Source organism: Seriola dumerili, unplaced genomic scaffold, assembly GCF_002260705.1.
Source record: "Seriola dumerili isolate Sdu_G_001 unplaced genomic scaffold, Sdu_1.0 BDQW01000161.1, whole genome shotgun sequence".
NCBI lineage: Eukaryota > Metazoa > Chordata > Actinopteri > Carangiformes > Carangidae > Seriola > Seriola dumerili.
The window spans coordinates 3627381-3771559 of NW_019174416.1; positions in this window are offsets into that span (position 1 = coordinate 3627381).

Sequence of the window (144179 nt, forward strand, 5' to 3'; positions counted from 1 at the left end):
TTTAATAATTTCCAAAAAATTTTCTCGAAAGTCCACAAATTTGGTGTCTACGGACTCGGCTCGTCACGCTGAGTAACATATGTTAGCCCCAGCCTTCTTAGTCGCTCCCTTCCGAAGGGCCGCCATGGGCGGTCTCTCATATGCTGCCGGGGGACACGGTTAAATTCTGTGTTTTAATAATTTCCCAAAAATTTTCTCGAAAGTCCACAAATTTGGTGTCTACGGACTCGGCTCGTCACGCTGAGTAACATATGTCAGCCCCAGGCTTCTAAGTCGCTCCCTTCGGAAGGGATGCCTCGTTAAACGTCTCCGAGGCCCGCTTGCTGCGACGAAAAATTTTGTCAAAAGTCCACAAATTGGGTGTCTACGGACTCGGCTCGTCACGCTGAGTAACATATGTCAGCCCCAGCCTTCTGAGTCGCTCCCTTCCGAAGGGTCATCTCTCATATGCTGAGGTGCCACACCATTAAGACTAGTGTGAATGTCACAACGGAAAAGTTTGTCCAAAGTCCACAAGTTTGGTGTCTACGGACTCAGCTCGTCACGCTGAGGAACATATGTCAGCCCCAGGCTTCTAAGTCGCTCCCTTCGGAAGGGATGCCTCATTAAACGTCTCCTAGGCAGGGCGCCGGCGGGGCGCCGGGCGGCTAGCTCTGCTTGCTGGGCGCAATGCCTGTGCCGGGGGGGGGCGGGGCGCCGGCGGCCGCCATGGGTCATCTCTCATATGCTGAGGTGCCACACCATTAAGACTAGTGTGAATGTCACAACGGAAAAGTTTGTCCAAAGTCCACAAGTTTGGTGTCTACGGACTGGGCTCGTCACGCTGAGTAACATATGTCAGCCCCAGCCTTCTGAGTCGCTCCCTTCTGAAGGGCCACCATGGGCGGTCTCTCATATGCTGCCGGGGGACACGGTTAAATTCTGTGTTTTAATAATTTCCCAAAAATTTTCTCGAAAGTCCACAAATTTGGTGTCTACGGACTCGGCTCGTCACGCTGAGTAACATATGTCAGCCCCAGCCTTCTGAGTCGCTCCCTTCCGAAGGGTCATCTCTCATATGCTGAGGTGCCACACCATTAAGACTAGTGTGAATGTCACAACGGAAAAGTTTGTCCAAAGTCCACAAGTTTGGTGTCTACGGACTCGGCTCGTCACGCTGAGTAACATATGTCAGCCCCAGCCTTCTGAGTCGCTCCCTTCCGAAGGGTCATCTCTCATATGCTGAGGTGCCACACCATTAAGACTAGTGTGAATGTCACAACGGAAAAGTTTGTCCAAAGTCCACAAGTTTGGTGTCTACGGACTCGGCTCGTCACGCTGAGTAACATATGTCAGCCCCAGCCTTCTGAGTCGCTCCCTTCCGAAGGGCCGCCATGGGCGGTCTCTCATATGCTGCCGGGGGACACAGTTAAATTCTGTGTTTTAATAATTTCCAAAAATTTTTCTCGAAAGTCCACAAATTTGGTGTCTACGGACTCGGCTCGTCACACTGAGTAACATATGTCAGCCCCAGGCTTCTAAGTCGCTCCCTTCGGAAGGGATGCCTCGTTAAACGTCTCCGAGGCCCGCTTGCTGCGACGAAAAATTTTGTCAAAAGTCCACAAATTGGGTGTCTACGGACTCGGCTCGTCACGCTGAGTAACATATGTCAGCCCCAGCCTTCTGAGTCGCTCCCTTCCGAAGGGCCGCCATGGGTCATCTCTCATATGCTGAGGTGCCACACCAGCGGTCCCCAAACTTTTTTCAGTGGGGGCCACATCAACTTTCCTTTCTGAGATGGGGGGCCGAGGTTAGTCTATAACAGGAAATGATATGGGCCAGGGTGACAACCAGTATTATTGTGGAGATTACAATGATAATTTGTTGTAGCTGCCCTTCGTTTGGCTTTGGCACCACCTGTTGATTTGCAAAAAAAAGTAATAAAAAGTCTTCACATGTGTTTATTTGAAGTACCACAGATACTCCATTTATTTTATAGAAAATAACAACACAAACTGATGGTAATGTTCAAGTAAGAATGAGGTGATGTGATTTTGTAACAGGTACAGTTGAGTTAACAAACGGTAAGTGTTCTGTCTTTACAGGTAGTGAAATAATATTAATACAGAATAGTGGTCAGAATCAGGTAGAACATGTTGCCTATAAAAAGAGCATTACTATAATGACATTTTTTAATATCTATTGCTATTGAAATCAGTAGGCTTACCATATCAGTGTGAGCTGTGGGCTTGCTTCTGACTGGTGAGGAGATCGATGTCAGGTTCCATTCCAGTTACAGCCAGTCTCAGAGACTGATGCAGGTGTTGATCTGTGAGACTTGATCTCGTCGGATTTTTTATCAGCTTCATGTGTGAAAAAGTTTGCTCACAGATATATGTGCTCCCAAAAACTGTGGACATCTTTGTTGCGTGCTTTCTTATGTTGGGGTAGGTCTCATTTGGGAGGGCAGCATAGTACTTGATCAGACTGTTGGGGCTGAATACGTCTTTCAGCACATCACAGGTCTGCAACTCAGCCAGCTCAAATTGAAGAGAAGGCAGGGTGTCGTTAATGTCGGCAGCAAAAGGGTTCTGGAATGTGCGGATTTCTTTAACGTGGACATGAAGCTCACGGAACCGCACACCGAACTCCGCCCTCAGTGTTTCCAGTGCGTCCTTGCACTTCTCGGTTGGGAACGGGACCGCCGGTTTCTCAGCTGAGAGGCTTCGAGTAGCAGGGAGATGGGTGAAGTCTTGTTTTTGCACCTGTCCAATAAGCAGCGCTAGTTTAAGCTCAAATACTTTGATGTGGGAATACATGTCAGATTAGTTTTCCCTTGCCTTGGAGCTGCAAGTTGAGGCCGTTTAAAATTTCTGACACATCTGTTAATAAAGGCGAGGTCCCATTTCCATTCTGTGTCGATCAGCTCTGGGACAGTTTTTCCCTTTGTCAGGAGAAAGGCGTTGATTTCGGGTAGTAGGTCGTAAAAACGCTTCAAAACTCTGCCCCGGCTTAACCAGCGGACTTCAGTGTGGTAAAGCACGTCTCCGTGGGCTGATTCTAGCTCGGAGAGAAAGGCTTGGAACTGCCTGTGTTTAAGTCCGTTTGCTCTGATGAAGTTTATGCAGGACACAACCACCTTCATGACAGATTCCCACCTCAGAACTTTGCAGCTTGACGCTGGCTCGTTCACGATCAAAGTCACGTCAGAATATACCATTGTGTGAGGAGGTGAAGATGAGCCACTATTAACTATAAATAGCTCATAACTATGGTCAATTTTAATTAGAATGCCAACCTTTAAGTACGGATATGTTATGATGTTATGATAGGAAAATGCAATTTAATAAAAATTGGTTGATGTTTAGAGGGATTGTCTGGGATCGTTAAGTGGGCCACTCCAATTGCTTTGGCGGGCCGGATGTGGCCCGCGGGCCGTAGTTTGGGGACCCCTGAGCTAAAGAAATGAGGTTGAAATTAGCCACTCTCACTGTGTCTCTGTGCAGTGCATCTTGGAAATGTGGCTATGTTGTTACTCTGTGTACTTCCTTTCAAACTAGAGTAAGCTAACAACAAAAATGATAGTAAAAGTGCAAATGGAAGTTGTGAACTACTTGGTGTTTGAACAGCTTGCACTTTACATGTAGGCTTGTACTGTATAACAATTACAAAGGCCTCCCCACTGAGGTAAAATTCCCATCTAGGTGCCACTTTTATCTGTCGCATTGCTCTTCAAGGTTATCTCAAACATGCGACACAAAGTACTCCCACCCAGCAAAGAGAGGAAGTGGGAAAAGAACCAAAACCATCAGTCACCAATTCTATTTCCCAGCTCGGGGAGGTGGTACAGCCCGAGGGGAGGAATACTGACTTACACACCTCCACTTAGCCCCAGCTGAGGGCCCCCTGCCACCCCTGAGATAGAGTTACCACAGGGGGCCACTTGGAGGCTAAACGCCCTTCTCCAACAGGCCCCTCAAGGCCCCATTGTACATTCGTCCCTCAGTGGGAACCCTTGCCACTGCAATCTCCAGCCAATCACCTTTGCCAGAGACAGTCTCATTTGTGTATACCCTGAGTGAACTTTATATGGATGTGTAGTGAAATTCATACTCCAAGTTCAATAGAGGCAGTTAGATTTTTATTTTTTTTACCCGTCTGCAGAAAGGGAAAAGCGTGATATCCTACAGCATGTCAGCAGCATCGTGGAAGAATGAAAGGCATCTGTGTTTATATCAAAATGCTCTGGCTTGTTAATGACTTCAGCGCAGCAGTTTCGGAAACCATCATGACCTGCGTTTCCTCACCTGTACCATTACAAGTCAGTTTCCCTGCCTCTAACTCATTCTTATCCCCTGTTGTTTGTCATTAGATGTGAGATTTAGTCAGTGACACCATGGGTAAAGAGCTGCAGAGCATTATCTTTCTCAGGGGAACATGGCTTTGTGAAGGAATTTGCCTTCAAAGGATAGCTTTGGCTTTCAAAAGGCATCTGGCACTGTAGGCTGTGCACCCCGTGGCCTCCGGTGAATGGCCAAGTCTGTGTGGCTTTGTCCAGAGATAGGGTCTCGAGGCAGGGGATGGATCAGCCCTGTCCCCTGTCCTTGCTGTGCTGGCTAATACCAGTGACAACACCTGGTGTGCGCCCTTAAAGAGCAGGACATAAAGCATAATAAAAGTAAATTTAATCGCTTTTTCTTTGCATTCAGCATCTTTATCATAAGCAAATGGGGGTCTTTTTCTCCTCTGCTGTCTTTGTCACAGTGGGGGAAACAAATAAGGCAGCAGCGTGGGCTTAAACTCCTAAATGTGATAGGCCTATAATTCCATGGCTACTTATTTTCACATGAATTATGAATTTAGAACTGTAAACTCACAGAAAGGTGAGGGACTTGAAGGACACTTTCAAAGGTCAAATACATCACTTTATATCAATCTATCATCTTTCATGTCATGCCAGCATTACATAATCCCATATATTCTCTGTATTCTGATTCCATTGTATCCGATATAGTGACTTGGACACTTACACGTCTTCATGTGCTTCTTTTCTACAGTAGAGAAAAAACTTCTCAGTCTACTTTTCACATACGGTATGTGCTGCCCATACATCCAATCTGAATGGCAGTCAACCCTATAGACAGAAATATATATGTGCTTTTGTTTTGATTCTGCTGTCATAGATCAATTGAACGCTACAGTCCAGTGGGATTTAGCCATTTCATCTCCCTCCTGTCTCGTTTTCCCAGACTGCAGGGTCTCTTGCTGTCTGTCAAACTGTATGTTGTATGTATATATATATATATATATATATACATATACATGTGTGTGTGTGTGTGTGTGTGTGTGTGTGTGTGTGTGGGTGGGTCTGGAAGACACAAAAGAACAAATCTGTCAGTGTCACAGCAACAACACTCCCTCATCGCTAACTAGGTTACTATGGGTCACAGCACCTACTTTCTTTCAGTGGAAATCCTTTTAGATTTGTCTTTTTGGCTATCCTTTCACCTTTGATCCCTCTGCATGTGAACGAATACAAGTGAGTGCTTACATGCACAAACAAGCAACAAAAAAACAAAAAAACAACTTAAGACCCAAATACTCCAGACTCTAGTACATTACAAAATAAAAAATGTCCTGTAGCAGGACTATTTTTGCCACATCATGCAAACGTAAAACAAAACGCTTTGTACAGTGGCTGCAGTCCATAAATCTAGAATGTTTCTCACAGATTGAACAGTCCTTGGGGTGTGTGTGTGTGTGTGTGTGTGTGTGTGTGTGTGTGTGCGTGTGCGCACGTGTACAAATACGTTATGAAGGCCCTAGTTATCTGCTATCCAATATTTGCTAAGATAAGCATTGTGTCGACTAGCTGCAGGCCTGGTTTTGGTGTAAAAGGTTAGCAAAGTCATTGAGCTGCAGCCCGTGGGATGTTGCTGCTGTAGCATTCATCTTTGCGAGAGTAATGTGAGCGCTGTGACATTCTCCTGGTTTTAGTGAGGGCACAGAGAAAGATATGGTCTGTCAGCATGACGCAGATTGGTTGCTGGATGCTAGAGGTGGGACGTTGTAGAATGTGTGGCTCTGCACTCAGTGCCCCTAATTTGCATGAAGTAGTTTGTATTCCAGAGTGGTTTGCAAAAAGACGTGCGAGCAAGAGATCAGTGTGTGCATGTGTGCATGTGTGCATGTGCATGTGTACGCAAGCTACTGTATACTAACCACTTACTAGCTCATACGCAGGAAAGCATTTGAACCCTCCATGTGTCTTACTAATCTCTCTCTCTTTCCCTGTGTCTTCTGCTCACCAAAACAGATGTCCAGACGACCTGCCTCCATTAACCAGAGCTTCTCTGGGGTATAACTCAGTGCTGCTCCAGCCCCTGTCCAGCCTCCAGACATCAGGCCCAGCCCTCGCCATCCTTCTGCCCAGACGTGGGACTTGCAAAGCCGAGTCAGAGACTGTGACGGCAGGGCAACAAGCCAAGACTGGCTCTATCTTCATATAACTCCTGCTGGAGGTGGGAGAGTGCAAGCTGGACTCTGCCCATCCCTCTGCTGTAAGTGGTCATTAAAGAGCTGGCTGACAGCGCTTTTCTCTATGAGTAGTGGTGGAGGTGTCCTGTTCTCTGCACTAGCTACTCCACTCAGCACCACAAGGTTCAGTTTAATGGTGTCTGCTGGTTAGTACTGATCCATCTGTCACTGTGTGAGTGTGTTAGCTATCATCATGCTCTGCAGCCCAGTGCAGTGCAGAGTGTGTCATCTCACTGACAGTACTAATATTCAGGTTTGGGATCAGTTTTGTACAGATAGGACAAGAAAAGACATGTGAGAAGATAAAAGGAGGCGACGTGGTTTCTCCTACCGCTTTCTGACCTTTTTGTCTTGTTTTGAGTTGAAGGCTGCAGTTTCCCCCAAATGAACCTGATTAGTATTAGAGATTAAACAGAAGCAGGGTGAATAGAGAATAGAGCAGGGTGACAGGTTGATCCTGAGGTAATCTCAGTTAAGGTCCTCCTGTCTGATTGCTGTGGACTGAACAGGAAGCAAATTTGAAATGTTTTATACAAGAGGCCTGTGGATTGCTGTGGATAAACCTTTTAACAGCACTCATTTCACAGGCTAGACTCATCGACATCACATCTGTGTGGCCCCACAATCACCATCATTACACATGCCTGGCTTCAAGTACTGTACAGATTTATGTGCAGATGCGAGCAGGTGGCATTCCCAGGAAACGCAGCAGTTTGGAAAGCGCAAACCCCAAGAGATCTGATGTCATTTTAAGCAAAACTCCCAGTTTGTGTATCGAACAAAAGGCTACAATATGCTCCACAGTATCATGCCCCACTATCACTAATCAGGTGCCATTGTTTTTCCTTCTACCACATAATCATCAATATTGATGAGGCATCATTTGATTACTGTGGTAGTATTATCCTTAGAGTTAATGGCAGATGTAATTTTATACCCATCAACTACAACATAATGTTCTGTTTCTTTTTCATCCTTCAATTCCACCGAATTGTTCTCGCTCCAGGTATCCCGGCAAATGGTGAATAAATTACTCGGAGACGCCCAGAAACCTTTATGGTTTTTCATTGTTATTCATTCAGTATGGTACTGGGTTTTATTTATCTATCTTTATTTTATGTTGGAAAATCATGGCAGATAATCTTAGGAGCAGGCATGGGAGAATTAAGCTGCACGGTGCCTTGGCTGGTCGCCCCCCTCCCCCCACCCCCCTCCCCCCTCCCCCTCCTCTTTCTACTTTCCGTCTGCCCCTTTCTCTTCCAATGCCTGCCTCCCAATCCAATCTACCCCATTCATCAGATGGAAGTGATAAGCTTGGGGAGCACATGCAGAGGCACTGTGTCAGCTAAGCTCTCTATGTGACTGTGTTATACTGCAGTAACCGGCTCATATATGTCACCACCTTGGTTGAAAAAAAAAATAAATTCAGCATCTTCTGCTTGTGTGTAATAAACAGGAGGACAACATAGGACACAACTGAAGTCTATATAATGGACAAGGAAATTTAAAGGAAGTGTACTCAGAAACTGAAGTTTATTCAACACTATTGATGAAAGTCGACATTGTCATTGTTAAAACTGTCAGTGTTGAGTTCAGTTTGAGCATTTACAATATTTCTTCTATTGTCTCTTTGAGCTAACTATTTCAATCTTGCAAAGAAGAGTATCTCGCGCACTCCTCTTGCTCAGCATCACAATTTATTGATCATCCTCAGATGTATTTTTCAAAAATATCTCTGACGAAGGTCGAGAGAGACCGAAACATTAAGATGATCAATAAATTGTGATACTGAGCAAGAGCAGTGTGTGGGATATTTTCCTTTGCAAGACTGAAGTGACACATTCCAACACACATGCAACTGAGACATTTGGATGTGCGAATACCTACATTGAGAAAGTATATAAACTATTTCAATCATTTAGCCATTTCTTTTAACCAACAATCTCAATCTTCATTTTACTATTTGAAATGTTTTTTATTACTTTTAGGTATTGATGTTATCCAGTTGTCGGTGTTCAGTGTTTTCTGCTAAGTATTTTTCATGACCTCCTCTCAAATAATCAAGTCGTAATTTCTATTTTGTAACCCATGGCAACTGCTGAAGAACCCCCTTGGGTATAGTTAACCCTGGTTGGGAATCACAGTATATGTGTGCCTGTGGGTGTGTTTGTATTATCAGGTGTGGTGAAAAGAGTCAATGAAAGACAAAGACAAAGCCACTGAATCTGACCATTCTGTCTCTCCTACTGTTCAGTGCTCTATGTAAAACTGATCTCGGTCGATGGATGTACATTAAATCAAACAGAACCTTCACTCTGCAGCTAGAAAATGAATTGCGTTCATCCTTTCATTAGACACTTTATCTAACTTCCATTCTTCTATTTATCTATCTAGGAGAGCATTCATGTGTCACTTTCTCTTATCCTTGGAGACGAGTGTGGAGACAATGGTTCCACTGCAGCATTTCCGCTCGTTCTGTCTCTGCTCAGCAAAACATGACGGAACAAATGAACCAATTAAGTGTGCTGGTGGCTGTGCTGTCCCACGGGGGGCATCTAAGGAACTGAGACGGCCTGATTAGCTCAAAGGTAGGCCTGACTGAAGACAGCCAGCTAAGACGATTGAAGTGGGAAAAGCTCCCATAATGTGAACACACACCGCTCAACAGTGCACTTGTGTGTATTGTTGTCTTTGCCTTTGGCATTTTGATTGGTGTTGATTGGTGTCAAGGCTGTTTTAAAGTTGGGATTTGTATAGTGGGACACACAAACAAATGTGTTTGTGTCATATTAGCACTGGGAGCAGACTTGACAAATGTGCTGTGGATGATTATTGCATTTTGCAATAGAGACAGGCATTTCCAGCTTGTAACATACCCTCAAACGTGGAGTACATGATACCCCAACAAATTACCTCCACAAGTGACATCTCCAGGTGGGGAGTCCTGGAGTGTTTAAGCCACCCTTAACTTTATTTCCATCGATCCCGTGTGCTTCAGGAACACCTAGATGGGTTCCACCTGACTGTAAACAAGAATGATCAGTTAATACCTGCAGTATTGATCTGACTTGACCCTCGAATATTGAATCTCTTCGTGGACACTGTTCAATCTCTCTGTTATCGTACACTCACAGGTTTGAAACTCACAAGCTCTCCAAGACTGACGGGAAGAAAATACCTCTTACGGGGTGACATTCATTTGCCCTCAGATACATTTTACCGCCAAGGTCAGATTCACTTTGCATTTTTCAAAAATCTGGCATTCACAGAAAATATCTGTGTTTAGGAAATGCTTAAGTTACGCCCACACTGGGTGATTTTCACAGCTAATCCACGCCTCATAGAGGTCATTTGCACTGCATTTTAGCTGAGCTACACACATCGTCCTGGAAAGATTCATCCTTTGGCCTTTGATGCACAACATGCTGAATGGGTGACTAGGCTTTTTACTTTTCTATCAATCCCTGAACCACTCAGCTCTGATATCAGCCCTGCCTACCTTTCCCTTCCTATTTGGCTTATTTTCTGATATTGTGACATTCCCCCTCTTTCTCCTGTCTTTGCCATTCCGACAAGATCTGCAGTTTCCAGTCCTAGGGGGGGGAGAATGGAACATTCAAAACCTCTTCATCTCTGAGGCAATTTTGAGGCACCTTGTCCCCCATGGTCAATTTGTCACCATGTGGAATGCCAGGAGCTGTCCTTGGGGCTGACCACTGGTCATTGCTCTCCCTGACACTCGGAGAGAGAAAAAGAAGGAAACAGGGTGAGACAGAGGTAGAGAGAGAGAGAGGAGCAGAGGGAGAATGAACCTGACAAAGGCCCTGAAACAGATCCGTCCCACTCAGCAGAGCCAGGGGAGTATGCAGCCAGGCTGTCAGCACCTCTCATTAGTCAAAGGCAGCCTCCCTGACAATGTGACACTGATTACTGAAAGCCCTGATTCAGACTTTCTCTCCTCCTCTGTGTAGCCGCAAACAGTGTCAGCTAAAGCTACACGCACGTGTTCACTCGCACGCACTCATACACTCACACGCACACGCACAGCACGCTACTTCAATCCACTCTTTCCACCCCAAAATGCTTGAAGTGCATTTAATTTCATTTAAAAATTCCCCTCCCATCTCCAAAGGGACTAAAGCCTTCATTAAAAAGAGCGATAAAGGGCAAACGGGTGTCTTCCAGCTCTATTTAAAATCTATTTATTGATTTTCGCAGGGAGTAAATAAATATTAAATGGCATTATTGTGCACAGAGGCTTTTACACTGGCAGGAGTGGCAGAATTAGAGGGGATGAAGAGTGGCGTTCATTAAGAGTTTATCATTTTTATTGATCTGGCTGACATGTCTCAGCACTGAGGAGGATCTGATTGCTTTTACTTAATCACTGCATGAAGGGAGGACTGAAAAGAATGTATTCAGGGGTTGCAGAGGAAAATGGGAATTGTGTCCAAATACCAAATACAACAGTGTCAATGTTGAGTCGCTCTGTGGAGGACCGAGCTTTCCACTCCCAGGTAATTTCACTACCAGACACCGCACCACTACAACATGTGGCACCTATAGAGCAAGATGCATCCTTGACTTTGAAATTATTATTCTACAACAACAATGTTTTTGCTCTCCATTTTTTACACCTAATTTTAATAATTTAGCGTCAGTCAGATGATGCCTTGAATATTTGTGATTCACACCAGGAGGGAAAGCAGAGCATGATTTTCTACAGGTCTTGGGTAACAAGGTTGAAATACAGCCAAGATAAAATATAAACGCTTGCTTGTAACTGTGATGTGGGATGACATTATTTACAGAGTAACCTTAGATTGCCTTTTCGCTTGCCCTTTCTATACCTTTGAGTTACAATGAAAGCCCCTTTCTCTAGACGGCCATTTATATTTGATGATGAGGGATTAGTTAACTCAAATTCCAGTCAAGCAAATCATAACTTTTTCATGTCTTTTTTTTTTTTTTTTTGAAAGCAGACCTTAAATAGTTGATTTGTTCTGATGGTTGTTTCATATGTTCATTATAAGAACTGGAGATATATGGCTAGTTAGCATGTTTGTGTTGCTAATATAATGCACTAAGATGCAATAAGATGCACTTTGTCCTACATTTAAATGTTTGTACTGTAAAAAGACAATCAGCTGCTCTTTGTACCATACAACACAGAGATGAATGGCCTATATAATATACCAAAGCACAACACATATAGTTAATATGGATAAAAATGACAATGACCTGAAAATGAATGGAAAATACAACAAAATAAGGTTATGTAAACATGTATGTAAACTAGAGTTTGCATACAACATGTCATTCTGCCTTCCTGCGCAAAAGTCTTGAGGGACCTGTGTCAGAAAAGTTACTCAAACGATATCATCTGGTTTCTCGTTTACAACCCAGAAAGATTGAAGAGGTCATGATTATTAAACCAGAGCTTCAGATGGAGTATTTAGATGTACAGAGCTTTTCATGGCAAAATAGCAGATCATCATTCAGAAGTAATCAGATATGATTTACAGCTTGAAGAAGATGACGTTTTTAAATGCATGAGGCAGATGCTGATGGCAAACAGTATGCAGAGATAATAGAGTGCTGAGATTGTTAATGACTGACAGGGCTGCCCTCTTGATCTGTTTGTGATAAGAGAACAAGTTGTGTCTACAGATGCAGCTGTCCGTAACTACTTATACCTAAGAGATTGATTATCTGATGTGCGATGTTGTGGGTGTGCATAATTCGTGATGATTTTTTTTTTTTCAGTTGAGGTTCTGCCTATAATTACATACAAATCCAACAGGATCGCCCTTTTCATAGTGTTTGAACTACATGAACAAAACACAAAAACAGCAGGAGGGACAACTTTACAAACGTGACTCAAAACACCAAAATGGGGGGTAAAAAGAAAAAAATATTAAATGGTGATTTAATGCATGACTTATAGCAGGTATTAGTATAATTAATTCCTGTCACTCACCATTAAGAAATCATCAAGTTGTGTTGTGTTTAGTTAATGCTTAATGGATCATCAATTAGTGAATGTTTCTGCATTATTTAAACATATGATTTGTACACTTAAATGAAATGTTTCAAAGTTGTGAACCTGTTGTTAATTAACATTCAGAAGCAAATTATCATTGAGCCCCTGTTTGCAATATAATATGCTTCAAGTCTATTTTCTTTGCATTGTCATTAAACTAAATAAATTATGGCATACCGTTCAAATGAAGAACTGCCAGATATTCTTCCATATTGCCATGGAGCTTTACCAGTGTGCAGAATGTTAAGCCACAGGGACACCGGAGCATGTAGCTGACCTGTGCTGTACAAGCACAAGTAATAGTATTATTAATGGGAAAGGTCACTCCTGATAGTGTGTATAGCAGCAGTAGCAGCAGTGTCATTTCACCTCACCCACATGTCCAGGAAATGAACCCTCTCGCTGCTAATTTCTACGATGAACTTGAAAATGCTGTAATAAAAAAAAAAAAAGAAAAGAAAAAAAATAGATTTTCAAGAGCAACAAAAACATTCAACTTTCCCACCAAAGATGCTAATTACACAGTGGATCTAATTATACCACTTATGCAACAGCATTACTCACAGCAAAACACACATTTGGCAAAAAAATACTAAAAGTTATATTTTATGTTTGCACTGGATGATGCCACTGCATTGATCCAGTGTATTATTAATAATCTGCTGACAGTGTTGATTAGTGCATTACCACCTGTAACAGCCAAATGGAAAATAAATATCCTCCCTCCTACCTCTGAACGGGATGTGCAGACTGAGTTGGCAAAACAAAGTGTAACAGAATCCAAGAGGAAATGCTGATTTAGTCCCTATAATATCCTTCCAATAGTATACGAAAAAATACCCTAAACCCACTGTTGAGTAACAGTAATATAATGAGTTAAGGTCACTGTAAAGTATAAGAATATAGGATAGATTACTATGCAAAAATGATGACAAATAAAGTTGGGATGAATAGTCACTCTCAATAGAAAGAGTTGCATCCCTACTTATGCTTTAACTCCTGTCAGAGGTTGAGTTCCAACAACAGCAGGAAGGCTTATGTGGCCCAGCTATGAAGAGGATATTATGGTGGGAAACCTTTTTCATGTGGACACTCCGAGGGCAGACAGCAGGCAGCTTGACCCCTGTGAGTAGAGTGTCCACTCTGCCCTTCAAGCACAGACACTACTGTTAGCCTGAGTAGGGCAAGGATTAAAGGGAATATGTAGGAAGTCCCTGGCTCTGCAATTCTGACTTCTAGGCTGTGTTTCCTAGTTTGTACCACCTATGGACCTGCCAAGGGGAACATGGTTGTGTGTCTTTGATTGATCCACATGGTATTTTGACCTGGAAGGGCTCCATAGGCTCCACGCTTTATTAGAGAGCCTGCAGCTAGCTCCCACCAAAAGCCGAGAGTATTTCCCTCCAAGTCTCCTGTGTTTCAGCCTCCCTGACATGAATGCTAAGTAATCTCTTGTTGGCCTTCTTCACTTATCCACACTTAACCCTTTGACCAATTGACTGCTTTGCTTGTTTGTCAATCTACCTTCACAATGAGACACATGGTATGTAGCATGCTTCTCATTAGAGTTGTGTTATTCTAACCGCAATGCATTGCACACTGTCTACTTGTCAGCATACAGGGGGTATGTTATGTATCAGGGGCTGCAATCCCCCCCCCCCCTCACTATCTGGGTTCTAACAAGGCCAGGATAGCAGCCAGATTGACAGCTGCTGGGGCATTTTAACAGGCCTGGTGTTAAACTGCTAAACTCTGAGGAGGCATATGAATGATTGGCTGCCAAACCACACAGAACACAAACCCACCGCCTTCACTGTTACTATGTTCCAACTGACCATAAGCTTTCACAAAGAGAAAAAAAACACACATCTTGGACTCTTTCTATACACACTAGTTTTCAGTGCATACTATTTTATCTTATAGTTGTCTCATTAAACAGGACTTCTTTTAGATATGCTGCAGCGTAACCTTTACGCTTTATTTTTTTTACTTACTTTTAAATTTTTCATTTTTGAGGAGAGAATACCAATCTTGATAGAAAATTTAACAGTTTCTTCTACAGGAATGTCTGAACAATTGTTTTGATGAAAGATTAGACAATAAATTTGTCAGAAATTCAGAATCTGTTATTTAATAATTGAATAGTAATTCATAAAACATTTATATAGATTTGTGGAAAAAATGCAAATAAATGGCTTGTTGATGAAGCCATCTCCAAACCATTAATCATGAATTAATCATAAATCATCATGTATTCATAATTGCACAAATAATTTGTTGATACAAATAAATTATAGCTCAGATTATAGCCATCACTTAAGTAACTATGAACAAATTTGTAAATTATTAACAACTTATTATATGAATAAATATGCCAGATGGGGTCTATCTGCAGATGAACAAGTGGAGGATGTAGTTGAAAGCTCTGGAAAAAGCAAATAAGTAAACCTTGAGTTTTTTGTCAAACTAAACACTATGTAAAACTGGAAAATTCATTCTTGGCCTTGGAAAAAGTCATTTGACATAACAATCCCAACGCAAAGTCCACTTAATAGCTTTTTCTGGAGCTTTCAGACATATCACACAGTTTTCATTAGCACATGCTGTTTACTCAGTTGTCAATGCAAGAACAGCTCCATGACAACTGAGCTTATACCATCTGCTGATGAACACATTGCTGGTAAATGGACCTTAAATTGGCAGTTTAGTGTAACTAAATACTGTATGTTTGACATAGTCAACTCTATATTAAATGCAGTATAACCCGCATATGTCCACACTATGTAGTTATTGTTGCTTTATGACCAGTGACTGTCTCAAATAGTGATCTTCTGTCTCAACAATGTCTTCTTTTTACCTTCAATGGCATTGTCAGTTTGTTCTTCATTGTTTCCACTCATTTAACTTTTGTTCAGTCAGTTGTGCTCTTGGAAAATGTTCTAGCCTTTAAACTGTCGTGTAAGAAAATATAAGTGTGCTGAAATAACACATTTTATGATTACTGTCGATTTACAAAAACCTCCTCACTATTAGTCTGGTACATGTAGCTACAATGCGTGGGGAGTAGACTTGGAGGAAAGGAGGGAATGGGAGCACTAACTACAGTATAATTTGCCAGTTCTCTTTTCTGTCACCTCCCTTTCTCTCCAAAACAGAGGGGAAGTCGAAAACACCATTTGTCAGTGCACATTACATCTCTGCTGTTATCGTCCCAAATGAAAGCCCAGTATGTGGCTCCTTTCAACAGAAGATGGTAACAGGCCTTGTTAATTGGACTTGGCTTGGTTCTCCATGGAGCCTTATTGTCAGCATGACTGACTGAGGATTACTGGGCCAGAATTGCACCATACTTGCATAGATAGAGATATACACAAACTGAGCACAGGGTGTGCAAGAAATATATGCTGTACATGGAGACTATTTCAGTCAAAAACACAATAATTAACCAAAATGTAATGATGTTCATAGCATCTTAATTTGATCCATATCCATGTTTGCTATATGCACTGAACTTAAAGTAAAAATATCTGTATGCAAACTATAACTGGATGAGCTGTCTAGCATGAAGGAGTCAGAGTGATGGCTTGGATTAACTCCCTACAAGTGCAGGAAAACTGCAGCCACTTTGAAGTTTCTATTGGATCAGAGGCAGTTTAACAACCGCAGTTCAGTCAAGGTAGGTGCATGATGTCAGGATGTGTCTTAAAGGAGCTTTTTGTAAGTTTCGCCATTGCACATTAGCATTAACAGCTGTTCACTTACCAGTCTAGAAGAAATGTTACAAGTTCAGCATCAGACATTCCTTTACTCACCAGGAGCTGTTTCCAGTGGTGGAAAACAACCATCTTGTTTTGCTTCTATTTCTATCACTTCTTTTCTTCAAATGAAGTTAGCATGCTTCAATTTGCTAATATGTGAGTTTTTCACTCGTCAAACCAATACAAGTCTGTATAACACACACACACAAGATACACAAGATAAAGGCCTCCCTCAGTGCTCTGTGTACTGCAGTGCAGACATTATTAGATGAACCAGATACTAACACAAATCAACTTCAGCACGACTCAAGCCGAAGCAGCACATCTAAGGCAATACACTGTAATTCTGCATGGCTCGCTTTCCACCGGTGGCTTAGGGTGTTAACAGTATTAGCGACTGAACCAGGATAGTCCTGCCCGGCTGTAGCAAGTGAACACCATTCACTGGGACTGTCGTATGATTGGATTGAGGCAGACCTAAGCGCAGCTCGAGCTGCACTTATCAGCTAGCTGGCAGATAGGACTTGTCATACTGCCTGTCAGATCTGATGAGGGGACCACAAGCCTCACAATGGAGCTAAAATGCAATCTCGTCCTCTGCAGCTGTATGGCCTGTCTCAGGGACACGCTTATTAGACTTTGTAAACAGCCAAATGTGAGCGCTAAAGTGTAAGAGCTAGTGTCGGGCAGGCTGTGCCTCTCTCAGCCAGCTAGCCAAGACTAGGGGTAATTCCACACAAAACTACTGTTGTAGTAAAGGGATTTACACGAAACCAAACAGCAGGGCTGTTGAAAGAACACATATGGCCTCGAGGTATAGTTAGTTTAAGAAATGTCTTCAAAACACTTTACACTGCATATCTTATAGAATGTCAAAGTTATGAACATGTACATTTTTATTTTAAACTCTTACTTAGAACTTATAAGGGCCTAATAAGTGTTTATGCTGTTGTAAGCAAATATAAGGACAACTAAAGTGTAAGTATAGGCTACATCATTAGCTATGATTAGAGCTATATTTTACTGTATATTTGTGAACTTTAAACATGTTTCATATGGGGAAAAAGCTAATAGTTTTTGGTGGTTGCATTAAGAGACACTATAAAAACTATTAGTCCTATCTATTTACAACTATGTTATGTAAGTTTATAAACTGTTTATTGAGGGTTTATATAGGAGGGGTTAAAGTACAGAGTTGCCAGTGTAATTTTTGTTTAAAGGAGCTAGCTAGCTGGTTAGCATGCTAACCTCAACAGAAGAAAAGAAGCGATAGAAATAGAAGCAAAGCAAAAGGGTTGCCTTCCACTGCTGGAAACAGCTCTTGCTGAGTGAAGGAATGAAGTTTGATGTTACACTTGCGACATTCGCTCTAGACTGGTATGTAAACAACTGTTTTTACTAATGTTGGTTATATAGCAATAGCAATACTCACAAATCCTCCTTTAACTGGGCAGAAGTCCTGTGTCTAACATTTTTTTTCCTTTTATGTCTATAAAAATGGCAATTTCAAAGCTAAGGTTTCTAAATGCAAAAAGTTCAAGGCCTTAATTTGAGCAAGGTGCTTACAGTGAGGTATTGTTCTGATATAGCTTTGCTATGTAGTACATTGACATGTCTACAAAGGATATAATGAGGGACAGAGTAAGAACTAGAGGTCTCCACAATGCAGTGCTGATTATCCTTTCTGAGCCTGTTCCTGCTCTTTTAACTCTCACATCTCACCACCCAGGTACAGAGCCCACAGCTGGATGTCAATGCCATTGAGACCAAGCCTCGCTCTTTCTTTCTGACTCCCCTTTTTTAATATAATCCCTCGTTCTTGTTCTCTGATTATGGCCCTTTCACCAAATGCCTCCAGGTTCCCCTGAAATAATGATATTTAAACAAGTGGATATGCATAGGATTACCAGAGGAGGCCCATGGACGTTTAATATCAGGCTGAGTACAAAGAGCGAAGGAGAAAGAGAACTGGTTGACGGGAGACTCGCTCCTTTTTCCACGGAGCACACAGTCTCTGTTCTGGTTTCCTGAGATCATTAATTTCTCCAAAAGAGATCTCCCCGGGTGAGACTCATTCACATGCAGATGGCACTATTCCTCGGGAGCCTCTATCGCTCTTTCTCTCTCTTTCCATCAGGCGTTTTTATGCTCCCTCTCTCTCTCTTTTGCTGTGTCGCTCCCTCCTATATTAAGCAAACGGTTAGCTTGGCAGCCTTAGGTGACATAGCACTCATATTTCAGCACTGGGGAACAGGAGTAATGCAATGTGCTGCTATGGATACATTACATGAGAATTTGTCTCCTTTTAAAGTGAGCAAAGTCGGAGAGTGCGTCACTTAGTGATACAGGCATTTATCTATGGAGATAATTTCTCTTCCCTGTCCTCTGTTATTCTTTAGCTAAAACTTCGTCCTTTTTCTTCCTCAAGCTTGACAAACGGCTCAATATCTGGCGTCGTGTGTTGTGATATGTAATGTTGCATGTTGCACGTCATGCGCACCACAGAAGACCACGTTTATGTTGGATTAAAGAGTAGATGTTCCCCTGTCGCTCAGCAGAGAGGACAGCTCTCTGCCCTTTGCTGCTATAATCTCCAATTCACTCTCATTCTCTTGCTCTATGGTAATGTTGCTGGAGTTAAAGGGCTCTGTGATACCTATCTCGTTTGCATCTTAACCTGAAACCGCTGCTTCTTCTCGCCACAGCTCCAGTGTTGGTGTGTGTGTGCCACGGTAGTAATTAGTAATTAGTGACCCGTTACTGCATGCATTTGTGCCGTAACCCAGAAGCGTTAGCAGCAATCTCTCCCCCTCTCTCCTTTCCAGTTCATATCTAACCTGATAGACTTTGATGACACGCTTCTTTGAAGACCTGATCAAAGACGAGAGCCTTTGATGAGAGTGATGTTTGCTGTTGGTGAGGAGGTAAGGAGGAATACCAATCGTCTTTTTCAGGGAGAGACAGAAAGAAAGAGAGTGAGAGGAAGAGAGCATACACAATATTTAAAATAAGAACATGTCACTCTCTTTACATATCAAATTTGTATTTATATATAGAAGAGTTTAGTTTAATATTAATGGTATAGATGTATTCATATCTGCATCAGGATTTATGCTGGAAACATGCCAGGCCTGTGCCAGAACTTGTTAGAAATCATCTGCCTTTTATACTACACTATACTATACTACATATTTGTACCTATAGTCACTCAGAAAATATACAAAAGAACATACAATTTCAACCATGTACCTGAATTTATCAAATACTAAACATGATTTACATTTGAACCACACTTTCAAAAGTTGAGAGAAGCCTAACTGAGTCTAAATAAACATGGTCATACTGTTAAGGGCCTTAATGGAAATAAATAGAATGAGGTAATAGTGGGAAAATTTAAGTCGGATGCATTGGGCCATACTGCAAGATTTATTTCTAATGGATGGCATTGTGGGAGGAAGCCCAGGTGAATGCAAAACTGGTCTGAAGCATCTGTAATAAAAATGAGAAAGCTGTTGATGGGCTACAATAGCTCACATGGCACTTTTTTTTTTTCAAAAGAGAGTGTGCATAGAATAGGTGAGACAGCTATTGCTAAAATCGGAATAGTTCTGTATGAATTTTACATGCACTTTTGAGACAGTCCCTAACTTCAGCTTCTCAGTTTCCCTTCTCCTGACAAGTCAGTGCCAGGCTTCAGTGTCAGATCTTGAGGTAAAAATAACAACTGTGCAACATCAGTCAAGCTTATCCCGCGTTGCCCTACAAGTCTGGTGAAAAGTGATGAAAGGTTATTGAGGATTTTGGCAAATCTGAAACATGGAAAGTCATGCTGCTTTGACTACCAGCAGTTCCTTTTTGCACTTTAGCCATGAAAACAGAAAGGCTCAGGGAAGTGTCTCTGCACTCCACTTAAATGGAGGTGGAGCGGTTACCCAGGCGTACATTTGCATCAGTCCTCATCTTTAAAGTCTTTCCCCTTTCAAAATAATAAAAAAAAAAAATACAGTTTGAAATTACTTAGGGTAAAACCTAAATCTCACCGTTGTATCACTTATCGAAGTTTTTGTGTTGTAGATTCATTGTTGCACCTTTTTTTTGGGCAAGAAAAACAGCCATTGTTCACACTGTGCAGTTCATTAAGGGTGAGGACTAACTGGTTGGTTTTGCAAATGTACATCTGGTTAACTGCCCCATCTCTGTTAAAGAGCAGCTGTTTGTTTGCCTGAGATTTTCTCTGGAAGCTTTCAAGACCGTCTCCCATACACTGGATGGGACAGTCGCACTCTCGTCAACTACAAAACAGACAGAAATGACCTGACTTACTTTTGATACCGCAGAAATGTCTGCTGATGACCGTGAACCAACAGCTAAAATTCGGAGTGCTACATGGATTTATGAATGTTTATCCTCATTGGACATCAGAGATCCTGCGTGTCTGTACGATGTCTGTGCGTTTCAGTTTGACTGACACTGAGAGGAAGTGGTGTGACATTGGGGGCAAATTGTGTAAATAGGGTGACTGGTCGCAGCTGAGGGTGACAAATATTACTGCAATAATTTGGATGCTGTTCTGTTCAGAGCACATTATCTGTCCATATCTGAGCAATGGGTATTAATTTACAGTGTACAGTGTATTAATGTGTATATATGTGTAAGTATGTCATGCATGTTTCCATTATGTTGTTGCAGCTCCATCACACTTTTGTATAGCATGAACATGTAGTGGTTAATATTTTGGTTCAGTGGTTCACATAAGAAGTAATGCTTGCTCAAAACAGATATACGATGCACATCCTGACGGGGCGTGCATTTCAGACAGAGGAGGACTGGTAGTTGCCTGAATAAATGTATCTACTGTGCAGGCAAAAAGGGAATGAAAATGGACACAGACAATAGGCAACAGGACCGAGAGGGGGAAGAATGGGAGAAAAAGCAGAGTGACACGGGGTGAAACAGGTGTTAAACGAATTATGTCAAGATGCCGCAAACAACATCAGCGTACCGTCTCGCCGGCTGTCATATGGCCTTGTATCTGATTTTTATTGTCGTTGTGTTCCCCCTCTCCTAGCCGTTATACTTTGTCTGTTACGTTTGTTGCACTGGTGTCCTCGTGTGCCAGGTGAGAACAAAGCAGAGGACTGAACCCGGCATCTGTATTCAGGTGCACTAATGGAATCACTGAGGCTAAAATGGCAGGAGGTGAAAGGTGAGCGCACAGAGAACAGCAGACAGCTCCACACCACTGCTGCCGCTGTCGCTCTGCCAAACCACTCGACTGTGATGGTATGGGAAGTGTGTGTGTGAGTGTGTGGTTCAGCGTGGGTGTGCCTGTGAGTAGGACTGTGTGTGTGTGTGAGAATGAGGGAGGGGAGGCAAGTGAGTGAGAGGTCTTTTTTTGTGTATGGAAGGTCTTTTGCGATCAATTATTTTTGTTCACAGGTATTCATGTTTTGTTAGTCATCCTGTGCTGTGGGTTTTTTGAAAGATTTAGCTGTTAGCGAGGTGTGTTGGTTGTAGCTCTAACAATATATCGATTGACTTATATGAATATAGAAGGCTTTTCTGTCTTTTCCAAACACGGCAGAGTTTTGCTCAAGATGTGGTACAGCATGTGCAGACATTCAAAAGACTCTTAGAATACTCACAAGACATACAGTAAGTGCACTTAGAGAGATAATGGTCATTGTAATTTTCCCCTACAAACTGTTGATCAGCAGAATACCCTGAATCCCTGCAGCAAGATGTAAATCACATGGGAAATGTATGTCACAATTAGAGATGCAGCTAACTATTATTTCCATTATCGACTGATCTGCTGATTCTCAATTGATTGATTAATCATCTAATGTAAGTGTCAAAAAATTTGAAATAATGCCCCTTACAATTTCTCAGAGCCCAAGTTGATGTCTTGAAATTTTGTCTGACCAGTGAGGCAAACCTCAAAGATTCAGTTAATGATGATGTAAAACTGAGAAAAGCGGTAAATCACCACAATGCAAGAGCAAAAATTTGGCAGTTTTTCCTTGAAAAATAATTAAAACAATTAAGTTTCTGATTAATTTTATGACGGTCGCTCAATTGATTAATCAAGTAATTGTTTCAGCTCTAGGCATAATACAAACAAGACAGGGGCTCCTAGTGAAAGCATTGCCCATCCTTTATAGTATAGTCCTTATGAAGGGAACACTTCATGAAGATCCAAACCTGTCCTGTGTCAGTTGCAGAAATCAAAATATGTTTCATCATCTTGTGAAATAAAAGCATTAATGTATGCTAAACAAAGTTTTTTTTTAAAAACTTAAGCATTAGCCCTGATAAAGTTCTGGGAGGAGCTGTAGAAAGTGTGAAGTATTTACCTGTTTAATGTCACCTGATTTGGTTTTGAATGTTACACAGAAAACAGAAGAAACACCCACCCAAATTTCTTCTGAGGATGTGGAATGGGTGTCTTTCTCCAGTAATTGGAGCTCAGCTGTTCAAAACACTAGTTCAAACTTAGGGAGCTAATATTCTAGCTTTTCTATGTTAAACTAACTCTTCTTCACACACTGAAGTGTCATATCTGGAGATTTTTTGAGAATATTTTTTGAACACATCAGTGGCTGCTTCTTGTGCTGAAAAACAAACTATTTGTGAGAACACTTCCTGGAAGAAACTACACAGCAGGCTCCTAAAATCAATCCTTGCATGTTCAAGCCAGACAACGAAGAAAAAGAGCAGCTAACAACAAAGGAGGGCTGAAGAATGAGCTTCAGCCAATTAGCCAATACACTGGGCAAGGCAGAGGCAGCATGTTGGGCCGATGCACAACAATTCGAGAAATTGCAGGAAGAGGCCCAGGCAGCAAGTGAAACGCAGGTCGGCAGTCGTTCTTCCACAGCATTTCCTGGGGTACAGAAAGTCAGCAGTTTATATATGTTTGAGTAATATATGAATGACTAATAATCCAGGACCGAGCGATCTGCCACACAGCTAGTAGGGACGATAAAGACTTTGCCAAGGGCAGCCAACTACTGTAACCAACAGAATAGAGCAATTACGCTGCAGTGATTTCACTGACAACTGTTGTGGACTGATTCTGTTTCAGACAGCAGCACAGAGCGACTGTCTATGTATGTGACAAAGAGGTTTGAAATAATGGGCTTTTTAAATTCAGAGAAACAACCATTGCCAAGAGAAACGAGATTGTGATCGTCTTCTGCGGTTGTGGGTGCTAAAACTTGTTCAAATATTACATCAGATTATAGGATAAAATGGTATTCATTGTTAGAAAATGAAAAGATACTATAAAACATCACAAAGCAATTGGCTGGAGTGCAGCTGTGATGGCAGAACAACTTTCAGAGAAGTATATGGTTCAGACAAAGCTAAATGAATATCTAGACCATATGCTTTTCACTTCTGTCAAACTGGAATTATGACTAACTGGCAGCTACCAACAGGTCTCTCAGACTTCAGCAACACATGGCTTGACATACACTTATCGACCAGCAAAACACTGATCAGAGAGTCCGACAGTCTGTCGCACTAATCATTTACCCTGCTGTAAACGATAGACATGTATTATCAGTATGAGCTGACTTGCCTTAAATCATCTTTTTGGCAGCTGACACTCATGTTTGAGATGTCCAGAGCTCCAAGTTGAACTTTTTTTACTCCAAGTATGGCTGCATTCACAAGTGCAGGGATTAGCTTTATTGATATGAAGCCAGATCCAGGGCTCAGGGCTATTTCTGTAAGTTTTGGTAAAACACTCACATATAATCACAATTATGATGTTTTACTCAGTTAAACATTGATATTCACTGCCACTAGATGTCGAACTAGATCACCAGCATCTCAGACCAGAGCAAATGCTTCGTCGGCTATACCTCTGGCCACGCATTTCGACCACAACTCCCTCCTTCCATCTTGTTCTCAGCAAGGCGTTACAAAGCCCAGTGAAAGTCACCACTAAACACACAACGAGAAGCATGACTGAATAAAGTTTTTAGCCGAAAAATGTTGTTTCCTTAGTGGAGGAAAATCTGTCCTCTTTCACTTGAACGCTGCAAACAGCACTGTGCCATTTCGTGTGTGGGCGTTGCCTGTGAGTTTATAAACTTGATGAGGAGGGCCAACGGTTTAACAGGGAGGGACTCACATGCTCGAAGATTGCACACATGTCTGGACCAAGCGGCAAATTCTGTGGCTAAAACTGCCATACCTCAAATGGCCACTTGAGGCTGGCTCTAAAAGCAAGTTAATCCCCATAGACTCTCTTGTTAAAATTTAAAATATAAACATGTTTACAGCCTGGCACAAAAAACGGTTTTGGTCTCTATAGCTAATTTCCCCCTTTGTGGCAACTGTGTGTTTAAATTTTATTAAGGCTTAAAGTTATGCACAATTTAGGGTGTAGCCACTTTGAGTGACAGGTGACTGACATGTGAGTGAGCGTATGCTTGCCACAAACCAGCATTCACTGAAGTCTCGGCTCCACACACACCTCACCACTTTGCCCACTTTGGGAGCAACTGGGAGTCAGGTGGAGTCTGGCACTGCCAAGATGTCGACGTCTCACTCTGAGCTTCAGAACCGCTCCCCAGAAACCTATGGGTGATGTCACAGAGGCTACGTCCATCTGTATATACAGTCTAAGAACAGAGAGGCTCAGATTAAAATACATACAGAGGGGCTGTATTTTCGTTCTATGCCCAGGACACCATTTCTCCATTAAATCACTACATAGAAAATTGTTGTTTGTTGCTATGTTATTGTATGAAATCTCTTGAAAGCTTCAGTTTCATCTTTTGAGCCTCAGCCATCAATCTCAGAATATGGACACATAGCTAAGATAGTTGTTTTGTTGGGCACTGGCAGATCAAGCTGGGACTAAAACACAAACATTGGACTTACATTTGAGAGGTAGCATGTAAATGCACTGTAATGTCCATGTTGCTGTGTTCTTTCTGTTAGCTAACACAAAACACAAGTTTTGCACTTGCCAAGTTTATAAAAACTGTTCTGCTTTACTCCGTATTTTCAGCTGAGTTGGGTCACAGGATGTCACACTTGGAACACAACTCTGCCTGTGTCCCACTCTGGTTCTCACGTTGTAATAGGTACATGGTGACAGCCTTAGCGCCTCTGTTATTTCAAGCGACAAAAAGTACAAGTCTAGACAACACAGAAGCCCAAATAAATAAAGCTTTCCTTTCTAACCTTTAACCTCCTTGTTCACTCAGATTGCTTCATATTTCTCCTCTTCACTGTTTGCTTTAAATTTAAAGTTTGACCTCATTATTCATGTTGTATATTAATGTAGTCAGCAGTGTAGATATGTAAACAGAGAGCAAATGTAAACAAAGCACAAAATAGCACAGTGCATCATCCACAAGTATTGCAGGCACATGAAGTCTTGTGAGTGTACGATATTCTATCGACTGACAGTTGTGCTGTAAAAGGCAGGAGAGACTGCCAGCCAGTGTAAACACGGATGAAAACAATGCAGGTTTGGAAATATTGAAATAAGAATTCACATAGCAAATGTTTTCTAAAGGAAAGAAATGTATTTAACATGTTTGTGGGGCCTTGAGGACACACATAATGCATTTCTAGTGTGAAACTGAATGTAAACTTGCAAGAAAACTACCTTTAAAAGTACCCTGTGGAGGAACTCTTATTGTCTTACACTCCCTATAGTCTGCTTCTACACCGCCCACAAACATCAACAACAAAAACATACACACATGCACGCACACTGGAAACGAGAACAGCTGCACACACTGTCACACACAGTAGAGAAAGCAGCAGTGTAAACTAAATCTGTAATATATGAATAAATTAAATATGTGACAGTAAGACCATAACACATGGCACAGATTTAGTGCCAGCTGTTATACACATTAATAGCAGTGGGAGTAAAGTATTGCTTAACCCTTATTGTTGTGATTGAACATTGCAGTGTTCACCACCTCTGACTCAGCCTGAATATGTGGTGCCTGGGATAAGTGTGGTCATTCTGGACGCTGCTGTGAATCTTATTTAAATGTTATTTAAATTTAGATCTATGCGCAATTGTGTTACTCGTGCCAGTTCAGTTCCACTGATCCTACTTTCTGTCTGTTGGTGTTTTAGAGGCCGAGTCATTAAGCAGAATAACAGCGATGGAGCTCACTAAAATGTTAATGTCCTGTTACCGTGGCTACTGTTGGATGCTCCTCTTCCAAACAGAAACAGATAAAATATCAAAGGAGTCAGGAAAAGGCTACTCTTTCTGACGGTGAGTGAGAAGGAAATTGGACTTGAAAAACTGGAGAAAGGAAATTGGACAGATTTTGTATGACTCTATGTGGAGTAAAAGACCTGTCAGATGTCCCACAAATAGCACAATATGAATATGCTATAATATTCATTATGGGATATGTGGGATATGCTATAATACGAGTCGTATACTCGTCCAATGGCTTGTACATCTGGATGCATTACACTCCCATTGGTGAGAGCAGATCAGGTCATAAGATGAATATAAGAAGTCGTTGAAATACATTTTCCAGTATTTGCCTCATTAATTATGTGTTATATTTATGCAGAAGGGTTTTTCCAACCTGTTAGGCTTGTACATCTCGCCTATCTTCCTTGAATAAACTCTCAAGCTCTCTCTCTCAGACGCTCGGTGTTAAATTTTTTACTCAAGTTGAAACAGCAATCGTAATACAGCAGACACAGACTGAGTAGCTGTATGGGTGATGACGGACCTTGTGTACTTACAGAAGTGTGTTGCATTCACCAAATAATCCCCCACCCAACTAAAAAACTGAGAACCTCATTGCATAATTGTTTCTTAGTTATTATTATGAGAACTGGATCTTGTTTTTCACCTACTGTACTGTACTGTATATTGCCACGGGTAACTTTAAAAAAAATTTTTTTATCATACTTTATTTCATGCTTTATTTTGATAGCTGTGACCTAGTGGTACCATAATACTTAGATATGGCCACACATTTTGCAAGCTTGGATGCATTTCTGATGTTTGATGTATCAGGTCAGAGTGCTGTTGTTGTGCTTATCGTGCTGTCACCTGTAGTGTCTTATATGTAAACTCTCCAGCAACGAAGCCCAGGATACTACAGCTTAATTTCCTATATGTCAACACACCACCATCAGGTACACAATAGCAGTACGTCACCAGGGCATCTGATTGGTTATTCGCTCAAGCTACACTAATGACACTAACATCTACATTAGAATGACTGATAATCACCTTAACCTCGTAATTACCAGATCTTGAGCTCATACATATGAGAAAATGATCTCTCAGATACAACAGAGCGAACAGATTATGGCCCATTAAGAGCACTGGAAGTGCAGCTGGACATGGACGCTAATCCTATCGTCGCTGATCACATGCAAACTGTGCTTCGCTCTACAAAGAAAGAAAAAGAAATACTATTCATTTTTGCATAACAGACAGCAAAATAAACAACAACAGCAGGGGGCTCTCAAACTACTCTTAATTACAGCAGAGAAAATAATAAGGGTAGTGAAATAAAGAAAAAAAACACTCAGCCCTGCTATGAAAATCCCACATGGGTACTGGGGTTTGGCAACGTACTGTGATATTGCACTGTAGTGGACTGTCTTGGAGGCTGAGCTGCTGCTGCTGCTGAGAGGAGATGGAAGGAGTGACCAGTTGAGGAAAAGTCAGCAGGCTCATATCTGTCCCACAGCTTTGTGGCCATAAAACTGCTGTGGCCACTTAAAGGACACTGGCAAAGAAAGATGGACTGACCAAATGTTTTACTGTAGATCTTCTGTATGGGTCCAGGTGTAGCGAGACGAATAAGTTTAAAGGGAATTTCATCAATTTTGCAACATGGTCAGTTTACTCATCAGATCACTATTCAGCTTTTTTGATTTTGACAGAAATAAACCCTGATGATGTCATAGTGATAGAAAGTCTGCCTTACAAATTCATTGCATGGAGTTTGAAGGTCATGGGCATTTACCAGGCAGGGACGGTCAAGTGGAATTATGCTGTTGGTTGCATTATGGGAAACGTATGATCCAGAGTTTCTGGGTATTGACCAATGCAAGGGGCTAAGATCTTAGCCCAGTTTTATGGAAGACAAAGCTGGTTTAGGCCACAGTTCTTTGGAATCAATGGGCAAAAATTCCATAATCACATTTCAGTTTATTGTGATTCAACTGGTCTGAGAGCAAAGTAGACATCTGCACCTCCTCTTGGCTCTGTTTTCAACCTTGGAAAATCTAGCCTGTGATGGGAAGCTTTGGCCAATCACAGTTCTTTTCGGAGAGAAAGAGTGTTCCTATTGGCTGTTCTACAAACGCAGATGTGTGTACACATTCTTTCAGATGGATCGCCTGTGTGTCAATATCAGTGAAGCATTTCAGAGACAGAGTGAACTTACTGTACTTCTCCTGGACAGGTAACAGGCTGCTTAGCCCTCTGCTAACTGTAGCCAGACTCATGGCTGTGGCTATGTTGTTTGTGTTGCGTGCATATATGAAGTATGTGCATATGGAGCTGCTGGAGGAAGGCTATATATATATATATATATATATATATTTTTTTTTTTTTTTCTAGATTTCTGCCTAACCCAGTTTTAAAATATAAATAAACAATTTTAAGACCATTAAGACAAATTTGTATTTCTGCTGAAGGCTATTCCTCTGTTTTCTTTGTGTTTATGAATATTGTCATATTTATTAATTGTCTTTAAGTTGTCTGTCTTTCAGGGGCAGGATGCAATCCCACGGCGTCTTGACCTCTCCTTTTTCCTGCCATGCTTTTTTATCTGAAGCTTCAGTGCTGTTGGATTTTTATGCTTGAAAAAACAAGTTTAATTTCTGCCCATTTTTCATGGAAAAAAAGCTCTTTGTATGGAAAGCAAATCAAAGATCCCAAATAAACGTGAGCCAATTCTGTAGTACAAAACCTCAGGCCAAAAATGGAATTAATTGTTTCAGTTGTCACTGTTGCTCTGCCTTCAGTTTGGGAAACGGAGCTCTCTGGTAACTTCAGCTCTAAATCCACCTCAGTCTGTCTGTCTGTCTGACCAGTGGTGACAAGCTCTCCCACAGATCCCACAGAGGATTGCTCCCTCTCACACATACACATTTTCTTTCTACCTGCCTCGCTATCTACGTCTGTCATTTTCTCTTCTCTTTCTGACACACACAAATACGCGCGCGCACGCACACACATGCACATGCGCACACACACACACACACACAAACACACACACACCTGTGTCCCCTGTGGGTCCTGTTTGGAGCGTTGCTTTCTTTCCCAGTGAGGCACCATTGTGAAGCCGCCGAGCCTGAGGGAAGAGAGGCCAATTTAACCCTCCCTCTATCACTCCTTCTCTCTTTCCCTCTTCCTCTCTCCCTGCATCTGTCTCTCTCTCTCCCTCTCTCTCTCTCTCTTTTTGTCCCCGCTGACTTGTTTGTCCCACTGGTGTTTACCTCCTCCTCTTCCTCTGTTTGGCTCAGCGTCCACCCTGACAGTGTAAGACCATTATTTTTCCCTTTTCACTTGTACCCTCTCCTCTCACCCCGGTTCTCTCTTTTTCTCTCTCTCCGCTGCACCCACCATCCATTCTCTTTCTCTTTCGGCACCCTAATTGGCATGGCACTTTTTCCCCTGTCATCTTCAGTGTTGCTTTGAAAGCTGCAGTCAGCCCAGCAGGAGACTAGAGAATGTGCAAGGCCCCCCTGCACTGACTAAGTCCAAACCGCTGTTTTAGTATCACCGTTATTCTAGTCTTAATATACACTACATGTTCCCTCAATCGTCCCTAAAGACATTCATTCATACAGGGGGTTAAACACAGAATCGCATACACTCATACGTGCATATATGCATGCATATGTTTCATATATGCACATATAAAGATACATATCATGTAGGCAAACTACTACTACTACTACTGGGAAACAAAGGAGGCAGAGTACAGCATATTATTTTAGCAGAGAGAGAGGAGTACTGTGATAGGCAGTGCATGATGCTCAAGGAATTCTCTGTACATTTAAGGGTGTAAATATTTGAGAAGCTCCTGCAGCTGTGTGTATGACTGCTACTACCCAGCTGCAGGCTGTCGTGGGCATGGTAATGCTCGTCAGTTCTCCTGGAGTGAGACCTTACCGCCTAGCACAGCTAAACCATTACAAGGCCTCCTCAGGAGCCCCCTTGTCGAAGATGGCAAACTGTCTTAAGTTATTCATGATATGTTGCATTAGACTTGCGGCCGAGGCTTGCTTTATATATCCGTCATTGCACAGTACTCAACGTACCACGTGTACCAACTTAGAGTTGGACATTCATGGGGAAACAATGTGTGAGATCCATCAATATTCATGATAACGTTAAATTCTTTTGACTTTGGGCCTCAGCAAGGAAGCAAAGTGTTACCCTGGTATTACCCTGACAGAGGGTTATGATTTTGAAAAGACAAAAAGATTATGATATCAAAGATGAGTTACAGAGAAAGAGATACAGTATGAAAAAAAGAGAGAATTGTAATAGTGTAAAAAAAAAAAAAAAAAAAAAAAAAAAAAAGCCCTCTTCACAACCCCCTAGGTCTCGTTAGTTAATTAGTCTCGTTAGCCGGCTTAAAAGTGGAATCTCCCCAAAGCCTTACGTAGATTTATCAGCAGTAATTGAAAGGTAATTCCAACTCCTGCAGGTGTAGCTCTGCCAGTGCTTCCAAAAGTGAAGTCAAAAGAGCCAAGTGGTTGAGAGGCAGATGAGGGCTGCAGTATATTTTACAACACGGCCATTGAGACGTTGCACCGCCTGTGCTCCCTGTCTACATATCCTGATCCTTTGTACTTCCTCCTCTCACTCTCGACATTGCCTATTCCCGCACAGCCCCTTCTCACCACTCCCGTTTAGCACCTCCCATCTTCTTCCTCAATGCTCTCTCTAGATTCAGCTTAATAATTCATCTCCGCTTTTGCTGAAGAGAACACAAACCCTGCAAAGAGAGAGACGAGAGAGAGAGGACTACCCTTCAATAACACCTTTCTGCAATGCCACCACAGTTGGGAGCCCCAGGCTTTTCCCTCTCTCTCTCTCTCTTTCTTGCAATGTTTTTCTCTCCCCGCTCTCCCGCTCATACCCCCCTTTTTTTACAGCTCCCTCTCTTCCATCCCCTCAGCACGTACGCATTATTTTGTACCCCCAAGCATGCCCAAGATGCCCCCAGCTGTGAGGAAATGTCAGACGTTTACCACCCACCACTCTCCTTACCAAATATGCAGTCTCACACAAACACACACAAGGCACAAGGGCATACAGTACATTGCACTCTCAGATACACCCTGACTTGCACACAGACACACACACAGACACAGACACACACACACACACACACACACAAGCCCACACCCTCTCGACACACACAGCACAACGGAGGAAATCTCATTAGTCAGAGGGGTGTATGGCATTGATTTTTGCTTCTCTCTGGTCTTGGTGGGATCTGGTTTGGCACAGTCTGGCTCATGCTAGAGAACCCACAGCAACACCACGGGTTAAGCCGATTACATTTTTGGGGAGCAGGGAGACCTGAGGGGTAAAAGGATCCAGTTTTGTTCCACTCCTCCCTCCGTAACCCCCCCCCTCTTTTTCTCCCCCTTTTTCTCTCTACTGATTTATTCATATGCTCCTGAGGTTTAGCCACCATGGGCTTATGGTTGCATTCATTGACTTGAGCTGGAAATGATTTCAAGTTCTGTGGTTTATATTTGTGAATATTGAATATAGAGACAAATGGAAAAGGGAGGAGGGTTGGAGGTGAAAAATAGTACAATGGCTCACTAATGCGGCCTTGTGAAAATAGACTTCACAGCAAAGCAAACTGATGGCAATAGCCAGGTTGATAAGTGGATATTACCTTGCTGTTGGGCATATTTAAACATGTGAATAGCTGGCAAGCCGACATAAATTTGATCAGAAGCTGCGCGTATCTGCCATTTCCCTGCCCTTTATCCCCAAGCTTTGATCCGGCATCAGGTGTAGTTTGATAGAAATGCTTGCGGTGTCAAATTTCACACAAAGTCGGGCTGAATAAAAAAAGTACGCATGACATTTTTTCTCTGAAGCCTGCTTTGGTGTAAAGAATTGAATGGGTAAAAGGTGTGCCATTAAGATAAAAAAAAAAAAAAAAAACTGAATATAGCCAAAGTCATTACGTTGCGTAGTGTCTGGTCATTTCATGCTTGTGTCCACTGCCAGATGGTGGAATGCTGGCCAGCATATGTGAGTCAAACTGGGAGAGAACAGAGGTCTCTCTGGTGTTGGCAACGTCGTCCCCGTCGATTGAATCCTCATTACCGTACTCTCATAATTGTGTTTCTCCTTTTTTTTTTTTTTTTTTTTCTATCGGATATTCTAATGGCTGCTGTTGCATGTAATTATGTAGCAATTATCTGCCTCCTTGCCTCGAACTGGTGTTCCATCGCTGTAATGCAAAGTCAGATTGCGTCTATTACACTCCCGCTGGCATGGCAGGTTCACTTAGAATACCGTCGGGCTACTTGACGGAGGACATATTGAATGTTTGCCTCAAGTTCTCTTAAAGTCCAAATAACCTCTAGCCTCCTTTTCAGTTCGTTCATTGGTTCAGTTCCAGCCCCGTCCAGCCCACTCTGTGGTACAGAAGGATAATTAGTCTGCAATTTCAGAGAGAAAAAATCATTGATATGTATTTTTCTCCCTCTATTTTCTTCCCCTCGAGTCAAGTTGATTCTTTGAAGTCAGGGCGTGTATGAAATCACTTGATCTTTATTTCTTTAAGTTCATTACTTATTTTCTAGTTGTGTGCATGTCATGCATTTTTAACAAACCCTTTGAGTTGACTTTGTGATGTGTTGTAGCAGTGAACATCAAAGGGATCTCTCTCTCCCTCTGTCTCCCTTTCTCTCTCTCTCCCTCTCTCATTCTTTAGCCTTTTCATCTCCCTTTCCCCCTTTTACAGTCTGAACTGCTCAGTCAGAGAGCATTTCTTTTCAGGCTGCATTGTGAAAGAAAGGTAGAGGGAAGAGAGGTAGAGGATTGCCATTGTTTTTTTTTTGTTTTTTTTTGTTAACTCATTTAAACTTTCTTTCATTCTAATTCAAACCATTAAAATTGGTTGCATAGCAGAGATTAGATAATAAACACTTTCATTACTCCTGAAGGCCGGTTCCTTGTAGACAGCATGAAAACAATAAATCGCATTTTCATGCACCTGTTGACCAAAAAGTAGTTATACAGCGTATTCTCTGGCAAGTTATTAGCACCTGTAGCTATAGTTAAATTAGAACAGTGGCATCCGGAGACTCTGGGGGGCCCCAGGCAAAGAAGCCCACCTAAGAACCCCACCCAGCACACCCCCACACATATGCAGACTATTGGTAGACACTACAATCTGCAGATGTCCCCTAAACGCCTCACATGCAGACAGTTGGTAGATGCTATCTGCAGCTCACATCATTAGGGGCTGTATAGTGTCTTGATGGGAGGTTTAAGGGGATTTAAAGGTGTCATTGCAATGTGAGGGGCCATCGGGGGCCCCTTTTTCCCTTAGGGGCCCCAAACATTTGCCTGGTGCACCTCTGCATTTGAACCTGTACTTTTTTAATTCTAGAGATTGACATGCTGTTTTCAAATTCATTATTTCAAATCTCATCCCATATAGGCAACACTCCATGCAGGGAAAATCACTATATTCATGGATGACATCATGTGACAGTAGCGCTGAAGCAATCGGTCAGTTACATGACAGAGATGTATGTTAAAAATGTTAACACTTAATGAATTAAGAAATATAAACTTATTTAAGATTCCTGACGGTGCATATTTTAGATATTTAAATGGCTGTTTAGAGTGTTACCATGGCATTTAATACACACATTCAAGTCCCTCTCAGAATCAACTGTAATAACTGACATTTTATCCAGCACCACTATCAAGTCAAAATTTCAATTTGTACAATACTTTGGTGTATGACTGAACTCAGGTGTATTTTGTGTTTGTGGTCACTATAGCATTTAGCTAATGTAAGTAAAGTAAGGCCTCATAGAGCTGCTAGTCTTGTTTTAGCCTAATACATTCCAGCCCACTTCTGGCCCTGGAGAGCCCCAGTTCAGTATATCTTCCATCTCTCCCTAGCCTGCCCACACCTGATTAGCTTTTAACTAGCTGAGCTCACCTGATCCAGCTAATCAGACAAAGCTGGAGAGGGGAATTACAGTGCTAGGGATCTCTAAAGTGGGCATCAGTAACTTCACAAAAACTTTAACTACCCATTAAAAGAGGTTTTAGTTCTTCAGTTTTAACTGGAAGCTGAATATCACCAATTTATATGAAATATGGAGATACATGGTTTTCCCGAGACAGCGAGGATTATCTTTTTTAATGCACTGATAATTAACTAAGCAGACATGTAGACTAATTACAATTTCGCAAGTACTTAATCGTGCTGCTTCTTAACATAATGTTACTTCTACAAGACAATCTGTGTGCGTGGTGGCATGGTGCATATGTTCATATGTTTTAATGTAAAACAGAAGCAAACATGTCAGTAACGTCCTTCCCCTTATTAAAACATTTACGTACCTTGCACTTGACATATCCAAGAATCACGTCTGTGAAAGCATCACCACACACACACACCCACACTCCTCCATCTGTGCCCTGCCCCTGCCAGACATCTTGTGGCCCGTAGGGCAGCAGCAGGGTGTGGTCTGCCCTCGAGGCACCAGAGGGGTGCCCTCTCGCCTCGAGGCTCTCAGCAAGCCCAGCTGCGCCATGGATGGTCCCTGCCCCTGGGTGCTGAGAAAGTGTGTCGCCTTCCTCTGATTCCTTTTCACGCACTCGCGGCACTAGCCAGCGAAAAGTTTTCTCGATAACCTCTCGCTGACAAAACAGATACAGGCTAGCAGGGCCTTCCAGATACCATCTGTGCATGCAACACTTCTCGTCTGCTCTCTGTCACTGTGAGGCGTCGCAGTCAACACAGAGACATGAAGTAGGATTCTGGAGTCATGTCATGTCATGATGTATTATTTGTTATGGCATATGACTCAATTACTAACACTTACAAACTAGGCATTTATTAGAAAATTCTTTGGTCTAAAGGTCATTTGATCTAAGTTTTTTTTTTTTTTTTTTTTTCTGTAAGTTGCTCCACTCTTTTGCACACTCTTATATGAATAGCGGTCTTTTCTCGGCTCAACACCTTCCCTCACTCTTGGGTTTCTCTCCCACATAAATGCTCAGTTCACCAGCTAAAGCCTGTAATCAACTTCATAAGCAATTTCCTCAATGCATGCACATTGTGAGATGTGAATGTACAAAATGGAACGGCTATCTTAGGAGTTTCGCTGTTTTTCTTTTCTTCTTTTTTTTCCTCTTTTTTTTTACTGGCCTCTGGCATTTTCTCTTGTTCAATCCCCTGTACCTCAAAGAATAGAGGTACAGAACAGCGAGAATTTGAAAAAGACGGTAGGCTGAGACTAATTTTGGAATTTTAACAATAGACTTATGGACTAAAACGCTCATTAGTTTTATTTGTTTTAGTCGTTCCATCCATTGTTCTGGCAGCGAGAAAGGACACCTCAGCTTTTGGCAAGTCACTGTGCAACAAAAGCCAAAAGTTGCCTTCATATTGTTGTGCGTCATTGTGGGGTGTGTTATGTGGGAGGTGAGTGAGAGAGTCAGAAACATAAATTAGATACAAAGCATCGAAATGAAAATATATCACAATACAGGATTTACTGCAAAGCACTTTCATTGGCTTTTAATTCAAATTAAATCTTTTTACTCTTGAGTAGTCCTAAGCAAGTCCTAATTTATTATTACTGTGTCTTGCTGCATTTATAAGTGAATATGTCTTTAATGTCTGTTCTCAGAGGTAGATAATGGTTCGAAAGTAAAACACCAAAAACCTAATTTTTTGGTTTCACTTCTTTAAAAATGACCAGTGAAAAAAAAACAGTTTATTTTCTCTATCCAGCCAATGTGAATCGAGTATTCAACAGAGCTGCTGGAAAATCAGACGGGTGCTTACTCCTGCACGGAGCCTCGGCAGCTGTTGCTATAGAGACTGAGAAGTTGTGGGCAGAAGTTTCTTTTGGATTGCTCACTGGCACTGTCTTGTATGGTCTGGTCCTCTGTTTCCTTTAGCCTTTTGTTCCCTCTCTGATAATTCAAAAGCACAAACACACACACGCACACGCACATGCACACGCACACGCACAGAAGATACTCCCCTGAGGTTTTGGCTTTGCTGTGCCAACTGCAGAAAACAGTCCAATTCGAGAAATGCAGTCCACTGTCACTGACATTCAATGAGTCAAATTTTTTTTAACACTGCATTTGCTGCAAAATAAAGATGTAACCAAAATATAAAATACACAGTCAAATGTAATCAGACAGCTCATGGGCCTCTAATAAAATGTTCAGGTTGTTTTTGCATTACGTCATTTTAATATATATACATATATATAGTTACTATATAGTACACACAATAGTGCAACCTGAAGCCACAGAAGGTAAGAAGGTAAGAAACTTAAGTAAAACGGCATATGTGGGTGGGATATACAGTGATTGATTAAATCACTCAAAGTTGCCCCAAATCACATTTGATTGGATTCATTTTTCTTTAACCCCCCTCAGTTTAATATGGCATTAATGTTTTAAATGAAAAGAGAGGGAATTGATATAAAAAATACTTATATCAAGAGAAGCTGGGACAGAACTTGGAAAATAATTTCATCGTGTCTTTAAGGCAAAGAGACGTCTATGAGAGTTGAAAAATAATAAAAAGTGTTTCTTAAAGGCTTAACGACCACTTAATGAACGTACTGTCAGGACCTCTGCTTCTGCCACTCTCTCTCCTCCCTCTCACTCTTTGTCCCTGTCTGGTATTTAATTGCAGGAGTGGAGACAGGTGTGCAGGAGGTCGGGCCACCAGCTGATCATCATCATCATCCTGCTCTGCTATTAATACCTGGTTCCAGCTTCAACTTGCCTCCAGATCGTAGACCCCGTCTTACAGTCAGTAACATTCAGCTATAGTTGTTTAGCAATTTGTGAAATTTTGCTAATTCCTGCCTCCCTCTTTCTACAGTGACACCCAGGTTAACTCCTGCCATCGTCTCCCTCCTGCCTTGTCTGAAACCCGCCCTGGACTCCCACTGCCTGGCTTCCTACTTCATTCAGCTCCCAGCACCGGTCCCAGCCCTGACCACCCCCTGCTACCATGTCCCTTCCTCAGCCTGTGTCTCCTTCTCCCAGCCATCAGTCATCTCAGTTCTTCCCCACCGATCACAACCAGGCTGTTTACAAATTCCCTTTGGTTGAAACGTTCCTTCTCTGTCTCTGAATTCTGCATTTGGGTTTCCACACAAGCTTTAACATGTTGGTCCGAACTTTTACTCAAATATTTTTGCAAACATATACACAATTTACAAATAATATAAGAGACATAATTCCCATTTTCTGAACAGTTTCAGTTGCTTTCTGACAAGCAACAAGTGGCTAAGGCTCCGTAAGTACCAAAATGCTAAATACTGTATACAAACATACAAATAACCTACTCCACATATATCACCATGAATGCACATACTACATAATCATTCCCTTCATAATTTATACAATAATTAACAGTGTATAATGTTCATAAAACATGTAAAAAAAACAGGGTGAACTCATCAAGAATGACAGGGTGGTGTTTTTCCACAGCAAAAAAAAATGTACTTGAATAATCAAAATATCCCAATTTCCTCTTAATATCTGGTTGGAGAGAGAATCGGTTTATCTCAGACAAGCAGATAATCTAAAATAAACCAAGAATTAGATGACAACAATTTTTAGCCTTTTTAAGTCATTTGATAATATAATGATTTTTCACTGTTTTAAAACAAAATGCTTTTTAATAGGTTTTAGACAACTCTTATATTTTTATCCTTTTTACAGACCATTGATTTACTATATTTTTAAACTTGCTACAGAATACACACTCACCAAGCACTTTATTAGAACACCATACTAATCCCTTTGCTTTCATAACAGCTCCAGTTCTTCATTCCACATGATGTTGGAAACTTTCCTTTGATATTCTGGTCCATGTTGACATGATCACATCACATCATTTCTGCAGCTGTGGCAGCTGCACATTCATGCAGCCAATCTCCCTGTTCTACCAGAAAGTGTTCTACTGGATTCATATCTGGTGACTGAGATGACTTTTGATTTGTGACATGGTGCATTATCATGCTGGAAGTAGCCATAAGAAGATAATAAACTGTGGCCATAAAGGGGGGCACATGGCCAGCAACAATATTCGGAGAGGCTGTGGCATTCAGACCATGATTTATTGGTATTAAGGGCCCAAAGTGTGCCAAGAAAACAACACCCTCATCATTACACCACCACCTCCAGCAGCCTGGACTGTTGACACAAGGCAGGTTGGGTCCATGGATTCATGCTGTTGACGCCAAATTCTGACCCTACCATCTGCGTGCCTCAGCAGAAATCCAGATTCATCAGTCCAGGCTTTCCAGTCTTCAACTGTCCAGTTTTGGTGAGTCTTCTCCCCCATTCTCATGTTTGATGTGCTTCCACATGATTGTCTGATTGGATAGATATAAGAATAAGCAGGTGTACAGGTATTCCTAATAAAGTGCTTGGTGAGTGTACTATCTTTTAACTTTTCACACTAGCTTACAACTAATGTCTAAAACACACCCCAATTGAAATAATAATAATGAAGGAAAGATGAAATGATTAGCCTTGTTTTGAGTGTGAACGCACCTTTAGACTGAGCAGATGTCCATATTATTGTATCCAGTTTAGAATTACAGTCATTTGGGAACCCTGTTGCCCTCTCTGACGCATTTTCAAAAGGATTATGGATCTTTTGCAACAAGTGGACTGGCACTCTCTGTACCTTTCTAATCTGTAGGTATGTATTGATTTTGTATATTTTACTGACCTCCTAAGGGAAAAAAAAAATCCATTCTTTTGTTTTTTATTATTTACTTTCAGGTGGATATAACTGTTTTCTTGTAGTGAAGAGAGCCCACAAAGAGAGGGAAGATATTAAATGGGAAGGAAAGAAAACAGCCTGGGAGGAGGTGTCAGGGAGGTTTGAAATTACCACAGTGAACTATTTTTTATGAAGCTTGTGAACTACTCTAACTCAAGAGGATTCTTTGCTTTCACACCGGACGTGAGAAGACATGAAAGCTCAGAAAATTGTCAGAAATTTTGTAGTCCATTTCCACCCTCAATATATATATATATATATATATCCTTCTCAGAATGGCTCTGCAAACAGTCAAAAGAAAGACTGGGAGCTACAGTGGTGTTGGACTAAAGTAGGGCAGTGTGTGCAACTGGGAGTAAATGTGTTCTTAGCCTATCCCACTCTGAAGTCTTTGCGCTGAAGCTGAAGTGAAATAGAGAGGCACATCTATCAGAAAACACTCAGCCAGATCCATAGCCTAAGGCAGCTCATTCTTAAACCTCCAAGACCACAAAACAGCCATATTCCTGTTGACTCAGTAGTCATTACTTTAACCGTATATACAGTAGAGTTAATGAAATATACTTCTTTTCTGTAAAGCTCATTAGTGTGAAGGTTTACTCCACTCCTGTTTATTTTGGTTTACAACAATCCTGTTTATTCTGTTGAGGAAGTCTATCTCCAGATTTTGAAGTCAAAAACATTTCTACAAATTAGCACAGTGTGAGCATTAATTCATTAGTAAGTACATCAAATACAGAGGAGCAGCTGCTTAAGGATGCTGATTGTGTTTTATCAAAAAAAGGCAAGAGCAAATTAAGCTATTCTTATTATGTAATTACAGTAAAGTAAAGGCAATGTAAGAACCTCACTACTCAAATCAGAACATCAGCTCTCTGCATGCACTGTTATAATGAGGCAAGGATGACAGAAAAAAGACAGAAGTCTGGTGAGGGATTTTTTTTATGTGGCGGAATATTATTGAGAGACAAACTACATGTACAAAAGTAGATTTAGCCTTAGCTGTAGTAAAAATACAATGGAAGTTTTTGGGAAAAAATTGAGTGATGAGTATAAGAGAGAGATCATAGTCCTGTGAATATAACAAAAAAAAGAAAATTATAAGTTTTCTCGAATTTCAGAGACATACCAGTGACAGTGAAGAAAGGGGAAATAGGATTTTGGGGAGGTTCTTCACAGGCACTCCAATTTCACACTATCAAATTAAAGTGTCCATGTATCTGAGGATGGATGAGTGATATCCCTGCTAGGTGCTAGGTGGTCCGCAATTCCCATGAATAATTTGAGTGTGTCACTGTGGGCGGTCCTTCTAAAGGAGATTGTGCAGGCAGGGGGCCGGGTAATGATAGATATACCTGGTTTCCCTTTCATCCCTCCCTTCACCTCACCATGAGTTAAAAGATAATGTGGATCCTAAAGCTAGCGACTGGTTCTACAAATTTATTTTAGTAAATCGTGTATTTTCCATTTGATTTTTTTTCTGTCCTTTAGTTTCATCCTTCATTTTTGTTCATTTAGTATGCAGATTGTGGTATTTGGAGTCAAGTTAGGAACATTCAGCCATTTCCAAGACACTTAATTTGATATTTGCATTCATAATCCAGATCTATAAGCCACGTTGGTGGAGAAGAAAAATAGCCTGAAACGTCTTCGGCGCCACAGAGAACTCCCACATAGCTTCACACTATCATTTACTGCCAAGGTGGCAGCTATGGTGACAGAGGCTAAGAGGGGAGCCTGTCATTTGAACAGAGAGGCAGGAGGGAGATGACACAGGGAGCAGGGACTCAAGCAATAGTGAGACTGAGCCGACAGGAAAAATAAAATGAAATAGGGGTTTGAGAGGCGACATGGTGGTTTTAGCGGAGAACTGAGAGATTAGTAAAAGAAGTGGTTAGTTTTGTTTTATATTTCTTTTCAAAGTCCCATTTGAATACACACAACACGGATGCAAATGAGCTAGACAGCCACTTACAATACACACAGATAGATGTATGTGAGTAAAAATGTGTCCACACCAGTCAGATGTCCATCCAGCAGTAACTGTGGTCTTCCTCTTTCCCCTGCACAGCTCTGTTTCTCTCCCAAGGCTGAGAGTTGATGTGTGACTGACAGACAGCCATGGACAGCTTGGTTAGACACACCACACTCTGGGGAGGCCACCAAGACTGAAACCGCGTAGAGGGGGCTGGAGGAGTAAAACGAGGGAGGAGGTGGGTGGATGATTTTTAATGGTAGAGGGACTGAGGATAAAAAAATAAAATCAGATTGAACTCAGAGTGCTAAAACATTACGCGTGAAAGAGAGAAACAGACGGAATGAAGCAAAGACATTCGGCAAGTATAATTAATGCTGAATTTGTCGCTTCATTTTTATTCCCTTCCAGCTAGGTTTATACATGTCCTGCTCACATCCCATCAAGGTCGTATTCTGATTTCTTCACTGCAATAAACACTCACTTAAAAGTTGGGCAGGGATAGAGGAAAGTCCACGGAGTGCAGAAATAATTTTTCATGGGATTCACAGAGTGACTTAGTCTTGATGCAGTATGTGCCATATCCAGACAAATTAAGAGTCAATTCAACGCAAGTCAGGAGAAAATTCAACAATTATAGTTAATTAAATCTTAAAGGCAGGAATCTCTTCCTTCGAACGGAATCAATCATTCAAAAGATCTAATATTGAGGTATGAAAAGGCTGCAGTTTGATGGAGCTGAATGTCTGTTTTCAGCTTCTGTTTTTGTTTCAATTTATGTATGTTTGTAAAAATGTGTATCAACACTGATACACCAATACAGGTGTAGCATTGGTTTGGTATGGTATTGAACATTTTCCAAATATACAAAGCATTACATGCATGTGTTTGAGATTTGGCTGTTTATCTGAGCTCAGCACCTTTAGGGGACCTGTTGAAAGCTGATTGCAGCTCTGCTGATAGAAAATAATATCAAGTGTTATTGAACAAACTTTGCAGTTGATTTCTTCTACATTGGCATTCACCAAACCTACTCATCTGTTTTCTATTCAGCAATATACATCCCTTTGATTCATTCCTTCACGTATCACTCTACCTGAATGGTATAATTTCCCACATCTCTTCATCCTGAGATGCCTGAGCTGTAAATCACATTCAGAAATGTGCCATCTTTACAGCAAGTGTTAAAACTCGGCCTCTGATAACCTTCCTTCTCCTTTTCCTTTGCTCTCCTTCATCTCCTTATCAAAGACCCAGCCTTTTAATCCACCATGCCTCTATGGTCACATTCAGTCATGAGTGTCCTGGAAATCCACCCCATCTCCTCTTCAAATCCATGCAAATCACAACATCTAAGCGCAGCAGAGCTTCCTCTGAGAAAGAATTATGCACATGTGGGAATTGGACAAGTGAAGAGGGAGGAGAGAGGGGGAGATGTGTGTACACCCCTCCTCTTCTCTCTCATCCTCAACTTTGTTTATGTCATGCTTCTCTTCAAAAGATCTCACTCGTTCTTTTAACTTGTTTCAGTTTGGCAACGTAAAGCAAGTTAGAGACAGTGAGGGGGGTTGGGGGTTGGGAGAAAAAAGTCCCAGGCATTTTGGAAAGAAAATATTGTGTCTGTGAATCCAGGGGGTTGACTAAGCATGGGGTTTAGAAAGAGTGTGTGTGTGTGTGGTGTGTGTGTGTGTGTGTTGTGTGGGGGGGGGGGGGGGGGTATGGTGGGCATGGGAAGGGGGTTCGACAGTTAAATCTGGGTGCAGAGAGGATGAAGGATAAGTGTAGGAGGACTAGAGCGGATTGACATTATACACACATATTGTATGAATGCACGTACATGCACACACACAAACTTAAGTTTGGAGTGAGGGCTGAGGTCAGATCTGGCTTTGAGTTAATCTCTCTCTTAAGTAATACCAATATGTATTATATTTCAGGAGTTTATATTGTGTTTGCCGACATGTTTGGCACTGGAGTGGCAATGCGATTATCTGACATTAAAGATGTCTCTAAATTCCTAAAAGCCTTCACGGCTACAGTTTACTAAGTCTGCAGCGTGACTCAGTGAGGCAGTGTTGCTCTAAATTTAAAGCTCACTGACATACCACCTTGTGAATTTCATCACTTATTTTTACAATTTGAGGCATGAATTCAGAATAAATTGTGATTGTGTCACCTCTAATATAATGGATCCGTTTCATTCTGTAAATAAGTAGATTTTAAAAGACAATTCCAAGGTGATTTTTAACACCTTCCATCATTTCAGTGCTAGTAAAACACAGGTTAGGTTTTCGCCCCATCCATCTGTTTGCTTGTTTGCCTGTTTGAAGTATTTCCTTTAAAGTGTTTAATGGATATCCAGGAATTTTTGTGGAACAGATTTGGTCAGAGGACTGCTCCCGAACTAAACATAATAATGTGCAACTTCTGAGTGCCTCTCAGTAGGGGGGGGGGGGGGGGTAGGCAAACCCCTCATTATGAGCCTAATCAAATCATATTTTGATTATACATAAGGAGAGCTGAATGCTGATTAGGTGCCACCTAAAAACCCCAGGCATGATATATGGCAATTGGTTTGTGGATATTGTTTGAAAATATGTTAACTTCAACTAGTAAAGAACATTATTTTCTGATATGATCAGGGTCCAACTTTATTATACTTTTTTGATGCCCTTTATTGATTTGGTGCCCTGCACCAAAATCTAACTATGAGACCTTCACTGCCTCCGCTGTATATAAATTCTAATCTAATCTTATTTAATCACATCACCACAGAGCTAACACGTTGCCTCATTATTTTCCTTTTAATTCATGCAACTTTTAAGTTAGATTGAGTTTGTTGAGTCTTGGCTCAGCAATTACAATGACACTTCACCCTGAACACACATTGTCCATTTGTGCCAGAAGGAATTATTGTGTTTGAGTACTCTAAAGTCTGTCATTGACCTTTAACTTGTGGAATTTTCATCCTCACTTTGACAGTTTAGCTTGGTCTGTATTGTATTACACAGCAGCAAAATATCAGGTTTACTGAAGAGAGCTGAAGCATCTACAGGCTATATATCAGTGAGTATGTGTGAGAGTTTCACTAACTGAAATTAGACTGTTTAGATGTATCTATAGTAAAATACTGATTAAACTAATGAATAAAATGATCATATCTCCTTCAAAATGGTTGTTTCACACCTTTAAAAGCAAGATAAGACTTGTGGTGTTGAAATGTCAAATTGTTTAGATGCAGTCAAGTTTAGTTGCTAATTAGTTGCATATTGAGACAAGAGACATTAACAATTTCATTACTGAGAGGGACTTTTGATAAACCTGCACAAACATTAAAAGGAAGTTGCGTTACGAGTAACCAGATCCTTTACGTACACGATTGGTTGAAATAAATTACAAAAATAAATAAATAGAAATGTGTATTTTTTTTTACCTGGAGGTAACTGGGATTTAGCTTGATGTGCTCACAGCACTGGAAAGTGACAGTGAAAAATTTTAACAGCACCATGTCTTTGCAGAAAGTGTTTTCCTGTTACGCTGAATAAACCACACAACATGCTGTCTACAGTTTTTAGTGGAACTACTGTGTACTGAAGAAACAGCCCATATAAGACAGTCAAATAACAAAATCTGTGAATTATACACAGAGTAAAACCTGGGCAACTTAAATCAAACCTTTTTTCATGCGTGGGTATCACTAGATATAAGTGAGAAAATGTGTGTATTATACAGTTTTTTATATTTATTTATAATTATGTGTAGCTCGCCGTCTCTGCTATTTGGACCCAGATTAGAGAGAAGCCAATATATGGCCAACTTCATTGTGGCTCAAACATGAGAAGTAAAAATTAAGGTTATTGTAAACATACAGATTAAATATAAAAGCGCTGCTTTTTTTTTCTTTTCTGGTAATAAATGGTAATATGATAGTAAAGATGTGAGAAAACCAGCGGGAAACAATATTAAGTGATTTGAAAACAGTGGGAAGATGCAAATGAGCAAAAAGTCCAGTCGAGGTAAAACTGAGCTCAGGCGACTTTAACTCGATTTACCTATGATATCACAACTCGGTGTGCAGACACACACAGATGCACATACTCACCAGTGCGTCTCACCTACCACACACACCTTTAGCCTCATAGCTTCCTCATGCACACACACAGAGATAGACAAATACATTCCCACATACACACACTCACACACATGCTCGCACCTCTGCTTGCGGCGCTCTTATCTGCAGAGTGCCAGATAGGTGCTGTGTGTCCTCTGAACATCCTGATCTCATCTCCTGGCAAAGTGATTGACAGCTCCGACAGCTGGGCTCCATCCACTCTGCAGACATGTGGACAACCACACACACACACACACACACACACACACACACACACACACACACACACACACACATACACACACACACACAGCAGTCTTCACAGCAGCAGAAAGATGAAGGAGTGGGAGTAAGGGGAGAAGAAATGATGATGGGGAAGGGAGGGTGGAGGAGAGGAGGTTTGCTTCACAGATTGATGAGGAGATTCTGTTCGGAGGGAGATTGATTGATAAATGTAGAGGCAAACATAGATGTGGCCATGTAAACATATAAGAAAAATAAACTTGAGGGTAAACGGATGGAGTCAGGAGGGAGGAAAACCTGAGTGGGCAGTAAACTGCGGACATATGAAAGGATAATTATCCCCTCGACACGTGCAGCAGCAGGCCCGCAGCTATACACATGCGCATATTTAAACACGCATTCTCTCTGATATACACTCTGAAGAGCGATGAAAGGGCAATTATTGGGATGCGAGCTGTAGAAGCCTGAAGCTCAGGGTTGAGTGCCTCTGGGGATTGCTGGGACTACACCGATCCAGGTGGTGGTGGTGTTTTGTCACACACTAACAGACACACACAGCGAGTGCTCATCAGCAGACTAGAAGCAGCTAGTCGGCCCGTCTGCACATATTCATGTGTCAGTAATCACTCAGCATCGCCCTGTTTTCCCTGACTGCTCAGGCTTGTCAGAAACACTCAGGGTAACACGCATCACTCACTTCCCCGACATCCATCTTTGCGTGTGTGGTCAACAAGTGTATGTGTGTATGACCTATCTCCATCGCCGCCTCAGGAATGACAGCCAGCCCATCATTAACCTCTCTGCAAGACTCCATGACACGTCTGCTACCTGCGGCGGCCATTTTCTCTCTACCCATGAGCCGCGGCCTATATATAAACCGTGATGAGGACGAGCGATAAGGTGCTGGAGATAGAGGACAGGTCACTAACTTCACTGTAGCCTCGACAAATTACCCTTTAAATGTGTATCAGTAGCCGTGTCAATGAATAAAACAGTTTCAAAGAGGAAAAAAAGGCTATTGAGATTAGGACCTTGTGAGATTGATGTATCGAGTAATGTGTTGCTCAAAGCCACAGTCAGATATTGTCACTTGACATAAAAGCAATGAGTTGAACTCGGGGCTCGCTTTGAGAGAGGATTCTTGGGCTAAGACCATCGACTTGTCGCTGGATATAGTGTGGAGGCTGTGATAAGACTCGAACACAGCAGGAGGGCCTAATCCAAACCACCTAACTCCTCAGATGCTGAGCTGCACAACACCATGGAGATGATTAAGCAAGATTCCTCCAAGATAAATGTTTTCGCAAGAGATTACTCCCTGCTGGTGCATAGCAGACAAGTTGGCTCGCTGGCTTAGAGAACTCCTAAAATATATCATCTGTGAACGAGATCAGGTTTCCTCGTGTGCAGGAATTTGTCATAATTGGAATGATTGCTGATGGACTATAGTGAGAGACAGGGAGGAGTGAACTCTGAATCATAAAAATGTCACTTTATAGGCCTTCAAACATTCAGCAACAATTGTTATTCCTTTTTATCCTGTGCTCAAATCTGCCAGTTTTTCAAACCTAATCTAAAAGATGCCCCATGTTGTCTTTCAGTTTAGAATCTCTGTGTTTTTGTGCCAAACTGAATTAAGGGCAGACACAAATAATGTGCCAGAAAAGGATGTTTTTTTGGGTTTTTTTTTGTTCCCCTCCTCGCACTGTGAGACACTTCTTCATATGCTGAAGTATAGCAAAGGCCCATCACACTTAATTTCCTCCCAGATTCTGTCTTGTGTGCTGCTGCTTCTGTTGCTGAATCAACATCACGGCTGCCTGAGATAACGCAGTGCAGTGTCAAGATTATGTCCTCAAGTGTAATTTTACAGAGGCTGCCTGCTGCACTGACCAAGTTCAGCTGCTAAGCTGGACAGAAGCGGGTGTGTGTGTATGTGTGTGTGTGTGTTTTTTTTTTCCTTCCATATTGTCGGAACAGGAGCACACTGTATTACAGCAACCGGTTCTCTTTATTACCTTTCAGTAGAAACTAGCAGGAAAAAGCATTACAGCATGTGACTCAATTGCTTTCTGGCTACAGTCCATATGTCTGATCAGAGGCACACGTTCATACACACCTCCAGCAAAGGTTTCTGTTGTCAGTGTTGTTACTTTAATTTTTTCAGTTGATTGCATGTGTTTTTTTTTTGTTTTTTTTTAACAAATGAGCTTTATTGTGCACATTCATTAAGCACTGTTAGAAATCTAGCTTTATCAAGCATTATTTACAAAAAAAAAAAAAAAATCACCAAAAGCAAAAATTAGAAAATTTGTGGAGCGAAACTTTGTTTATTTCCTCTCTCATTAATGATCTCCCAACCCGCTGTGTTTATCCTCTAACCCTTTGGAGGGATTGGGGAAATGCTGCTTATGGGGAGTGAAAAGTGACTTTACTGTTATACAGAAATCTTCACTACTGAGCATGCAGGGAAAAGTGTTGGGGAGACAGAGGCATAAGCATACACTTTGTCAGTTCTTTGCACCTTTACCTGTTAATACTTGTGATGAAGCTACACGGAGGCAGGAAATTGCTCCGCTTGTGCTTTAACAGGTTTCCTTTACAAAGTAGTAAATGATGTTGTTGAAGGCTGCTGGTAGGTACACCAGAGCTGCTGTACCTACCAGCCATCCTGCCCATTGTGATGAGACCTGTGGATGTGTGTGTGTGAACGGACGGTGGACCACCACAGTTTGTCTCGGCGAGCTTCACTTAAGCACATCTATGTGTGCATCTTTCAGTGTGTGTGTGTGTGTGTGTGTGTGTGTGTGTGTGTGTGTGTGTGTGTGTGTGTGTGCATGCGTGTGTGTGTGTGGGGCGCATATATTTGTGTTTGCCTCCATGTGAGCCCTAAATGCCAGATCCTCAGACTTAATAGGCCCCCATTAAGAAATTATCTCTGGTGCTTTTGTGCCTTTGCACAGAAAAACCTAACTACCAATTAAGTGGTTGTGTGCCTAGATGGCCCATTTGCTTGGCTGTTGGTAATTATGGGTTTTCTCAGTGTTTTTCTCTTCTCAAGCCGGCCCTTCTCCTTTTGATTAGGCTTCTCTAGAGTATTACAATCCACAAACTCTGTCACTCTCTCCAAAATTAGCTGTCATTCCAACCACATGCATTTTTCATCATGCCTCCAGAGAAAGAAACCGCAGTTGAACCACAGAGCTAGAATGAATAGAATAAGTACAAACTTCGCTGATACACCTTGTTTTTGCAAATGCCTTTTAGATGTACATTTACGCAGTCAGACAGACTCTGTACATTAGAGACAAAACAGTCAACAAACAGTGTTTCCCTGGCAGAAGAATCTCTATGCTGAACACTAGTACAATTCTAACTTCTTGTGTCCTCGACTGTGGCAGCTGAAGGAGTAGCTCCAGCCTCTCAGTCACTATGTGACAAAATGTAACGTTGCACAGACCTTGCACAGCAATTTGTCTTTTTTTGATCATTCCCATGCTATGATTAAAGATTGTCACATCAAAAAATCCAAATGAATTAATTCAACAAGTGACGTGTTTTAAGACATTTCTCAGCGATACTGTTGTAGATACACAACAGCAACCACAGAAGATACTAGTTCATACTGGGACATGTCCAAATATACTGTATATTTCTTTTTGTAATATTCTTATTATGTTTCCTTCAATATTTCCTTAATGACTAAACCTTTTTGTTGTATTATGTCCTTTATATCAGGAGTTTCCAGAGTGGGGGCAGTGGTGCTTTCAGGGTAAGTCAAAGGTGCTGATAAATTTCCCCTTTTCTTTCTGCAGAGGTTTAATAACATAATTAACCACATAATAGTGAGGTAACGTTTATATTTAATACATTTTATTCTATGTCTGCAAGCATTAAAACAGAAAAAACAAGCAATAAACTATAAAAGTTCCACTTTAAAGTCCCTGTTAAATTTACCACAATACCTAATCTGCAGAGAATCAAATACAGCATACTTCAAAAAATGCAAAACAGAATTGATGCACAATGATTTTGTGTGTGTGTCCTTCAAATGGTCAGATCTATTCTGTACACAGAAAAAAAATACATTTAACCATTTGAGAGATTTAATTTGTTTTTGATTTCTAACCATATTAATTCTAATATTTATCTGCAAATCTAAGTGACTGAAAATAGACTGACATTATATGATTTACATTATTATTATTATTATTGGTGTCAAATTATGCCACATTTTACATCAGTGTTGTTTCATTTGTCAGTTTTTGATACAATCAAATATCCATGGTGTCATTTTCAGCTGAAAAAGCTGCATCTACAGTATGTGTGTGTGTGTGTGTGTGAGTGTTTTGTGGGTCACCATGGGGGTTAAAAAAAACTTTATAGCGTCTTCATTCTTGTTACATTACAAGTTCTAATAAATCTGATTGAAAATAATTAATCCTAGTCATTTCAACACTGTTGTCTCTGTCCTGTGAAAACCATATATACTTCCAAAACATCACATTTTCATGAGCGGGAACAAAATGCATCGTCAATGACATGAGAGACACATGATTTTCACTGGACAGCGATGCTGTATAACTGACGTGCTGGTCTGCAGTCCAGCTGCAGGTGTACAGTATGTGTAACGACTTCTGTGGGACATTGCTGCACTGAAACGTATTTTGTGTTGTGACTTTTGGATATTTAAATGTGTAAATCACAAATCATTAAATAAGTAAAATTGCAATGATGCCTTTAGTTAAACAATCTGTACACCTGTGTGAAAATATTCTGAATGAATATGGAGTCAGTGCTATAAAATCAGCAACCACAGAGACTGCAGTTTTGCATCTTCAGACAAAGCCCAGTCAAAATCAGCTGACAGACATCACTTACTCATCTAGCTCCATGGTGAGAACTTGTTTCTCCCTGTGTGGTTCTTATCGCCGAGCTTTCTCTACCACCGCCTGTCAAGGTCAATAATTGTAATTCAGGCTATTCATGCTCATCTCCGATGTGGACGCCTTTTATGTGGGGACAAGGAGTTGTTTTGAAGACAGGGAGACGGAGACAGGAGGAGGTGGGGGAAGGTCAATTGATTAGGAAGATACTTTTCCTGATTAGAGCCATCACTCAGTGTCACAATTATCAGTGTCATCAGCTCGTCTGCAACGAATTTTTGTTGCATCCTGGGACAGACCAACGCCCTCTGCGTGTTTGTGTGTGTGTGTGTGTGTGTGTGTGTGTGTGTGCAGTCTCCCCACGCTATCTCACACACTCCCAATTACTCTACCTGATTGGATATATGCAAATTGGACCAAAATTACAAGCCACCTGCAAGGGGACCCCTCATGGGACAGTTTTGTACACACACACACACACACACACACACACACACACACACACACACACACACAAACACACACATACATCACACAGTATGATCTCTTCAGCCTTAACCTTCATCTGTCCCAATGGTAGGAAAGCATGTCTGTTCTCATTCCTATTGAACAAAGATCTGCTATAATTGACAGGGTGTAGGTGTCGCTACGATCACACAGACACGAACAAAGAGGAACCTATTTGTTTCAGCTCTCAGCAGTGTGTCTTTGAAAGGATATTTCTTTTCTTTTTAAAAAAAAAATCCTTCATGATATGCTCTTTCTCACCATGCATCTCTCCAATCCTATACTGCATCTATGCATCCGTCCTCTCCTCTCAGTGGTCAGAGCCTCCAGTTGTGCTACAAATGACCGCTGCCCCACCGTGACCAGCAGGCACCTCTCTCCTCTCGTCACTATTCTTTTCCTCTTATCTGCTCTCATTTACCCCAGCGTTCAGTCTGCCTCTTTTACAGAGCACACACTTAATATATCTTCTCTTCTCTTCTCTCTCCCTTTTCCTCTTCCTCTTCCTCTGCTTCTTCATCTTCTCTGCCTCACCTCTCTTTGCCTCCAGAGAATTGGCAGGGGGAGAAATCTCTTCTCTCTCCCGTAGGCAACCCCAGTAAATCTCTCTAAGCTCTGCCTCCCCTGCCATACCTTTAGATTGAAGGCCACCTCCAAAGGTCACTGAGCAGAACTGATCCTCTGTATTCTCTTTATCCCGAAAGGCTGGATGAGACTGGAGAAGAGGGGTGGCCTGGGGCAGGGAGGAAGAGAGGGAGGCAGACAGAGGGAAGAAGGAGAAGAAAAAAAAGGGGCTGGGTAGGGAGTGGAGGTGTGGTTAGGGCATGAGGGTGAGGGTAGGGAGCAGAGGAAGAAGACAGTGGGACATGGGAGCTGAGCAGAGGGGAGGGCTTGGTATATAGCCTGAGGTTAGGAAGGAAGCAGGGGGCACAGATGTGGGTGAATGAAAGTGCTACAGCAGAAAATTAAAGCAGGAGCAATTCCAAAGCTATATACCAGACTTGGGAGGACTACTTGCTAAATTTAATCTGCCAGAAATTAGTGATTACCTGCTAGAAATTCATTCTTCTCTCCGGTGGGCAACTCAAAGTCAGTATTGGAGCGGAAGAAAAGAGGGCTGAAGAATTAATACAAAGACTGGCGAGGGGCAGGGATGCACCACAAGTGCAGCTGTGCTTGCCAAAATATTATTCCCCTCACTGCTGTTTCCTTTGAATACTGTGCTATATTCAAATACAAACGCACAACACACACATATACACACACACAGGAGTGCAGTGATAGACTTTCTGCTAGTTATCCTGGATAAAAATACATAAATTGTGCTTTGTTATATACAGTATGTTTTGTATGTAATGTGTACATGTGTTACATGTCAGCCGTTTAATGGTTGTTTCCGCCTGTCTCGTGGCACTAAGCAGCTCAGACGGAGAGACAAAGAGAGGAAGAGGAGAAGGAGAGAGCACCAAGACATGTAGACAGTCTAATAGCTCAGGCCTATAGAAGGAAGGAAGTAAGGAAGGAAAGAAGGGGAGAATAGTGCTCTCAGAGCGAGAGGGTGATATTTTTCTCTCTTGGGAACCCTTAGCCTTTTGGATTATGCTCTGTTGTTATGGTGCTTATTATGCTTGCTGACAGCTAAATGGTTGTCAGACATGCTGCAGTCTATAGACTTGGCCGTAATATAAGGGGATTGTTGTGCGTGTGTGTGTGTGTGTGTGTGTGTGTGTTGCTGGTTCTATGCTTTTCTGCACATATAGGCAAAAGTGTGTTTTTTTTCCCTCATGTATTGAGGTGACTGACTGAAGCTAACAATGTCAGCTAGTGCATTCAAGCTCCCATACATCTCTGTCCAGTCCCATCCACTGCCTCCCCATTTACGTGCCACCTTGCCTGTGTAATTTCTCTCTGTAATGAAAGTTCCTCTGCCCATCAGTGGTTGAAAATGATACTGGAAATATTAATAAGGGCCCCCTTTTAACCAAATTACATTCTATCAGAGCCGAGATTAAATTAGCAACCGCCAAGGTGTGTAGGAACAAAGCTAATGGAATTGGATGACAGCATCCGTCAATCAACAAACGATTTAGGTCATTCCCTATCCAGCCTCGTCCCTCCCACTCTTATCAATCTCGCGCACACACACGGAAATGTGATGTTGCTCGTGAGGGGAAGCAGCACGTTAGATCTGCCTCCTGCTTGCTACACCTACTGATGCAGCCGCTATAACAATGCTCATGTTGGATGTTACTTCCAGCAGAGAGCGAGAACGCATGTGGGCCTCCAAGTTCACACACAAAACACATTTGAAAGGTACAGTACACTGCATAATTGGATTCTGCGGTGTTATTGTAAATGATACATTTAATGCCGTGACTGACCCGTGATGTTGTTGTTCAATGTAAAGCTCAGGATTGCCTCAGATGGTGTCAGCAAATACATTTTCCTCCTGCAGCGTATCTCTGAAAAACAAACATCCACGCATCCGCTGTGACCGTTGTGCTGCAGACACTGGCTTCAGTGAGGAACATTATACAGGGCTTCGCAATACATTTGTGCGCCGGCCATTTAGAGACAGGTTCATCAAAGATAAAGCGAGTGTGTGCATGTGTGTTCGTGTGTATTCCTGTGGAGAGATTGTCTGCAGGTAGTGGGATGAAGGTATATCTAGTGAAACTGATAACAAGTATATCTTGTAATAGTAAGAAAAATGAATTGGACTGACTGGCCCGTCAGTACAACGGTTTCTTAAATGCCATTTAATAAAGACTTTTTTATCTCCTACTGTATGTGTCTATGCGCTGGGTGGATCCCAGTAATCCTTCTACCCCTCACTCGCTTTGATTTCTGTCTGTTTGTCGCTCTAATATGTTCTTCTCTTTTCTTTCTCTTTTCTCATCTCTCTCTCTCTTCCTCACTTAGGCACACACACATCCACTTTCTTTTTGTCTCCCCAGGTGTGCACTGGTCCAGGTGTATGTCTTCACGGGAGCTCATCACTGCTCTAATGAGAATGATCACCGCTCATCTGTCTTCATCCACATCCAACAGAGAGCACCTGCTACTATCTGTGTGTGCGTGTGTGTGTGTGTGTGTGTGTGTGTGTGTGTGTGTGTGTGTGTCTGTATCTGTATCTGTAGATTAGTTTTTGTATTTCTCTCTATGTGCTATTCACTGCTTATACAGTTAATATACAGTGTGTACCTTAGTTATGTATTGGTGAGGTGGACTGACATTTGCACTTATACACAGTGAACAGGCTTTAGACTTGCAACACTGACGTCAGCCATAAATCCCACTAGTTGATAATGACTTATGAACAGGAGTCTTTGTTTGAGAGTCTTTGAAAAATTGCTAAGGCACTGGGAACTTCTCCATGGGAGTGAAGTTGTTTTGATTTAACCCTCCAACAGCCCTCCTTTGTCACTTGCATCTGGCAGCTGAAGGGGGTTTTATGTCAAATGAATCAGATGAATGAATCAAACCACGGTGAACTGCGTCAGTCACAGAATCCAGAAAAGTCGCAAACTGTGAAAAACACTGGATCAACTTTTAATAACTCTCTATGCACCCATTCAGTCAGGTTGTTAATTCTTTTTTTTTTTTTTTTTTTTTTTTTTTAGCTAATGTTAGTGGCAGCCTTGAGCTAACACCATTTAGAGGCTTGTTCATGCAATTCAAGTAGGGCCTCTTTGTAGGTTTCATTTGAACATGTAAAAGGCATTGTATCTTCACAGCAATAAATCATTCTTTCAGAGTGGCAGGTTGTACGTTAGCACACAATAAATATTCAAGCTGTTCACGGCCAGCTTATTTAAGATGTAGATTGTACTGACACCAATGACACTTTTGAGTTATCTCAATCCCATAGCTGTTTAACACAAAAATCTAAGCAAGACTTGAATCTAAAAAAAAAAAGATGAAAAAAAGAAAAACTATAGTAATCTCCAACATTAAACAATCGCTAATTATTTCTAGTGATACAATACTTTTTCTTGCTTGGAAGCAGACATTTGAATTAATAAATAGATTTATGTTAACAGTGGATGAAATGATTGTGTGTAATGTGAGATGTGTTATTCATAGTGGCAAACCCACAGAGCGTTATTGCCTAACCTTCCTGTTTTGATTCACTCCCACGATTCACTACTCTCTTTTGGCTTGTTTGCAGACTCAGCAGGCCGTTATTTTCAGCAACAAAGCTCAGACCAACCTATCGGACAATACCTGCCTAGAACCAGCAAGCAGATAGATAAAGCTGGTAAATAGCTGGTGAAGTTGAAGATGGTGGAGACCAAACCAGAGCGAATATTGGACTTACATTTGTCCAAATGAAGGCTAATGCTGTTCTGTTTTCATCATTTAGCATAGTTTGCTAACAAGTTCACCATTAGAACTAAGGATGAGTATATGTCAAAGCTTGATGTTCTGCCCCCAGTGGCCAAAAAAATCCATGAATTCACCTTTTAAAGCATTGTAAATAATATATACCCATGTTGTTGTTGTTTCTGAACACGTTTGGATGAATACTTCTGACTTGAAGATGTGTTTTGTGAGACCTTCAGTAAATAACAGTATGTTGTACATGCCTGGCAAGAGATAAAGAGTAACTGCAAGGCTTTGTTGTGATGTATCATACATAATAGAGACTGCAGTAGAAACTACAGCACTTTGCAATCCAACCCCGAAAGCTCCCGCAAGACCCCCACCATAGTACAAAAAACCCCCCAAAAATCTGACATTCAAAAGCAAGTGCTGACACAAATTTCATCAACAGGTCATGCTCGTTGTCACTGAACTAGTATGTTTATATGTTAATGCTAGATGCTAAATGCCTCTCTCTTACTTTCAGAGGTGTCATCAGATCAGATTCTCCTTACCTGATCAGGGTGTTTATTCATTTGATCCTTTTGTAGTACAGAATTTTGTCCTGAAGAATCCAGTGTGTGTGTGTGTGTGTGTGTGTGTGTGTGTGTGTGCGTGTGTGCGTGTGTGTGTGTTTGCAATTCATGTGTTAAGATTGTAATGATCTCATCTGATTTCCACCCATTTCACTGGAGCTACCTTGTGGGACCTCCTCCCTTTTGATTTTTTAAGGGCTGCACTTAAAAATATGTTTACTTAAAACTTAGCCAAAAGGGGAGGCCAAATAACAGAGATTGTATTTACCCCCCAAAGGCCACGTCAACGGGCTATTGCCAAAGTCTAAGTAGATTTCATGTAAAACGCCCAATCCATGCTGTTAGTATTGACCAAACGACAAAATGCTTGTTCATTTTTTTCTCAATCCAATTAGTTTTCTTGTGGCTTTCTGACAGCTCGTTTATATCTGTGAGTGAGTGCCTGGTGCTGAATGGGTAATTGTGCACTTTGTGTGTATCTACTATTGTGTGGAGAATCTTGTTACCTGAGTTTGTATAGGAATACAAACTGAATTGATTTAGATCTGAGATTAATAGGGGAACATTGTGATGGGCTATTGATTGTTTTCTATGATCAAAAGAAATCAAAGCTGATGCATGCAGCACACAGAGCAGGAGTCTCTGAGTGCATTCTCTTCTTTGTGCTGCATTTAGGCCACTGATTTGTTAAAACGGGATCTTTTTTTTTTCTCTCCAGTTGTAGATTCATCAGTAGATGCAAGAGTTGCTATACATGCAAAAAGTTTTGTGTTATACTAACATGTTCTTAGAACAAACTCTGCTGCGTATAGCTTATGTTTGGTGATGGAACCTGCAGCTGCACGCTTCTAAAGCTTTAATTCCCTCTTATATCTTGTGCTCTGTAAATAATATATAGCATCATAAAAAATTGATCCTCCTGGAGTCTTACATCAGGAACTCACTTTTGTTTGTATCTCAAATCAGCATCAACAATTTGCAGGTAATAGCGTGTCTTGCACTTGTCAGTTTCCACTAACAGGGCGTTGATAAATGAGCGCCGACAACAGAAAATGGCAGTTTGATCTTCATTCAAAAGGTTGTTTCCCCTCGGTTTGTCAACATGCCGTCTTGCTGTTCAGTCAGTCAGTCCTCCAGGTGTACAAGGCCCGCTTGATACCAAGACGTGAGTGGGGGTGACAGTGATGGAGGGAAAAGGTCAGATATGACACAGTGGTTATGGAGTGGGAACACAACGAGCACTTTGACATTTCTGGCCAAAATTCGTGCGCTGCATTTTAATCACTACAGGTGAGAGGAAATGACTTGATCATGATGCTCCAGATTTCCAGGTGGTAGATTTAATGAGCAAACACTGAAACTCTTTATCTGTTTCTCAGTAAGAGAGGTATTACAACTTGAGCAAATTACCCACCCCCCCCCCCCCCCCCCCCCCCCCCCCCCAAAAAAAAAAAAAAAAAAAAAAAAAACACTTGAGAAAAGTTGCCAATGCTTTTACAGGATGCACAGAACGTCTACTGCTTTGGAAGTGCTGAAAAATATGGACTAAGAGATACAGTTTTGGTGCTTCGCCTACAGTTGGGCTCCATCTCTGCATCACGCAACACACGTATACTCCATTTTCCCCTGCTACACAACACGCACAATAATGATCACATTCCAGAGGGATGTTTAAATTCATCTTCAGACTAATGACTGTTAAGTACTCTGCAGACTATGGAGGAAATTATAATATGTTTCACTTAATGCATACATTCTGCTTGCTGCCAGAGTGAGCTGACCCTTAAGGCCTGATGATGTTGTTCAGTCTCCAGCTGCCAGGTCAATGGGGTTGTGTTTCTCTGTCCGGCTCTGTGTCTTCCAAGTGGGGTGACATAAGCCATCCTTGGCCTCTGTCTCCCACAGTGCCACTTCTATGTCCAGGAGAAGCCATTAGAGAAGCAATTAACATCCCCAATTAAAGAATGATGAAGCTGAGGGGAGAGTTTACATGGTGTAAAGTGACTAAAGGGCTTTAGCTTTGGCTCTTTAGATGTCAGTGACTGTAGATTGTGAAACTGTAAATCATCCCTTAGAAATGCACATTGCTGCTTAGTTTAGTCTCTCCGTGTTTGTGTCTATTCGTAGAAATCCCTCTCAAAAACAAAATCATAAAAGTGGGAACTGGCTGAAAAGAATGGTATACATATTTTTCCATGCAAAGCAGGAGCCAGCACCTTTCCAATCAGGGAAAGGAGATTGCTTTGTATCATTTTAGTCAGCTGTCGAGGAAAGAAAAACCCACAGTTTTGATGTTTGGGTTTCATAATTGAGCCAGCAAGTTGGTGTGTGCATAAAGGCCTCTGCCAATGGGCTCTGACGTGAACAGAATGTCGAAGATACCTGAAACCCCTGAGATGAAAGTGCTGCTTACACATCTCTTGATCTCGCTCACCTCATCCTTCTTTTTGCCTTTTGCCATTTTTTTCCCCCCTCACCAGCAGATTGCAGGCCAGCTAATGGTACCTTTACTGCTTCAAAGAGTCCTTTTCACTTGATAAGGACAGTGTGGAAGCTGTGTGTAGCTGAACACATACACTGTGCTAAGCTTGTTATGGTAACCCTGCTCTAGACCAGTGTCCTCATTAGATCCAATACCCTCAGGGTCTTTGTGTGTATGTATAGAGTCGTGTCACGTACAGGACCTGACAGGATCCGTGCACAAGTGTGGGATGTGGGCTTGTGTCTGTGTGTGTGTTTGTGAGTTTTTAACTTCATCGCACCGGCCCCTAGGCAGGCCACTCTCCAAGAACGATAAATACAGCTGCACTGTGATGTTAATGAAGACAGATAGAGACAGAGCATGAGCAAGAAAAAGACAGAGAGGAAAAGATGAAAGGGGAAATATAAGTACTCTTCTACAGCGCTGCAGGTTAGAATGTAATTGTTCCCCCCTTGACTATCACTATAGGGTATCTAAGGTAGAGCAAACAGACTTACCCCAAGGCCAAACACCCACTGAGTCTTTGACTCTGCTTATGTAATACAATCTCGGGGTGACTGATGGAATTAGTCTGGGAGTGTTTTTATATAAGATAGGAAGTGAGTGCAAAAAAAGGAGGGGTGTGCATGATAGGCAGGCACACACGCATGCAGAGGAAAACAAGGGCAACTGTGCCGCACTGGCAGCCGTCCTTATTACCATCCACAGGCAGGGCTGGAGTGCCCTATTAGACAACCATTACTGCTGCTGATGGGAATCTGTACTGTAACACTGACACAAACAAGACGGAGAGATCTGGGAACCATGCCGAGGCCGCAGTGCCAGGGCCTCCGGGGAATGGGTGAGATGAGGCTCTCCGCCCTGATCGCCACACTCCTCGGCTAGGTCAGGGTGCCTATGTAGCGGCTGTGTGTCAGCGTGCCATCTTTGGTTTCCCTGGAGCTAAGATGTGTTCACCTAATTAAAACCTCTCTTTCCTCCTACCCTCCGGGAGACATCAGCAGAGGAATGTAGTGACAGAGATAGTGAGGGAGGGAGAGCAAGGAAGGAAATAGGTGAGCAAACCAGTGACAGAGACAGAGGCCAGGTACTTAGGGAAGGACTGGAGAAGTAAGGTGAGGAGAGGAGAATTTTGCAGGGGTGAAGAAAGAATGAATGATAGACAAAAATGCAGTGCTCTGCAGAGGAGGGGTCAGAAACCATGCCAGCTCGGCTCATTCAAAGGTTTCCTCAATTTCTTTGTCATGGTGGAGAATCAAAAGGGAAAAAAAAAAGTGAACGTGGAAGGTGGTGGGAGGGAAATTTTTTTTTTAGATTTTAGTTGCCTTTTCACTGAAAAAATCAAGAAAACCTGTTTGAACTTCTTTTTTTTTTTCCCAAGGCAGCATATGGCACCTAGGGCTGTGCTAACAGAGAGAAAAGGAGAAAAAAAGTAAAGAAAAAAGGAGAGAGGTTACAGAGTGCATTGTGCATAGATGGCATGAGGTGCAGAGGTGCAGGAAAGAAAGGAGAGGGAAAAAGTGAGGAGTCACACAGGTACTTGCTAATTAGAACAACACCAGAGTCACAGTTATGCTCCTGCAATAATTCTGAATAATTCTGCATAAGGTTGCTTTGTTTGTGACCTCCTCAACCGGTGTGCTCTAACTAGACACAGTACATAGAAAACATCATCTGAACTCTGTTCTAAAATGCTGGGGAATGAGGGGAACGTCAGTAAATTACTTGCAAAATGAAAACCACTTTACATACAACATTTTGAAAGGATAGTATTTTAGGAAATATACTGCAGGTTGTGGTTTTATGTGCAGGATACATTTTTGGCTAAACTAGCTCTTTCCCCATTTCTAGTCCAAGCTAAACTAAGCTAACCAACTGCTGGCTGCAGCTTCATATTTAAGTGGCAAGAAAGCAAATAAGCGGACTGCCTGAAATGTCAAACTGTTGCTTTAAAATTCAGATGAACAACTTTACTCCTTATTCAGGAAATGAAATGGTACTTTTCAAATGGAAATAACTCTAGACAATTTGAACTTTTTTGCAACTTCAGAGTAGTCAATCCAAAAATCTTTGTTCTGTTCTTTAAAACTTATACTGTATTTTTTGAGGGAAATCCATTTCCACATTGATTTTTCAAAACTGTATTTTGGTTCAGAGAGGTTGGATGCTTTCAAGAAGAAATTGTGTCTTTTGAAGGAAGTAGACCACTTATTTTGAAGGTGGCTGCTAGAGCACTAATGGAGTAGACAAATATAGTACAGGATGGATGGATGCACAATTTGAGACACCTTACAAAATGTGTGCTAAAATACTATACGAGTGATAATAGAGTAGTGGGAATCTATGTATTACTGTGCATCATCTGCAACCTGGTAGCTTGTAATTGGAGTTTGTGCTTTAGTCGTCTTTGACTGGCTTTGCTGTGGATTATTGTCATCTTTTGTGTTTGCAAAATGTGAAGTGGTGTGAAATTCCCGTTATTGTGGAGGATTTGTTTGAAACTGATTGATGTCCTTGGGGATGTTTCATCATGATGTTAATATGTTCTCATGTTATTCTTGCTCAAATCCTTAATTCATTGTTTATCTCAATCTTTGCACCTTTTCTTTCTCTGTAATCTGCGTTAAGTGTGTTTCTCCAAGGAACTGGTAGCAGTTGGAGGTGGGCTTTGGTATACAGAGAATACCACCAGTGGGATTTGACTGGTTGTCCGGACAGGTTGCCATGGTGAAGGCAGTGATTAAAGCTATTAAAGCTGCAGGCGTAGGGTTAAATGGGAGCTCTGACTGCTCCTGCTGTCACAAATTAAACAGAAAGGGAGAGAGAGAGAAATAAAGAATGGGAAAGACATGAAAAGATGGAATTAGACCAAAAAAAAAAAAATCCAGCAAGAAAAAACATCTCAAGTGTGGGTGACCAAAATGTGATTAGTTGTGCTCAAAGCAAGGCATGATCCTATACCTAGCTTTTAATTGATTTCTTTTTACAGCAGATGAAATAAAAGGTTACGGTGTTCCAACAATAACCTTCCTATCTGAGCCCAGACAGGGGGCTTTATCACACTGTAAAAGACAGAGGGCTCGTTCATCATTGCAGCCTGATGTGTACCACAGGCGCTCATGGTGTAAAGCAGGATCTGTGTGTGTGTGTGTGTGTGTGTCTGTCTGTGTCTGTGTCTGTGTCTGTGTGTGTGTCTGTTTGTGTGGAGGACAGAAAAATAAAGAGAGGGAATGCTTTTTTTTACAGTACATGTTATAATCTGGTGTTATAGCAGAGTGACATGTTAATTTAACCCACTGCAGGCACAGCCGTCTGGGAAACAGGAATCCAATGCAGACCTCTCTTAATCAGTATAATGTCATTTCACCTCTCGCTTCAGAGACAATCAATGCAAAGAGAATCACTCTGTAATAATTGGGTCTAATGCTGTTAACAAACAGGTGTCCTGGTAAAACTGGTGCACAGATGCACTACATTATGACACAGTGACTGCCAAATGTCAAACCCAGTACAAAGTGACAGCTGAGGTGTTAGAACCGGGTGACACTACTGACAAATCTCAATACACTGAACTGGATTAGACAACAACAGCCAGGGACTGATTCATTTTCATTTGCTCTTTACCTTCGGTGACACTAAAGGTTAAGAGAATACTATTTCTGTTTTGTATTGAACACATAATCCTCATTTAATGAAATTTCAGGACAAATTTGAACCCAGTGGACACAATAAACACATGTACAGTATGATGTAATCAAATACAACACGACACATTCTGACCTGGAAATTTACCATAGGATTTAATCAATATCTGACCCAGTCTCTGCAAAAAGTGGACATTATAGATGTCACAGAAGTAGCATTTGCTGCAGGGCTGATTTAATGGATTGCATTACATAAACAGGTATCCATGTTATTATTTTATAGATATAAAAGTATGATAGGATGTGATATGCTTTTGACGAGTGCAGTGTTATGCAGACATAGACACACAGAACCATTAGATCAGTGGTGGAACTAGATAGATTTATATTCAAGAACTCTTAAGTAAAAACCTGTGGAACTTGCACTTTACTTGAGTACTTCCATATTATGCTACTTTCTACTTCTATTTCACTATATCTCAGAAAGAAATTTATTTGACAGCTGTAGTCTTTGGATATTTCTTTGCCTTTATTATAGTGACAGTGAGAGAGAGAGACAGGAGAGTTGGGGAGAGAGAAAGAGGGGATGACATGCTGTAAGGACTAAGACTAAATGGTATGCGCTCTGTCAGGTGAGCCACTGGGGTTTTGACACCTTTAGTTACCATTTACTTTGCATATTAAGATTTCATTTACAACATCTGTGATGAGCTTATGAAATATGATTTGTTGCTATAGATACCAATAGAAACCAACAGTCAGGGCTGGATTAACCCGAGAGGGAGACAAAAGTGATCTGTAAGCACTTTTGTTTGTTAATTTATTTATAATATTATTATTGCTAAGACGTGGTTGGACTGTATCCCAATATCATTTCTGTTAGTGATACAAACATTAGCTATAAAAATAGAATAGAACTTTTTTTTTTATAAAAACATTAAAGGTTTAATTAGTCAGGGGATGGAATATGAAGTTTCTATGTATGCTGACAACACTATTCTTTTTGTCTCTAAATGCCCAATGTATCATAGTAAGAACAGGCACTCAGCAAAATTCTATGTAAAAATTGTCTCGCAAAGGAGGCTAAAGGGAACCTAATCAGCACTTCAAGACTTTTTAAGAATATTCAACATGTGAGAATAACATTAGCTTCAATACTAAATGTATTTAACCTAGATTTTGTCTCAGGGTCCTTTTTCAAGACAGGGTTTCAGGATTGAGCAATGTACCGTAGCAGCCCCTTTGAGGGCTTTATCATTTAGTTTAGATTGTGCACTTTACCAAACAAATGTGAAATTAATCAAATTACCACAAAGTATCTGCCACACAGTTAACCACAGGTCATTTGGGCGAGTAGGTAATCCTTGCTAACAGTATGTTGTAGTTCAAATCAACTGATCCTTCCCAACATGAAAATGCTGCTTATACATTAATGCATCAGTAATAATTATCCAAAAATAGAATATGCAAAATCAGAACACTGAGTCTTTTTGCTGCATAATGAGGAACTTTTAACACTTTAAGTAATTTTGCTGATAACATTTCTGTACTTTGACTTAAGTTGCATTTTGACTGTATGACTTTCACATGCAATTGAATATTTTTCACCAAAGTAAAAGGTGTAAATACTTATTCCGCTGCAAAAGATAAAGAATCAGCAGCATTGCCAGCATCGTGGGCAATATCAAAAGTATGTGTTTCTCCCTCTATAGTAGCAACTTCTACTCCGCTGCAGAATAACCAGATATATATTTTTATCACAAGAATGGAGGTAAAGCTCTGTCCCCTATAGCCAGGGCTCAAGAAAACAAGTGAAGTGTTTTGCTTCCCCCATTGTATCAACTTGCACCTCTCTGATCTGAGATTGACCAGGTGTAGAGAGACCTGAGCAGTGTGTGTGTGTGTGTGTGTGTGTGTGTGTGTGTGTGTGTGTGTTTGTGTGACAGAGAGAGAGAGACGGAGAGAGAGGGAGGGAGCGAGATGAGAGGTAGACTGCTGAGTGCAGGAACTGTTGATTGTGTGTGAGAGCTTTGAGAAAGGGTGCAGAGAGCATCTATCTGTATCATTCACTCTAAAAGCCTGGAGAGATGGAAAGGATGGATGGGAGGACAAGTAGAAGTCAATAAAGAGATGGCTGGAATGGAGAGAGAGGAGATGAGAGTAGTTCCATGTGAAGATGACTTAGAGTTATCTTGGGAGGGGAGGGAGAGAAATGGAAAAAGAGACTAGAACAGCAGTGAAGGAGACAAAGCCAGGTAGCCAGAGATAGAATAAAGTGTAAGGGAGAGAATTTGGCTGGGTGAGAAACAGGGGTGATAAACAAAAGTCTGGTTCTAAGGAAGACAGAGGGGGGTGAGAGGCAGGAATATGGAAAGAGATGAGAGTACAGCAAGTGAGGAGACGACAAGGCACAAAGATGTACAGTAAAAGCAAATCATAGTGGGGAACGGAAAGGCCTGCGTAACAGTATCCTTTACACTTATACAAAACACACCGTTTCTAGACTACAGGAAGTGTCCTCAGTCTGTCTCACAAGACACATTCGAAAAGCCTCTTTATGTGACAATTACACATCTAGCCTCTGCCAGGAAATACATAAATTCACCTTTTTCCTCTAATGTGCTTGAGAGTTGACACTACTGAGCCTGACAGGCCCCAGTGTTTGCACGGTCCTCAGACAGCCCAAGGTTACACTTTTGAATTATTGCTCAACTAGACTTTTTCCCTCTGCCTATCACTTTGGACAGCACTGCAGAGACAGGAAGAAGTCAGACATTAGTTTCCACTATCAGGTGATTGAGTGTGAAGAGTCACCACCTCAGTCTCACTCCTCGCACATCTTTGATCAATGTTTAATAATGAATGACATATGATATATTCTTCTCAGAAGTAAGAGTCAAGGGTTGCCCACATACATACTGCACTATGCCGCTACGCAGCAGCTCTGGTTGTGTCTGCCCCATGCTGAGTGAAGCATATATACTGCATAAACCGACCCCACAGAGCGATTGTTGAAAATTTATAAGCTAGAACAAGCAGCCACTGGTTCGTCTGTCATCTGTGATACAAACAGAAACAACAGCTCACATGCAAAGCAAAAACATATTTTAGCCAGTAAGCCAAGGAAAAGCACCACAAACATTATCCATCTGCTCAAACGCATTGTAGGTTGATCCATCCAGAAAGGGCCTACAGATAGGTCAGAGGTCTGAGAGTAAATCCTCAAATTTGTGCTGTGCTAAATGGAGCATTATGCAATGTTTGGCGTAGCTAACTGAGGGCTTTTACTGAACATCTTGTCCTGTCGCTAATCCTGCCAACAGCAACCAGCCAGGGAGAGAAACAAACTCTGACCCTCAATACATGCGCACTCTAATGGAGATATGGGAATAGGCACACTTGCAGGAACAGGGACATGCACACACACACACACACACACACATACACAGGAGAAGCATGTTTATTTTCAGACAGAAACATGCAAACATGCTCATGTGCATATAAACACACACACACAAATAGACATTGAAATATACCTCTGACTCATTTAGGGTGTAACACAGTTTTTACATTAAGAAAAATAAAAGTGTTAAAAACTTTTTAAGCCAGAATATGTACTTACACTTGAGAAGATGAATGTCATGGTATGTGTCAGTAATTCAAGCTTAATAATCTTTTTTCTACTGTTGTGAAAAAAACACGTTCAAACTTAGATGCTTATGCAATAGCTGGATTTCCATACACTACAGAAGACTGGGGCAAAATTACACACACACACACACACACACACACACACACACACACACACACACACACACACACACACACACAAATACATCCCCTGCACCTTTTCACTCATTTACATTTTTCTACTCTGAATTCAATAAAGCCCCAGAAAGTCAATTACACATTTTTATATACTGCATGATTTCTATTCATTAGAGTAAATCCCCATGTTGCAACTAGCTTGGGATGCTGGTGTGTTAATGGATAATAAATCTATATTTAAGGATATAGGAGAGTGGAAATCCAATTTGTGTCAGGGCTCTCCACCCGATCCCCACTTTTATCCCCATACGCGCCTGGCTGGAGGAGTAATCGGCTTTGTGTAATAAAATGATGATGATGACTTTATCTGACATTTGTAAAGGGAGGAGCCCCACATTTCTGTAGGTCTGTATTATCAGCCTCCATCCTGTGAATTAATCCTCACACGGAGTGAGAAAGAGTGAAAATGTTGTTCTTGGGAGTAAACACACGGGTTATATTGAGGTGAAAGGAAGGGATGTTTGCAGAGAGTTGTGTGTTAGCTTTGTGTGTGTCTTTTTCTGTGTGTGTGTGTGTGTGTGTGTGTGTGTGTGTGTGTGTGTGTGTGTGTCTCTGCTTACATGCTCTCGCCATGTTCTCTGAGATCCTTGCCCTCGCTTGCCTCACCTGCGAAGTGGAGGAGGATGATTACATACCAAGAGGTAAACTTTATCTCCATGGAGATCCCTGAAGGAACACGGATACAAGAAATACGCTCAGAATACCTCTCCATTACCTGCAGCAGCCTGCGAGTGAGGAGAGAGGAGACAGGCAGGAGAAACACAGAGACGTTGAGATGTAACAAGCTAACTGTGAGAATTGTCCCATAAAAGCTGCGTTTTCAGATAAATCTCAGCTGATTCAACCTAATGATCTGAGGAACACACATCACAGTCCTCTACTTCATCAGCTTCGAAACACATCAAATCTCAAACCATGACATGCATTTCTTCTTTGCTCTAAATCCGCCCTTTTCTATACTGGATTGCGTGGTGTACGATTTCTCTAGTGCTTTCACAAGGGCCAGATTCAATTAATGTGGCTGTGAGTTAAGTGGGCCCTCAGGGGTTAAGGTCTGTCATGTCAGATGGATCTGTTTGTGTGGAGGAACAGGAGAATCCCACACTCCACTAGTCTTGTGGAGGGGAAAGAGATGCCTCAGAGCCCATCTCAGTATTCCCTTTACAAGCCTATATGGCTCGGAGGAATTTGATCTTAGAACCTTCAAGTCTAATATAAGGAGATCTCAGAACCTCCCTTTTCCCGTCGGGCTAAAACTCACAGCCAGCCGCGAGTTAGAATCACATCCTTATTCTGTTAAAGAGCTCTTCTGAGTGGCATGTTTTCTTAAAGACCAGGGGATTCACACAGTGCACACGGAGCGATGGCTGTGGATGATTTCCCATAGACGTATCATACATGTTTATATAAATCTGAGTTGTGTTTAATATTAAAAAGATCTACTATGGTAATACCTACAATAATATGACACACTGATTGGATGAATCCTGGTTGCTTTCATTATACTGTTTTCACAGAGACAGTGTGTGCCGCCTCTAGGAAATTAGATAGAGTGTGATGTAACAGCCAGAGAAAACAGCGACGTTATCTTCTAAGACCAGACTAATTGATGAGTGCTCGTCTGCGGGATTTCAGAAATGACTTGTTTGTGAACTCCTATGTATGACATGCTGATCTTCTTGCTCTAAAAACAGCGCCAGCAGCAGTCATTTGAATAAAAAGCCTGTCACACAGCTAGACAGAGACACTAGTGAAATATCAAGGGGCAGACGCCCACGTGTTTTCTGTAGGGTTTGGGGAGGAGAGCACAGCCATTGTAGAAACAAAAATAACAGTTGTTTCCATCTGCTGCAGCGTGTATACTGTACATTTCCTGAATTAAATCCTGCACCTGGCTCCTCCATATTTTACAATGGAATCTGTTGTTCAGTAAGTTGTTCCTACCAGTGACGTGGAGAGTGATGTGGATTTAGACATATGCATATAGCAACAAAAACTGTGGATTTCCCTTTTTCATTCATTTGCATCTAAGATAAGATTTAAAGAGGCATTATTTTATATTTTTATGATAATGAACAACAAAACAATCAAATTACTGTGTGTAATGTGAAGTCAGTAAGTTGTAGTGCAGACCTCACTTACACTTTTAACTACCAACCCTGCACTTCCCCTCAGCTATACAGAGACTTTTAGTGTCTTTCAGCTTATCATTTGGGGTTTAAAGCCTGCAACTTTATTGTTTTGGCTCACTCTCACAGTGTTTCTTTCAATAGCACTTGGCAAGTGTTTTCACCAACAAGACTAGGAATAAACCTAGTATATGGCTGGACTGCATATGGGTGTGTAGGGTGTGGTTCATGAAAAAAACAGGAGCACCGGGAGAATTCCTGGTGGGCCACCATATCTTTGGGATGGTCAAAAAATAAGAAACATCAGCAACCAGAAACGAGACAATATGCTTACTGCAGCACATATGCACAGCAATGAAAGCCTGGTTAAGAAATACAGGGTTTCTGTCCATTGAAACTCTACAGGGCTTTTAATTTTAAACAGTTACAGGAAATGTTAAGTTTTTGTTAATGCATAATCTATAAACTTCTATAAACAGATCAAATGAGGTAACATACTGAAATACTGGTATTTTTTATATATATCAAACAGAAGGAATTAGAAGGAAAGGTCTGCCTCAAATAAAAGCCTGTTGCCTTCTGCAGTTGAGGTAAATAAAGACCCCCTGGTCACTATTTGAGGAAATAGCTCTAGCCAATGGATGGGCCAGCAAAAAAGAGTCTTGATGGTCCTATGATGAACCCACTGTACACTATCTGCCAAACAATGGTCATAAGCGGCTAGTTGGTGAACATAGTGGAGCATTTATTTGCTAAAGAGACAGATCCCTCAGGAGTTGGTGGAGACCAAAACAGAGCTAAAAGGAGATGTCCATGTCTAAGGCTGAAAAACTCAATGGATGCAGGTTTATTTGAAGTTATAGTTAGTGTATAGTGCACTGTGTAGTGTATACATAGTTATGGTTACAAGAGCAGGCACTTTTTTTTATTCCCTGCTCTGCTCTGAGTAACTGCTCTGAGGTGAAACATGAGCTCAAACCTCTGTCAATCAACCAGTAAAGACAGTAATTTTGAAATAACGGCTATCTTTTTTTTGAGCTCTCAAACAGGAGCTTGAATTAGTGCTACAGCTCACCTGCATTTCCTTTCTACTAATGCTTAAAAATTGCAAATCTGTGCTGCAGACAAGCAGCGACACTGTGCTACATCTGCAGGGAGGGGCCCTTCGCCTCTACTTTATCTCTTCTGTGCCTGAGGGCTTCCCCAAAACCTTGGGAGCCAAGGCCTTGAGCCCCTGTGGGTTCATGTGTCAAGTTGAGCCACTGGTGAAGCTGATTTTCCAAACTGTGGACAAGTTCCAACTAATTAACTCAAGTGTAGATGGAATATGGATAGGGAAGGATAAATCTAGCCTCATTATCACTCCTCTCTCACTGTGTTTCCTTCTCTACATTTCACACACTCAAATGAAAAGACACAGTGACATGAATATGCGTAAATGTGCACACATATCCACTTTTCAAGCACCAAGTGAAGCGACTTCTGAGGCTATGGTTTCTTAACCAACAATGGCAACAAAATAAATGTGTCCTTGTGCTTGAGTCTTAGGTATAGGGTGGTGCGTGGGTGGGGGCTAGTTGAGGCATCAGGATGAGACAGGATACCCAGTCTGATATTGTGTTTCTCTACCATCTCGCTTTCTGTGCTCCCTACTAGCATTTTATTCATGTATTTTTCTGTCCATTTACTCTCCCCACAAGGGCAAATCAAGGCAAGGCCGCTCACTTATTGAATTAACAGCTATCGGGAAGCATTAGGCAGAGGTCCCCTGCCTGATTTTCCACTCAATACAGTGGCATTAGGGACAACATACAGAGACAGAGGCTATAGCTTATGGTCTGCTTGCTTGGTCAAATCAAGCTAGTCAGAAAACCAAGGGTGGGAGGATAGCCTCAGAAAAAAAGGTCAGGGCTGGGGCTATAATTGGACATGTAGCCCCCCAGGGAGTGTCATCTTTGAGGTGGGCACAGTAAGAGAGCCAGAGGATGCTGCAGAACCATAGCCCAGCCTCGGAGAAAGGGCACGAATCTGGGCTGAGGGCTGCTGGTAACATCTTATCACAGCCTGGTTTCTTCAGTCTGACTCACAGCCTTCAAGCCTGCCTGAGGACATAGTGAGGCAGGCTTAGCGTGGCCGTATTAAGGACACACACACACACAGACACACACACACACACACACACACACACACACACACACACACACACACACACACACACACACACCATACTGGTACAGGGCAAGGCCTCTTCTTTGGTAGAGTCTCATAAAGCCTTGTCACCATGGCAACTACTACCTCATTAGTAAGTCACTGGTGGTGGCCAGTGCCCATCCACGTTCCTGCTTTGTTTCTTTTATTCTGCCTTTCTGTCTTTTGTTTTTTTTCTCTCCATAATTACAGCTTAAATGGTATTTTACTCCAAATAGGTTTGTTACAAGTAGTGATAAATAATAACTATTGAGACCACTTGTTTGAAAATGAAAATGAAAAGGACAGAGGTTATAAACATGAAATTCTGTTATCATCTTTTGCATTAATAAAACTGTCTTTTGCCTTACCTAACCTAACGTGTTTTTCATTATGAATTATGAGTCATTCGAAACACTGTAGAACGTGGACACACACACACACACACACAAAAGCCTATTGTCTGCACCCTGCAATTTAAAAATGATGTGATGCATTTCATTTTTCATTCTGAACTCAGTTCCTCATTGCAGAGCAACACAGAATGATTTGGCAAAATATGTCACTCGCAACAACAAGGACTATGATCAGAAAATCTGACCTCATGACTTGAAAATACGATGTTTTTAATCTAAGTTTGCCATCCTGTAGTGTTATTATTGTACGTCCTGCCAACCAGTAGAGGTCATGCTTTCAAACTGACACAATGTGGCGGTAGTGGGAAGCCGGTGAGGGATCATGTCCTTGTCACGACAGCGGCATCAATGCACAAGTGCGACAAGGACGTAAGGAAAATATCTTAACTTGTAGCTGTGTGTGTGGCTGTCTGCCTTAGAGTCTAGTAGTAGCTTTAAACATTAGTACCCCCTGGAAATCTTGTTTTTGTTGACCTTCAGCAGTGATGTGCAGGTTTACTCTAATACTCAGTGGTTCAACAGAGCACACTTTTGAAAATACCCAACATGACGTGATGCATAGAGGTCAGAAAAGCTGGAAACCCTCAACAAGAGAGGTCACTATTATTTTGCCTGGTGATAAGTTAATTTAGCAACAAAAGCACAAGAAGTCTAATTATTACAGTAATAAATGTTATAATTGTGCCCCTTAAAGTCTCAAATAATGTTGAAAGAGGGGCCTATAAAAGAGCAGGGCTATAAAATAATCATCATCATATTGGTTTTTATCACAACTCACTACTTTATATTTTGAAATTTTCAACAACAAAACACAGATGCATCGGACAAGTAATTCCATATTGTACTCAAATCCAGGACAAAATCCCCTTGGGTAATTTTAAACTAAACGAAGGGTAGACTCCATTTTGTGCCTTGTGTCTTGATCAAGTCTTCTTTAGAAATAATCTATGAAGAATGTTTTGGTGAAAAATTTTTTCAGTTGGTCCATAGATTTTCACACGTGAGAAATAGTTTTCAAAAGCTCATAAACCATGTAATATTCAACGTTTTTACTTGAAGTGGGAATTTAAAAAAAAAAAAAAAAAATCAGCACTGATACAGAAAAACAAGAATACCATATGGCTTTTTCCTTGTCTGTACTAAATTGTCAGAGGCATGGCATTAGTGCCTTAGCGTACATATGGTGTGAATGTAATTTCATGAACCTTATTTTGTCTCCCAAGGCATGGGTGTTTCACTTAGTTCTTGGTCTTTTATCTATTTATGCATCAAATCAAAAGGGACAGTGAACCACATTTAGGGAGTGGAAAGTGTATCCTGAAGAATTTAATAAGAAAAGAGATCTTGATGGATTACAGACCTTCTCCACATCTGAGACATTTTCAGAATGATAAATCACAAAGGTCTTTTATACTCCCTCGTTCTTTCTCTTTTCCTCACTCTCTTTCCCTCTCTCTCTCTTCCTCTGCCTCCTCTCCTTCTCATCTCATGAGCCTTGGCTTTCAATTGTAAGAGATTACAGGAGCATAGCCGGACTGTGGCCCGTCGAGGATCTTTTATTAATATTTATATGCATATGAAACAAGCCAATTCTAAGCTGTCGGTGAGCAGCTGAACCCTGCGGCCCCACTGTGTATATATATATATATATATATATGTATATGCAGGGATTGGTGTGTGTGGCAGTTGTGTCTGTGAATATATAGTACGTGTGTGCACCATACAGTACCTGTGTTTATGTGTGTGTGCCTGTGTTCCACTTTGGCACTAACCGCTTAACCCTGCGCTGTCCCAGACCACCTGAGCCACCAGTTATGTATCAGAGACCACGAGTGGTGTTTCCCAACAGGATTCAGTCGTTAGCAGGACTTCTGGCTCTCTGTCTTCAAGGTTAAACAGGACTCCGAGGGCGGGGGGCGTGTAGCGGTGAGGGTTCTAATTCTGCAAACAAGTGTGGAGCCTGGCAGTCAAGGCTATCGAGGAGCTGATATCCCGCCGGTGGAAGGAGCAGAAGGAGACTAATCCTTCATACATAATAGATAACCAAATCCTCTAAAACACAGAGACGCTAGCTGCCTGCACCACAGAGGCCCTGCCACTGCTAACAGATCAGACATCAGGCATTCCCCTCCTTGCCACCTTCATTAATACTCAATTACAACAGATCTCCTCCACCCTGACACCATTGTCTCCTCCTGAAAAGCTGGCCTTTGTCAAGAGAACAGGTATGGTTGGCCCCCTTTACACGGAGATAATGCCGCGCAATATCTTTGTCACCGGAGTTAAGAGGAGGGAGAAGCCCAATCCCCAGAATACCATCGCCTCTCCTTGCAGCCACTTTGCATTCATCTGTCATACTGTCATGATCAAAACAGGAAGGCAATGAATAGATCTGAGGGAACTTGGTGTTGATGCTCTCAGCTCACTGGAGTGGTTGTATCGTAAAATAAGAATAAACATAAACAGCATTGCATTTACTCCACGGGCAGTCTGCAGTCTGTGCCACCGCTCCGCAACGCATTCATTTCAAGTCAAGCTGAAGCTACATGCTGTAAGCGATCTCGTTCTGCAATATTGTCTGCAAGCAATATGAAAGTTGACGCATGCATAAGAGCCTTTTGATCAAGTGACAGTATATCTTAGCACTTGTGTCTTTGTGTTGTTCAACACTTATTTATAGTGACAGCTTTTACAGTTCATGATATTCATTATACAGTTTCACACATGACTTGTTTTTTTTTTTTTTTTACATTTTGCACAGTTGTTTTTTTTATACTTCACCCTCTTTGAAATGGATGAGTCATGTTAAATATGTTTTCATTTAAACATTGTCATTTTCTGCTCACTTCATTTTCTGCACTGCATATCACCAAAACTTCTGTTTCTCTATTTTCTGCACCTGAAATTGAATTCCTGGCAAGCATTCAAAGTATTTTTGAAAACCTCTTTATCAAAGCTAGAAATTAGCAAAGTCCTAAAAAGCACAGATTTTTTTTTTGTTTTTTTTGTTTTACAGTCTAATACTCCTGCACTGCACTGTTGTATTAAACAGTGAAAAGTGTTCACAAAATAATAACCAAAATGGTCATATCTGTAAGTCAATTTCTTTCTTTCTTTTTTCAATTGCATTTAAAACATGAATTTAAAAAAAAAAAATACATGAGTGAATAATTTTACACTGGATTTCCCTCTTAAAACTCATGTTTTTTTACTTCTTCATTTCTAAAATCTACATTGCACTTTTCCGTTGAGTGCACATTCTATCGAAGCATTATAAAGTAATGAAATGACTTCCTCTCCTGGGCTTTTGTCACCATTCCAAACAGTTGTAGTTGGAAAGCACAACGCTGAGTGGAAGATGTCACGAATAATACTTCCTGGCGTAGAATTAGTCACTCAGGAATAGAGAACTGCTGCTGTTGTTCCAATTAGGAAGTCCCTGTATGACTTGCTTGCTTCTCCTCTCATCCCTTCGCTTCACCCCTTTACATTACCCCATCTATCCCCATTATGTTCAATTTCCTCCCCTCACACTTCTCTCTCTTTTTCTCTTTCTCCACCATTATTTCCAAAACTTTCGCCTCCTTGCTGCCTTTGGGCACCTGAGATTTTCAGACAAAAATAACCGAGCAGGTAAAGTTCTCTCTGTGCCTCGGAGAATGAGAAACCGAAAGCCTTTTCCTCCTTCTTTTCTCGCTTCATCTATCTTTTTCTTTGCCTGGGCAGGGCTCCCCAGGCAGCGGGGTCCCTGTGGGTTCCTGGTGTGATCTGTGGGTGTTTAGCTGTTAATCTGTCAGACTAATTCTGTGGACAAACACTGCTGCGATGTATAATTCCCAGTCCAGGAGGAGAAAGGACGTGGAGGCCATAGGCCAGCCTGGAGACTGATGAGCCACAGTAGCATAATTAAGGCCAGCACCTCCCTCGGGACAAGTCTGCATGTCCTTCTCTCTCTTTCTCTATCGCTCTGTCTATCTATATGTATACACTATCTATCTATCTGAGTCCTTTCTATCTCTTTCTTCTTCTTTTTATCTTCCTTTCCATTATATTGTGTCTCCGGTGGCGGCAGGATGAAAAATACTTCATCTTTTTCACTGCTGCTTACATTGCAAATAACAGGAGGGGGAGTGAAAAGAGATATATAAGCAGGAGAGAAGGGCTGGATCTATAAAGTGTGGAGTAGTGTTTGTGTTAGTCGTCTGAAATTCATCAAGGTATTAAAGGGTATTTATTGCTCCCTACCTCACCGCTAAACTAATTGCATGTTTAATTGTTTTTCTTACATTGTGATGGAGATTTTCGGAGACACTCCAAGCTGGCTAAGACCACTTCGTTCCTCATAATAGCTGTCAATTCCCCATTTAATTTTCAGCCAGTTATGGATTAGCCCAAAGTGGCGACATGAAAACTAAATAAGTACAACTATCATTATTTCATTTTTATGGTAAAATCAATACATATTTTACAAGAAAAAAATGCTTTAAGTTTTTTTTTCATATTATCTTTCTGCTATCATTGCTATTGATTTTAATTTATCCTTAATTTATATAATAAGTTCTAGGTTTTAATGTTCTCCTCCCTACCTATTAAACATTTTGTGACATTGCTTTTGAAAAAAAAAGCTTTCATTGGGGGGTGGGGGGGTGATGTAATAGTGTGCGTATAATTCAAGTGTGTGCGAGTGTGTGTAAGTACTGTGCACACTGTCTATGTGAAATTAGACATAGAGTTTTGATGTAAAAAGCATTAAGCACAGTATGGGTACAATCCATGCTGTTATCCTTGTTAAATGTGACCTGTGTTAGCAGTGGGAGCTGTAGCTTTGTTAGCAGCGGCATGTGACAGCTCTGGTAGTGGAAGTGGTTGTTACTGCTGATCTAGCTGTGAAACACAGTGCCATGTCTCCAGGCAAGCTAGAAGATACCATCACACACACACACACACACACACACACACACGCACACGCACACACACACACACACACACGCACACGCACACACACACACACACACACGCACACGCACACACACACACACACACACGCACACGCACACACACACACACACACACGCACACGCACACACACACACACACACACGCACACGCACACACACACACACACACACACACACACACGCCTCACGTACAACCTAAATAGCGTGTATGGACGGCAGGAATGACACTGGAAAACAGACAGTGGTCCACTCCTTCCTCACCACCTGAGAGCCCTGTAGGCTGTGTGTAAGAGCACTTTTCTGTAACTCTCTCCATCAAACTCTCCTCCTCCTCCCCTCTTCCCTCCTCCTCTACTTTCTCCTCGCACTGCGGGCGATTGGTTTGATCTCTGATCCCTGTGGTCCTGCCACTTTCCTCCCTTCCCCTGAACCAAATGCTGCTGTTTTCTCAACCTACATGGATCTGCACTTTCCACACAAAGCACAACAGAGCAGCTCCCGTGACATAAATACACCCAGATATGTCAGCATTATATCTGACTCCAGCCCTCCGCAAAGCTCACCCAACACATTCGGAAACATTAATAGGATTTGCTATTTCTTCAGCTTCATAGCGTACGCAGAGACCATTTCCTTTGCTGGTATTGTTGTCTTGAAAGCGTAATTCCCAGGTGAGATGTAAGGGAGAAAGCAAATGAAAAATAAAAAAGCTATATAAAGAGATGCCTGAATTTGTGTTGCTTTGAAAACATCTGTAACAAATAGCCTTGCCCTACAGCAACCTCTTAGTACAGAGAGCAATGGTTTGATGAGGCACCACATATTCTCTCTCAAACACAAGCACAACATCACAGGATTGAATGAGACAGGTCTAATGTTTCCAAATAAATGTTGCTTTTTTTTTTTTGCCGTGAAATTCCCTCAAACAGCCAGATAATAAAACTGAAACAAATTTTTGGTTCCTCTGAGGCTCTACTTTTGCACTTGTACTCATTGAGGATTCCGAGCAGTGCCGTCAGAGCAGTGATTGGTGCTGAGAAATCTCCAGAGAAAGAAACAGACCTTCCTTCAGAGATCAAACAGTCCAGCATTTAATTTCATTTTCCAGTATGGACCTTTCAAATGGTTCTCGGGGGACTTGTTTTCTTTGAGAACCTTCAAAGAAACATGGCAGAAACATACTCTTTCTATCCATATCACCAAGCCTTTTGTCCTCTCAGCCGCTGAGATAAACGCTAATAATTGTGCTTCTGTGTAAAACTACCATTAGTCATTTGGTTGAGCCGCTCCATCTCTGATGAGAAAGCATTATGCTGTAAAAACAGCAGCATGTTCCCAGCCCTCAGCCAAGGTTCTCAAGGGGGGAGAGCAGCAGTTGTTGTTGTTTAAGAGCTCCATTCACTCTAGGCTGGCAAAAACACACCAAGGCATATGGCGGCTTGATTTAGTTAGCTTGTAAAATGATTTCAGAAACTACATTTGGATGAAGATAACAAAGTAACCATGCAATTAAATCGAGTATGGTCAATTTGAAGCACCTGATAGCACGGATCCAGCTGTGGTGGAACATCTGGTGAAGGCCTCATGGATCGGTAAAAGGGGAAAAGCTGCGGGTTCCACTCTTTTTGTTTGCAGAATCACTAGTTAAAATGTGGTTCGGTTTGTGTTTGCGTGCTTTGCCTGTAATGTAATGTTAAACTCCTTTTTCAAAGACACATTTAGAGGTTAACTCAAGTAGCTGTGGCATTCATCAGCTGTGTTAGAAAAAGAAAGTGTTCTCCGCCACCTGGCAAATGAAAAGGGCATGTGCTTTCCCTGTGAAAATCTGGCATGTAGCCCTGCTCCCTGGCTAAGTATCGACTACTGAGCTGCTGTGAGATTTGATGCTGGACCTGAGCTAACCCTTGGGTCAGGTGTTTTCAAGAATTTTTTTTCCTAGGTTTCTTTGACCCGAATGAGTCACCAGCCTCACCTTGAGCACATATCTCTACCCATCAAGTGTATTACATCAGCTTAAAAAAAGACATCGCAATCCATTTCTTAAGCGCACAAAAGCTGATCCTTGTTACTGTGCAGTATGAATGTTGGAGCAATCAATAGACAAGGGAGTAAGTGAAACAAATGGGAGTTAGTAAAACAAATGGTTTTGATTTGAGGCTATAATCTGTGTGAATGCTGCATGGGGGCATAAGAGACAGCAACAACTATTATTAATGGTAAACAGTGAATAAAAAGAACATAATAAGGCATGCATGATTAGATAAAGAGGAAAAGGTCACAGCAGGTTGATGCATCTGTCTCATTAGCTGCTTTATTTGTGTCCCTTCGTTTACCCTTCATTAGCCTGCCTGCTTTATCCTCTTTCTTTTCTCCCTGTTCTCTAAATCTCTCCATTCATTAGGCCTGCCGCTCTCCAAAAGCGTCCTCTCTGAGTGTGAGTTTCTGAGTGAAATGGCTTACCACAGTTCGTGTCTGTCTTTCGAAAAATGTCACCCCAGCCTCCACACAGTGCACTGCTTTTGACATGAGCACTGTGTGCAGAAGACAGGGCATAGGGATTAATTTGCCATGTGTGTATACCTCAGCAGCAGACAGGGGTAGAGACTGTGACTGAGGCCTGTCTGACAGCAGAGACGGAGCCTCACTCGCTGGATCCCTCACGTCTCCTATACTGCACTTGATGTCACAGGCAGCGAGAGGCAAAAGGGGAGGTTTTTTGCGATAGGGGGTGGAGGAGGAGGTGCTAATGTAGCCTTGTGAGAGTGAGAGGAGAGAGAGACAGACGCGGGACAGACACGGGAAGAAAATGTGCCTGGCATCGGGGATGAAAAAAAAAGTGAAAGTAGATGGATGCCAGCTCTGAAATAAAACAGGAGTCCAGTATGTGGGGAGTTATCACTGTAATGCAGCTCAGTGCCAAAAGAGGTCATGTGTGTGCTGCAGATTCATTAGTTTCAGATGACATTAATATCCTATAATCATAACCAGTTATAGCAAAGAACATTCTGTATGTGTGAGGCTTTATTAAGCACCATTCCATGAACCTTGAGTAAAGTTTGAGATTAATGAAACTCTCTTTACACCGTCCTGATTTGCAGTTCATTTGTCAATGTTCCGAAGAGAAAAAAAAAGGTTTCATTAGATGGGACTGCATTTATTGAGGCTTTTTAATTACAACACACATGCTGCTTTGTCCTTCTGCTCATGCCTATTTCCTCTTTGCATTTCCTCATTATATTAATTTATGTGTTAACATTAACACACCATGCTGTGTAGATGTTCCCGTATCGCAATACTATGCAATACTATGCAATACTATGCAATACTATGTTTCTATAGAAGTTAAAACACTCAGAAATACCAAGATTATTTGACATTTGAGCAGTAAAACCACAAGACGACTAGCAAAAAAAAAAAAACAAACAATCAAAAAGAATTGTTTTTTGTTCCTTCATTTTATGAAGCAATCAGTATCCTGGGAGCGTGTTTTGACTTGTGTACCTATTTCATTTATGTTTTGCATTGACACCCCCATTGTGTTCTTCAATTTTACGACATCTGAATTAAAATGGCACAGTGTTTCCCACAGAATTAGATTCCATTTGTGGTGAGTTGATTACATGTTGTGACTGACCAGTCAGCCCAGTCCTGACACATGCACACAGCAGCTCTGTGCACCCTGAGGGACAGGGAAGGGCTAAGCAAATCAATGTGCTCTGCACAGCTCTGCCAAGAAGTAACGACACAAATCACAACGTTAGACATCTTTTATGTTATATTATGAGAAGTGTAAATAAATTTTCAGTTCATTATGAAATTGTGGTGGGACAAATTTAGTCTAGGTGATGAATGGGCAACACTGTGGCACACTCTGCTTGTGCATATCAGTCAGAGAATGTATGCACATTGTGCACCTAACTATGTAGGCACATATTACTCTCTTGTGTAATGTGCCCTTAGAATAACAGTGAAATACTACGCCACTGACTTAAGATCAGGTTTTTCTGGTCAATCGCGCAATTGCTTCAACATAGCAAAGCACCAGCAATGCCCCTGACCACACTGACCTCATTTTAAGACCAACTCACACATGGGTGCTCAGGTGGGCGCAAGTGTATTTGCTATTTAAACAATGTCGGCGCTGGGCAGGAAAATGACAATTGTGTCGGTCTGAAACTAGCAAAGACATTTGCATTGCACTTTGCACCTGTTGGTAGGTCCCAAATTGTTAACAGTTAATAACAAATTGTACGTGGAATGGAACATTTTTTGTCAATTTTGTAGGCTATACAGTACGTACTTCAGTCATCAGTGTGCAATGGAAGATGAGAGCAATTCTACTGGCAAAGCTGGCTGGAAACAACTAGCCTACATTTTATCTGTTATAAACGCATCCAGCTATAGGCTACAACTTGAAGTTGCACAAACTGTAAATTCAGGGTGTTGTGTTAAAGGTTGCACTTACTGTGCACAACTGTTTTGTCATAGGTTCAAAAGTCACATCACTTTCCATTTTTGCTGAATAGTAAATCCTCTGGATAAGTTTCACTCCCAGCTCTCTGGCCCACAAAGTTACAGAAATTGTAGAAATTCTCGATATATACTTGTCCTGCTATTTCTTGACCTTTCCTAGCCAGCAGGGAATATGGTAATTTACTCTTAGGTAACAGTGAAATCCATCCTGCCCTCCTCTCTGGTGATGAACTTAACAATTGCATGCACCACACCTGCATTATTACAGCACTGTTCACCGACAGCCCATTGCAGCCTCGCCCTCTTAATAAAGTAATGTCTGAAGTGGATGTGAGAGCCTTGTCTGGGAGGGTATGCAATGGGCTGGGGAGTAATGAGCAAGTCTGAGATAAATAATGGATCGCCGTCATTCACATTACAGAGGAAATGACTGTAATGGTGCTTGCCGGGTGAAAGACCTCCATCTAACACATTAACACTCAGGACAAAGACAGAGGGGAGAGGGGGACAGAGGGAAGGAAGAGGATGAAAGTGGATGACATCAAAGTGGAGGAGGGAGGAGATCATCATCCTCAAAACATATCCTGCCACTTGGGGGCTGGCATGAAATGAAGTAAGAAAGGAAAGGGAGGAAACGAGCACATGACTATTTTGAGGTTGAGATTGATGGAAACACCTAAAAGCTGCATTACCAATGTGACTTATGTCAGGAGGAAGTTCTCTCTCTCCAATCCCAAAACCTTCCTTCCTCCAACCCTCTCACTTATTCACCCCACCCTCCCACCCTCACTCACCCTCTCTCCACTGTGTTCTCCCAGGGCATTAGAAACAGAATGGTCTGAATGTGAGCCTACAATAGTGGAGATAAATGGGATTTGAAGCACAGGCTATAAGGAGTGGCAGTCATTAGACAGTAAGTGAGCCAAGCGAGTTGTTAGGACATGAGCAGTGCTAGTCGTTAGGAAGGGATGGAGAGAGAGGGAGAGAGATGGAGCGATGGAGGGAAGGAAGGAGGCCACTGGCTGTTTGTTCTAGGACTAAGTGCTGGATAATGAGATCAGACTGACATGACCCGGCCCCAGAGCTGAGAGAGGCAGCTTGGCCATTACACCTCTCTCTCTCCCTCTATCTCTTGATCTCATTCTCTTTGTCTTACACATACTTTCTCTTTCTGTTTCTATTTCTCTCTCTTTTATCTAACTCTCTTTCTCTGACACAAACCACTGCAAACTGCATCACCAGTGGCAACAGTAACGTTATACAAATGTAGACAATAAAAGAGACTATACTTAGGATTTGAGTATCATGGCTACAGGCTAATTGATCAAATAAAATATTGGAACACATGCACGTTCGACTTCGATTTGCTGACTCAGAGACGAAAATTAAGACATATTTATTTATAATTATATTTGTAACAATGGGAAGGCCTGAGACAACAGACACTGACCCCATTTAAGTGAGAAAACACAGCATATCTGCAGGAGGGACGAAAACAATGCCTGCATTTCGTTATATTTCACAGGCTACTTGTCAGATGGTCAAACAGCATGTGAAATCCCCATCTCTCAACTGATAATTTCTGTAACTTTCCAAAACTGACAATCTGACAAGCTCGCCCACCTCATACAACAATTGGCCAGGTGTCCAAGAAGAAAGTACACGGAATTCAAACATGTCACTCAAGCTTTCTTTGTCATTCTTCACAAAACTACTTCCATTGGTATTTGTGAGTGCAACACCTGGAATGCCTTTGAGGAGAGACTGTCCAGGTGTGCGTTGTTATCCCCATTCGTACAATTTATCACATCTGCCCTTTTTCATGATGGCACACCTTTAGCCCAGCCACTGAGTCTAACCCTAACCCAAATCCTGACCCATTTGGAACAGGTATGAAGAGTTTTTGGAACTGTTTAACGGTGGTACAACAACACTTTGTACAAACTACTTTGTTGCAAGCATATCCCAGACTTGGCCTGACCATTTAGAAATTTGAATGTATTTACCATGACTGTTTACCCCTGAAAAAGGAAGCTCTGGCTCAGATCATGTTGACTAAGAACTGCTGCACTATGGACATTTTTACCTAAAGATACTATTTGACACTCTGTACTGTCCTTGCTTATTTGCCAAGATGAACCTGCATCAGAAATGCATCACACATTTCATTTCTGACCTTGCTGCTGCCAGCATTAAAAACCTGCTGGACTTTCCTGACTGACAACACCTGCCCTGTCCACTATGAGATGCTAGCGATAATGGGACTTGTTTTCATCCCAAGGAGCTCAGCTCCAATGATGGCAGGGAGGTGGAGTGAGGCAGCTGCTGCCTGGAGCCATGCTCTTCTGCCTCTCACCTCTCAGGCAACAGTATAGACAACATACAAACTCATGGAAGCCATGTGTTTTGTGGTGCTCCTCCTATAGTTGAGAAAGGATTTCAGTGGTCATGAAGTCTGCTGACTAATTTGGGGTCAGGGCTACATTTTGGATGGAACAAGATGTATAATGCCTCCCACAACAGGCCAGAATTTACAATTTGTCAGGAACAAAGGGAATTTGCAATCCTTTAAGTAACTTTATAATTATCTTAAATTAACTAATCTAAATGACTCTTGCAGCCGATGTCTCATGCTAACTCATCTCTGCTTAAGCAGCGTGTTAAGTTTATGTGTTCGCACTTTGTTGCTGCTACTTGTTTGGGTTCTGCAGCAGTATGTGTCCCTTTGGTCTTGCAGCAGTTGCAGAGGTTGGTGCGGCAACACAGGCAGGCATGAGTGCAGATGATGATGTAGCTGAAATGCTAAAGATGTTGCAAACCTGTGTCAAGCTAAAAATAATGACAAAAAGCAAAGGTTTCAGGTTTTCTCTAAATTTTTCTCTAAATTTTCTCAAAGTGACTTAAAAGTCAGAGTTCAGTAAAAACTGACACTGATTATGTTGCTTCTTTATAGAAGTTGTACAAACAGTCGGTGAAAGTATGTCAAGATGAGTAAAGATGGTATTTGTGAAGGAGAAACCCAAAGCTCATCCCAACAGTAGAAAGCTGGTTGAAAGCAAATGGTGCCAAAATGCCCATTAATTATTTTTTTTCTCATCCCCAACAGGTTATGTTGGAAAGGGAAAATGGTGGCACCTGCAGACCATTTATGCAGAAGATGATTTGCCCAGTTACTGCAGCCACTTTTATGCAAAATAAATCCAGGTGGCCATTGTTTTTGCCAAAGCACGGAGCATTTAATGACCCTTTGACTGACAGACAGTTGTTTGAAGGCAGATTATTGATTGATTTCTTGGATCAGTGTGATGCAACACCTTTAGATCTGTGCAGTTGTTATTGGCCTCTTAAAAATCTGACACACAGTTGAAGCAGGGGATGTCCAGATGTATGTATTTAGAATATTTTACTTTAGTATGCAATGAGTTAGTTAGAATACAGGTGTGATACTTAAGTAAGAATTTGGTAATAATAATCCGTGATCAGGACAAGTCAGTTGTTAAATGTTAGGTTACTATGCAGAATGACATACTGAAGCACAGGGTGTTACAGTTAGACAGGGTGAGTGAGCTTGATCCTGAGTGAAAGACACACTGCAACAGACGTGGAGGAATGGAGAACAGTGAAAGTGAGAAATATCGCACTGATTGAAAGTCAAGTCATTTTGCAAAATCGGCTTTATAAGGTTAGGATACACTCACCAAGCACTTCATTAGACACACCTGTACACCTGCTTATTCTTGCAATTATCCAATCAGCCAATCATGAGGCATCAATCATGCAAATACAGGTCAGGAGCTTCAAACATCAGAATGTGGGGAAAAATGTGATCTCAGTGACTTTGACTGTGGCATGACTGGTGGTGCCAGACAGGGTGGTTTGAGGCTGCTGATCTCCTGGGATTTTCACACACAACAGTCTGTAGGGTTTTTACTCAGATGGTGTGAAAAACAAAACAAACAAAAAACAAGACCTGTGGCTGGACTGTCTACGGTCAAATCCTGATTTTATAAGATGTTGTCTAACTAAATCACATAAATCAAGAATAAAGTCTGTGCTCTGATTTCAGCTATATTTAATTGTAAAATGAGACAGAATATGTTTCTTATTTTGTCTCTCACATAGCACACAGCCTGTGTCTGGGATCCACAATATTTTAGCCCTTATTTACCTCAACACCAGAACGTAACAGATTTCATTAGAGGCAGGTCATTATTTCTAACTCCTTCTGTTTGATATTTAGAAATGGCCATAGCTGTATTTTAGTACAAAGCCTCATTTTCAGTTGCTCCCGTTTGCTCTGTTAAAGTCAGTGTTAAATTCAACACTTCTTTAACAGTTTCAAATTTAAAGCCCTCTAGTGTTTCAGTGGGCAGAAACTCTTTAATTCTTAACAGGGGTTTTATTGCTGTGCTGCAGTAAGCATATTGTCTCAGTTTGGTTGCTGATGTTTCTGTTGTTTACATGCTATACAGATCTTCTAGTTTCTTTAGCAGTTAGCATGACTTCTCTCCCTCGTTCCCTCTCTCCTGCTCTCTTTGCTTGGTGTGTCTTATGTTTAGTCATTCTTCTTCCTCCTTTAGTAATAATGATACATGTAATAAAAGCGGTTTATTTGCTGTAAGGGAGGTGAGGCTCAGTGTATTGAAAGCGCTCCTCTGCTTCCCTGCAGTTCCCGAGCAGCTGGGAAACCAGAGCGGCTCAGTATACTGCCCGTAACAAGAGGTATAGCCCAAAGCCCCCTGTTGGCATCCAGTCAGGTACCAGGTTTATACCCAGTTTGTTTGAAAAAAGGCTAAGTTGACAACACTGCAGGCTGTTGCCCCCCCTAATAGAATCTGTCTGCACCAGAAACTCCAACTCAGTGACGAGGCATTTGGCCAACCAATGGTAGAAATATGATCAGTCAGTCAGTCAGTTACTCAGTCAGGGACATTCCAGATTAGAGGGCTGGCCCTGCTGTCGCGGTCCAGCCAAAAAACATTGAGTGAGCCACAGTTTTGTGTTAGGAAGCGCCTTATTGATGAAAGAGGTCAGAGGTGAATGGCCAGACTGGTTGGAGCTGACAGAAAGGCTACAGCCTGTCTGAGTATTGACCATGTGCCTCCCTTTATAGCCACAATTTACCGTCCTCTAATGGCTACTTCCAGCATGATAATGCACCATGTCACGAACCAAAATCGTCTCAAACTGGTTTCATGAACATGACAATGAGTTCAGTGATATGGATCCAGTAGAACACCTCTGGGATGAGGCAGAACAGGACATTGGCAGCATGAATGTGCAGCTGATAAAATCTGCAGAAATTATGTGATGCAGTCATGTTAACGTGTAGCAGAATGTCAAAGGAAAGTTTCAAAAATCCTGTGGAATCCATGCCACGGAGAAATGAAGCTGTGTTGAGAGCAAAAGGAGGCCCTATCCAGTATTAGTGTTGTGTTTCTAATAAGGTGATCAGTTCCTATGTTGTGATATAACTTCTTCTGCTGTCCCCAAAAGGCAAAAATACAAAACAAAAAAACAATTATAGCTGTTTTAATTTTTCCCTTTAAAGTCACTTTTATGCAGTGTTTATGTATTTTTTATGTGTTCCAACACTTCATTAATGTTCACACTGACATTCATACCCAAGACACCATCTTTATGGCTGTATCATTATATTTAATTGATAATGTGCTGAGCAATTTTATGCTCATCTCCTCAAAATTCAGCATGACTTATTCAGAAAACACTCTCTTCTATATCACTGACAGGAGAATAAGCAGAACTTGTGATAAAGGAGTGTAGTGCCAGCACATGACACTAATTAAAGTCTGCAAACACCTTTAAAGCATATTTTTTACCCATGACTAAGTTTTGCAACCATAGTAACCCACTATGATTTATTATGAACATGAACAAAATAGTTTTTACACAACTGCTAATTATAACATATTTGTACATGTACATATTTGGTCTTGCTCTGTGTTCCGCCTATCTAACTGCACAACTGGCTAAGACAGTGTTAACAAATGGTCTATTACTATGTTTTACAGCCTATATTTCTCAACACCCGACAACAAGAACCCTGCTTGATTGCATTGCATGCATAAGGCCTATTTCACTTGATGCTGCTGAAACTTTATTATTTCTACCATAAGTATGGCAAAGCGACAGGTAGAACTTCAAAGTAATGTCAAACAGGTTCACTGAGAGAGAGGCTTTGTTGAGCTGAGCTTCATAGAACTGTGTTTGTTCCATGCTCACAGACACACACACACACACACACACACACACACACACACACACACACACATGTAAAGCAGGAAACAGCGTCAAACTTTGTCACAAATTGTACACACTTGTCACACATACCAGAACATAAAAACATTCATACACAAGCGGGAGTCAGGCAGCTGTCTGTGCTGTTCTGTGATTTCCCTGGAAGATGTTAGAAAAGAGTGCGTAGAGTGAAGGGGCTGTAACTAAAACAGGAGGGGGTCTTCTGAAACGTTTTTCTTCTTCTCCATGAAACCAGCAGGTGGCATTTGGAGAGAATAAAACCATTTTAATTTTCAAACAAGTAGCTGTGAAGAATCACATAGGAACTTTTGACTTCAAACATACATACGGTCCCATGTGTATATGGAGATGCTTAATATAAACATAATATAATATATTGCCATATACACATAAATGCTTACATACAACAGTATATTATGGCCACTGTGGGTGAAAAAATAATCATGATAATAATATGGAGCCGGGGGAAGTGGGTAATATCCTGATAAAAAAAATTTCAGTGATCAAAGTCGTAGATTTAAAAAATTTGGATATTGTCTGAGATTAATGTGGTAAATTTACAAGAACAGACTCACAACTCAACAAGAAAAAAAATGTGTCTGAGATTATAAAGTCATACATCTGTGAGAGAAAACTCAAAAATCCTCTGAGAAACAAACAAACAAAAAAAAAAGTTAAAATAAGTGTGGGTTTCCTGTTTTTGTTTGGTTGGATCAACCTCATCACATCACATCACAGATGCCACTGCTTGCCATGTATTATGCCTGCAGTGGATGACTTAATCAAATTATATTTTGCAATTTGATTTAACAAAAAGGAAATACATAGAATACACAGTTATATGAGCATCTGGACTTTGAAGAGACATTGCTGGGAATTGAGCCTATAGAAGAAAATTAATTACTAGTCACGTTTGAGAGTTTGTGTGTGTGTGTGTGTGTGTGTGTGTGTGTGTATGACAGAGAAAGTAATACAGCAATAGGATGTGTTTACCAATAAATAGCAAAGAACATTTCATTTTTACAGTGGATTATGGTATTCATACCTAATTTATGATATTTTAACTAGCTAGACAAAGATGCTCTAATAATGATGATGAAAACGAATTACAAGCTGCGCCAGTGGGATGAAAATTGAACAGTTCATCTCCTATCCAGCGTTGCCATTGACCTTCGGCCGTCGATAGAACGCTCCATTCAAGGAGCTATTTGTAAGTTTTGCTGTCGCTACATGACCAACGTTAGCATTACTAGTTGTTTACTTACCTCTCCAGAAGAAACGTTTTTTACGTTTCTTCTTTCAACTGCATTGTTATTTCTTGTTTTGTTTCCATTTCTCTCACATCTTTTCTTCTACTGAATGTAGCATGCTTACCAGCTAACCCCCGGCCCGGTCGACCCATCTCATCACTTCTAATCTTGAGTCACTGTAGCGTCCAGGCTGCCCTGGAGAAGTAGCACCGCTCAGATGACGTATTATAACCTCTTATAAATAATCATTGGCCGAAGCTCTTGGCAAGACTGGTAGGTATGCCTGTTAAGCATGTGCAGACACACAAAGAGCAAAGAACTGCTTTAAATTCCATGAAAATGCCATTTTGAGGTTACTTTTGTTGCTGTAGCTGTGTTCTGTTCAACTGATTCATCTCTTAACTGCCATCCCTGTTGGAAAATAACCAGTTGAAGCCTAATCTGCCAGTGTTGTTTATGTGTGCGTGTATGTGCATGAATGAGCCTGTTTGTGCACATTGCTACCTGTATGCATGAGTCCAGTCTGTGTTTAAATCCTGAGGTGAGATTTAGGAACAAGCTGAAACCCCATGACAAAGGGGAGATGGGCTCTGCTAACAATTTGACAAAATGCCATTCTGTGGAGATGCAGGAAAGCAAATTGAACTCAACTGGCTTTTCTGTTTGATGAAATGTGTGTGAGCAATTTAGGTGAAATCTTTCAATAAAGAAGTAGTCTACTTTCTCTCTTCTCTTTAGAGTTTTTATTTCAATCAAGTTTTTTAGCAGACCTACTTACCTCTGCTTGTGAAAGGACTCGCACATACTCACACTTAGACCCGCGTTAATGAACTGAGAAAGGTGGAAAATAGCTAAAGTCGGTGTGATAAAAAATGAGGCTTTAATGGTGATGTGGTGAAAATCAGACTATAATAGCTCCTATGACCGCACTTTTATGAACAGAGATCATTGGATCCGTTGGAGCAACTCACTGAGCTTTAGCATCACAGCCTCAAGTAGTCCAACTTATCACCACTGCTGTTTTCTGGGCCCTACCACTATGTCTTTTTGCTTGAGCAGTACCTTGATCTGGATGTAATGCAGGATCTTTGCTCAGTTAATACATTGGTTGTACAGCTTGGTGTATGCTGCTCCAACCTGCCACTTCTTCCTTAACTGTCAGGGAGACATTTTTTTTGCACCACAGATCCCACAGTTGACCTAATTTTCCCGAGTTTTGTTAATCAGTTCAGTCTTTTCCAGCCACTGGTTATATTTTCTCATACTGCAAGTGGTACATCCTGTAAGAAATGTCTACTGCCTCTTCTAACTCTTCATCTACACCTGCATATGCTGCTGTGAGATATCCTCTTGGCAGTTTATTCTTGGCAGACACTTTACAGATGTACTTCTTCATACTTTTGCATCACTGAGGACCATGGCTGACACACTCTCTGAGCCCTGGACCTCTTTTTCCAGCTGCTGTGCTTTTTTTAACTGATGATTTTTGTATGCTTGACTTTGTTTGGAATCCTCAATGACAAGTTTCCTAAATACACCAGCTGGATGTATGATGATTGGGAGGATAAGATGTGTTGTTGGCTTGGATCGTGCTATTTCATTTTGAGCGTCGGTACCTGTCTAACTGGGCACAATGCATGGATGTTAATGTATCTCTTGAGTTATCATCCTATCCAACTGTGAAACCTCCACATATGTGCAGCTGTTCTACATCCCTCTGATAGTTTGACTCTTCCACTGCTAACTGTCTTCCCGTTCATCATCACCATCCGCTCACAGCTCTCCCATCAGCAAGAAATGCCATTGTAGTCACATCTGTGCTTTACAATGATCAGACATGCAGAACAGCAGTAGGGATAACTCATTACCTTGATATATGCTATACTTGATGGTGCTTGGTGGCTTCGCCTTTGAATTGGCTATCAGGAATTTTCTCCACATGGACCCTATTTATTTTGCCGATCCCTGATCATACTGAGCATCAAAGATTCCATGTGTAGCACCGAGTCAAAAGCATTCTTGTAGAAATGAGCATTTATTCAACAAAAGTGAAACCACACAATGTTATCTAATGAACGGTATCATATACAGGTGTGGGTGTGTGTGGAAAACAGATGAAACAAAATTGTTGAATCAAAATGGCAGGTGGTTTCGCATGGCATGTGTGAGAGGTGAATAAAGCAGGTGGTATGAGATCCCGCTCTGCATGTGTGTCTATGTTAAAGGCTATTTCATATACAATAAAGACGGCAGGTTAAAAGAAAGGGTAGGTGGTTTGTGCTGCTTTACGTCCAACAAGCTGCAGGCTTGCACGGCTTTGTGGTGGGCTACAGGGCGACCTTGCTGCTGGTTTCTGTATCACTCAGGAGACCAGCGTTGCTCCTTCCTTTTCCTTATAGAGTTAGCCACTTGTTTAGTTAACTCTGTTTTGGTGGCTCATGTAGCCTCTGGTGCTAAGTTAAACTTGTTGACTATTGGTTATTCTTAGACAGACTCTTTTGTTGCTGCTGTTCAGGAAAAGGTTCAGTGCAGTAATTTGCTCCGAGCAGGTCACACAGAGGTCAGAGAGCAGCAGCTCATGCTGTACAGAAGAGAGGGAGAGCCGAGCGGTGAAGAGGCTAAACACTTACCAATGACAACTGGTTGTTGGTCCATTGGCAGAGTTCAGGTATAGGTGTGAGACCTGAGGATGCCCATCAACATGTTAACATTCCGACCCTTGAGTACTCAGTAGTTATAACTATATATATATATCATAACTATACTACTGACCACATCCATTTTCATACTCAGCTTTCATTTTGAACTCAACAACACACGTGTAAATTTTTGTGACTGCATCTTGCACGTTTGTGACGCTATCAAAGTGACAAAGTCTGTCCACAGACAGACAGACAGACAGACAGACAGACATATAAACACCTCCCAAAGTACTCCAAACTGCCTCCGTGGTCTCCCGGCACACACACACACACACACACACACACACACACAGACACACACACACGCACACACACACACACACACACACACACGCGCACACACACACACACACACACACACACGCGCACACACACACACACACACACACACACGCGCACACACACACACACACACACACACACAGACTCACAAGGTGAAAACAATACCAGCCACACTGTCGCCGCTATTAATCACACAATGAACAAATTCATCTGTGGAGTCCCAGGAGGCCCTACAAAGTAAATACATCTACCAACACATATGTTATTAACTGTAGTCAAAATGACTAGTATTGATTTCCTCCATGTAAGACAAGTAATAAATAGAAGTTTACTGCACAAAAAAGTAAGGTTTTTGGTTGTACAACAAGGTGTATCAGCTGAATGCAGTATCACCATCACAGAAGTTGGGTATACAGAAGACAGTCTCAGTAGCACTGACTGGTCTGAGCAAAGAACACGCAAGTATTTATGGGAAGCCATGACATTAGCTCTGTCTGCTGTATCGCATATCACCAGCATGAGAGTTTCCAGCAGATGGATTCAGTATTCTCAACACACATTAATGAGAAGTCCCTAAATGAGGACTATGCACAGTGTCTGAAATGAGTACAGTCCAGCAGGGGTTTGCCGGCAGTACTCAAAAATGTCAGCAAAGGGCAATGACTTTGTGCAGCTACACTAAAGCCCCAAGATGAAAACATTAAGTTAGTGATGCTGACATTGCAACCACTCTTAATGTGTAGGTAGCATAGTAATGTATACAAGACATGAGTGGGTGGGAGAAGGCAACATCTCACACCTGCTTTGGTTAGACAGAACCCACCAAAAAAAAAAAACGAAAAGAAAAGCCTCAGTGGATGGCTGTTACAAATGAGCACATGAAGTCCATTTATTTCAGATTTGGGCTGTAATGAAAAGATCAGACCACTGTTGTAGAAAATATTTGGCAAAATAACAGATGTGAGCAGGGAGTATTAAATCCGGCCTTTTAGCTTGCCCTCACTATAATAGCCTTATTATGGTCTGCAGGTGCCCTTGGTGAAACCATAGATCCCACAGCCAATCACATCACGTCTTGGTTGGACACAGCTGAGCTCCAGACCAGGGTCAAAACCTGGCAGGTGGTGTTCCACAGCTGCCTCAGCACATCATCCCTCAATTGAGCTATAACATAGATTAGCAGAGGGACTGTTTTGCTCAGTGTTGATCTTATCTGCCACGCTTAAAAGAGCTGCACTGATCTGTATTTACATGAGTGTATATTTTATATGTTTAAGTGCAAGGATCCCTCATGTCTCATCTTATATGACAAACTGGAAGAAAATACTGTATATTAATACTGATTGTCATAGGAGGTCAGGCATGATTTTCCTACAAGAACTTAATCTTAAAAGAAAGAAAAGTCACCATAAAATTATCGGAGGGCTACAGCCACATGCCATAGCACATAGCTCAAAATCTATTATACATTATTATATTATATATTTTGGAAATTTTGACAGTTGCCCTTTGACCTTTCAATGCAAGATCATTGGGGGAAAAAAGTGGAAAAATGCTCTTCTTTATTTCTGCAAACCCTCACAGTATCCTTGAGACTTTTCTTATAATCCACCAGTCTAGACAATAATTGCCTGTCCCAAAACTTTCACAAGCAATCCTTACAATACTCCACAGTGTGATCAGGCCTCTCCACTGGAGACGTGCTTTAGGTGGTGTTGAGATACTTTGTGACTCAGGTATTTGAGAAAGAGGTGAAGACCCCAGAAAACAACATTTATCTAGCCGATAACCCCGCTGCCCTCCGTCGTAGCCAAAATGCCCTTTGGAAACAGTTATCTACAATGAACTCTTGTTGGAATTTCAAGCCTTTTTAGGCCTCAGTCACTGGTTCTACCACTGATTAAAAAAATCAGCAGGGGCAAGTTTCGCTATTGCTACATAGCTAATGTTAGCATTCATAGCTGTTTACTTACCAGTCTAGAGAAATATATCCATGCAGAATCAAACTTCATTCCTTTACTCAACAAGAGCTGTCTCTAGCAGTGGAAAGCAATGCTTTTGTTTTTCTTCTATTTCTACCACTTCTTTTCTTTTCCTGAAGTTGGCATGCTAACCTGCTACTTCCAGCCTGGTCGGACTGTCTCATCAGTTTTCAATACCAATTCATTGCAGTGTCCAGTCTGCACTGTTCAGAGCGCATATTATAAACTCTTGTCTTGTAAATACAACAGTGGTTGAAGTCATTGGCAAGACTCTAGCAAGTAAGCAGCTGTTAATGCTAATGTTAGATATGTAGCAATAGCTAATAGCTTTCTCTAAGGCATTGACAGAAACTTCTGTTTTTAGAGTTGGAGTTTTCAAAGTTGGAGTTGAAAGTCTATCCTCAACACACATGCATACAACTGTGGTCAACAGACAGTCATTTCCTAGCTGAGTTATTGATGGATGAGTCAAAACTCTCTTCTGCCTGCAGCACACATAAGCTGTAATTGTGAGAAACAGCTGGTAGTATAATCTCCAACTGCATGAAGAGGCTGGGAAATTTAAAAAAACAAGCAACTTTCAAAAGATCCTGGAAACTCACCAACCCAGAAAATGAGATCATCCTCAGCTAAGAGCTGTCCTGGCACCTAAAGGCAGCAATAAACCAACCAGCACCTAAAGTCTGTCAGAACAAACAGGGTCTGACAGAGCAACTGTTCTCAAGCCAGGTCCTTGGGGATTATACTTTTACTGGTTTTCCATTCTGCCAGCATATGTATTGCAGTGACCTGGTGTTCCAGGTGTAAATCACTTACTGATTTGGTGTCAATAGCTACACGACCAGGAACTGTAATTGAGAGCCATTGTAACTTTATAGGCATCTCAAAACACAGTTTAAAAAATGGACATCTTCCTTTCAGACCTATGTCCATTATGTGTGTGGTGGTGTCCTATTTCTATGTACCTGGAGACAGCAGAGACAATATGATGATTTATACTGCTGCTATAATGGATTTTAATGGGGGATATATATCCAGCTATTTTGAATATCAGAAGAGTCAGAATAAAAGAGCAAGGACTAGCATGCAATGCAAACAATTCAGTTGCTGGGCCAATTATATTGCTGGGTTTTATCTACTGTATTTATATTTGTTTAACAGTTCAGACAGTGTGCATAATGGCTCTTTTGATCAGCTGAGTCTAATGCTCACCATGAAGTTAAATGTAACTTTCAATAGTGTGATGTCAGGGAATAGTTGTGTTGTGGCCAATTGCCATTGAATTACTGTTATGCCTAGAAATAGGGGAATTTAATATACAGTGTTGGTGTTATTTTGTTTTTATTTTTTTGTTTTGCTATTTTGTTTGGTGTTGCTGTAGAGCTCTGAAATAACAGGATCAGGTCTCAGCTACTGGTCAGCTACTGTTTTGACTGTATTTATGTGATAGTGATGCTATGTCCTAAATTAATTACAAAACTCAAATGTTGTTTTTGAGAAACAAATTTTTACATAAGAGGTTCAGCTCAGTAGCGCTGAGACTAGTTTGTCACTGTCAACTAAAAACACCCTATTTCAGCTTCATTAACGGATTGAATCATCCCTCACCCTTCTTTCAATACATGTTAATATAAATATTCCTTTTATTTCACAATCTCAGTGTTATTAATTAGATAGAAAGTGATAGAAACAGTCTCTATGTGCTGGTGCTTTTCTCACAAGAACACGCACTTGCATTTACCCAAGCATCACAGGCCAGGTGAGAGGATTCTTGAAATCTCACTTTTTTTGTGGTCTGCCTGACAGCGTGTGTATTGATTCAATTACCTGAAAGTCATGTCAGTGTTTGTCTGTCTATACCTTTCTCACTCTTTTCAATGTTCTCTTTGTCCACGCGTCCGCATGTATCAGTCTTCCATCTCCCCTCCCTGTTGTCAGTCTCACTCTCTGTCCATCCATGTCTCTGCGCGTCGAGATCCTCTTCTCCTCCTCGTATGTCGACATCTCACATTCATTACCGCATGGCCTTGGCTCAGTCTGCTCTCTTCCCTTCTGTGGTGCTCAATTACTCTGTCTTCCTGGGGCAAGCACTGGTGTCAAGCTACTGTAATGACTTTCTGATTATCTGTCTTTATGTGATGAATGAGATGGAAATGTACCACCACGGCCAAACGGGGGCTGGCGCTGTGCCAGGCTGCCACACCACACTCAGGGCGGATGGGAGCAGGGAGGCGTAAGCAACAAAACAGATAACATTAGACTGAAATGCAGATGCAACTGTCGTTATCTGTGTCAGTGCAGCTAAAGGAGTCATGCTCAATTTTGGTGTTTTAAGGGCTGTGATTAAATTCATTGTTTACGACATTAACGTGGAAAACAATAGTTCAAAGCCATCTAGTGACTAATTAATCAACCGGCTTGCGAGGAAGAAATAAAGACAGCTCAGACGGAGTCGTTATGAGAAATAAAGTCTTTGTAGCGTCCCGCTGAGATGTGGGATTAACCTCTACCTGGGTGGACGTGCTCTGTGTGTAGATGCAACTGGGAGGATTTACCCCAAGTCCTGAAAACACACCCATCAAGGACAAAATCATCCTCCATTTTAGCATCTAAATCTGTGGGGCATGCATGATGTAAAGTGATTGTTGATGCTTGACTTTGACCTTCTAAAACTCTCCTATTGATTTTCTCCCTTTCTTCCAGATGATGTTGATGCCTCTAATGTGGTGGAGGTGAAAAAATGAGGTTGACGTAGACATGGTTAACCATAATGCCAAGGCGGATGCCACCCGATAGCAGCCAGACACCTGAGAGAGCAGGCCTAGGTCCAGCTCGCCACTCACCCCCCCTCTCCACTTCTATTATTCATCCCTCTTTCAAATGCCTTTTATGCTGCTCAATTACCCCTCCAGCGGCCCAGTGTGGACACTGTAATGACATTCTGATTATCAGTCTGTAAATGAGAAATGAAATGAGTGTGTGATGCCGTGCCAGGGGAAGAATGGAACGGCTAGAAGCCTTTCAAAAATGGAGGTTGTGGAGGAGGGGGAAGTGTGGAGGGAGGACAGAGGGAGGGATGAGTGCAGCACTCTGGTGATCATCGACAAGACGATAAAAAGAGGAAACATTTTGTAACACACTGCAAATGTATGAAATTACACTTCAGAATTTAATTGCCCCCTATTCAAGGCTTCAATGTGTGCTTTAACAATGCAGGGAGATCCTTTATGTTTTCAAACAATCACTCGGGTAGAAAGGAGCCGTGTCGCAATTGAAAATATGTCCAGTCATCTCAGGGAGCTTAAATAGCAAATACCCTCTTCATATGCTGAACTGGGCCTGAATGGAGAAATAAAATGTCCTGCTTGCTCCGCTTATGACTTAAATATCTGACCACACTGGTAGAGCTCTTTAAACCTTATGCTAAAACGCCTACAAAAAATGAAAATACCGTCACCTTGAGATAACACATTGTTGAAACAAATTTACCACTCCAACAAAGAAGACAGGGTCAAAGTTTACTCAGTCAATCTGTAAATGAGAATCAGCACACCATGCTGTACCTCAACTATGACTGCCAGTGAGTTTAATGAAAAATAAATGTTGATTCAAGCCAGTTACAGTGAGGGATCCTTTGACAAATACCACACTGCGTGATACAGTGTAATTTTCTCCATGAAGTGCCTTTCAGTAGCAATTACCCAAAGTTGTTCTTGTCCAGGTTTATCTGGCAATAAAATGCAACTCTGGGCCATCTCTGTGTTCATTAGATCTGCATTCTAACTGGCCCACTAAACTACAGTCGCTTCATCCTGGAGAGTCACTCTTATTTCAGACCAATCAACAGAAGTGCTCTGCGGCCCCAGACTGCTGTTAATAGGATATTAACATCCTGATCAATCACCTTAATTGATATTTTTTAGGCATTAACGCCCTTAAACTCTAACAGATGTAATTCTCCGATAGGGAGTGGGATCCCCATCGGCAGTAATTGGGCCATTATGGATGCAGGCATGACTGAGAGATTTAGAATGCCAATGACATGGGAGACAGATAGAGCCAGTGCCTTTGTGGGTGGATCTGTATATCACTCATGCTCGGGCACCAGAGGATTTCCTGCTAAAAGGCTGGTCTAAATTAGCCGGGGATGCACTCAGATGTGATTTTAACAATCCTTGTGCGTGTGTGCACAAAATGTATGAGCAAGTAAATGTCTAATGTGTGTTTTCTATTGTCTGTGCCAAGGTTTAGGCCCAGAAGTTCCTGGTGTGTCAGTGGCAATGATGCCATATGGCATCTTGTGTTGACTGCATTTGCGTTGTGTGTGTAGTGCCATTAGAGCCAGGAGCCGAGGAGTGACTTTGGCATCTTCATTAATCCTGGCTAACTCCTGTGTGCCAAGGAGCCCGGTTTCCACGAGAGCCTGCTGATGCTAGCACAATGTCACGGCTCACTCAGTCACTGCTCCTTCCCCCTTCAGTGCACAGTAGGAGGAAAGGGACCAATTGTTTGCAAAATACCTTTCATTACTCCATTGGCTGAGAGCATTAGAAGTGAATTTGTGTGAATTATTGCCCATAGCTGAGTCTATGATGAGAAATTTCCATAAGTGCACTTCGAAGATGCCTTTTATTGAAGCTTGGTAGAAGTAAAGCGCTGAAAAAGAATCGTGGAGGCAAAGTAGGAAAATAACCCCATGCCACGTATTCATTCTTGTTAAATATTTTTTTGCTTTTCATATGGGGAGTGAAAGCTATTAAATGCAACCCTGTGCTCTTAAACATTTTTTGGGGGTCAGGCTAAGGCATAGAAAAGATGGATCTGTGTCAAGTCTCCCACACGCTCATCTAAAGACTATAGGCCCTACTACTGGAACGAGAGTGTTTTCAGATAATGGATTCTGTATTCATGTGAGAAAACAAAGCTCTAGTCAGTTGTTTCCAGTTCTATTCAACTCTGTTCACTTGTTCTATTACCTACTCCTGTTGATTTCTCCCCCCTTGAGAGGAAGAATATCTTTTTTTTTTTTTTTTACAGAGTAGGCCTGTGATCATATTCATCATGCTATGCACAGAAAAAGGACTGCCTGCAGCACTTTCTTGTGTGGAGTAATAAAAAGCAGAACATGCATCTTGTTTCCATAACAACAGGCTGCTAATTTCAGTTTACCTGTTGCAGGCATGTTAGATCATTTAACAATGTTTAATTATTTCAGCAACAAATTTCTCCGTCGGCACTTTCTCTACCTTTGCTGTTGTTTGGGGAAATATGAAATCCAGCTTCTCTTTTGTTAAGATTGATTAGCTTCCAAAAAAGCATTTAGCGGTGCACACGCTTTCAACATCGTAAGCTTTACAGTATGTGGCTGCTTACCTGTAGATTTTTGTGAGGCAGTCACAGGTGGGAAAATTTCGGATATGACATGACAAGAGGGAGGGAGGGAAATAAATACTACTGTACTCCTCAATAATTAAAGTAATTTTTTTAACAATCGCAAAATTACTGGAGTGGACCATTCCACAGAACTATACAAAAGACAATACCACTCCTTACCTGTGTCTGACATCACAGCACCCCATTTGATGAGCTTTCCTCCTGAATGCTTTTTTTTTTCCATTGTTGTACTGGTACTTATGACTTTCTTCATTTTCACATGATAGGCAAATTTCACACTGAGCTGATTAAAAACAAAAAAAAAGTTGAACAAGCCACTCTTTTCTTGGAAAAAAAAACCTCACAGATCCACTTTAAAATACAAGGAAATCGCTCTGAACAGGATTTAAATTACAGGAGAGGCGAGCAAGTATGCAGAGAAAAAAGCAGTTAATTGTGATTGTAATTATTATGGGGATGTGGGTGGGAAAATTACTAACATATAGGCTCTGGATGGGATTAAAATAAATGACCAGTGCAGGTAATGTTAGTCACCCCACCTCCCCTAAGGAAATAAATGCAGCCCCAGTGAGGTTAAAGTAGTGTCAGCCTACAACTGAACCTGGTTGACATCAAAAAAGCAATATAACAACTGATGAAAATCCTTATTTTGCTGATGTTCAGTGGTTTAACCTCTCTCTGCAGGGATGTAGATGTACTCTTGGGTAAGTTAGTACTATGTGACATCACTGGCAGGTGTTGTCACTGCCACACCTTGATCTGTAAGGATACATTGAGTATGTATATAAAGAGTAGTATAAAGATACCTAAAAATTCATTGTTAGACACTAGTGCAATAGTGATGAATGTGGGGGGTATTTTAGAAGTATACATAATTTGAATGGGCAAAACATCATGATTCTACCAGTGCAATAACATTAGTGCTTCTTTACTGCAACTTTTCCCACTTGCAACGTAGCTAACATTAGCGGTCGTGTCTGTATTGGAGGCAACAGGAATGAGGTGTGTCGTCTCTGGTATCACCGTTTCATGTCAAACTCACTATTAACAATTAAAGTTAAAATTCTAAACATTTAAGGACTGCAAAGCCAGAATTTGGCCTGCTATCTTCACTTGAGGAAAACAGCAGAGATGGCTTGGCATGAGGATAAAAAACCCTGCAGAACTGCCCTGTAGACCCTGTTCTTTACATGAAGCATGCGCAAAGAACTTCACCTGGCCTCAACTAGAGTCCACTGTGTCCAAAGCACAATTTTGAGTTTTGCCACGAGGCCAACTGTACACAAGAAACATAATAAAGTTAGTTGAAGCAAATACTTTGGTATAGTTTGCAATTCCACAAAATATTTTTTGTTCAGTTTATTCAAAAATCATATGAAGGTGGACAATTTTAAGTTTTCATTTTTATACTGTATCTATGAATCGATATAGGAAAAAACAGTTTTTACCTTGTCTGTACTTCTGTAAAATTTGTTTCATTTCACTTTGACTAAGTCTGACTCTGTGATAGTAAATTCAAAGAGTTTCCTTCCTGCAGAGACGGGGATCATGACTGTAATCAATAGGGTTTAAAAGAAGTACCCATTTTATTTTGAGTTATGTTATTTTTGTGCTTCTGCATTAAAATGGGAGTGCTTGTTAAGGGGTTTACTTATGTACATAGTTTATAGCATATTAGTACTATTTTCTATGGGCCTTAATAAACTCTTGTATCAATTTAATTCGTTGCTAGGACTGCATCCTTGCATTTTTATTCGGCTTAAGCTATGTTTGCTGATTGTGTTGTTTTTTTTTTCCTGGCTATGGCTGTCATGCATCGCAAAAGGGAAACATTCCACCTAACGAACTGCTATTGCTAAGTTCAAGCTAAAAAATGCACACGTGTATTTTTAAATTTATGCTGATTAATTAACTCTTATCTGGATTTACACCAGGCATTTGAGTTTCATCATCAAGTAGCTGTCATTATGTTGTGCTGATAACACAAACACAGGAACAGTGTTCTACTTTGGATCCCATTGGTGTTCTGCTTTTTGCCCTGCCTACTATGACACGGCTTTTTGACTGAGCAGGGAAGCTGCTCCGAACGCAGCCATTACACCAAGGTCAATTGTATTTGTCAGAATGTGTCTGACTGAACCTATGACATTATCTCATTGTTTTTCCTTTAGGGCCTATGCATCTGTTCAACTGGCAAATGAGCCCAAAAAAGACAGCAGTAGTGACAGTTTCCCTGTCGCTGTATTCAGGTCACAGTGTCTGGTAGTTAGATAGGCATATCAGACTGCTTCAGTGCCGGAGGAGCCTCCTCTGTCTGGAACATCATTTTTAGGATATGAGTGATCAGTTTATGATAGACTATATTCAGATTATTCTGTGTGTACTGTGTTTTTTTTCTGAACACATTTCAAGCCTGTGTCTCTTACATATCAAGCTTCTGAATCCGCAACTTTAAGGTTTGACTACGCTGCAACAACAGAGAGAGAGAAAGAAAGAACTGCAGTTGTTTTCTGAGGCAGTTATTTTGCTGGGGTGCTCTCTTAACACTGTATGAGAGATGCATCATATGCATTTTTCTTCTACCTTTTTTTTTTTTAGATTTTCTGTTGTTATGACTGTCCACATTCACTTCACATTTAGGGAATTCCCATCAATTCCTGAGGGAAACTGGTATTATATCTGGTCCATCCAACAAACTAATTTGCTTTTTCAAGCCCTGTTATGACTGGCTTGAAAACATGAATCTGTGTGTAAACCTTAGGTTAATGGTGCTTTAGAGTGCCGGCTCTATTGGTAATTGGTTAGGTTTTGACCTGATTGATTCTACATGAATGCTGTATTTCTTGCCTGTTTCGGTTCAGCCTACACAGCTAATAATGGCCCTGGGCGTTCTGAAGGTTTTCACTAAGCAAACTAATCCCTGATTGGGATAAAGGCTGTCAGACATGATCGAAGAGGAGCCTCCTCTCTTCAGCCTGTGTGGAGGCAATGTTTAGAAATGGTCTTGTGTCATTTGGAAACATACACATTCCCTCAGTGCTGTAACATAAACACACATACTCAGTTATGTGAACACCTCAATTTATTGTTACATTAATAGATTTATCACGAGTGCATATACTGTATAAATTCATCCTCGCAACAAGGGAGCCGCGGCAGGGTTTCCAAGAAGTAGTGAGCAAGATAAGGGAAATGGAAAATACTGCATGTGTGGAAAGGAAGAGAATGTATCTAAATTAAGTTGCAAAAAGATTTAAGAAAAAGAAAAAAACATTTAAGAAAAAGAAAACAAAGGAAGAATAAGAATACCTGTGCTATCAGCTCCGTGGGGCTGTACTCAGACACAGCGCTGGTTTGAGCTAAATGCTCATTTCAGCATGCTAAAAGGCTCACAATGACATGCTAACATTGTATTGTTAACCTTGTTTGCAATCTTAGTTTAGCATGTTGGCATGCTAATCTTTGCTAATTAGCTCTAAATACAAAGTACAGTTGATGATAATGGGAATGTTGTGTTTCCTCATCAATTAGAATATTAGAAAAATTAAAAATTTGACCCGTAAAGTACAATTACAGTTATAATTCACCATGTGGGGAACATGAATGTATGTACAAAATTTCATAGCAATAGTTGTTGAAATATTTCCACAGACCAATGGATACTAAAATGTAATAAATCACATAATAGATAAAGTGAAGGAAAAGAGAGAAGACAGAGTTAAGCACACAAGCAGAGAGGTAATTAGATCCATTAATAATCAGTAAATCATCTAAGTTGTAGGTAATGTGGGCTGATGTGATACTCTGTGTGTGTGTGTGTGTGTGTGTGTGTGTGTGTGTGTGTGTGTGTGTGTGTGTGTGTGTGTGCGTGTGTGTGTGTGTGTTTGTAGGTGTGGATTTGCCATGGAGAACGCACTGACAGCTGGATGAGAGTTGCAGACATTACCCTGAAGGACAAGAAAAGGCAAAATACAGAAAACCCTCAAAGCCAGAGAAAATTAACATACAGTGACTATGATTTTCCTTACCTCTGGTATAAACACAATAAAAGGTCTTACAGCGGGGTGATGTCAACGTTGGCACTGTTTCTCCGTTATGTTTTGACATGTGTCAAGGAAAACTCCAGTTTAAAGTTGCACTTCTTTGTCAGCACAGAGAACTCCGCAAGAATACATCAGAGATAAGCGCGTTCGTCTGACTGAGGGCATTCTTTTGGAGACAGGCAGAGTGCTGTCTGACTTTGCACATTTGTCTTCTGCACTGAGGCACATCAGCAGTTCATCTTGATAACAGAAAGGGCTATGTGAGCGGATTTGGTGAAATAACCTTTTGTGAATAAAATTTGAAATGCAATGGGTGTGTGTAAATTTAAAAAAGAAAAAAGAAAAAGAGAGAGGTGATTGTATCATCAAACATTTTATCTCAATACCTTATGTAGCACTGACCTGTGCTTCATAAAATTACTTGATTGACATTTTGCAACATGTACTTCCTTTGCGCTCAGGAAATTTAGTAGTTTAGTTGATATGAACTTTGGTACTACGTTCATATTCTGTGTGGACAGTTAAGTGCTCTCAAAGATGCAGGTGAAGATACAATACAGTGAATCAGATTTTGAAAAAATAAAGTAATGAATTTGCACTCCAGGTATTGTATCAGTGCATCCAAGATCTCTATTTTTCATGTGAATAGGACAGTGAAGTGGCTAGGTGGTACATGTGAAAGAAAGAACCCATAAGTGGGTATCTGAGAAGCCAAAATGAACCCTTTTCAGCCAATTAGAGACCCGGAGGTTGCAGTACAGTTGATCCTCATGCTAATGCAGATGAAGGGCACAGCACTCTGTACCTACTCCTGCTCCTACTCCTACTCCCCATCTTTTCATGTGGAAATTTACTCCATTGTCCCAAGCTCCTCCTGCAGAAATGGTGTCCCGGGGAAATGGCATCCTCATTTGTGGAAGGAGATGTTTTCTAGAGAAGGAGTACAAGCGGGGGGAAAATAGTACTCGAGGAGCACCAGAAATAAAATTTCCGATGAGATGATGCAAAGACCGGTTCAGACAGGGACTTTGTTTACCTGTTTACTATTTTAACATGCTTTCAAGAAGTTGTAAAATCTACTTTATCTGTGGAGTGGAGGAAAGTAATGATTCAGAAATACATTAGCACATGCATCAAAATGAGTCAGTTCTACTAGCATAAGTGTTTCAACATCCTTTCACATAAGACCTGCCTGGAAAACAGATGTTTTTGGAACCAAAAAAAAACTCATACCAGTGGTCCATTAGAGGAGGTCAATGAGTGTAATCCAACTTGTGCTGGAGACGGCCTGGCTTTGGTGAGCAGGTGTCTCTGTTGGTGACGGGAGTTTGATGTAATGTGACTGTTATTTAACAACTTTAGTGAACATATTTATGTATGAGTTCTGCAACCAGTCTGAAAAAGAAAGCATGCATAAACTGAACTCAAAACGAAACTTAACTTTATTGATGGTAACTAAAGGATAATATTGGAAATGCATGTAGTTATGTGTTTTAGTATTGATGTGTATGGAACAAATGTAAGATGATTGTCAGGATACATCTTGTCAAGCAGCAATTATCAAATCCAGATGCTTTTGAACAGCGGTCTTTAATTCAGTCTCCATTACCTACAGTATAAAAATACATGTCCAGTCATTATTTTGGTCTACATTTGCTACTATTTTTTGTAGTTTTTTGGGTGCGCGGATAAAGGGAAAATGAAAAAACTCAGTTTGTCATCAAAGTGGTGACAAAGACTCAGGAGAAGAAAGACACAGCGTCACATATCAAACATGTTTTTAATTTTCTCCCAAAAATTTCACTGCAAACGTGATTTCACTGCAAATGCTTCAGAACACCTTGTGCAGTTTATGGTTTTGGAAACAAAGTAATTAACATCATGAAACAGAGCCTTGCGAACTGTCCTAAGGATATTCTCAAACTTTCTCTCAACTTTCTTTCGACCCTGTCTTCTACAAATTGTGTTTGACGGTATACAGCTAACTGGCAACAGTAAATATGTTTTAAAAGGTGTGTAATGCTGGCTGGGTTTGGTTTTCTATTTACATAATGAGGAAATCTTGTTAATTAACATATTTGGCAAGTCACCATATGCTGATACTGAGTGTATCAGTAAAATGTTCGCTGACAAATGACAACGAATTTCATTAGTTCTTTTGCCAAAGTATGCAATCTTGGAAGACGGTATCTGCTCACAGTGACATTATTGTGAAATTTAATGGTTATATTAAGGCACTCACAGCATTTGTGTCACAGTCTTTGTGTTAAAATAATATTAAAATAATTTTAAAAAATGTACATGTGGCTTGATCATATTTTTTAAATATTAAAATACACCAGATTTTTTTTAAATAGATCAAAGAGATTTATTGTTCAAATTTAACATTAAGAGACTCTTTTATGCATGGTGCCAAGAAAAAATGTGAAAATGAAAATGTGTGATCAGTACATGTTACATGAGAAAAGTACAGGAAAATCTCTTCTTCTACATCTCTTCTCAGAGGGAACTTCCTTTACTGAAGTTTTTTGGAATTAACACATTTCAGTGAGTAAATGTGAGTATGAAGTTATCATCGATTTTGCATGTCTGTGTGTTCACTACCCCGTGTGTGTATTTTAGTGGTGTATGCATGATTTCTGTGAGGGGTTTGTATGTGGGTGGGGTTTCAATGGTCTTGTTAATGTGTGTAGTTTCACTACTGTGTCAAAGAGTCTAATTCTGAAAGTTTATAACTGTCCCTGACTGTGCACTACTTAGGAAGATTTAATCAAAATCATTTGACTGTTTTCTCACATTCTCTCCTCAGATGAGAACAAGTATGTGTTTTAATTTACCTCATTCAATGAAACTCTACAATCTGTTACCAAAGTAAAATGTATGCATTTTATTTAGTTTAATTTTAGAAACAATTCTGCTACATGCTGGTGGCTTTTCTAATTTTCAAACTCTAATTTTCCAACCTCTGGGCTACTAATGACTCTTTTATCAAGGCCATTTGAGGTAAAATGCAAATTTAAAAAATCCACAAGGAATTAAAAGAGCTTCCTGTGCCCTATTCATCACATGCTATTAGCACATACTCCCATTTCTCTGTATGTGTGGCACAGCAGGGTGAGAGATACTCAAGCCTGTCCCAGAATAATGACCAACCTGTCTCTATATTGTTGGTGGTGTGTACACCTATGTCGATCTCACTGTTTTCGTACCTGAGAGAGTATCCTGCTCGTGTGCCTGTGTCTGTGTGCATGCGTGTGCTTACAAATGCTATTAGATGACCGCACCAACAGTACAAAAAGCAATTACACCCCCAGCTCCCCCTCAGCTGAATTCAGCTGCAGTGAATGTGGACTTTTAGGAGAGCCGGGGGTCACCCGGCAACTGGAGCAAGAGACGGAAATGGGGTGAGACGGATGAAAAACCAGAGAGGAAAGGGATAGGTGTGTGAGTGAAAATGCTCAATCTGGAAGAGCGGCGATGTGCTATAATAGCTGCAGAGTAAGGCAATCTTGTGGAGTTGAATAGTGTTGAAAGTGCTAAGATAGAGTTGTAAAAACAGAGCTTAGTCTGAGCTGAATGCTATTGTGAAGCAGAGGTCACACACTGAAGGACAGATGCACCCAATATGATTAGACTGCCCACGTCTGCCCTGTGTGTGAGGTGTTGGTCAGCATTTCAGCTCTATTTCCATTAGTTTCCCTTCCTGTATTTGTGCTCCTCGGGTAGGGTCAGACTGGGTCACCAACCCCAGGTCAGCTTTACCAAAAAGACTATAGCCAAGTTACACCAAACATCCCAAAGGCAGTTGCAGCGCAGATTTAGGTGAGTGTGAGGACATAACGATGGAAGAACAGAAGGCTCAACATTCAAATGTGAGATCAAAGCTTGCAGGAGGGCATGGGATGAAAAGATTGTGGCCTTGATCTTGCAGACACACAAGCCAAAATGTGTGCACCCACATGCACACTGCAACAGAAGCCAAAGGGATATATTACCTCCGTACTGTTCATCCAGATGGTTTGAATGAGGAGTTTGAAAATAAAAGTTTTCTTTAGGCCATAATAGACAAGATCTATGGAGACTGGAATGGGTGTGGGTAATGGAGACAGTCAGCTGTATTTAAGGCCTAGTCCACACTTACATGGGTATTCATTAAAAACAAGGGTTTTCCTCTCTCTGTCCACATGAAAATGCAAAACACACACTTTCAAGTGCTGTCGAGAGCAAAGGCTGGCCAATCAGAAGCCTGAAAAAGAAGTATCATCTGTTCTGGCAGGCAAACAACGATGATGTTACAAGCCAAGAACTCTGTTTTCCCTGTCTACACCACAACACTAAAAGTTGAGTTTCCGAAAGTCTTTTCAGTGACCCAGGTCCATTTTCAGTGACCTACAATGCAGTTTGTGTGTGTGGACAAAAGGCCAAATCACATAGAAAAAGCTATGTATTAAAAATACCCATGTACATGTGGAGAGGGGCGAATCAAGTCAAGTCGAGTCAAGTGTGTCTCTAAGGGCTTTACCATCTATATGGGATATAACACTTTTTATCCCTAGACCTTCAGTTCAGATATAAAATGAAAAAAATATATATTTAACAGTGAAAAAAGAAAGAAACTTCAGGAGGAGCAACAGAGGAAGAACCTCTCAGGATGGACAGACACCACAATAGCTATTGTACCTAACGATTGTAAACTTTCAATATGGAGATAACAGACTGACAATATGAGCTAAACATAAGATGGGCTAAGAATATTCTGATAGAAAGGTGATTTCTTATTGTTTTGTTTTCACTTTTATAAAAAATAGTGCATTTTATTTTGAAATATGGATTTTTGGGTCACCTGACAGGAAGTCATGTGACTGGGAAATCAGCTCACCTGCACATGGTGCATTTGTTTGGTGGATGTGGGTTCTGCTCTGGTTCAATGCAGGTTGAAATGTTTTTGTGTAACAGGGGGGAGTGTGTGACGGTGTGAGGAGTTCATCATTCAGTTCCTGGAATGTGGATTATATGAAACTTGAGGCAAAACCAACTGCACACCCAACAAAAGGACTAATAAGCCAAGGTAAGGCTGACTTGATTTATTCATTTATTCAGGCTGCTGTAACTCTTTGGCCACCAAAAGCTGCTAACTCAGGATCCTAAAACAGTGAATGTCTCTGCTCAGAAGTAGGAAAAAGCAAATAAAGATGACATCTAAGAGTCAATGTCCCACACAGGTATCCAGTCTTTAGGTATTGAAGCTGATCCCAGGAGGGAGACAAATACCCCACTAGTTGCTCCTCAGAGATAATGAGCTGCTGAGTGCTGAGTGAGATGTTTGCAGGGCCAAAGGGCTGGGATTGGAGTTGCTTCACTGGCTCTGTATGGAGAGGGCCTGGGCTCGGCTCTAAATTAGTGAGCCTTCTGGATCAATGTGGGCTGTAATTAGCTGCTATTGATCCCAGACAGATCAGCCACTACAGTAGGCCACAGCCAAGCACCTCTCAACGTCCATCAAGCTGCATCCCCACAGCACTAGCAGCACAGCCTCAGATCACTCTGAGAGCAAACAAATAATATCAGCCAGCACACTCAGCTCCTGGTAAGTGCACTAAAGATACGGTTCAACATTTCAGGATTCACTTACATATTCCATTAGTGCACAGTGCAATGCATCTTTTTGATTCAGTGTTTTATCCTGCTTTCCATTAAATCATATAGATTACATTATGTGCTTGCGTAACATGCAGAAGGAAAAAAAAGGGGCCAAATCTCGGGCTATTATCCTAATGCATCACCCATGAATCAGTCGTCATTATACGCCAGAACTGTAGACAACCCCAGAGATGACGGTAATGCAATCTGGCATTTGGAAATAGAGATCCAATCTTTTCCAAAATGATCACAATCAAGACTTTTTAAATATCTCATCAAAGTGAACCAAGTGATTTTGCTCTTTCCACTAATGCTAATGATCTGGGCTCTCATTTAGAAGTGTGATAGGTGTTTTCCTCTCTTTGTGAAGTGATTGGCAACAACAAGGCTTTTGTGTAAACAAGAATCTCTCCAAATAGTTCACCCACCTTGAGAAGTTTCCTTTTCTTTTCTCTCCTGCTTGAATTTGTAATCACAATAAAATATGTGGCCTGTAATTATAATGGGCTTGCCTGATATGAAGCTGAATTCAAAGCGTGAATTATTTAAGTCCATTGAACAAATGCAATTTAAACAAAGGCAAAAGAAGTGTGAAATGTGGTCAAAATTACACTTCTTCACATTCCCATTCCTCTTAAAGCACCCGCTGTCTAAGGGCTCCGAACTTTTCACGCCTAATAGACTTGAAATTACTCCCTGCGTAAGGCGCACATGATCTTGCTCGAATCGTTATGTATCAGAGAGCATGCTTCAAAGAACAATAATGGCAGCATTAAAGATTCAAACCTGTCCATTCGGCGAGGAGACAGTTCATGAACACCATCTTCAATCTCACAGGGACATCCATCCTTGCGAGGTGTATAATTAACAGTGTTGACCTTTTCTAACAAACAATGTCTTTATTTAGAAATGCTGCAGAGGAAAGCTGATCTTCACCCACAGGAGGCAGTAAAGTCAGGCCCCAGTAGGAAAACAGTGGGATAGCAATGATGTCAGTGAGTGTTCACTGTGTCATCCAGCATATGTAGGAAAACCAAGTCAAAAGCAGCTGGACTTGTTTGTTCTTGAAGGCATTTCACCGCTCATCCAAGAGGCTTCATCAGCTCTACTGATAGCGGTAATGATACCATTTAGATGTGTTGTTTTATTTAAAAGCATTTCAGACTTTGGCGAACTTCACAGCTGAACATGAATAATTGCCTTTGCCTCCATCCAGTCTTGGCCTCAAACTTATTGAACTACTAGAATATCCAATTTCACCCAGTCCAAATGTCCTTTTGCTGCAGTCTGGCTTGGTTAGATTCAATATTGCGGTGATGTGTGCAATTCCAGGCCCAAATGAATCTCCCAGCGCAAGCCCATCTCAGAAAAGATGTTTCCAGAGATTGAAGCACAGGGATACCAGGTGGAAGAGTAGTGGTGCAAAGTGAGTGAGAGCAATTTGCTCTCTGCAGGTTAAACCAAACTTTCTCTGATATATGAAAGAGAAACTTGAATCAGCAAGAAAAAAAAAAAAAAACGTTAAGTGATTTTCTCAAAGACTTTGTGGAACGTTTGGGGAGGTTGTGTTATTTTTCATTCTTCTTACTACATTGGATCAAAAAGGATATTGTCTAGACTACACCCGCTGTCAAGCACAGCTGTAACTCTTAGCACAACCACAGAGGCCTCACTTCAAATTCTAGAAGAATATTTAACAAAACCTTACACAAAAACAAATCTCATTAACTCTGAATTATTATTTTTCTTATTTAAATTTCAAGTTAAGGAAGCCACTGCATTTTTTTTCTTATCCTCACATGATTTGTTAGTTATATAAAGAGTTATTATCTGATATGTTTTAGAGGCTCAGACTCTCTTTGTGAATCTGTTTGGGACACTTTGTAGAATACATAGTAATGTCATTCAAATGGCCCTGCCTGAGTGACTGTGTTTGAGATTCTGGCTGTGTTGCGTCCTGTAGTGTCCACTTCAGTCAGTGCTCAGACTCAGAGATGTGTCAGTGGCTCCGATGCGGCTTGTCAGGCATGCTCTAGCTTCCGGCTAGCCTGGTCCAGCCAGCCCCAGCCCTCCTCACACTCCTGGGACTGTCCACAGACAGCCATCACAACCCTGGTCTCTCTCTGTCTCTCATCCTCTCATCACCCGTCTCCTTGTCCCTCAAGTCTCGCCATTGGAGTGTGAACATCAGGATTAGGTAAATGACAGGAGGAATCCACAAAGTTGACTAGGCAAATGTCCTTTGGGTCTGTCTTCTATCCTGATTTTTCGGACTTCCGAAGGAAAGCACTTTTTTTTTTCCTTTGTTCTCTCCTGGAAAGTTGTAGTCTGTTATTGTTCAACCTTTCCATTAGCTCAATCAATTTCACTATCACTCGCATCAACAACCTTTAAAAGGTCTTTGTTGCAGCATGAGGCCAATCAGGAAGCTTCATCATCTAGAGACCAGGAAATAGAAACACACTAGATTGACTCACATCACTTAATGTCATTACCAGCGGAGGAGAAGCTGTCAAAATGAAGATGAGCTTCACCGCATTACACCTTCATCGCTCAGGGTGCTCCCTAGAGTAAGGTATGCACTCCAAAACAAAGAAGCCACTCTCCACACATTCACAGAATTTCATTTTCGCATGCTGCCTTTCGCTTGATTCTATTCACTTCACTAATTTCAGGAAATGAGTGAAACCTGAATGCAGAAAATGAAAAGCGTTGGCCTCTGTTACGTCGAAGCTACTCTGAGCTCAGTGAGACTCCCTGCATTCCTCCTGCATTCCCTCCTGTTTCAAAACTAACTCTACAGCAAATCTTTACTCATTTGTACTGTGCTGTGTGTGCTTGAGTCCCCAGGGATGGTTATTAGCCACTCATTAGTTTAGTTTCATTTATAGAGTTAAATTGCTGGAAGCCCAGTAAACCTTTGACCCTTTTATGCTGCTCAGTGGAATTTGGCTGCCATGTAATGCTTTGTTGCTTTGCCAGAACGGCTATTTCAGCTTTTGTAACAATAGTATATTGCAGCCACAGAACAAGTGCATGGGTTGGAGTTTATTCAATTAGCACTCAATATGTGTTATGGCAGCATAGTCCAAATTGAGAACCTGTCAGGTATGAAAAGAGCATAAGAATGTTCTTTTTCTCTTCCCAATCTGCGTTTATTCCTTTAAACCCATACAGAAATGCAATATACTACATATACAGACAAACATATTTGTTAACTTATATAAATGTAATTCATATATACAGGTTTGTATCTTCCCATTCTGGGAAAGAGGTCTCAGACTTTTGGACCCTACTGTATACAGTATCAACTTATATTGACAGGCATATGTCTACAATATAAGCATACTGTACATACAAAAACATACATATTAGTATTGGTTATATATATATATATGTCAATGTATGAAATAGCTCCAATTTCTCTAATTTTTAGATATATGCTTTTACTATATTTCATAAATGGAAATACAATATGTACATATATTACATTTCGGTATGGGACAAAACAAAATGGCAAAAAAAATGTTATTGGTTGTGCCATTTGTCCCTTCATCACAAATGGTAGCCACTGTGACAACAGTGAATTGCCTTTACTGTATAGTGAATAGTGGTAGATTGACACCTCATTATGCCAGTTCTTAATTTAACTCAGCTTATTCTGATTATATATGCATAAGTAGTATTTTTATAACAACACAAAGGGGTAAAAAATTGCATTGTTGAACATCTGTCTCTTTATCGCAAGATGGCATCACTGTTGACTTGTAATGTAATTAAGATTTAAAGAATACTCTGGCAATTACCTGTCTAATGGGGCGTTTATCAGCCCTCATTCTCCAAGCTGTCTGTCTTGCTGGCTGGCTCACTGAGAGGCAGATGCATGTGTAATTGCTGCCAATAGACAAGACAGGGGAAGCAGCTTCAGCAGGACAGTCGTCATTCTGCAAAAAGTCTTCAGGCCTGAAGGCGGTGGCGACTCCAGGCGCTTGACTCTCTCTGCTCCTCGTCCTTGCCAAGTCAATCAAAAGTTATTGGAGGAGAAAGAGCAGAAATTTTCCCGGGTATGACGAGTTCTTGATCACCTCACCCACCAATGAGACACAGACCCACTACCTGTTTCTGTCACTCAAGCATGATCGGTGAAAGGAGGGCACCACGAGCAGTGGGAGCGTAACCACACGGAACAATCCATATTCAGTGACGCAGTGATGTGAGGGCGTTACCTTTTCTATCACCGGTGACACCTGAAGGACACCCTGCACTGTTGCCCTGACAACAATTATGAACCTGCTTGCCCCCCTTGTGTGTGAGGTCAGGGTTGAGTGACACCTTGTCTTTCTGTCTCTTTGCTCCAATGGGTGGTGCAGACTGATTGTGGCACTGCAGGCTATATATGTATGTATGTATGTTTGCGTGTGAGTGTGTGTATGTGTGTGTATGTGTGTGTATGTGTGTGTATGTGTGTGTATGTGTGTGTATGTGTGTGTATGTGTGTGTGTGTGTGTGTGTGTGTGTGTGTGTGTGTGTGTGTGTGTGTGTGTGTGTGTGTGTGTGTGCGAGTGTGAAGTGGGACAACTTGCCATCTTAGAATTGTAGTGTGTGTTGGGGGGTGCAAAGGTTGATGGGGGTATTAAAGACAGTTAGGGGGTGGTTAAATAAATGGGAAAGGGCAAGGGAGGTGAAGAGAGTGATTAGATAGGCCTCCACAGGCTGAATTGCTTTTCTCTCAGCGTAATAGAACCAGATCCACCACTGCTTGATATTCTGCTGCAAGAGAATGCTGCTTATTTAAAATGGTGGGCATGTGTATTTGGACATCAATAGTACTGGTGGTATCATCCATTCAAATGGCCCTAAATCCATCCCACAGCACTTTTACAAGGTTAAAAATGCTGTTGGCTACAAAGCTTCTAGTGTGTATTATGAATCGATTATCTGACTTTATAAGTGTATCCAAGTGTGTTTTTTCTTTAACTGCATGAATATTTCATCCAAACCTGCATATTTTCTCATGTAGTAAACTGTCTAGATTATGGCCCAACACTCCTTACACAGCTGAGATGTACTGTCTGTGCTGGGTGATGGACTCTATTGACCTCAGTGATACACTATCACACATTGACACAAACATATTGCACTGGACAAAGTTGTCTCTCTGGTAAACTACAGTTAGGTTTCTACAAATGAAAGGCCCTCGGTGAGAAATAATACAGATTAGTGTGTTGCGCAAGCCTGAAGTCCACAACCTGCATGGTCTCATTTAGTGGGAAAACAAGTGTATTTTCCGCATTAAGTTTTTAAATCATCAATCAGTCTTGGGCTATTAGTATTGAATGTGTCATTATCATCATTGACTCTGCGTTGTCCATATTTCAGTTGTAAACAATGTACCTGTGGACTTTATAGACAATATTGCAGTGGTCTGGAATGTCAGTGAATCATGACAATTTCTACTCAAATAGATCCTGCAATACAGAAGCTGCAGCTAACCTTCTTGTTTGAAAGGTGTGTGTGTGTGTGTGTGTGTGTGTGTGTGTGTGTGTGTGTGTGTGTGTGTGTGTGTGTGTGTGTGTGTGTGTGTGTGTGTCTGTGTGTGTGTCTGTGTGTCTGTGTGTGTGTGTCTGTGTGTGTGTGTCTGTGTGTGTGTGTCTGTGTGTGTGTGTCTGTGTGTGTCTGTGTGTGTGTGTCTGTGTGTGTCTGTGTGTGTCTGTGTGTCTGTGTGTCTGTGTGTGTGTTTTTGCAGCACTGCTTCCTGCTCCACAAGTCACATATCTCTCCATTTGCGGTTGAGAGTTGAGTTTTCAGTCTCTGTATGTTTAATGGGGTATTAGCAACCAATTTATAATGCAAATTCTATTAACGTACCAATCCAATCAAAAACTACAGCTCCTCCCATGGGCTCTTGCTTTAGTCATCTGCTTACCAAAGGCAGGTGGGGCCACATAAGTTTGACTGTCATATAGTATTTGTACACAGTTGAGAACGGCCCCTTTTCCACTACCCTTCTAGCGAAATACATTGCATGGGTGGCCTTCCATTTGTCGTGAACACACTGAATAATGGATGGTTAAATCAAAAAAGGACAGCGATTCTAACTGTTCCTTCAAATAGAAGCATAAAATAAGTGTTTTAAATATTGTTTAACATCATCTAAGTGTTATTTCCCAGTGATGTAGTGTAGTATAGCTGTGCTTTTGTGTGGGTCTGTGTATGCTGAAGCCTGGAAAATGCAGCTTTGTCCATATGGATTGATCAGTGGGTGGTGGTTGATTAATTTAAGTGGGCTCTGTGGTGCAGCAGGTTAGTGATTGTCAGATTATAGCCCTTAATTGATTGATTCATTTTTATTAGTCGTGTAATGAAATTACCTATTGACAGTCCAGCCAGACTGGATCTGATCAGTAAACACTGGTGGTGGATAAGGTTTCAACACCCACCTGTGTTTTTGGACAGCTCTTTTTCTCATGCATATTAGATATGAGTGTTTATATGTGAGCATTTTACATTCAATAATGTCTAATATTTACAGTATATTAATATTGTATCAGTAATTGGTAGTTCTACTAAAGAAGTGACACTAAAAACACATATGATCCTGTATATTGACAAGCTCAAGATTAACTAAAATAATAAGAGATTAATTTGTCAATCCACTTATCAATCTACATCAGTCCAGTAATTCAAAAAAATTGGATGGGGATATTAATGCCGCTGGTACCATTTCATTAAAATATGAGTAAAAAAAAATCATTTGGATTTTAATTTAAATTCAGAAGAGTACATTGTTGAAAAAGAGAGGATGTGCTTTAACTGTGTAATTTCATATGAGTTGTAAGAACTCATATTTCATACTTTTGTCAGGGACTCTATTATGATACTTTCAGTTTTTCTTGTTCAATTCTAGATGATTACAAGACATTTCATTTTACTCATCTTTCAATAATAACACACAACGCATCAAGCATTTCATCACACTGAGAGCACTTACAAACCTGGCAACTCAACAAAAGATGGGTCTGTCTTTTTAGTACAAGGTGCCTAATGGAGTTCATATTGACACAAGGTATTATAACATGCTATTATCCTACAAACTGAAAGAGATTGAGCCACTGGGGGGTTGCATTCTTTTATACCACAGTGTTTTACAACATTTACAATGTTTCATGAGACAGGGCTCTTAAATTTTTTCACCATCCTTCCAGAATCGTTCCATACATTATTTTCTACATTATTATTAGTTCAAATTATTAAAAGTGCCCTTTAAGATAAATGAAACAGCATAGAAATGATTAGATGATCAATAATCAGGATTTTTATTCAAATTCAAGCTGAGAGTAGAGGCGTTTCAGTCACACCTCAGACTAAAAAAAACAGAAAATGCATGATGAATCAATTTTACTTCATCAATGGAAAAGTGGTAACATTACTGTGTTCATACATTAATTTGTACTTAGTGCTTATTTACTAGTTAAACCTAAAGAACAAGATTCATATAATGTAATAGGTTGCCAATGAATGCCTGTGTTTTCACTACCTTTTTGTTTCTCCTTTCAAGTGTGCACACTTTACACACATGCACACAAACTTATTATCCCCATGAGGAACACTCGATGACATAATGTATTTCCTAGCCCTTTAGCCTCACACTAATCACAACTAAATGCCTAAATACCCTAACCTAAACCTAACTGTAACCTGAACCTTAAAATCAGGTCTTGACCCTCAGAAAGCTGTCTCTACCTCAACTTAACTTTTGTCCCCAAGGTGACATGACAGTCAGGTTTAAGTCCCCACCAGAACACACACACACACACACACACACACACACACACACACACAATTTGTTCAGGCAGCGGGAGGGTGAGAGAAGTGAGAGTTGGCAGTCCTGCTTTACATAGAGTGAGAAACTGAGCGGACTGAGAGTAGGCGGGTTACTGACAGTGTCTGTCACTGTAACACACACACACACACACACACACACACACACACACACACACAGTGATACACAGGGTGCTTGTTGGCTTGCTAACTTACTTGCTGGCTAGCTGAACTCAAACTGTCTGGGGACATAATGTTAATGTTTTTCAAGAAATGAACATTAGTAATGTTAGCTAAGTTAGCTAGTCGGCTGCTGACCTGTTAGCCAACAAGCGAGCAAATAACACTGATATTACTGTCAACGCTAACATCAGACAGTCTGACATTACCTGCTAATGTTTACATTAATACTAGCTAACTTCAGCTGTCGTGAGGTGAGAGGCTGGTTGTTCAGGTGCCTTTTCTCAACGTAAAAAAACCGCAGTATCCCACTGCCACCAGATGCTATTATCACTCTGACAGTCAATACCGACAGTGAAGTTTGTGGGCATGCATATGTGAATGTTGTCATGGGGATGATAATGAGAGATGCAAGTGCAACATGCAGTCAGTTTCCTTTTCATCACAGTTCATTGTAATGTTACCAGAGTTTATGTTTTGGGTTTTTTTTTCAACTCTTGTCCCAAATTCATCCCAAAATGAATTTACATCCTCCTTGATCCTATTTTTATCAGCACTGGATGACGGGAGATACTTAAACTTGAGCCCTGCATGACAGCAGCAATAAGAATATTGCTATGAAGTCATACAGCAAGACTTTAAATTAGTCTTATAATAAATATCATCATAAAATGTGTTTATTTCAACTTTCTTTTAGCTCTCCTGTAAAAGAAAATAAATGGCATAGGCCTCAGGGTAGGCATCTGGTTGAGTAGATTTGTCATCATATTTTATCACCTCTCTATAAAAACTCAGTGGATAAATTTGTTTGGCCAACTACCCCCCATGCTGTTTCCTTAATTGGGAACAGCATGCAGCTAGTAGCTCAACAGCACTTGTGTATGTTGTATTCTGAGCAGTATCTAAGTTAATAGTACCAGATACTCCCCTGTCATTCTCTAGTTCATCTCAGAACCTGGCTCCCTTCTTTTTGCTGCAGGCGTCTGCTAATAGGGACCTTGCCCGAGGCGCTTCACCTCACACCCGCTATATCACTGCATCAACACTGGGCTATGATATGCACAACAAAAATGAACTCTGTAATTAATTCCGCTGTAGTCTTACAGGAATATCTGGCTGTCTGTATAATATTATATATTTCTTACATTGTGTCATATTGAAAACAAACAGGTTATTAATGCTGTGAGATGATTGAGTGTGTTCCCCTCTGTAGGCCATGCAGAGGACATTATCAGCTGCAGCATGCTGGTTCAATGTCTCTTCCAACAGTCTGACCTAGTTACCAAATCACTCTTACACACAAATACACACCACCATGGCTCTGTAGCGCGTATTGCAGGGGGGATAAGTAAAGTGTCATTCCCCCAGCAGTGTCTCGTGGTTCCAGTGTAAGGAAAGATAGCAACAGTTCAAGGAGACGAAGGGAAAGGAGGAAACATTGGCTCTGAGGACCCTATTCAATGTGTCTTCCTCAGCGTGTGTGTGTGTATATGTGTGTGGGTGTGGGTGTGGGTGTGTGTGTGATGCACATGCTGGCTGACTCTTCTCTCAGTGGCAGAGCTGCTTTCTAGCACACATAGCTCACTGTTCCTCCCAGTTCAGCCTCCACTCAATCAGCTGACGTTTATGCCCCCCACCCCACACACACACACACATGCACACTCAGCCCCACCCGTCCCTCTCTCACTTGCTCTCTCGTTCTCCCACCCCTCTTACAGTATCTGTCTCTCTATCTTAGTCTCTTCTTGAGTCTTTTTTCAGTTTTAAAACACTTTATATTTTGCATTTTAAGTGACCTGAAAAGTAAATCATGCACATGAAAAAAACAACAAAAAAAAACAAAGCCGGGCAAAATAATTTATTGGTCATTTTGTTTGTGTTTTCTGCTGTTCATTACCCGTCTGTAGTAGTGATCAACTCTTATAAAAAAATAAAAATAAACAATTGTGTTATAAAGCAGCCATAGGCTATATTTTCTCCGCTAAAATTTTGGCACACAGAAGATAACTGCACTATATCCAATACAAGGGGAAAAAAAGGAGCTTATATTTATCACATAATACTAATACTAAATATGTCTGTGTTCTGCACTGTAGGTAACTAAAATAGCAAGATGTTTTTGAAAGGTGTGTGGGTGGTGGAAGTGCACACATTTCTCAAAGATGGTCTAAAGGATATATTGTTCGAGCAATCTGCCCACATGCTGTCAAACATGAATCTCTCGTGTGTAATGGGAATAAATGGCCTGTTTATGGGTTCGTCTGTATGCATACACAGGGGCCATACGCTAGAGGCTAGGGTCTGCCTGAAACTTACATCGACATCTGGGGGAAGAGGGTGGAGGCCGACGCCAGACTCAAGACCCAAGGCGTGAAAACGTGCATCTGACTCTAATTTTCAGTTTGTTACTCATCTCACCTGCTCCTTATAACCTATGTAACTTTGTGCTTGGTGTGTTTTTTTTATATATACTGTATATCCATCCAGACTGTGTTGTCTAGTTCAGGGGGGCACAGGGTGTATTGTGTAAGTGTTAAGTACAGGGCCTCGTGCCATGGATGGAGCAGGCTCTGGAGGTGTTCGGCTGAAGTGAATTGCCGAGGCAGAGGCCTGCAGCAGGGGTACTAAGCCATCATCTTTGGCCGGGGCTTATGTCAGGGCTGTGGCAGTGTTTGCCATGCCGCACAGCCCAGGGATATGGTGTAGCAGTGGCTCCTGCTCCTGTCTGCTCCCCTGTCCTCCATGTTGTGAGACACACTACTGCCCTGGAGCTGGGAGCCATGGCACGGAGCCTAGCTGGCCTACCTGTGTCTGCCCTTATCCTGTCAGCCAGCTGTGGAAGCTCTGTGTGTGAAGACACAGAGCGTGTGTGTGTGTTTGTCTTAGTGTCTTGAGCAAACTGAAAATCAGTGACTATGACAAAGCATTTAGTTGCACCAAGGCTTGTTCTTTTGCTTCTTTTTAGAAAATCCAATGTGAATTAATTTATTCTGAGATTTGTTGAGGGTTCGACCTATTATCACGCCGAGTGTACTCTTCAACCAAACCATAATATTACAAATGACAGAGTCTGGAGAATTCATGACGATGGTTCAAATTGCCATTTTGGTGTTCAGAAGCCATTTCTTGCTTCCTGTGTGACAGGCAAATCAGTCCATTTCACAAAGGATATGTTATCCATCAGCCAATTGATTTGCAAGAGACTTGGAAGAGAAAGCACTCCCCTTCTCACTACAGCTGCATGATACTGTGTGTCCACTTAGATATGCCAATATTTTCACCCATTCTGTCTTATCAATTTCTCCATTTCCAAAGGGAAGCAATTAAAACCTGATAGTCCTAATCTCTTTGTTGTTTCATTGCTGAAATTTCGCTCAAATATTTATTTATCAGGGAGAGGTTTGCTGAGCACATTCAGTACACTAATACTTTTCTTCAGCATAGTCCTGCTTTGTATTCATGCAGTCACATGTTGTGTACACCAGGGTGTTGCTTTGTACGATCACAATTCTTCGCAGTATAGGCAGCAGCGGCACTGAGGGGTGTGTGGTTACAGGATCAGGCTGGAGTTATTCCATATTTTTCTTATTGTCAACAAATCCCATGACAAGACCAAAACCAGCAATGTGTTAGCAGTACTTCCTGACTTCCCCAACCTGTTTGTGGCTCTCAGCCCCAAAATCATTTGTTCCTACTAAATATATAAGGGTAGTAGATCTTTTTTTTTTTTTTTTTAAACCTGCACAGTGTAGTTTTTAGGAAAAGTTACTGATACAGGAGTAAATTGTACATTTTTTGGGGACTGTTTTCAGCTGCGGATTTATGTGAGTACTTAGGACGGTGTATGTGGGATTGACTCGAAATAAACTACAGTGCCCATGTTCAACTTAATGAAGGAGCACACCAGTGCAGTGTGGCTCAATAACATGTTTTAACAGTCTTTGGACAACAATCTATCAGGCATATAAGCTGTGCAGTGTCAAGCGTTAGACTTGATATACTTGTTAGTAAGGTCAAGTCATGGTAATTGGTGTTAGTCTTTTTGTGGGCTTTATTGATTAAGACAAGTACAGAATATTGCCAGATTAATCCTTTAAGGATGTTGCTCAGGGGCACATTTCTAATGATCAGTATTTTGCCGGTGGAAAGTTTAGTCACCTTTCAGATTCTAGGTATATTTCCCAGTGGATTACTATTTGAACAAGTATACTATGTACTAATATAACACTGCAGGAGCAACATCCCTGTATATGTCTCTTTTTGTCTACAATCTAACACAGCATACATGAATATTAAAAATGATCAAAGCAAGATTTCTTTAAAAATGGCAAAAGTTAAATGGATCTGTTCAGCAACAACTTCATTATCCTGGAGGCAAAATTAAAAACTGTCTCCTGACACATGCTTTAATATGTAGTGGTAACAGCCAAAGGTGTAAATTCAGTCACATTGCAATATGCTTTATGAGCATCTCCCGATTATGTATCCCCCTCCCCCCTTAACAGTGCAGAGAGCTTAGGGAGCTCTCCTAACCAGAGTTTAGGCTTTAATTTAAATAAAGTGGTCAGATTTATGCATGTAGAATAATGAACATCAGTTTACATTACCTCTGCTCAGAATTCCACATGCCCTCACTTGACACTCAGGGCACATAGACACACATATGCACATAAGCATGATAGCAGACTATAGTGTAGAGCAAATGCTAATTTTAAAAGCGCTTTATCATCCTGTGATAAAATGTGCCCTTTTAAAAAAAAAAAAAAAAAAAAAAAAAAAAAGCACAAGAATTTGTTCAGGGGGAAAAATTAGAACGTTTAGTGGAAGTTGTTTGATATTTCATGATCAAAAGGAAAGGAATGATAACTGATACAATGGAGTGTTAAATTGTGCTTTAAATACAACACTTGTCATTATAACATAAAGGTAACCCTGCTGTTTTTAAAGAGGTATTCTGTCCATTGCAGTCTGTTATAAAGACAAAACATCTATTGCTGTAGACAGTGATGTGTGCAGTTCAGTAACAACATTTTTATGCAAGTGATGAAGCTCACATACCCACTTGATTTTATTGTTCAAATTCATGCATTCTCTTGTGTATTTTTACTTCCCATTACTTACACAAAAAATACAGCGTCTACCAGACTTCCTATTACCTCCTATAGCTGCACAATCTGGTCCAAACATTCCTCCTGTCTTTATCGTGAACTTGTCCTCTTCGGATCAGATGGTCCCACACTGCAATACCACGCCACATACACTGCCCTTATTTCCAGTGTCCTGAATGCATTCATGATCCCAGCCGTTCACCCCAGAGTACCCACTTATCTTCCATGTTACCCGGAGTCACCCCTCAGTCCCGACGCCTAAGGCCATGTAGCCCCCTCCTTTGTCCCAGATCCCACTCAGCAGGATGCAGCATTCTCCCTAACAACCATGGGGTCCATTTGGACTTGCTCCAGTTACCACCAAAAAAAAATCTTTGACACAAACACTCCATGGACACAGACAAATGCAAATAAACTTGAATTTTTTTATTTATTTATTTTTCTTCTGTCATCATCTCTGTACACTACAGACACACACACATGCAGGTACATTCACATAGAAACAAATATAGAGTTTGTCCTGGTCAACCTGCATGCTTAATAACCTAAGTAGCACAGTGCCTACCTATATTGTCCTGTTGGCATTTTGAGTAAACTAAAAGGTCTGCTAATGCTTTCTGCTCTGTCTACCATTTATTTAATGCTCCAAGGCACACGAACGCTGCGTAAAGAAATGCCCTCTGGTACAGTGCAGTGCACGCAAATGCACATGCACAAAACGATACACTACAGACATGCATTTCTTTCCTCCTCTGTCTTCTCTTTCATACACAGAGATACTGGCTTAAACACTGTGAAAAAAGAGAAAGTAATCATTCAATACACACATGCATTTAAAAGCTGTAAAGAGGCATCGTGGTGTGACCTCAAAGAAAGCCTCTGGTCTGTCCCATTATTTGTGCATGCCCACACGCACACACAAATACTCAGAAATAAACACACAAGTGAGTGCCCCTTGGGCAAAGCAGTTCACCCAAACACACTCCTAAATGGAAAAAAAATCAGGAAGGCTCAAAGTCTTCCTACATTTATGTCCCTTTTTTCCTCAACATCTCCATTTGTCATCTGTTGAATCACTCTCTTCATCTCATTTCTATCAATCTGCTATCTAAGGACCAAGTGTCAGAAGTGAAAGTTACATAAGGGCAACAGAAGCACAAGCACACACGGCATTCAGCTGTCTAATTCAAAGCGATAAATACGCTTTTGTGTTAGGAATTTCACAAGAAGATGAAAGCATCAGTGCAAGCGCACACACTCATGCACTCACGCCCACACAACAGGCTGCCTCAGCTTCCCAAGGTTGTGAATGTCTGCTTTCCAGAGCAGAGGCCTGCTTGGCGGTGCTGTCCAAGGTCCTGAGCAACGGATGTAGCACAGGAGCTTTCCGTGGTTCTGAAACCTGCTCAGGCTCCCGCATGCTGTGAAGTGGCAAGCAGTGAGCATGAGTTTTAGGCTAAAAATAATACTGGTAATGAGTTGAACATACTCTATGTAAAGTGTCTGTGGCTTTTTTAGTAGCCAGAATTTGAAAAAGAAACACTCCCATATTTTTTCAATGCATTTCATTACCTATAGCTCACTGTGCACAGTACCTTTTAAGCATAGGTACTATATCAGTTGTCTTAAATGTAGTTTTTAGCATTGCAAGAAGCAAAAGTTATAGTATATAAGTGAAGGGCAAGGAGATGTTATACAGCTCGGTCAGGGACAGAATTTCCACGGTACAGTCTGAGTCATGATGCTGGTGGCAGACCCACCGTTTAATGTGATTTCTCAGACTTCTCCGTACTTAGCAATGTGGGACACAGTTCAAGAGCTCAGACAGAATATATCGGGGGAGCTGTGTGTGTGTGTGTGTGTGTGGGTGTGTGTGTGTGTGTGTGTGTGTGTGTGTGCGTGTGTGTGTGTGTGTGTGTGTGTGTGTGTGCGTGTGTGTGTGTGTGTGTGTGTGTGTGTGTGCGTGTGTGTGTGTGTGTGTGTGTGTGTGTGTGCGTGTGTGTGTGTGTGTGTGTGTGTGTGTGTGCGTGTGTGTGTGTGTGTGTGTGTGTGTGTGTGTCTGTGCGCACGTGTGTGTGTGTGCGCGCATGTGTGTGTGCACACGCGACTGTGTGTATGAGAAAGAGTGGAGGCTGGCTGATGAAGTTTGTGTGTGCATGGAGGTGGTGTGTTTGTATGTGTGCGTGTTTTTGCGTGTGTGTGTGCACACGCTCACACTAAGTTGGGCGTAACGATGGATTCAAAGGGAGCCTTTGAAGTATTTTGATGTTCCCTGGCTGCTCTCTTGCCAGTTTCCTAAATAGGTCAGAGACTCTGCTCTCTGCCTTCTGCACTGTGCTAGTTGTGCTGCAGCCTGCTAGAAAGAGTCAGAGAGGGCAAGCAAACGAAAACAGTCTACTTAACTTTACATCGCCTCGCTTGAACTTAAAGTGTGGCTGTATTTAATAGATTTTAATTGATGGAGTTGTTGTTTTGTGCTGTTTGTGATTGCAAGATGCTCAACAGGTGAACCTCTGGGGCTGAGAAGTTGTGGAGATTTAGTTAGAGAATAAGTGAGGAGGGACAGAAGGAAAAGGTAGACAGATGGATAGAGAAGAACAAAGAGACAGAAAGTGAAATGGAGTTGCAGATAGAGAAGAATAGAATAAGTTAGACAAAGAGAAAGATGGAGAGATTGAGATAGAATGAGGGAGTGATGAGAGGGATGGCACAAGTAGAGCAGGAGAGACATAGTGAGAGAGAGGTATGCGAGTGTGGTGTGGTCCTGCAGGCCATCTGTCCATGGTGCTGTGTGAGTTCTGGCTTCATGCTGCTGGTTCCATGTAGGCCAGTCATTTGCATCTTCCAGCCTGCTGATTAATTTGGTATCTGGAGGAAGCCTTTTCTCAGACACATCAACCCAGTCATGCCCATTTCATTGCATACGTGTGTGTGTGTGTGTGTGTGTGTATACATGCATGTGCACTCATGCCTGCATGTGTGGCTCTTAATTTTGTGTTTTGGAGGAGGTCTCGTTCCAGCCTCCACAGGTGCCAGGGTGAGTCCAGCACAGAGCCAGACTCAGACTCGAGTGCCAACCCTACATAGCAGTTACCTTGTGGGGCAGCAAAAAGATATCAGGGTGGTCTAAACTTAGAATAACAGAGCTGTCCATTTGTCCTCTTTTTCTCTGTCTGTCTTCTCTCCCATATACAACTGAAGGAGGCGTACATGTGCACATACACAGACACACGTGCAAGCATGCAAGCACCCTCTTCTCACCATTCCCTGGGACCCTGTTAGCACCTCCTCTTCTTCTCCTTGCAATAGGAGGAATAAATCAGAGTGAGTGAAGTGCTTGTTTTAGTTGCCAGTGCTGGCATGTCCAAACCTGCGGGGGGGGGGCGTGATTTATTGTCGAGTGGCTCAAAGCGAACAAATTCTGCCATGGGAACAGGACAGACACCCCCACAGAATGTGATTTGCCTTCTGTTGGGCTGGACCGTGTTAGCAAATAAGGCAGAACCCATCCCCTCCTTGCTCCAACACACACACACATACACACACACACCCCCTTTTTCACGGCTGAAATACAACTGGGGACAAGCCAGGGGAGATCAGAGTGGGAGGCTGGTGTACGAGGGAGGGAGGTATTTCTGTGTTACAAAAAGCCAGATCCCTGTTTCCCTCTGCTCCACCCTGCTCATCGGCAGCCCACAGCCCTAAAAAAGAACCCCTGGGTGAAACTTTTTTTTCTGATCCTCCCCCCTTTCATTGGTCCCCCCAATCTGGACTAAACCAGAAACCCTCGGCCTCCCTCTGGGCTTCTATGATCCCCTCCATGTCCCAGCCGTGGATAAAAGTCGTCTTACATCCTCACAGATGTTAGGCCAATTTTCCAACACTCGAGGCCCCACACAGATACACAGGTTTGTGTCGCAGTCAAAGGCACCATCAGCCACACATCCACACACACGCAGGCACATCACACATTTGCAATCAGCATACACATAACTAATGTGTGTTACTGCTGCATATCAAAGTCTGCATGCATCCCCACAGACTCCTGACTTATCATTAGAAAGACACACTCTCACATGCATCCACATGTGCACCCTTTCACGGATGATGCACATTTTTTTAGCATGCAATGTTCCCTTTTTTTGTCTTTTCTTTTTATTTTAGCTATGTGGCAAGTTTCTGCAAAATAACCTCGAGATTAAATGGAACTAAGTCAAAACCAGACAGATGACCTATCATATTTGAGGTATCGCCACCTGCTGTGTTTTGAAAAATGAGCGACTATATTTGAAGCATGGGCGTCGGGTCTGCTTCTCCCCACTGTTTATCTTAGTTGACTTCCCATGGGGGATTGTAATGCCTGTGTCAGCGGACACACTAATAGAGATGTGTGAGGTTAAGACTATTGTATACATCAACGCCAGGGATCTGTGCTCCACTATTATAGGACTGTCACCTTCCCCCAGGGATTATACAGGTTTTAAATGGAAGAACAGCTTCTTACAATACAACACTGAGGGGTTTTAATCTAGACAAACAACACCTTCATATGAGGTATTATAGCAGACTGTCATCCGCGGATCTCTCTCCTCGTAGAGCAGGCTGTAGGGGGGTTCACTGAAGGCCTGCCACAGACCATGTGAAGAGGATTAGTCAGAGTGAATCTACCTGTCATCAGGTAAATGTTAATGTGCTAAACCAGATGAAACTGTCTGAGCCTGAAATAAGAATTATGTATTGGCAGGGTTGAGAAGGTTACTTTCAAAATGTCATCTGTATCGGAACAGAGATTTCCTGCTAAAGATTGCATGAGTAATATCACATTTTTGTGACTTTTAAAGTGCTGTACCAATCCATTCTACATCCCCGCTATCATTTTTACACTTTTCATCTTGCACCACCAGCAGGTCAAAGTTTTATATGGTGAAATATCTCAATACCTGCTGAATGGATTGGCACAAAATTTGGCACAGACATTCATAGTTCTCATGGCGAATGCCCTGATGACTTTGGTCGAGATACCCTTTACAGGAAACATGAGGTTGATATTTTTGGTTTTTAGTGACATATCTAATACATTTGATACAGATATTCACATTCCCCTAAGGATGAACTCTTATAGTTTTGATGATCCCTTGATTTTTTTTTCTAACACCACCAGTGCTTCGAAAAATACCTGCGAAACTTAAAACATCTGCCTCTGCTGCAGCAATGTTAGCATGCTAACGCACAAAACTAAGACATTGTAAATGTTAAACAAAACCATATTTGCACTGTCATTGGGAGCATGTCAGCATGCTGATGTGTTAGCTCAATGTACAGACTGAAAATTGCTAATGTGGATATAAATTAAAGTCTTGTATCAAAACGTGCAGCAGCATTTTACAGCTATATTTTATCAATGAAAAAAGCTGTAGCCTACAATGCTATTTGATTTTTCATCATCATGACCATGACCCATGGCCTGCAACTTGGACCTAATATTTTTGTCTTAATGAGAGTGAACGATTGATCCATTCAGCCAAAAGAAAATTCATGTGAAACTAGCCATTTCATAGTTTGTTCAGATCAGACATTTACCTCCGTGCTACAACAAAAAGGTTCCTTGGATTTTAAAGTTTTTCATTCTTAGCCCAAAGCCATTTCAGACAACTTGAGTGGCTGTACAGAGCTGAAGAACAGTTTCCCTTCACCCCAAGGAAAGGTGATTGCATTTGTTTGCCTGTATGTGTGTGTGTGTGTGTGTGTGTGTGTGTGTGTGTGTGTGTGTGTGTGTGTGTGTGTGTGTGTGTGTGTGTGTGTGTGTTGGAGTCTTGAACTTGTGTGTGCCTGTGCAAGTTTGCGTGGCAGATGCATGCTTTTTTTGACAGTTTCTGAAATAGCTTTCTGACCTTTCCGTGAAGTTTTTCTCCTCTTTGTGCTGTCAGCCATATCCTCCTCTCCTAAATCGATGGCTGTTACTTGTGCTCTCTTCCTAACAGCAGCGCTTGTCTGACGTTATGCATTAATAATGTTTAATAATGATTACAATCTCAATCTAACCCACCCACCCCCTACCTTCTTTCCCCCTCTCTCTCTCTCTCTCTCTCTCTTGCTCTCTCTCTGTCTTTCAGTCTCTCTCTGTGAATTTATTCATGGGGAGAAATAGCAAATTAACCAAATTCCAAATGGCTATGGCACAGGCCTCAGAGCAGGGTAACAAGTTGAGGGAGAAAACACACCAAACACAGCAGTCTTCATTTACATTTTCATTTAATTTTCCTCTGGCCTGTAGCGCTGTGTACAGAATCAATCTTTCTAACTCCATTTCCAATATATTACTGAGAGACAGCAGGAAGAAAGGGGAAGTATTGATTGGCTGAGTGTTCATTGTGTCTTCCCACAGATTGCACACTTCATAAGAACAGCAATGAAATTGCTGTTTGTTTCCTTTTTCTGTGTCTTTATTTTATGTGAAAGAGTAATGATGGTTGTTTGATGTGGCTGAGGTGTGACAGTCAATACACATCTCTGCTTCTGCACAGCACATCTTCTCTTATTTTGTCTTGACCCAGTAACCACTGATTCTTAAAGAAATTGTGCAAATAGGCTAATACAGCACTTCACTCCAAGGAGAAAATTATCATTATCACGCCAACACTGCAGGGTAGTTGAATGTTCAGGTATCTACACATTTGAATGTCTCAGTAAAAGAAGTTGGCATACAAAGTCTAATAGGTCTCTGACAGTTTGCTAAACCCCTCCCCCAAATCACAGATTAGCAACCGTAACTAGGCATGGCAGGTCTTCTGGCTTTGTATTTCTCTGTATGCTAAAGAGTAACACCCAGTATCTTTTTTATGAAAGCAAAAACATAAAAGAAAAAGTGCTAAGAATTTAAACTGTGTGAAGATAAACTGTGTGTTTATCTGCCCTAACGTAAATTACAAATGCTAGCATGCCGGACTAACTTCCTTCCTAACTAAATTAGGGGCCTTGCATTATTTCCAAAGACAAAGCAGTATGTTATTAGCTAGATTTTTGGGTGGGTTAAAGGTTACGTTAGAAAAATACCTGTAGAGGACTGGAACATAAACATCCACCCTGTGGGAGCCAAGATGCTAATACATCAAAGTGCCAAACATATCGGTTATTTTTCATCTTCCTTCCCCTTTCTCTTGTAAAAGTGAAGCATTTTGTTAACTGATGTTTTAAAATAACAGTGTATTAAATTACAATGTACCAGTGTGAAGGAGGTCACTCATAGGGATCCAAGCTCCAGCTCAGCTCTATTGAGCTTTATAGTGAGTTTCAGCTCAGTGTTTTGCTGTCTGGTCTGTAAATGTACAGTGTTGGTTCACTCTCACTGCTCTCATAACGTCACTTTCGGCTGCAGCAGGCAGCTATTATCAGCGAAAAAGCTCTAAAAAACAATCTGCACATTACTTGATGAGCACCAAACAGCATCTGACACTAGTTAGCTACCTGGTGAACATAGCGGAGCATTAAGCAGCTAAAGCGCCAGATATGATATATCCCTCAGGAAGTGGTGGAGACCAAAAGTTAGTTAAAAAGGGAGTGTGTATCGGACTTACATTCACCAGGTTGTCAGAAACATTACTCTAAATGAAAGCTAATGTTGCTCCGTAACTGCTCAATGTGTAAATCAGCAACTGTTTGCGAATAAGTTCACTATATCAACTTAAACGATGATTTCTCAATGCTGTGTTCACGTTTCTGCTGCCTGTAAGTGGCACAAATGTGTGGCCTGCTAGTTTTTCTATAATAAGCATTTAATCATTAAAGGATGATGTAGAATAAAAAAATAAACATTTTTAATTCCATTTTTTAATTTTAGTGTAGTAATTATACTACCAGGGCTAACAAGATCTACCCTGCAAAACACAAACAATACTGCTCCTCATCATCAGCCAGTGCTGATTTTTTGAATATGAATAAAAAACTTGAGACAGAACTGTCTCCAATGAACCCATATAGTTACTGTACTATACTGTAAATCATTTTTTCTACTTGGCTTAGCAAGAGGTGAATTGCAGTATCAAAACAAATGTAATAAACATTTAATAACCCAAAACAGAACACTGTAAAAGATATGCTTATTATTATTTTGTTTGATGTATAGATAAAATTGTGGTGAGAATCATTGCACTAAATAATTGAAATTACTTGATCTACTTGTGTTTATGCATTTTGTGATGTTACAAAAGTAAAAGTTTTAACTCAAAATCTGCTATTATAATAAAACTTTCAGCATTTTCAGCCAATTTTTCAGCTGTTGGTGGCAGTTCACTGCTGCCACTGATGTTAGTTGCCTGTGTTTGAGGTTGAAAAGCTGTTAACTGAAATCCTGACACCCATTCACACCTGCAGCTGGAAGAGGTAGGCAAATCTGCCTCAGGATAAGTCCTCCATATACTTGGAGTTTCTATTCAGATGCCAGTGATTTTCAGTGAGGAGCAGAGACTCCTAATGGAGGTGTATATTAGGCAGCCAGCTGTCTGTTAGTGCAGCGCTGTGATTGATGGGAAGAGACATGCGCCATTTACTGGCCAAGCTGGAACTAGAAGGAATCTCCATCTTCGCTTTCAAAGGAGTCACAAGACGCCTCACAGAGAAAATTGGCCTATTTCCATGGGGGGGCTGAAGATCCGCTAAATTCAGCACCAGTCACACAGACATACAAACAAGCACACAGTGTGCCTGTTTACACATGCATACAAATATACCTGTGTGCATACACATGGGCAGTAAATGAGGACAAGCACAGGGTCACACTGTGCTGAATTGCATAATGGGTATTTCCCTGCACTTACAATACAGTTTGCTTTATGAGTTTGTAGTTTACTAGTTGTAGGATACATATGTCACCGCGAGCACATTCGCACATACACAAATACAAGCACAAACACCTTTTTGTTATTCCATCTGTCTCAGTTTACAGCTCTTCAGATGAATGTGTTGCTTGTCAGTCAAAAGTTGCTAAAAAAAAAGAAACAGATTTTAACATTTGAATTTTTATGTTTTCTTTGTTCATAAAAGTCTGATTAATCTCAGGATCATATTTTTTCATTTCAGACTAACATGATTGATCTCAGTATAATATCAATAAATGCTTGTGTAACATAAAAAAAAGAGTGAATACTTCAATTGCCAGAATCACTCACATATACAATAACAGAACAGTGTGGCAGTTAATTAAATCACCATCTTGTTCTCTAATATGTCTGCTGTCCTGCGTTCGAGCAAAGTAAGTTTGTCTCTGTGAGTGACATACAGCGGGCTGTCACCCGCCCATTCATCAAGCTCTTGTGAAAACAATGGGCTGTTTGGAGCCAGCCCTGCCATCCTTGCCAGTCCAGAGGGACATGGGAGCCAAAGACAGATGTCGTCTCATTGCTGCTAATTTGATTTCTTGTGTGTGCCTGTTGCAGCTACATGGACTGCACATTAATTGATATCATGCAAATAAGACAGGGCTTAATTTACTTAATTATAGATTTTTGTTCCTTACAGTATTTTTTTTCATCCCTCTCTTCCTTTCTTGGTTCAGTCAGATGGACGTGTCATCTTCACTTCTCATTAATCACCATCCTCTTTGAGTGTGTTTTTAGTCGTTTGAATTTTTAACTTTAGTTATAACATGGAACTGAGTGAAAACATTATTTTGGCACGTTTCCTATTTTTAACAGTTGTAGGTTCTTAGTGGTTTTAAGGAACAGAGATAAAGTAAAACGAGTGGATGTTAACACAGAGAGCTACAGTAATTTACCTTTGACAGAGATCCTTTACTATCTCTGGCCCTCTTGGCAGGACATTTAATGTGGCATAATAGTATAACTTAAGAGTAGAAACAATGTTTCCTCACAGCCAGGGCCCCATGAAAAGATATCACATTGGGCCCCACCACCACAGGCCACGCCAACCAACCCTTAAAATAAAAATACTGTGCAGACATGTATGCAGCATTACATGGTGGAATTCACTAGTTTAAAACTGATATAACTTAAATAGACATTAATTTCTTCAGTTAAAATAAATCAACATTATCATCTATAGAATGCAACAAGTCCTCCAACCTGGACAACCATATAGGTTATTTTGTTCAACCCTCTGATACGACCCTAAGGACCGTCTCCTGTCCCCCATTACAGCAGGCATACCGGACCTTGGTTGTCATGGTTACAATAATAAACATGCAGTCTGTACCGTCGGCGGCATACCTACCTTTGTCGCCATGGTTACTATAATAACGGTCATGGCTTTGTTAGGTTTAGTCACTAAAATTACTTGGTTAGGTTTAGGAAAAGATTGTGATTTGGGTTAACATAAGTATGCTTACTTCCTCAACATTACAAGGTCTTTTTTGTCATGGTTACAATATAAACAGCTAGTTTCACATTGGAATTGAACACCGCTCTCCTGTGTCAAATACCTGTACTTTGTTGACCCATGCATCCTGCTTTGCTCTTGTCATAATTACTACGGCCATTAGATGTCATCTGACTACGGGTCATAATAAGCTGCTGTATATACGACCTATGGGCTCGTTTTTTTACAGACAGGCATGATGTAACAAACAAAAGCGTAAAATCAACAGCAGGTTTTTAATTAAGTATACACATCAACTACAAAAAAATGAAGCTGTTAAAGTGTAAATGGAAACAAAATGGAAATGGAAATGAAGAGATCTGATGGTGGTGCTAGAAGAAAGGTCAAGTGGTCACCAAATCAGTAGACTTATGCATGATTATGCACAGCAAATTTTATAGCATTCCAGTCATTACTTTGAGCTATATCTTGTTCTCAGTCTTGTTCTCAGCCTGTGGACATCATATGTGTAGTGATCCAATATTCATAACCATGCCATTCAACCGTTATCACTGTATGGATCAAATGCAGATGATCATTATGTGGAAAAATAATTACAGTGTTTGAATTCTTATCATTGGAAGGGATTTAATCTTTTTTTTCTTTTTTTCCATAGTAATAATAAAAAAAGAATTTCCCACAGACCCCTGCAATTATGGAAACTGACATGTCATTCAACATAGTGCTGCTCACCTCCCTCTTCTGGCAGAGACAGTGCTACTGAGCCTGAAGCTGCATCTGTTGGGCTTGGCACCAGGCAGGGGCAGGAACAACTGATATAGTATGAATAGCTTGCTTAAAATTAGCCTGCATTGATTAAATGTCGACTAAAAGGGGAGAGAAATAGAAATACACCAAATTTTCTGTGAAGATATGAAGTAACTGATGTTAGGAGAGCAAAAGTAGCCTGTTTCACTATGGATTAAGCTAACAGGGTAATTTACACCTTTCACGGACAACACCCAACTTTCTTTGTGAAGAATTGGGTGACATACCATCGCCCTTTCTTTCTTTTCTCTCCTGTCTTTCTTTTCCTTTTTGGAAGCCAGATTTTCATTTGAAAGTTGAGATATGATGCTCTGCCAGCACTCCTCATTCACAAATCACTGCTAGCAAGTATGGTTCACGCCCTGTTTGGGGGCAGGACCAAACCATTTCATGTAAATAAGGGAGATGATTACTTTTGCCAAGAACAAGAAAAGAACAAGAAACTGTTAGTTTTATTAGTACATAGAAAATGAAATATTCCGTTAATGATGATAGGTTAATAATTTTTATATTGAATAAAATTACCTAATGTCAGCCATCTTGACACATGGGTCGTCTTGGACTGCCTTAAGTACCCTAATGAAAATACAGTATTACTGAATTGTTAATTACTTCCAACTGTCCTTGTCCCTGACCCTGTAAAATGTCAGACATTGAGCCTCCCTAACTAAATGTGTTTTTATGAGTTGGTTAAAGGTCAATATGTCTATTTTCATGCTGTAGACATCAGTATTAATCTCTTATAATGAATAAATTAAATTAAATTTTTGTTTGCCAGCATGTAAACTTGTGAAGACTTTATATCACTTGTTGATATTACTAGTTATTCATTATTTAGGAAGATGATTATTTGCCACTAATGGTTTTGTCCCCTACTTTCTAGAAGATGTCTGCAGAGCACCCTGGCCAATAACCATTTTATTTTATTATGAAGTTAAAACTGACACTTAACAATATGTCTGCATGCTGCAGCTGTAAATCCTAATTACTAGCTAAAAAGTTATGCTGTCAAAGGATATACCTCAGCTAAATGAATCCTTGCCATAAATGTGAGCTCACAACCTGGCAGCTCATAAGGTGGCATGACCAGTCTCCAGTATGTGTTAGCTTGCTTCAGGGGTTGGAGGTGGGGCGAAGCAGTTAACTTCTGCATAAGTAGAAATCTGACTCCTGGTAACTCCAAAGTTGTATTATATTTCTTAGTTCTTTGCTGGCTTGCTAAAGTTTGTCACTGGCAATCCTCGGTTCAGTAATCAGCTGGTTTTGTTCAGTGTCGTAGGGTGTTTGAGTGCGTCACTCTCACAGGACTCCTGGAGTGCTGCATACTAACCTTAAGCTAGCTGTTGATGGTCTGTAAACACTTCTGAGACACAGGCCAACTGCTTGTTAAGCGATAACGTCTTGTTTTGTATATATTCATGTGTTGAACACAGAATATGTAACATGTTAGCGTGGAGGATTTGGAGTTGTTTTGAAGGCACCATTGGTGGAGCTGTGGTGAGGAACAACAGTAAAATAGCAGGTAATGTTTCTGATTACCTTTGCTAAAGAGTAATTAGTGAAGATTTTTTGATGGACAATATGTAAAGAGTAATTGATTCTATATTCAAGTAACTTTACAAGCACCATTTTTATCCCATTTCTTCCACACAACAACACATGGGTCTAATTACTGTTGGTTTTTGTCGTGACGATCTTCAACCCTGCATTAATCACCTTCATTATTATTTTTATGCAATATTTTTATATTATTTATTACAATATTATTTCTTTTAGCCTGGGCTCTATACAGTAAGACATTGTGGGAAGCATATTCCACAGGAGTTACTGCTGTTGTTTTGAAATCTCACCCCAACAGAGTGAGAATAGTGTTTTACCCTGTTTGTTACAATGTGTGCTGAAAAATGGTAATACTGCTGACAAGAGTGTCAAAATAAATTATACATTTCTCCAAGAAATACATATCATATCTGAATACATTATCACAAAGCAATCTGGCTATGAGTCAGTGTGTATTTTTATGCTGATATACAGATTTAGGAGCTGCACGGTATCTGTGTCGAGGAGGCACCTGTGGATGACTGCTACCTATTCCAAATATAATAACATGAAATAGCAGAGGCTGAACTCTAATCCACTAGAAAGATGAGGAATCTCAAAAGCAGTATCTCACGGATAGCCATAGCTTCCATTCAGAAACGTCTCGTTTATGGGTCCCCTTCTCCTGTGCTGTCACTTACGCGTATCACAACAAGACCTCACCATCTTGGCCAAACATCAGCTCTCTCAAGGGGCTAAAAGAAATTCCTTTTGTGTGCCACATACAGTACATCTGCTATTTTATTAGAAAATTACCACAAAGTAGTATCAGTCACATCCACAGTATTGTCATACATTAATAAGTTTTGCTCAAAAGCAGGTTAACCATTGTTATTTGGCAGCAATTATGCAGCCTGTCATCTGGCCAAGTATGTAGAATAAACACATCATTTCCCTCCTATAGAGCCGGTGTGTGGCGGCTGCACCCCTCCCTCTGCCACTTCTTTCCCCTTGAGTGCATCTGATAAAATTAATTGAAAAGAAAAGCAAGTAGCATCCTAAGGCAGTGTTATTGTTATTATTATAATTAGCAAACGTGACATGGCCCACTGTCTCTGTGGCCTGTTAGCTCACGGGCTAAAGCCTCTAATGAGGTGGCAGTCATGTGGTGTCAGCTGCACTGTGAAAGAGCAGTGGAGACAAAGCGGAATGGGCTCATCATATCTGTGCGGGTCCACGTGTCTGCATGTGTGTGTGTGTGTGTGTGTGCGTGTGTGTGTGTGTGTGTGCGCATGCATGTATGAGTTTGTGTGTGTCTGCGCAAATTGGCATATCATGGCCAGAGCTCAAAAGGGGCTCCTGACAGCATTCAGATGCGGTCAAGAATAACCAAAGAGGACACCATGGACCAAGAAGATATTAGTAATTTAATGCACCAAATGGATTTTAAGCACTGTGGCCATGTTTATCCATACTCTGCTAATAGCATTGGCATACATTACTCCATGGTGACGCCTATAAAGTAAAAAACCAACAGTGGAGTTCTTCGTACAGGAAGCTGACAATTACTGTGTGTGCCCAAGTGGAAAAAAATGAAGTGTGTAGCCACTGGAAGCAAAGATAATTGTCCAGATCATAGCACCATTATACTATCAAAGTGTAAACACCCAAACACAAATGAGCTTTAAACATACAGTAAGTTGCAGAGGATTTACAGTATGTTATATAGTTTATTTTATACATGTGTTTTTGGACATGGAGGTTTATCACTTCCTTGATACAACCTAGGGGAAGCAACATTCTAGTTAGTTTTCCAATCCCTCTGCACAGTCCTTTCAAAATGTACATCATACATATCTGCTCACAACTGATTAAAGCAAAGAAACGTTTGTTTGCCTGTTTGTTCTCGGGTTGCATCATGGAAATAAGGACTCAAGCTGTTTGAGAACAGAAAAGTCTTTTATTTTGTAAGGCAACATTGACTGCAATTCCTTTGCAGTCAATGTTGCCTTTCACAGAGTCTTTCACGGTTTCTATAGTATAGCTGTACAATGCATTTGAACTGTGGACCTTATTATCACACTGCAATGCATTTCCCACACCAACTGCTCTGCACGGTACAAGAGCAGTAATAATGGAGGTGGAATTAGTACGTTTATATCTTGCTAATTACGTGTTAAATGTGCAGCATGCCAGTGTAAACATACAGTGAATGTACTTCCACAGCCAAAAATCAAAACAAAGGATTGCGACTTGCAATCAGTGCTATATGACACAGATCTTTTTATCACTTTTATCAGCCTTTAAATATCAGCACGTTATTAAAAAAAATTTTGCTGCGGTGAAATATGAAGCTCTGACTCCTGACTGTATGAAAAATTAGAGCAATGTTTTTTAAAAGTATACAAACGTAAATGAGCAAATTATTCCCCAAAAAGAAAATCAAATCTCTCACAAATTTCTCTTGTGAAATGAGTTCTTAAAGTCATGTATTATGCTGAGTCATATCCCATAACTAGCTGTAAAATTCAGAAAAAAACCATTTAAATTCTGTGTGTAACCACTCTGATCTTCCCAGCTGAGATCACAACCTGAGGTGAAGCAGGGACGCACGCCGTTTTGGCTCTTGTTGAGAGCGAGCGCTAAGGTTCATGGGAAAACACAGCTGTCAGAGGCCTTGATTGGTGGAGGGCTTTATCAGTCACAGGACCAAAACAGAGCCCGTGTGGAGGGTTTCGTATGAAGGCTGCTGCCACAGCGAAGTGTTTAGTTCCTCCGAGCCATCAGCTGGGAAATTGCTGAGTAAAAATAAGTGTGTGTGTGTTTGTGTGCACACACGTGCACACAGCGGAGTAGGGGGGGAGACTCAATTAAAAACCAGCTGTGCCCTATTCCTCTGTAAGCCCTCCAGCATTCCTCAACCACCCCCCACCCCACCCCCCCTCTCATGTCTTACCCCCATCCCCTCCCTCTCCACTACCCCCTGCCACAAACCCCCTGCTGCTCTGTAAGCTGCCTGTAAGCTTCTAGGCTCATGCCGATGGATCTAATGCTTCCCCTGAAAACACACTGCACACACACACTCATGCCCACATTGCTTCTCTCTGAAATATATTTCAACAGACTGGTGTGCCAAACCGAGCCACCACGTTCTCCTACTCCCTGACGTACCTGTTACTGTCTCACATCAGCCAGCTCCCACTATAGCGGGGGCACTGACGAGAGAGGAGGAGAGAGAGAGAGAGAGAGAGAGGAAGGGGGGAAGCAGGAACATAAAGTCAAAGCTTTATTTATGACAGAGGAAAACACGCAGGCAGACAGAAAAAAACAGATGCCGAGTCATTTTGACCAGCTGAGGTTAGTTGGAGCAGAAATTGGCTAAAGATTCTGTCTGCCTATGAACATTACTGCTGCTTTTTGCTCCGTCTTGGTTGACTGAAAGCCCACTGTATGTTAGTTTTTCTTTTAATTTCTTTTCATACTATTTTAAAAGGCTATAATCTATATATTATAATGCTGCCACAATGAAAATGGTATAGTTAATATAGCTTAATAAGGGTATATCCAGTGGGCAGCGATAGTGCTTAGCCAGCTAATCAGTGGTAATTCTATAAATTCAGGTCCTTTAATTAACTAATTTGCATTTTGAGAATTAATCAAATTGATTATATAATTAACAGCACAATGCATCTTCTTCTCAGTGTTAGCAAGACACACATATACACCCACAGCAGCTACAGATACACACTGTAGGGAGGGTTAACCCCTGAAGTATATGACTGGTAGTGATAGATGTATGGGAGAGAGCTCATTGCACAAGGTTAAACAGAACCCCTGACACTGTGCAGTCTGTAATGGTGGAGATAGCGCTGGAAACACAATTCACAACCAGTGAGTGCTGTGAGGCTCGAGGACCTCAGAGCATTGGCTATAAGCATTAGGCTTTAATAGGTTATAATGGCTTGTGCTAATATTGGCTTGTGATAGAGAAAGGTCAGCTAACTCATCTGCGCGTACAGCGTCTGACAACTTGCCTCAGGATTATTTTTTCCTCATTTGAGCAAGTCTTGAGCAACACATTCATTTCGGGGTCAGATTTTATGATGATCCATCACTTTTTAAGATGGCAGTTTCTAATTATGGCACTAGGCGAACGGGTGGAATAGAAATACTAGGTAAATAAGAAATGAAACCTAGCTCCTAACTAATTAACAGAAGATTATTTTCTTTTCTTTGATTTATTGGAGAAAACCAATTTGCTCAACATTGTCAGAAAAGTAGAAGAGATGGATTGCCAGTGGTGCTTTACATACCACTAGAGGCCCTTGGTTTGCCCTAATGTAGTGAAAGAGAGGGTGGAGGATTGCCACGATTTGATCCTGCTTTATGGCAGGAGGAGGCCCATGGGCAGCCTGTAGGCAGAAGCTGGCGGCTGTCTACTCTGAGGTCAATTTTAAACCGATGAGCAAAATGCTAGTCAGCCACCCATGGCTGCAGCTTCTGGGCGATCTAATCTGGGTTTGTTCACTGGCTGGTCTCCACATCTATGCTCACTGGCTTGCCTGTTATAGGACATATTAGGGCTAATCTCTAGGTGTGTCCATATGCAAGGACTTAAGTGCAGACGGATGGAAAGGACAGATTTAATACTGCTGACATCATTACTCTCAAATCCCCACTAACACCCAGGGAAATGAGGAGGGTAGGTGCCGGGTTTCGAGTGTCTATTATATTTTTTAGCATATTAATCTTGGCTCTTGGCTTGTGGAATGACAGTTTATATGAATACTACTGCAAGCAAGGAGACGTTTTTGTCAATAAGCTTATGTTGCTGTATTTTAAAGGGAGCTATACTCAGCTCATTATCTTTAAGAAAATAAAAACTCCACAATGGACAGTTTGCAGAAACTGTAAAGCTCTGGACAAGCTGCACCTGCATGATTAAGAATGGGCACCGTGGGCCCAAGTCAGAGCTTGTTTTTTTTAGGTTATCACTTGGGGACTTTAAAATGGTTCAGTACGCCATCCTAACCTCATCTGCATTTTTCATCTCGTACTGCACCTGTGTTACCCACTAGAGATCCAATGATTCCCTCCTCTTTCCTTTCACCCTTCGTTCTGGATTTAACCATGCCATCTGTGAATTCAAATTACATTGAGGTTTCAAGATTTTACTTATCCTATAAGCTGACGCCCTTATTTGTCTCAATCAATATATCAGTGATGAGTAGGGTAATGTATTGCTAAAACAAAATGGGGAATGAAAGAGTTTAAGGAAATAAATAAATAAAGCCAAAAGTGGGAGGTTTATGTCCCCTGCCAATCCCCAGCTATGCATAAAAATGCCTCTGAAATGAAATCTTTATCAAAAGAGCCACAAGGTTCTCCTTACAAGGTGTTTTCAAATAAGCGGGTGTTATTATCATACCTCCATTGGGAAATATGCATTTACAGCTTGGAGAGTGAGAAGCAATAGGGTAACTGTTAACAATGTTTTCCCTAGTTATGGTGCATAATTGCATGCTTCTGTTATTGCACCTTTCTATTGCTGCTAATACAGAGAAAGCCCATTAGGCAGTGTGCTAATGTGAACAGTAGCCTGCAGTGCAGTGGATGCACTGTTTAAAAAGAGATGCATGAGGACCACTGTAATGAGCACTACAGGCCAGCGGAAGGAGGGAACTAACACCCAAAGCAGGCGTGTTCAAGCTCTGAAATAATACAGCGAAAGTCAACTTTGCTTGTTAGGCTGTGGATATGTGTGGCAATGTGGCTGCAGCCTGTTTGGCACAATGGAACTGACATTTCACTTCCTTAATAAAATGTGAGTAATCATAAAATAATATTCAGCGTGGAATCACAGCAACAATAATAACACATAATGATCACATTATAATTGTTGCATACAGTGGGCTATATAGACATTCTGAATTGTAATTGCTTCATCACTGCTGATCCCTGCATGTCATCTTGCGGGGATGCAGCTGCAGCCAACAGCCCACAGTGGATTACTCTCTACACGCGCTGATAATGACCATTGACTTGGCTTGGCCGTGAACGCGCGCTCCGCGAGCCCCGGTCATTCCTCTATACTCTATACTGTGTGGATCACCGCTCTCTGGCTGCCGCTGCGCGCAGCCTTTGTCGATCGGCCGTCGCTCACTGTTCAGAGCATGCCCGCCTGCCCGCCGTTTCTCCGCTCTGAAGAGAATCAAGGGAAGACGTGCCGTTTGCGCACAGCTGCGTTCGTCCGCTTTTGCTCCATCTTTACCAGTGCCAGCGCTGCTCCCCGTAACGACACATCAATGGATTGCTCCGTTTGATACCCCCCGGTTTGGTGAGATGTTGTACTGGAGGCTCATAGCCTCGACCCTCTCCATCAGCTCACCCCCCTGTGCTCTCATCTCACTCTGTACGCAGTAGCGGCTTGCCAGAATAAAGACAGGTCAAACAAAAGTATGCAATAAACAAGTGTCAAGTAGCTTCGGGCTGGTCGACTGGAGGGAAGGAAAAGTTCAAGTTGAAGAAGGAGGATTATGCAGTGAGTGCCGCACATAGCTGGAAACAGGTACGTGATATTTCAAATATATACGTCTCCCTACGGAACCATATTTACGCGCTCCTGTTGTTTACACACCAGCTTGTGTGATCACAAACAGCACATGTGTTCTACGCAGTCAGTTCTTGTGGCAAGTAGGACGGGGAGGGCAGCGCACAGCGATGACATTGAGGTGCCTTTTATCGGAATAACATTTGTGGTCCTCATGCGAGCCTGCACTTGGCTGGCAGTGCTCACACAGGGCTCCCTTCGTGTGTCTGCGGTGTCGTTTATGTGTCATTTGTCCAGCTGTTTGGTTTATCAGTTCCTCGGCGGGGATGACCTTATAGGCTATGGAATCGCTATGGAGTTTTGTGGTTTCAGAGGTTTGCACACAGCGCATCTGCACGGCATGCCAACACAAACATCCTTACGGTATCTCCGATAATTCACACGTGTGTCCCGGTTGTGTGTGCGGAGCCTCGCGAAGGGTCAGGTGGAATGTTAGACCTGTGGTGATGAGGGGGGCAGGAGCTTTTTTTTTTTTTTTTTTTTAGTTCCCTTTCCGACGCGTTTACGGCTACCGCAGCGCAGGCATCCTCCTCTCATCTCATCGCTCCCCGTATACAAGCGCGAGAAAGTGAGTTTGTCCTTCCTTCGAAAAAACAGATGCTTTCGCTTCATCATGACTAAAATGGAGTTACCGGTGCGCTTTAATTGGCTGCTGGACCTGTCATTACCGCTCGTCTCCTCTCCTCAGGACGCCCACAGCGCTGCGTCGCCGCGGTGCGTCCGCCAGGCCGCAGCTGCTGCCGCGTAATTCAGCCTCTTCACATTTCACGAGTTCATCTTTTCAAAAGCGCCAACGGCTACACTGCACTTTATTTTTTCTAGTTTTTGCACTCATTAATATTTCACCTACTTGCTTACATGCTGCCATATCATGGATTAGAAATAATGCATGGTGTTATGCTTTACAGAGGCTAAATCAAAGGTCCAGGCAGTACTATAGGTCTGTGTGGAGTTGTGTTGAATTTTAATATCGTTTCTCTGCTGCCATGCTCTGTGTTTTTTGGTGACACAGAGAGGCTGAAAGCCACTTCCCAGCTGGCTCCCCTCAAGCTGCAGCGAGGACCATAACACTGCAGGATGGAGCTCACTCAGGAATGAATATTCATTGGGCAAGAGTGAGACTTTTAGATAAGGATGTGATGCCATATGTGCGTGCAAAGTTGAAAGTTCAATTAGAAAAAAAAAAGAAGAAAAAAAACAACTTTTGGAGTCACTTGTGTATCAAGTAAGGTGTCAAGGGATAAGGCCCACACACCAGCTGTAGATCCCAGAGCCGCACACAAACACACAGATGCCACACAGACCATGATGATGAGGTGCCCTGCTGAGATTCACACTTCAATCTAACCGGTGCAGTTTCTCTCTGTGGCCCTTCTATCTCCTCCTCCACCTTTAGCTCTCGTCGAGCCCGCCTGTGTCTGTGTGATCTGTCACACTCTTTGATCTCTCTCCCGCTTTCCATCTCTCCATCTTGGGCTTTTGACGGGGGCATATAAATCAAAAAAAAGAAAGAAAGAAAGCAAAGCCCTCAGATTGGTGAGTGATCATTATTAGCACATTTAAACACATGCATGTGGAGACACAAGTGCACACTGTCTACTGTTTAACCCACACACACATTCAGCCGCTTTAATGCTGTCAGTCTCTAACTTGCCAGGCGTAATCATTATGACCAGTGTGTTGTGGCTGTGTGTGTGTGTGTTGTGTGTACATACGTGTAGCGAGCCGCAGTCTTAAGTGCTAATAAGAGCTCACACTGGACAGCAGCAGGCCATGTCAACCACAATCTCCAGACAAGCCCTCAGGGTGTCCCATTTGGCACGAGTACACACACTTCCTCTCACTCACACACACACACACACACACACACACACACACACACAGACACACACACACACACACACACACACACACACACACACACAATGTGCACAAATAGGCCTGAGAGGTTTAGACTTGACTCAAGGGTCTGAGCACTATGGGTTCTCTGAGTCCTTGTCCTTGTTGGACCTTCACAACTATTCGACAAGATTAACTATGTGCTGTTACTATGGAGATTTTTGCAAATGCAAACTTTCATGAGCATGCAGAATATGTGTTAATTCACATGTGCATCTGATTAGGGAGTGAATTGCTTTCTGTTAATCCATCTCCTGTCCCACCTCTCTCTTTTTCTATGTGGGTTACGTATTTATACATGTATTTTACTGCAACACCTGTGAGGCCTGGAAAGAGGAGCATCAATCTTCATTAGACTGAAATGAGGCTGGCCCTGTTGAATAAATGACTATCACTGAGTGTGTGTGTGTGTGTGTGTGTGTGTGTGTTTGTTTGGCTTTTGGCTGTGTGTATGTGTGTGCACGCATGCTTGTTTTGAGCCCTGTAGCCCGCTCTGACCCGCTCTGACAGATGACTGCAGTGATTTCCAGGGTTCAGCAGATTAGGGGATTAAAGACTGAAGGCTTCACACAATAACCCTAATGCATGCGCAACGGCGGCAAAAGTGCACACAGACGCGCATCAAACAAACACACAGGGCTGTGGGGCCGATCAGAAACCAGCGGCATCCAGTGTGACCCCCTCGTGCTGTGTGTTGAGCAGATAGCACTGTCCACATTCACATCGGCAAACAGATGGAAAACAGCATTAGAAAACCTCAAGGGTCCAATTTCACTAATGCCATTTTCACACTACAGGCGTGACCCGTATTGGTACTGAGAGGACAGTTAATACATTTTGTCCTTCCCAACCAATTCAGAACCCACTCAGTGTTAGATAATGAACCAACATAGTGGGCTGAATGTTTTCAACTAGGCCAGTGTAATTTTGCTGGTGATTTACAGCCAAAAGTCCCTTTCAAACACAAAATGGGCACCATTGTGTTCATTGTTTCAAATTCTGTCAATGATAACTACATTGCGGCATGTCAACTGATGTCAAAACAAAAAAAAAGCTGCTCATATGTCTCTCAGGTGTAATTACCTGAGAGGCAGTAAAGTGAACCCGAGCTGAGGGCTTTGTTCGATTTCATGAGTTGACTGGTTTGGTGTTGGGAACAGCTGTTTGCTGCACGGTGCTCTCTCCCTTCACCTGGACATTTTAACAAGGTTTGAAACGCTAAGCACTGTTGCCACAGACAGCGCAACCATAGCAACATTTGCTAGTTTTTAAAACACCTTAAAACCATCAGGTCCAGTCTTGGAGGCCAAGTTTAAATTTTTATTTTTGTTGGAGAGGATAGAGCAAGCAATTATCCCCTGCAGATCTACACACCCGCAGCTTAAAACCTCCATTGTTTTTTTGTTTTTTTTTTGTTTGTTTTTTTATGTTTTCACAACCACATCTCAAACGGTTCAGGGCTAAATAGAGGAGAGGTCACAATTGTTATTTTATCAGGTAAAATCATTTTTGAAATACAGCAAGCAGTGCTGCTCTACGGTACATTAGAGCGTGGCATCTTATAATTTGGGACAGAACAGGATAGGTGGTAATGGAAGCAGAAAAAAAACCTCTTGTCACTACTGATTAACTAAGAACACTGACCTTTAGAGAGAGGAGAAGTGGGTGAAAATGATGGTCTTTGTGACAGAATATGGAGAGGGGGTGATATTGTTTATGCTGCTGCTGTAATTGTCAGGATGCGCTGGTGAATAGAAAATATTACGCTGGGTGGCATAGCTCTATTAGAGCATGTTCTGTCCGTCTTGCTACCCTCTCAGCTATTTCACAAACTCATGGCTTTTTTGAGCCAGAAATACAATTAACTGGGTGTCATAAATCCACATCCAGATAGAAAAACTGCTGTAGGAATGGTCTCATTCCTATTATACTGCCCAGGTTTGGCCTCTTGCGGAGCAGCTTTTGGGTAGCATGAGATTTAACAGCATCAGAAAGGCTTTGATGAGAAAGAACCCCCACCCCCACCCCACCCTCCCTCATTTCTACTGCATCTCTCCAGTTGTGGACTTGCTAACTGTCCCCCCTCCATATTTCCCTGCTCTGGCTGTCTAAGTCCTCAGTTTGATCTATTCATGCTCCATTGTCCTCCCTGTTTCATATTTCAACATTTCAACTTTCAACATTAATTGTGCTCCTTCAGGGAGCTTGCCAAGAC